This window comes from Ahaetulla prasina, chromosome 16 (genome assembly GCF_028640845.1).
Source record: "Ahaetulla prasina isolate Xishuangbanna chromosome 16, ASM2864084v1, whole genome shotgun sequence".
In the NCBI taxonomy this organism is placed as follows: Eukaryota; Metazoa; Chordata; class Lepidosauria; order Squamata; family Colubridae; genus Ahaetulla; species Ahaetulla prasina.
Window position 1 is genome coordinate 10,130,571 of NC_080554.1, and position 141,644 is coordinate 10,272,214.

At 44.6% G+C, this 141,644-nt stretch overlaps 5 protein-coding genes across 15 annotated transcripts in view; all 5 read left to right on the top strand.

The window, feature by feature from the left end:
- PIP5KL1 (phosphatidylinositol-4-phosphate 5-kinase like 1) overlaps positions 1–33,723 on the top strand; it is a 57,576-nt gene extending 23,853 nt beyond the window's left edge. Inside the window, exons 2-10 of the mRNA XM_058159359.1 lie at positions 11,421–16,005; positions 25,903–25,953; positions 26,531–26,685; positions 27,891–28,015; positions 28,136–28,170; positions 28,977–29,032; positions 29,433–29,545; positions 31,236–31,398; positions 32,521–33,723. Of these exons, the coding sequence (XP_058015342.1) occupies positions 15,805–16,005; positions 25,903–25,953; positions 26,531–26,685; positions 27,891–28,015; positions 28,136–28,170; positions 28,977–29,032; positions 29,433–29,545; positions 31,236–31,398; positions 32,521–33,037 (1,416 nt within the window). The 5' untranslated portion in view covers positions 11,421–15,804 and the 3' untranslated portion in view covers positions 33,038–33,723. The remainder of the gene's footprint in view (positions 1–11,420; positions 16,006–25,902; positions 25,954–26,530; positions 26,686–27,890; positions 28,016–28,135; positions 28,171–28,976; positions 29,033–29,432; positions 29,546–31,235; positions 31,399–32,520) is intronic.
- Positions 2,191–8,059, top strand: DPM2 (dolichyl-phosphate mannosyltransferase subunit 2, regulatory). The gene is made up of 4 exons (XM_058159363.1): positions 2,191–2,309; positions 2,687–2,776; positions 5,233–5,335; positions 7,356–8,059. The coding sequence occupies exons 1-4, from the start codon at positions 2,307–2,309 to the stop codon at positions 7,412–7,414; spliced, it is 255 nt and encodes an 84-aa protein (XP_058015346.1). The 5' UTR covers positions 2,191–2,306; the 3' UTR covers positions 7,415–8,059.
- Positions 33,724–39,253: 5,530 nt separating the features above from the next.
- ST6GALNAC4 (ST6 N-acetylgalactosaminide alpha-2,6-sialyltransferase 4) lies at positions 39,254–54,841 on the top strand. Of its 7 annotated transcripts, XM_058159337.1 has the most exons (7): positions 39,368–39,391; positions 41,866–41,992; positions 42,480–42,655; positions 43,477–43,662; positions 48,616–49,028; positions 50,777–50,884; positions 51,880–54,841. In XM_058159337.1, the coding sequence occupies exons 3-7, from the start codon at positions 42,644–42,646 to the stop codon at positions 52,067–52,069; spliced, it is 909 nt and encodes a 302-aa protein (XP_058015320.1). In that variant the 5' UTR covers positions 39,368–39,391; positions 41,866–41,992; positions 42,480–42,643; the 3' UTR covers positions 52,070–54,841. The 7 variants fall into 7 exon arrangements, with proteins under 7 accessions (XP_058015317.1, XP_058015319.1, XP_058015322.1 ...); XM_058159334.1 differs by lacking the exon at positions 41,866–41,992 and having other exon boundaries at positions 39,254–39,391; positions 42,590–42,655; XM_058159336.1 differs by lacking the exon at positions 41,866–41,992 and having other exon boundaries at positions 39,272–39,391.
- A 5,504-nt stretch (positions 54,842–60,345) lies between these two features.
- On the top strand, positions 60,346–79,500 carry ST6GALNAC6 (ST6 N-acetylgalactosaminide alpha-2,6-sialyltransferase 6). Of its 2 annotated transcripts, none has more exons than XM_058159347.1 (7): positions 60,346–60,803; positions 62,707–62,889; positions 67,518–67,582; positions 70,378–70,557; positions 71,770–72,167; positions 77,459–77,566; positions 77,670–79,500. In XM_058159347.1, exons 3-7 carry the CDS (start codon positions 67,568–67,570, stop codon positions 77,854–77,856), a joined length of 888 nt encoding a protein of 295 aa, XP_058015330.1. In that variant the 5' UTR covers positions 60,346–60,803; positions 62,707–62,889; positions 67,518–67,567; the 3' UTR covers positions 77,857–79,500. The 2 variants fall into 2 exon arrangements, with proteins under 2 accessions (XP_058015330.1, XP_058015329.1); XM_058159346.1 differs by having other exon boundaries at positions 60,347–60,803; positions 77,667–79,500.
- Positions 79,501–108,432: 28,932 nt separating this feature from the next.
- AK1 (adenylate kinase 1) overlaps positions 108,433–141,644 on the top strand; it is a 43,290-nt gene continuing 10,078 nt past the window's right edge. For 2 of the 4 annotated variants that reach the window (XR_009152306.1, XM_058159409.1), the window contains exons 1-11: positions 108,433–108,578; positions 112,936–113,095; positions 114,967–115,128; positions 116,920–117,092; positions 120,221–120,334; positions 121,035–121,226; positions 123,411–123,501; positions 125,591–125,658; positions 136,128–136,173; positions 139,396–139,431; positions 140,889–141,052. Coding sequence is in view for 3 of the 4 variants with exons in the window: in XM_058159409.1 (XP_058015392.1) it covers positions 108,516–108,578; positions 112,936–113,095; positions 114,967–115,128; positions 116,920–117,092; positions 120,221–120,334; positions 121,035–121,226; positions 123,411–123,501; positions 125,591–125,658; positions 136,128–136,173; positions 139,396–139,431; positions 140,889–141,052 (1,269 nt within the window). In the remaining variant the exon portion in view is untranslated. Of the gene's footprint in view, positions 108,579–112,935; positions 113,096–114,966; positions 115,129–116,919; positions 117,093–120,220; positions 120,335–121,034; positions 121,227–123,410; positions 123,502–125,590; positions 125,659–128,920; positions 128,994–131,282; positions 131,400–136,127; positions 136,174–139,395; positions 139,432–140,888; positions 141,053–141,644 lie in introns of those variants that run through there. The other 2 variants (XM_058159410.1, XM_058159411.1) reach the window with 2 other exon arrangements.

Consider the following 141,644-nt stretch of genomic DNA (forward strand, 5'->3'; position numbering starts at 1 on the left):
GGAGCATTTGCAACTTCTGGAGGCAAGTTGTTCCACTGATTCATTGTTCTCGCTGTCAAGAAATTTCTCCTGAGTTCTAAATTGCTTCTCTCCTTGATGAGTTTCCACCCATTGCTTCTTGTCCTGCCTTCAGGGGCTTTGGAGAATAGCTTGACTCCTTCTTTGGGGCAACCCCTGAGATATTGGAAGACTGCTGTCATGTCTCCCTTGGTCCTTCTTTTCATTAAACTAGACATACCTACTTCCTGCAACCATTCTTCATATGTTTTAGCCTCCGGTCCCTTAATCCTCTTTGTTGCTCTTCTCTGCACTCTTTCTAGAGTCTCCACATCTTTTTTACATCGTGGCGACCAAAACTGAATGCAGTATTCTAAGTCTGGCCTTACCAAGACCTTACAAAGTGGCATTAACCGTTCACGTGATCTTGATTCTATCCCTCTGTTGATGCAGCCTAGAACTGTGTTGGCTTTTTTTGGTGCAGTAAACGGTGTGGTAAAATGCAATCCAAGCCCCAGATAGAATAAAACTGATCGTGAAATTGCCTAGCGCTTTAATTTAAAAAAAACAAACCTAATACATTTTGGGAGGTTGGAAAGCAAACATGGACATCAGTGAACTTTTGAGGCTTGGATTTCCAAAAACGCCGTACTCAAAATAAGACGATGGTGCAAGATTATCTGAATGCACTCCCCAAATTTTAATGCAATCCCCACTGGAAGAAAAAAAGAGAGGGAGAGACGGGAAAATTTAGAATCCATATTAAAATAGCAGCTGATCCATTTTGAAGACTTTGATCACACTTCCTCTAAGGGCACCATGCAAAACTTAAATTTTCCTATTATAGATAGATAGATGATAGATAGATAGATAGATAGATAGATAGATAGATAGATAGATAGATAGCAACATTAGCCATTTCAAACCCCTCCAATCCATACATGCAGCAGACTGACACCCACTATGAAGATATAGCACGACCACGACCACGAAGCCAAACAACAGCCATGCAGCTCACCAGCTCAAATCCCCCTGCAACACAGACTAATCTGAGCACAACGAAGCCCCCATCCAAACAGGACACCCCCCCCAGCCAATCAGAGCACAAAAAAACCCCCATCCAATCAGAGCACAGCCAAGCTCCCACCCAATCAGTTCAAACCCCCACTAGCAGTTAAAAGGAAGAAACAGCTGCGATCACACGTTGCTCCCAGAAGCACGAAGCTGAAGCCTGAAGATGACGAATGAGAATTTGTCGAAACGTCGCCAAGACACTTCCAATTTTACGCGGGAGAAAACCCGAATAACCAAAGACCTAGATAGATAGATAGATAGATAGATAGATAGATAGATAGATAGATAGATAGATAGATAGATAGATAGATAGATATACACCTATATTTCCTTACAGGTAGTCCTTGACTTAAAACCGTTTGTTTAATGACCATTTTTCACACTTAATGACCATTCCAGCATCCCCCATGATCATGTGATCAAAACTCAAGACGTTTGGCAACTAATTCCTATTTACGACCGTTGCCATATCCTTGTGGGTCAGGTGATCCACTTTTGCGACCTGACAAGCCAAGGAGAAGCCAGGTTCACTTAACAACCAGGCTACTTAACAGCTGTCATGCTTCGCTTAAAAGCTGGGGCAAGAAAAAGTCCTACAATGGGGTGAAACTCACTTAACACACGTCTCACTTAATGGAAATTAGGGGCTTCGTTGTGGTCATAGGTTGAGGACTACCTGTAAAAGGTAGACCACACACACAAAAAATTGTGACCTTCAGCTCAAATGGCTAAGACACTGAGCTTGTCAATCAGAAAAGGTTCGAATCCCTAGTACAGGTCTGCGTGAACGGGGTTGGACTAGATGATCTCCAGGGTCCCTTCCAACTCTGTTACTGTTACATATCCAGACAGTTGGGAAAACTGCATTGCGTTTCCCCCATGGCTTCCTTTGAACAACTCTTCCCCCCACACACCTCCCGCAAAAAAAATTTAAAATTAAAATTTTTAAAAAAATAATTAAAGCGAGCCCGGAATCATTTCTGATCGTTTCAGTCTTCACTATTGAATAAGTCTTTGGTTGCCCGGGGATTTTTATTTTATTTTTTTTCTCAACCTTTCAGGAAGTCCCATGTTGCCCCTCTAGGACTTCCCTCTAGAGCTGAACTCTACTGTCCGTGGGAAAAATCTCGCACGCCCTCTCCGCTCCTGATTGGCCAGCGTGGCCGGAAGTAGGTCATCCTGGCTCAGCTCGCAGAGCCAAGTTGCAGGGAAAAAAAAGCCAGGCATAATTGGCAATGGTGAGCCTCGCTTTTTGCAAAAGTGGGAAGGGTCGTTTTCTTTGATCTTGCAAAGCGGGGGGTGGGGAGGTCGGTCCCCTTTTTTGTTGCTGTCTTTTGCACAACAATTGGGAGGGAGGAGAAAGCGAGAGTTTTTAACACAGTTTTTGTGTGTGTGTGTGTTAAAAAGTGCGCGGTTCGTTTTTTATGATGATGATTATTTTAAATAATGGAGTTGCCTGTTTCCATTTGGCTACACTGTCTCCAGTTGTGTTGCCTTCGGAGTGCAAGAAGGTTGCAAAAACCCTTGCAAGGGGATTGCATGTTTATTTTCATTTCCTGCGTTTTATTTATGTTGCTTTGCGAAAAGTAGCCGGGCTTTTTTGTTTTGCTTTCAGGCCACGGTGAGTGACCAATTCGTTGGGTATGGCTTGGTGACCTTCAGCTTGGTTCTCTTCGCCTACTACACGGTCTGGATAATCGTCCTGGTAGGTTCTGAGTTTTCTCCAGCATTTGGTTGAGTGTTTGCCGTCAAGTTGTATTTGTTTCCCGCCTAACAACAAATTGATTAATTGATTTATCTCTATGGTGATCTGTCCCTTGGATGGATGGATGGATGGATGGACAGAGAGAGAGAGATACAGACAGACACACAGTTGAGAGAGAGAGAGTGTTGATAAGAGATAGATAGATAGATAGATAGATAGATGATAGATAGATAGATAGATAGATAGATAGATAGATAGATAGATAGATAGATAGATAGATAGATAGATAGATAGATAGATAGATAGGACAGACAGACAGATAGACAGGCTGGCTGGCTGGCTGGCTTACTTACTTACTTACTTACTTACTTACTTACTTACTTACTTACTTACTAGCTCGGATTTTAGCTTTGGCAGTGGTTTGCTCTCCAAGCTTGTTTCAATTTAGTTTCTGAACGTTTCTTTACCAGACTGGGTAACGTTATCAGCAGAATTTTCTTGTCCTATTCTCCTTAGCTTATAACTGTCTCGTGTGCCAGTTGGTCGTGTGATATAGAGATAGAGATTCAGCTGGCTAGACAAGATTAAAAAGACAGGTTGAGTGGATGGATAATGAGAAAGAGAGAGAGAGAGAGAGAATATATGATGGGTAGATAGTTGATGCATGATTACATGATGGATGGATGGATGGATGGATAGATGAGAAAGAGATATGATGGAGAGAGAGAGAGAATATACAATGGATAGATAGATGATACATGATTACATGATAGATCTATGGATAGATGGATAACTGGATGGATGGACAGATGGATGGATAGATAGATAGATAATCTGTCCTCTTGGATGGATGGATGGATGGATGGATGGATGGATGGATGGATGGATGGATAGGTAGATAGATAGATAGATAGATAGATAGATAGATAGATAGATAGATAGATAGATAGATAGATAGATAGATAATCTGTCCTCTTAAACAGCAATGAACGATCCAATTCCCTTTCACATGTTGAGGCACAAGAATGCCCAATAATTTAATTTAACACTCATTTATTAAATTTCTACCCTGTCCATCTCACTTAAGTGACTCTGGATGCGTTACCACCACATAAATAAAACCATATAAATCTAGGAATAAAAACACAGCTTAAAAATGCAGCTTATGAGAGGGGTCCTTGGTGCTCTCTGAGCTTGGCTGTTTTCTTGCACCGCCCAACTAGGTGTCATAATCAGTACTTGAAAATCCACCCAAAGTTGGTTGTTTTTTTTTTCCAGTAGCCACCCCTCTGCCAACCTATTATCTACAGAAAGTGCCTTAAGACCACTTTTCCTTATCAATGTACAAATTTAATACATAATAAGACAAGTTGCTATATTTCAGGGATCCCTTGGGAAGGTTCTCCTCTAGAAGGATTGCTATAAAAGGGAAAAAATGAAATGGAAGAAAGACAACCCCGAACATATTTGAATATATTAGGATAAAAATTGAAACAGTTAAAAAAGAATAAAAGAGAATGAATATTAATAAAAATGGAGAAATTAGAACTTAAGGACAAAAGAAGATGTGACTTATGGAAATGAGTACGGAAATATTAGGATATGGATAAAAATTACGAAAAAAGAATATTCTGGCAAAACTTGTAACTAAGCAAAATGTATTTAAAAATGTTAAATTAAGTTCCTGCCGCAATTTTTTTCTGCTGGGAATGATCACGGACTGTACAGTAATTGAGACTAAACTGATTTTAAATCTAATAACAGCGGCAAGATTACTGATAGGACAGAATTGGAAGAAAAAAGAAGTACCTACAATAGGAGAATGGATATTGAAATTGCCAATTTGGCTGAGATGGCAAAAATCTCAGCCTTTTTGAAAGACAATACGCAAGAAAGATATTTAAATGAATGGGGAAAAAATGGACTGACTATATTCAAAACAGATATCAGACTAAGAGTTATCAGACTGCCTTTGAATGATTAGGATGTATTATTCTTGATTGTGTTGGGGGAGGTTAGGAATTGATGAGAGTTGTAGGAGTACAATTTAGTTAGGAGGGAAAATTTTTTAGCGTATGTTTGTTTTATTTTTAACTATACCTTGTGTTTGTTCCGGGAAGTCGGGGGGGGAGGGGGGTTTGTGAAGGAGGGGAGGGGAAAGGGGGAAGTTTTGTAAAACTTTTTCAATAAAAAAAAATGTTAAATTGTATAAGATACGATATGGCCAATACTCTATTCATAAACTATGTATGTGTCTAGGGGGGAAATTTAAAAAATCAATAAAAACTTGTTTAAAAAAAAGAAAGAAAGGTTCTCCTCTTACACATTTTCTGTTCGTTTGAGACTTTCAAGAAAAGATTGGACAGAAATTGTGTTAGGGTCTCCTGCTTGAGCGGGGGGTTGGACTAGATGACCTATAAGGTCCCTTCCAACTCTGTTAATCTATTCCTCCTCAGCCCTTCATCGAGAGCGACCACCTCATTCACAAGTACTTCCTACCCCGAGAATATTCAGTGATCATTCCTGTGGTGGCTGGATTGCTGTTGCTGCTATTTATTGGTGAGTTTAATTCCAGTTTGCTAAAAGATAAGAAACCCCTATCTATCATCTATCTATCTATTTAATTTATCATCTATCTTTATCTGTCTATCTAATCTATCAATCTATCTATCTATCTATCATCTATCTATCTTATCTATCTACCCTGTTTTCCCCAAAATAAGACCACCCCTGATAATAAGCCCAATCGGATTTTTGAGCGCATAAGGCCAAGTGCTAATTTCAGGGTTCAAAAAACTATGAGACAAGTTCTTATTTTCGGGGAAACATGGTAACTCTAGATATCTGTCTGTCTGTCTGTCTGTCTGTCTGTCTGTCTGTCTGTCTGTCTAAATCTACCGTGTTTCCCCGAAAATAAGACCCTGTCTTATATTTTTATAAATATATTCTTATATTTATATTTTTTTGAACCCTGAAATAAGTGCTTGGCCTTATTGCCATGCACTCAAAAACCCGATTGGGCTTATTATCAGGGAATGCCTTATTTTGGGGGAAACAGGGTGTCTGTCTATCTATCTATCTATCTATCTATCAGGGTGTCTACCTTATCTAACCTTATCTATCTAACTATCTACCATGTTTTCTCCAAAATATTTTTGGAGGGGAATCTTTGTAATCTTGTTTCCTTCTTTGCTTTATTTGTAAACAGATTTGTGGCATCCCTGACTTAAATCCTAAATCACATCAGTTTAAATCACAATAATAAAAATAATAAATAGACATAATTTATTAATTAGACATAATAATAAATAAGACATCCCCTGATAATAAGCCCAATCAAGCTTTTGAAATAAGCGCATGGCAATAAGGCCAAGCGCTTATTTCAGGGTTCAAAAAAATATAAGACAGGGTCTTATTTTGGGGGAAGCATGGTATAATTATATCCATCCGTCTATTCGATCCTTACTGTCCTGTTGCTTGGTTAGCTGTTTATCTGCTTTGAGTTTTAATTAAACACCCCTTTCCTTCCAGTAAATCATATATGAATCCTGGATGCATTTTTATTTACAGATCGTCTTCGACTTATGACAGTTTGAGCACAACATTTCTGTAGCTAAGTGGGACATTCAAGGAAAATATTTGTAGCTCAGAGTAGAAGTGAAGGGTCCTTGGTGCTCTCTGAGCTCCAAGCAAGCTCAGAGAGCATCAAGTGAGACGTTTGTTCAGTTAATTTTGCCCTGTTTTACGACCTTTCTCGCCACAAATGTGTCTGCGCCCCCCTGCCAGAAAGTGACTTGGAAAGTGAGGGGGAAGGGCCATCAGGATTTACCTCGGGAGCACCGGCTTCCCTGGCTCAGCTCCAGGAGCCAGAGGCAGGCCAGGTAAAGGAGATAACGAGGCCTCCGTCCCCTGACTCTTCCCCCCCCAGGCCACGCCTCCAGATCCAGTTGATGGCAATCAGGCCTGGCTGGACCCTAGGTTTCGTAGGCAGGAGAGGCGGGAACAACAGAAGCAGGGGTGGGGCAGGCCTAGGAAGTGCTGAGTCATGGAGCCACACCCCACAGAGTATAAAAGCAGGAAGGGCTGCTATACCACTTCGTGGCAAGCAAATCAACTGCTTAACTAGAGCTGAAGTACTGTTTGTTCCTGGTTGACTCATCAAGAGAGATAACAGAGACACTTGGCAGACACTCGCTAGTTTGCTGCCAGAGCTGATAGTGCCGGCTAATTAAGTCTTCGCTCGGACTGAGGCGAGGGGACAGAACACAAAACGAATCCCTGAAGGTGTTAAGTTAGTAACACGGTTCTTAGGTGAATCTGGCTTGACCTGCCAGAAGGTCACAAAAGTGGATCTGCAACCGTCATAAATATGAGTCCGTCGCCAAGCATCTGAATTTTGATTGCGGGGAGCCTGCAACAGTCGTAAGTGCGAAAAATTATCCTAAATCACTTTTTCCCATGTCGAACGGTCACTAAATGAACTCGCTGTAAGTTGAGGGCTTACCTGTATTTTAATTTTTCTGCTTTTTCTTGGCCAGGGAGTGGAAGATTTCTACTTTCTTTCTGTGTGTCTCCTTAGGAACTTTTATAACCATCGTGATGTGGAAGAATCAGAAATCGGGGAAAAAATCCGCTTGAAGAGAGAATGGGAGGAGAGGAAGATGGGAGATCCCCTCCAGGGTTCAGTTTTGGGGAACCGTGCAGCCATTAGCAAGATATTTGGGGAGCCAGCACTGATCCCATCATCCCCACCCCATCCAGGCGTGGACGGAGTTTCCAAACTGTGAACCAAAGAGATTCAACCTGCACAGATCCCCACGTATATGTTACCCAATCTGAAATCCCAGCGCGAGGGATCCACCCAATCTCTTTTTAAGGGTCCAAATTTAGCCTGGAAACTCAACTAGGACTGACGTTTACCAGTTCCAGTTGTTTGTGTGTGTGTGTTTTTTTAATCCTGCTTTTCTCCTGCATCATCTCGTGTGGGTTATTTTTTAATTTTTTTTATTTTATAGAGAAACAAACATTTAGTACATCAATCATTCCTCCCGTGTGACATCTTCATAGCTCCACCTTTCTTCGCTTCGATTTCATCCATTACCATTTTTTCACAAGCACAGTATTCTAATTATACCTTTTTTTTTTTACATAATTACCCGTCGCTTATCTATATCTTTTTCCTAACCAATGATAAAATTTGTCCCATATCTTAAAATATCCTGAATCCTCTCTTTCTTTGATCATTAAAGTTAATCCATTCATTTCTGCACAATCTAAATTTTTTTTAAAATAATTTCTCCTCCCAGGGGTATTTTCTCTGTTTTCCAATTTTGCGCAGAAACAATTCTTGCTGCTGTTATTTTTCGTGTATAATCAAATAAATATTTTCCTCACTGATTTTCTCTGGTAAGAAACCCAATAGGAACAGCTCCGGTTTTAAATCAATGTGTTGTTGGGTCATTTCTTCTAACCAACCCTTTATTATATTCCAATAGTTTTTAGCTTCTGAGCATGTCCACCACATATGATAATAAGATCCTGGTAACTGATGACATTTCCAGCATTTTATTTACCTTTAAACATTTTTGCCAGTTTCTCAGGAGGCATCTATAAAACGTTTTATATTGATTTTCTTTATATGCAGTGGACATCGTTAATTTATAGTTCCTCTCCCACAATTGTTGCCGTTTGTCTAGTTCTATTGAATATCTTGTGGTGGTGTTTTGTTTGGGTTTTTTTTGGTGTCTCTGTTTTGCATTGGTCTTCTTTGTGCGAGCGCCCGCTCAAACTTATAATTTGCCCCTGAAGTAGTAGATCTTTCCAGAATCGCCCTTCGGTTTTCCAGCATAGAGAGAAACCTATTCTTGTGTCAGATTTGTTTTTTTGTTTTTTTTAAAGTTATGTCTCAAGTCAAGGGACTGTCGAGATGGTGTTAATGAGTATTAATTGGAAAGTTCGAATAACCCAGTTAAATGGCAATTACAAATAAAGTCCACTCCTTTCTCCTAGAACAGGGGTGTCAAACTCAGTTTCATTAAGGGCCGCATCAGGGTTGTGTTTGACCTTGAGGGGGAGGGGCGGGGGGGGCATGGCCAGCTCCACATCATTCATGTTGGAGGCGCCTGTGGTGGCCCGAGCACTCTGCCCATGAAAACGGGCTCCCGAGCTCCGTTTTCAGCGGTGACAGGCAAAAACGGGCTCCCGAGCTCTGTTTTCAGCGGTGACAGCCAAAAACGGGCTCCCGAGCTCCCTTTTCAGTGGTGACAGCCAAAAACGGACTCCCGACCTCCATTTTCAGTGGTGACAGCCAAAAACGGGCTCCTGAGCTCCGTTTTCAGCGGTGACAGCCAAAAACGGGCTCCCGAGCTCCGTTTTCAGCGGTGACAGCCAAAAACGGGCTCCCGAGCTCCGTTTTCAGCGGTGACAGCCAAAAACAGGCTCCCGAGCTCCGTTTTCAGCGGTGACAGCCAAAAACGGGCTCCCGAGCTCCGTTTTCAGCGGTGACAGCAAAAACAGGCTCCTGAGCTCCGTTTTCAGCGGTGACAGCAAAAACAGGCTCCTGAGCTCCGTTTTCAGCGGTAACAGTAAAAACAGGCTCCCGAGCTCCGTTTTCAGCGGTGACAGCAAAAACAGGCTCCTGAGCTCCGTTTTCAGCGGTGACAGCAAAAACAGGCTCCTGAGCTCCGTTTTCAGCGGTGACAGCCAAAAACGGACTCCCGAGCTCCGTTTTCGGCGGTGACAGCCTCCTGCCACCCTCCGCCAATGAAAACGGCACTCGGTAGGGCCTCACGCGGCCTTCCCAAGCTCCATTTTCGCTGGCAGAGGAACCGCAGGCTGGTCTTTTGTTTTTTTCAGGGTGCACCCCATGGGCCAGATCCGGGCCCTGGGCCTTTGAGTTTGACACCCCTGTCCTAGAATGATGTAAAAAAAAAAAAACCAGTTCAAAAGACTTGTTCAAAATTTTCTTTTTCACTCACATAAGCATCCTCTGCTGATGTCCTCGTTAAATCTCAGCTCAGAAAATTTTGTTTACTGGAGGAAGGTAAGTGCGGTGCTTCGTTCTAGCACTGCTGTCTTTTTTTAAAAAAGTTTTTATTGATTTTATTACAATGACACAACACAAACATAACGTAACATAAACACATAACCTGTGTTTTCTTTTTACATGACAATTTCGTTCCTTTAAACTTTCTGCTTTATACATTCCCTTTATCCCCTTCTTTTTTACTCTCTTTGACTTTACCGTCCCTTTACATCTAGTTTCATTTATTTACAATATTTTACACATTTTTCTCTTCTCTTCTCCATCCTATATTTCTATTTAGTTTTCCTATTCTACCATTTGGTCCACATTTGATAATATTCTGTCTCTTCCTTTTCCTTTATTTCTTTCGTTAAGGGGCCTCTGTGGCTCAGACTGCTAATGCAGTCTGTTATTAACAGCAGCTACCTGCAATTACTGCAAGTTCTAGTCCCACCAGGCCCAAGGTTGACTCAGCCTTCCATCCTTTATAAGGTAGGTAAAATGAGGACCCAGATTGTTGGGGGCAATAAGCTGACTTTGTATATAATATACAAATAGAATGAAGACTGTTGCTAACATAGTGTAAGCTGCCCTGAGTCTTCGGAGAAGGGCAGGATATAAATGCAAATAAAAAAAAAAGTTATCCATCTCCACACAGTCCAGAATTTTCTTGATTGTTTCTTCTTCTGTTGGTATTTTTACGTTTTTCCAGAACTGTCTAGCAGTGCTGTCTTAATTTCTTTAGTTCGCCGCCCAAAAAGGAATGGATCATATTTGTAACTACCGTTTAACTGGGTCATTCAAAGTTTCCAATCTTCACTTTCATTGCACTTTAAAAAACAAAAAAGTGAGGAGGATTAATGTTTGTGCGTTTGCATTAATAATTCCGATAAAGATACTGAAATACAGACGTGCGCTCCCGGGCCACAAAATGGGTCCCCCCCCCATTCCAATGTTTCCCCCTCCAAAAAAATACGAATTTTCTGGATCTCGTTTTCTGCAATACAGATACATTCCTCAGTATTCAAAACTCAAGTTTCCTCCCTTCTGGGCCTGGTTACGCAAAAAGGTCTAACAATAAAATGTTTTTCTTGCAATGATTTGTTTTACCTGCCTGTTCTGTTTCCCTGTGATTCTCGGGGCTTTGTCGGAGAATGAAAGAATAGAACAATAGAGTTGGAAGGGACCTTGGAGGTCTTCTAGTCCAACCCCCTGCTTAGTTAGGAAACCCTACACCATTTCAGACAAATGATTGTTCAATCTCTTCTTTAAAACTTCCAGCGTTGTGTGGAGTTTGTGTGTGGCTTTGGGTGGGGCTATTCCAGGCCTCCTCCTATACAGGTAGTCCTTGACGTACGACCAAAGTTGAGCCCACAATTTCTGTTGTTAAGTGAGACATGAAGGAGAAATTTCCTGACAGAACAATCAGCGGAACAACTTGCCTCCAGAAGTTGTGAATGCTCCCAACACTGGGAGTTTTTTAAGAAGATATTGGATAACCATTTGTCTAAATAGAATAGAATAGAATTTTTTATTGGCCAAGTGTGATTGGACACACAAGGAATTTGTCTTGGTGCATATGCTCTCAGTGTACATAAAAGAAAAGATACCTTCATCAAGGTACAACATTTACAACACAAATGATGGTCAATATATCAATATAAATCATAAGGATTACCAGCAACAAAGTTATAGTCATACAGTCATAAGTGGAAAGAGATTGGTGATGGGAACTATGAAACGATTAATAGTAGTGCAGATTTGGTAAATAGTCTGACAGTGTTGAGGGAATTATTTGTTTAGCAGAGTGATGGCCTTCGGGGAAAAACTGTTCTTGTGTCTAGTTGTTCTGGTGTGCAGTGCTCTATAGTCATACAGTCATAAGTGGAAAGAGATTGGTGATTTAATAGTAGTGCAGATTTAGTAAATAGTTTGACCATGTTGAGGGAATTATTTGTTTAGCAGAGTGATGGCCTTCGGGAAAAAATTGTTCTTGTGTCTAGTTGTTTTCTATAGCGTCGTTTTGAGGGTAGGAGTTGAAACAATTTATGTCCAGGATGTGAGGGATCTGTAAATATTTTCACGGCCCTCTTCTTGATTTGTGCAGTATACAGGTCCTCAATGGAAGGCAGGTTGGTAGCAATTACGTGGTGTAGTGTGAAGTATGTGTGTGGTGTAGGGTGAAGCAATTATGTGGTGAAGTGGTGTAGAGTTTCCTGCCTATGCAGGGGGGTTGGATTAGAACAGGGATCACCAACCTTTCGGACCTCAAGGACCACTAAATTCATAATTTTAAATCCCGCGGACCACTAATATGAACTTCCTAATGAATGGCTGGGTGGGCGTGGCAAGGTGGTCATGTGACTGGATGGGCGTGGCCAACTCGCTGTCAGTCACATCGAGGGGTGCCTTGCCAGCCTCTACTCGCTACTCCTCGCCTGCCCGCCTGGGCTCCTTAGGGCTCCAACAGGAAGTAGTTGCTGGAGCTAAGCAGCCACCATGAGAAAAAGTTGGCAAAACAGTTCAGTTCAAATTGGATCTGACTGAGAAGGAGGCTCAGCAGAAGCACCTCACTGAGGACTAGGAGCATAGGCTTTCCAAGCAGAGGGAAGACTTGCAGGAGTGCAAGGCCAGGTACAGGCGCCTGGAGGCTCAGCAGGCTGAGATGGTCAGCCAGTTCCAAGCCATGATGCAGTCCCACTGGAACGAGGCCCTCTGGCTCTTTGCCATCAGCCTTCACCCAAAGCCCCACACCAGGAGGCTGAAGCAGACCCCAAGTTGGAATTTCTGTCCCCCCTCCGACCCACACAAAAAGACCCCGAGGGGGGAGACTCTCTGTAGCAACACAAGCGTTCATTGCACATTTCTGTCCCAGGGGGCCGTAGAGTTTCAGGATTCTTGATATAATGCAAGATAAAAAATGCAAATAATTTTTCTGCGGACCACCAAAATTTTCTCAGGGACTATCAGTGGTCCACAAACCACCAGTTGGTGACCGCTGGTATATAAGACTGAGTGCTACTCCTGTTGCCCTCCCTCCCTCCCTCCCTCCCTCCCTTCCTTCCTTCCTTCCTTCCTTCCTTCCATCCATCCATCATCCATCCATCCATGGTGCACAGTGGTTAGAATGCAGTATTGCAACTTAACTCACTGCCTACAGCCAGAAATTCAATCCTGACAGCCTCAAGGTCGACTCAGCTTTCCATCCTTCCGAGGTCAGTAAAATGAGGACCCAGATTGTTGTGGGCAAGAGGCTGAATGTCAGGCTGCCTCTGATTATAACTAGGAAAGAATACACCTTGACTTCATTTGCAAATAAAGAAAAGTACTTTTACTAATTACATCTGGATAGCAGCAGGGTTTAAGTTGAATCTGAGACAGAATATGGCTGACAATCTATATCCCCCTTATTACTCCCTCCTCTTTCCCAAGAGGTCATCAGGTCTGGTCCAATGCCAGCTCCTTCCCGGGGTCCTGTGGTAATCTTCTTCCGCAGGTCTCTGGTTGTCAATCATATCAGGAATGCAATGTGCGTTAGAGTTCGTGCTAAAACATTCCTGTTGAATTCAAAACATTAATCTCCCCTCCCACCTTAATTATGTCAGACCGACACTCTTAAAGGCCCCTCTCTTCTTAACTTGAATCCAATAGCTATTTACATTAGAAATACAATCCCATTCTATCTAACACTGAAATACAATCCCATTCTATCTAACACTGAAATACAATCCCATTCTATCTAACAACTGAATATAAGGAGTACAAAGAGATACGAAGTTTGGAGTGGAGGCGGACACTCCTCTGTAAGCCACTTAGAGAGGGCTGTAAAAGCACCGTGAAACAGTATATAGGTGCCCCTGCTAAAGAAAACAGAATCTGACTCTCCAGAGTAAAGCAGGAAGTAAACAACTGAAGCAAAAAAATCTGGAAGGTTTATTAAAAAAAAACAAGATTAGAGGTTTGCTGGCAAAGCATGGGCTATATTAGAATATTACACATGTTTAAATGGATTTAATAGACGACCACAAATGCCCATCAAGGCTAAGGGCCACTGTCCCCTCGTGAAGTACAAAGTTTTCACAGGTTAGCTCCATTTTTATTTTTAGCATTATTGGCCAGGTGTGATGAGAGACACAAGAAATTTGAAGCTCTCTGTGTACATTCAAGCAACAAGTGATAGATACATCATGATCATCATTTACGATAAATTATTTATTGCTACGATAAATCAGTGGAACAACTTGCCTCCAGAAGTTGTGAATGCTTCAACACTGGAAGTTTTTAAGAGGAGATTGGACAACCATTTGTCTGAAGTGGTGTAGGGTTTCCTGCCTGAGCAGGGGGTTGGACTAGAAGACCTCCACGGTCCCTTCCAACTCTGTTATTCTAAATTTATGATAAACTCTTTATTGGCCAAGTGCGATTGGACACACAAGGAATTTATCTCCAGTGCAGAACCTGTCAGTGTACAACTAAGCAACAAGTGATCAATCATGAACATAAAATACAATCAACATAAATCATAAGAGTCAACACTCACTGATAGTGACGGGAATGCTAAATAAGCAATCAACATAAATCATAATAGGATACTAAATAAAAACAGTCAACATAAATCATAATCGGATACTAAATAAAAGCAATCAACATAAATCATGAGGTACAAACAAGTATAATACAGCCTTCGTTGTCATTGTACATCATATATTGGTTAACAAAGTTGTAATCATAAGAAGCTAAGGAAATAGGTAATAGGAAAAATGAACAGATGAGAAGGATAGTACATAAAAGAAAAGATACGTTCATCAAGGTACAACATTTACAACACTTAATGATGGTCATAGGGTACAAATTTAACACTTAATGATACAACACTTAATGATAATCACAGGGCACAATAAGCAATCAGGAACAATCAATATCAATATAAATCACAAGGATTACCAGCAACAAAGTTACAGTCATGCAGTCATAAGTGGAAAGAGATTGGTGATGGGAACGATGAGAAGATTAATAGTGCAGATTTAGTGAATAGTTTGACTGTTGAGGGAATTATTTGTTTAGCAGAGTGATGGCCTTTGGGAAAAAACTGTCCTTGTGTCTAGTTGTTCTGATGTGCAGTACTCTGTAGTGTCATTTTGAGAGTAGGAGTTGAAACAGTTTATGTCCAGGATGTGAGGGGTCTGTAAATATTTTCCCATCCCTCTTTTTGACTCGTGCAGTATACAGGTCCTCAATGGAAGGCAGGTTGGTAGCCACTGTTTTTTCCATAGTTCTATTTATCCTCTGAAGTCTGTGTCTGTCTTGTTGGGTTGCAGAAACAAACCAGACAGTTATAGAGGAGCAGATGACAGACTCAATCATTCCTCTGTAGAACTGGATCAGCAGCTCCTTGGGCAGTTTGAGCTTCCTGAGTTGGCGCAGAAAGAACATTCTTCATTGAGCTTTTTCGATGACATTTTTGATGTTAGCTGTCCATTTTAGGCCTTGAGATATGATAGAACCCAGAAACGTGAAGGCCTCTACCGTTGATACTGTTGTGTTGTGTTGTCTAGTATCGTAAGAGGTGGTAGAATAGGAGGGCTTCTCCTAAAATCTACCCAGGTGGACACCAGTCTGTTGTGTTGGTACCCGTAAACTTCCCCTGGGTCTTTGTGGATGGAATCCTAGCAGGATCATTGACTGACGGTTAAACATCTGCTGAGCTTTCCCACTGGGTTCCATTGTTTCTAAGGAGACAAGAACCATCAAGCGATCTCATCTCTGGTTGATTTCGCCTTGGCTCTCCAGCATCATGGCTTCAACGCTGCAATTGAAGGTATCTCTAGGAATCTTGTTTTTCTCCACTCTTCTTCCCCTTGCACTGTTGCCTCTACTAAAAGGCAAACGTGGGGTTTTTTTCCCTCTCTCTGTCTCTCTCTGTCTCTCTCTCTCTCTGTCTCTCTCTCTCTCTCTCTCTTGAACCCCTTGCCTCTCTACGTAGCTTACCTGCTCACCTTCGGCCATGCAGTCCAATGTCTCGTACCAAAGGCCTCACCGGACCTGGTCGGCCATCCAAAGGATGCTCGGGCGAGTCCGCCAGCAATGGAAGATGCTGGGCTTTTTTGAAATCAACGAGAAGCATGAATATTTTAAATTCACCTGTATGCTCAAAGAAGGGCTGAAGGCCTCCATCCAGAAGACCATCGATGAACCGGTCAGCATGGTAAGTTCCAGAAAGACCTACTTCTTCTTCTTCTTCTTGTGCCGTATCCGTCATCGGACGTTGGCGATCATGTTGGCCAATCCTATTTTTGTCAACAGCTGCATGAAAAAAGGGCTGCTGAGTTTTGTCCCTTAGGTTTTGAAGCCACAATGTTTTTCTTCTGCTTGGATCTCTTTTGCCTTCAAACTTTCCCTTGGAGGATTAAGTGAAGGATGCTGTATTTTTCCGGGTGTCACATCCCACGTCTGAAATATTCTTACTTGTGCCTTTTAATGGCTTTGATGATTTCCCTTGGCTTTCCCAGGCAGCTGGCTTATTACTTCCTCATTTGTGATTTTGTTAACCCAGCTTATATGTAACAGCTGTCTGTAAACCCACATTTCAAATGCTTCTAGTTTCTATCAGAGACCAGCTCTCTACTCCGTAGAGCAGGATAGAAAAGATGTTAATATCTGACAATTCTGATTTTCAGTCTTAGGCTTATGTCGTGACTGCAGAAGACCTTTTTCAGACCCTAGTCCGGAAAGACTATGGGGTTTATTTATTTTTCCCCCATCCTTCTAGATTAGAAATCTTGTCATAGAGACTTAAGAATGGTTGCAGGATTTGGGTACGGCATGGCTAGTCTAGAGAAAAGAAGGACTACGGGGGACAGCAGGAGGCCGATGTGGAGGCAGAGAAGACAGATTAAATATGAGTGATGTAGATACAAGATCCCAAGGGAGGAGCAAGGGAGACTGATTAAAAAGTCAATAAGAGTTGAAATACTAAAACGGGCAAGAGATGATGGATAGACATAGAATACATCTTAGAATGGGATTTGCTTTAGCAAAAGCTAAAAAATACAGTTAGAAATTAAAAATTGGGAATGTTATTATGCATACTCCTATAGGATAGAAGCCATTATAGTTAATATGTATAAGCAAATGTTAGAAGTCAAGTTTACTATTATAGAGGCTTAAAAAGTAAAAAAAATAAGGGATGATGGATAGATGCATAATACCTCTTAATATGGGAATTATTATATCAGAGGCTAGTAATAAGATGCAAAAAGTAGAACTTGAAAAACCCCCCACTATTTTATGTTCTGCCACAAAATGGAATACATTATAATTATAATGTAAACTGAAAGAGTATTATTATGTATATTTACTTAATACCATCATTGTTATTAAGATTTTGTATAAGGTAAATTGACCCAGACAATGTACTGTTCACTAGGAATTTTGAAGAGATAGATAGAGATAGAGACATTTACGTATACATATACATATAAGCTGGACGCGTTGGCTCAGTGGCTAAGACGCTGATCTTGTCAATCGAAAGGTCGGCAGTTCAGTGGTTCGAATCCCTAGTGCCGCATAACGGGGTGAGCTCCCGTTACTTGTCCCAGCTTTTGCCAACCTAGCAGTTCGAAAGCACATAAAAATCCAAGTAGAAAAAATAGGGACCACCTTTGGTGGGAAGGTAACAGCATTCTGTGCGCCTTTGGCATTTAGTCATGCCAGCCACATGACCATGGAAACGTCTTCAGACAGCGCTGGCTCTTACCGCCTTTAAAACGGAGATGAGCACCGCCCTCTAGAGTCGGGAATGACTAGCACATATGTGCGAGCGGAACCTTTACCTTTACCTATACATATAAGCTATTCTCCAAAGCACCTGAGGGCAGGACAAGAAGCAATGGATGGAAACTAATCAAGGAAAGATCCAACCTAGAACTAAGGAGAAATTCCCTGAAAGGGAGAACAATTAACCAGTAGTACAGCTTGCCTTCAGAAATTGTGGGTGCTTCATCATTGGAAGTTTTATAAGAAGAGACTGGACAGTCACTTTTCTGGAACAGTCTCATCATCATCTTCAGGCTGGTGTCTTTGGCTTCGTGCTTCTCGAGCAAAGAGTGGTCGGAGCTGCCGTCTCTCTATAAATACTGGTGGGAGGTGGGGAGTGTTGCTGTGAGTGGGTTGGTCAACCCACTTTCAATCTTACACTTTCAATCTTACACGGGAAAAGACCCGAACATACCAAAACCTGCATACATATACCCGTGAAAACCTACGAAAACAAACAAATATATATATATGTGTGTGTGTGTGTGTTTGTGTGTGTGTGTGTTTTCATCGGTTTTCACGGGTATAGGTATGTAGGTCTTGGCGTGTTCGGGTCTTTTCCCATGTAAGGTTGAAAGTATCTAGGCGACGTTTCGACGAGGTCCCACTCATCATCTTCAGGCTGGTGCTTTCGGCTTCGTGCTTGTGCGAGCAAAGCGTGGTTGGAGCTGCCGTCTCTCTATAAATACTGGTGGGGAGTGCTGGCTTTGTTGCTGTAAGCAGATTAGTTGGCTGTGTTGTTACATCTTGATTGGTTGATGGAGTTGATGTTTGCAGATTGGTCAGCTGTTTTGTAGCAACCTGTGTGGGTGTTGTCCTGTATATATATACACTTTCCTGTGTATGTACATACATATATATATATATATTTGTTTTCTGAGGTTTTCACGGGTGTTTGTATGTAGGTCTTTGGTTATTCGGGTTTTCCAGCGTAAATTGGAAGTGTCTTGGCGACGTTTAAGTCTCCCAGAAGCACGGCTGAAGCCTGAAGATGACGAATGAGACTTCGAACGTCGCCAAGACACTTCCAATTTTACGCGGAATAAACTAATAACCAAATACATATATATATATATATATATATATATATATATATATATATATATATATATATATATATATATATATATATATATATATATACACTATATATATATATATATATATATATATATATATATATACCTTTGGTGGGAAGGTAACAGCGTTCCATGCGCCTTTGGTGTTGAGTCATGCCGGCCACATGACCACGGAGACGTCTTCGGACAGCGCTGGCTCTTTGGCTTTAAAACGGAGATGAGCACCGCCCTCTAGAGTCGGGAATGACTAGCACATATGTGCGAGCGGAACCTTTACCTTTACCTATACATATAAACTATTCTCCAAAGCACCTGAGGGCAGGACAAGAAGCAATGGATGGAAACTAATCAAGGAAAGATCCAACCTAGAACTAAGGAGAAATTCCCTGAAAGGGAGAACCAGTAGTACAGCTTGCCTTCAGAAATTGTGGGTGCTTCATCATTGGAAGTTTTATAAGAAGAGACTGGACAGTCACTTTTCTGGAACAGTCTCACTCATCATCTTCAGGCTGGTGTCTTTGGCTTCGTGCTTCTCGAGCAAAGAGTGGTCGGAGCTGCCGTCTCTCTATAAATACTGGTGGGGAGGTGGGGAGTGTTGCTGTGAGTGGGTTGGTCAACCCACTTTCAATCTTACACTTTCAATCTTACACGGGAAAAGACCCGAACATACCAAAACCTGCATACATATACCCGTGAAAACCTACGAAAACAAACAAATATATGTGTGTGTGTGTGTGTGGTTTCATAGGTTTTCACGCATATAGGTATGTAGGTCTTGGTGTGTTCGGGTCTTTTCCCATGTAAGGTTGAAAGTATCTAGGTGACGTTTCAATGAGGTCCCACTCATCATCTTCAGGCTGGTGCTTTTGGCTTCATGCTTATGTGAGCAAAGTGTGGTTGGAGTTGCCGTCTCTCTATAAATACTGGTGGGGAGGTGGGGAGTGCTGGCTTTGTTGCTGTAAGCAGATTGGTTGGCTGTGTTGTTACAACTTGATTGGTTGATGGAGTTGATGTTTGCAGATTGGTCAGCTGTTTTGTAGCAACCTGTGTGGGTGTGGTCCTGTATATATATACACTTTCCTGTGTATGTATATACATATATATATATATATATTTGTTTTCTGAGGTTTTCGCGGGTGTTTGTATGTAGGTCTTTGGTTATTCGGGTTTTTTCCCGCGTAAAATTGGAAGTGTCTTGGCGACGTTTCGACGAAGTCTCCCAGAAGCACGAAGCTGAAGCCTGAAGATGACGAATGAGACTTCGTCGAAACGTCGCCAAGACACTTCCAATTTTACGCGGAATAAATAATAAATATATATATATATATATATATATATATATATATATATATATATATATATATATATATATATATATATATATATATATATATACACTATATATATATATATATATATATATATATATATATATACCTTTGGTGGGAAGGTAACAGCGTTCCATGCGCCTTTGGTGTTGAGTCATGCCGGCCACATGACCACGGAGACGTCTTCGGACAGCGCTGGCTCTTTGGCTTTGAAACAGAATGAGCACCGCCCCTTAGCTTTGGCAACGACTAGCATGTATGTGCGAGGGGAACTGTTCTGTTTCCCTTCCCCCAATACTCCCAGCAAAGAGTCCGTCAGAGGCCTTCCTTTTTTTTTTCCTTTTATTTACATAGATACATGTCCTGGCCACGTCTACCCACGGGCCTGCCAAGTTTCTGGAGATAACGAGGAAATTATAGATAAGGCCAGAATTACTCACGAATATATTCTTCCCTCCATGAAATAGTTAGCTCGCGCCAAATTCATTGCTTTGTCCGAGACAAAAAACCAGGAAGTCCCGCCTCCTATTTATAGTCTCTGCAGATGTCACTGCATGACAATTATGACTTGGCTTTGTCCCAACTCTTCCGCTGCTGCGCACGTCGATCAAGCCTTCGTAATCTTGCGTCCCTCCAAAACTGTTCTTGGGCGTTGCCAAATCAGAAGAAGGCCGGGAGAATCAGGCCGTGCCGGCCCCTCCCTTTGAGTGGGTGCCAGGAGGAGAGGGCTCAAGAGAAACAGGGCTTGCCAGGTCTTCTCCTCATTTTCTGAATCATCCGAGTCCAGGAGTCTGGGTCCAGGAACCTGGGTCACAACACTATCCTCACCGCAGGGCCCTTCCCCGGGCTGACGATCGGGATGCGGTCGGGCTGGGTTCTGCTCATGGAAGGCCTGCACCAGGTCAGGGGCATGAGCGTCGGAGGCATCTACCCAGGAGAAATCAGTCCCGTATCCCTTCCACGCGATCAAATATTGGAAGCGACCCTTTAGCCAGCGAGAGTCTCGTCGCTGTGGACTTCAGATTCCTCCGACCCGTCCTCGGCGACAGTGACGGGTGCTGTTGGGCACCGAAGGGGACTCGGTGTGGCCTCAGGAACCAGAAGGGACCGGTGAAAACGGGTGGATCCGCATGGATCGTGGCAGGGTCAGTCGGTAGGCTACCGGGTTGATGACTGCCTCGACAGGGAACGGGCCGATGAATCGGTGGTCCAACTTCTTTACCGGCGGTCGGACGGGAGGTGTTTGGTGGAGAGCCACACCGGTCTCCAACTGCCAGCGGGGCGTTGCCCGTCGGGAGCGGTCAGCGGACCGTTGTAGTCCTCCTTTGCCCGATTCAGCTGCTGGCGTACCAACTGTTGGACCGCATGCAATTCCGTCAGGAAGGTCTGCGTTCGGGAACAGGAGAGTCCGGTGGTGCCAGAGGAAGAGCCGCGGATGGTACCCCACATTGGCAAAGAACGGGTCATCTGAGTAGAGGTGTGCTGAGAGTTGTTAAAAGCAAACTCCGCCAGAGACAGGTAGTCGGCCCAGTTGTCCTGTTGCTGGTTGATGAAGCAACGGAGATACTGTTCCAGTATACCGATGACCTTCTCTGTACCCCGTCGGTCTCCGGATGGTGCGATGACGACAGACATACCTGCACCTCCAACGCGCCATCAGGCTCTTCCAGAAGCGGGCTGTGAACTGAACTCCGGTCCGAAACCACCCTGTCCGGTAGACCATGGAGGCGGAAGATGTGCTGCAGAAAGAGACGGGCGTTTTGCGGCTGTGGGCAGTCAGCGGCATGGGATGAAGTGTGCCATCTTGGTGAGCATGTCCACCACCACCAGCACCGTGGTGAACCCAGAGGACGGCGGCAGGTCTGTCAGGAAATCCATAGAGATCGCCCCCCAGGGTCTGTCGGGTGTCGGCAAGGGCTGGAGGAGCCGGGAGGGGCCCCGTGGCGGTCTTGGCTTGCCGGCACGGTACGCAGGATGTCACGTAGGCATGTATATCATGCCGCACTGGGCCACCAAAGGTCCGTGTCACCAGGTGGAGGGTCTTGAAGAACCCAAAATGTCCTGCTGCAGGGTTGTCGTGGCACTGGGTCATGACGAGGGCTTAGAGTGGTCCTGTGGGCACATATAATCGCCCCGAAACTTGAGTAAGTCCTCCTCCAAGGTCCAAGGAGATGCGGGGCCCACCTCCGCTCTCCTTTGCTGCGACCAGGTGTCCTGGCGCTGTGCCTCTCGCACCTGGGCCCGCAAGTCCACTGGTTCCCGTGCTGCGGCCAAAGCTTCTGCCGGCAGCACTGTCCGTGGAGGAAGGGGGTCCTTGGCGCAGAGGTACTCTGGCTTGCGGGATAGGGCATCCGCCCTCCGGTTGTGACCGCTGGGAATGTAGGTCACGCGGAAGTTGAACCGGGCAAAAAACAACGACCACCGGATCTGCCGCTGGTTCAACTTCCGAGCTGTGGTGAGGTGCTCGAGATTCCGATGGTCCGTTCGGACCTCCACCTGATGTCGGGCCCCCTCCAGATGGTGTCGCCAAGCCTCGAATGCAGCCTTGATAGCCAGCAACTCTTTTCCCAGATAGTGTAGTTGCGCTCGGAAGGGTTGAGTTTCCGGGAGTAGTAAGCGCAGGAAAAAGTGTGCCACCATTCGCCGGAGCCTGTAGCAGCACCGCTCCCAGAGCCACATTGACGCGTCCGTTTCCACCACAAAAGGCCGGAGCGGGTCGGGATGCCTCAGGACGGGTTCCGTGACGAAGGCTTTCTTGAGGGCTGTGAATGCTTCTTGCTGCGGGGACCCCACCGAATGCAACCTTCTTCCTGAGGAGCTGGGTAAGTGGAGCTGTCAGTGTGGCGAAGCCGGGATGAAGGTCCGGTAGTAGTTGGCGAAGCCCAGTAGGCGCTGAACATCCTTCACCCGACGAGGGCTTCCCAGCTACACAAAGCTTCTACTTTACATGGGTCCATGGCTATGCCCTCGGGCGAGATGATATGCCGAGGAATTCTATGGAAGTCCGGAAGAAGACGCATTTCTCCAGCCGCATTGAGTTGTTGCTCCATAGCGTTGCAGAACCAGACTGGCGTGTCGAAGGTGGCTTTCCCTGGACCGGGAGTAAATCAGGATGTCGTCGAGGTAGATAACCACGAACCGATCCAACATGTCTCGGAACACGTCGTTCATGAAGTGCTGAAAAACGGCGGGAGCATTGGTCAACCCAAATGGCATGACAGTGTATTCGTAGTGTCCGTATCGGGTGCGAATGCCGTCTTCCATTCGTCTCCTTCTCGTATCCGCACCAGGTTGTAGGCCCCGGAGATCGAGCTTGGTGAAGATCGTGGCCTCCGCAACCTTTCCAGTAGCTCCGGGATGAGCGGCGGGGGTAGCGATTCCGCACCGTAATGGCGTTTAGCCGGCGGTAATCACAGCATAGCGCAAGTCCCTGTCTTCTTCTTCACAAAGAGGACCGGGGCCGAGAGGGACTTAGAAGGCCGGATGAACCCCCGGGCCAGGTTTTTGTCCAGGAAGTCCCTGAGGGCGGCCAACTCGGGCCCCGACATGGAATACAGGCGTCCCACAGGCAGTGGTGCGTTGGGCAGAAGGTCCACGGGCAATCGTGGGGCCGATGCGGGGTAGTCGGTCCGCCTCCTTCTCGCTGAACACGTCGGCGAAGTCCGTCAGCTCAGGAGGCAAGGTGATGGCAGCGGTGGGGCGTTCTGGCGGCACAGGTGTGGCGGATGTGATCGACGCACTGCAGACTCGGGAAAGAGATGGCGTTCGCGACCAGGCCACCTGAGGATCGTGGGTCCGCCAGGCCAACCCAAGGACCAAGGGAAAATGAAGGTCCGCCGTGACATAAAACTGGATCGCCTCCTCATGGTCCCCAATAGCCAGGCGCAAAGGCTGGGTGGCGAATTTAATGGGGCGGACACCAGTTCTCGTCCATCAATTGTCTCTACCCGCATCGGAGGGTCCACGGAACCACGGGACCGCAAACTGGGTCACAAAGGCCTGGTCCATAAAGTTTGTTGTGGCCCTGAGTCCACCAGCGCATGCGCCTGGAGCCCGTCCGACTGGTTCCCCAACCATATCCGTGTGTCCAGAATCAGATGCCGAGGGGCCCAGAGTCTACTTCCATAGCGTCCAGTGGGGGCTTAATGCGTGCCCGACCTAGGGTTTCCCAGTCGGGCCTGCTCCGCTTCCCGATTGGTCACGCTGTGATTCGGGGACCGGCGTGCGTGCCCCACCGCTTTCTGGGGCAAGAAGCGGCGAAGTGGCGGGCTCCCACAGTACAGGCACAATCCCCTTGGCGCCTCGGTTCCGCTCCTGGGCTGTTAGGCGAGGTCTGGCGCTCCCAACTCCATGGGCTCTTCCGCAGCGGTTACAAAGCGTGGGCGACCCTGGGTGCTGGTGGTGCAGGAAGTGGGGTGCAGATGTCGACGGAGGGTCCCGGGGTGCGATGGGACGGTCGCCGTTGCAGACGGGCATCGAGGCGGAGACAAAGGGCACCAAGTTGTCGAGGGTCCGCGGCGCCTCCACGCGGGCCAGCTCGTCTTGCAATTCCTCTGAGAGTCCCTCCTGAACGCGGCCCACCAGCGCTGCATCATTCCAGTCAGAGTCCTGGCACAAAAGACGAAATTCGGCGATGTACTCCTGCAGGGGGCGTTTCCCTTGACGGAGTTCCTTAAGGCGCCTGGTTGCCGTCAGCATTGAACGGGTCCTCATACATGGTGCGAGGTGCTGCCAAAACGCTGTTGGTCCGCCAGCAGGGGCTGTCCTGGAGCAAGAGGGCGTGGCCCATCGAGCAGCCGAGCCGGAAGAAGGTTAATCACGAAGGCCACCTTAGCCCGGTCGTCTGGGAAATCCTCTGGCCTCATAGCCATGTAGAGCTGGCACTGTCCCAAGAAGGTCGGGAACATCTCAGGCTGCCCAGAAAACTTATCCGCACGGTTATCGGGCACTGCGGCGAGGAGGAGGAGGTGGGAGGATGGGGGGGGGCTGCAGGCACATTCCTGGCAGCAAGTTGGCCTGCCAAGTGAGCCACTTGCTGCTGGAGCTGTTGATTAGCCGCGTGTAGCTGCTCTAACTGCTGCTGTACCTGCTGCTGATCCATCTTTGGTGGAAGATGTTTTAGTCAGGTCTCGGACAAAATGTTCTGTTTCCCTTCCCCCAATACTCCCAGCAAAGAGTCCGTCAGAGGCCTTCCTTTTTTCCCCCTTTTATTTACATAGATACATGTCCTGGCCACGTCTACCCACGGGCCTGCCAAGTTTCTGGAGATAACGAGGAAATTATAGATAAGGCCAGAATTACTCACGAATATATTCTTCCCTCCATGAAATAGTTAGCTCGCGCCAAATTCATTGCTTTGTCCGAGACAAAAAACCAGGAAGTCCCGCCTCCTATTTATAGTCTCTGCAGATGTCACTGCATGACAATTATGACTTGGCTTTGTCCCAACTCTTCCGCTGCTGCGCACGTCGATCAAGCCTTCGTAATCTTGCGTCCCTCCAAAACTGTTCTTGGGGCGTTGCCAAATCAGAAGAAGGCCCGGGAGAATCAGGCCGTGCCGGCCCCTCCCTTTGAGTGGGTGCCAGGGAGGGAGAGGGCTCAAGAGAAACAGGGCTTGCCAGGTCTTCTCCCTCATTTTCTGAATCATCCGAGTCCAGGAGTCTGGGTCCAGGAACCTGGGTCACAACAGGAACCTTTACCTTTACCGTTATATTTATACACACACACACACACACACACACACACACACACACACACACTTTCCTGGGAGCCCTAGCAAGGAATCTCTGAAGATGTTACGTTTCCATGATTGTTGAGAAGACCAGATAGGAATGAAGGTTCTACCAACTCCATCCTTTCCTCTCTCTCTCTCTTCTCTAGGAGTCGCAAAAGCCATCTGATTTTCACAGGGTGCTTAAGCAGATCCATCAGGTAAGAACAGCTGGATTTATATTCTTAGCCCATGAATCCTAGAAGCCGAACGAAGCATGCCCCAAGCCAAGCGATGGCCAAGCTACCTTTGACCCCAAGCATCTCGATCTGGACTCGGTGTCCAGCACTTGACACCTCACTGCCAGTCTGTCATGAACCCTGAGAGGGAGGCTGGAAGGGAGGTCGAGAGCTTTTTGGGACAGTGAAATTGGAAATCACCTGCGAGAACCGAGGACGACTTCAAGGCCATATCCCTGAGAGAGGAATGCCAAGAGGTAGAGTGATTTGTTCCCAAAACATCTCTTTTCCAAATTGATTGGACAATCAATGAGAGGAAGCAGCAGTGAGTGTGGGACTAAGGGAGGAAAGTTACCTGGGAAAATTTGGCACACCGATCCTTAGCTCTGTTGTTTTTTTTTCCGCTACTGTAATTCACTTGGCTTCCAGTAAACTCTATCTTTATCAATCAGTTCTTCAACCCAGGGGGGCAAACTGAAGACCAGGTCTCCTCCGTTGACCTTTTCCTACACTTCTTCGTCTGCCTCCTGAGGTGATCCCCAGCTCCGTTCTTCTGCAGGGTTACGAGATGCGGACCTACGCGGCGCCCGTCTTCGCCCGTTTCCGGCAGTACCTTGGCATGGTGGACACGGATTTCCAAAGGTCCTTGACGTGTGAGAGTTCCTACCTGCAATTCATCAGTAACTCTAAAAGCCAAGCTGACTTCTTCCTCACGTAAGGCATCAAAAGGGGGAAACCCAAGGAGAGAAACAACCATACCAAACTACGTTAATTTTGTTATATCTGTCAACTATCGTATCTCTCCATCCTTCCACCTACTCAACCTATAGTCAGTCTGTCTGTATGTCTCCATCCATCCTTCCAATTTGTCTATCTATGATCTACTTATCTATTATTATTATTATTATCATCATCTATCCATCCATCCATCTATCCATCCAGTTTATTTGTCTACCATCTATCTGTCTATCTATGAACTACCTATTTATTAGCTATGTATCACCTATCAATCAATCTACCTATTTCTACCCATCCATCCATCCATCCATCCAATTTGTCTATCATCTATGATCTATTTATCTATTATTATCATCATCTATCCATCCATCCATCCAGTTTATCTGTCTACCATCTATCTGTCTATCTATGAACTACCTATTTATTAGCTATCTATCACCTATCAATCAATCTACCTATTTCTATCCATCCATCCACCTACTCAACCTACCATCCATCCATCCGGCTTGTCTGTCTACTATCTATCATCTCTCTATCTATGATTTACCTATCTATTAGCTATCTATTATCTAACTATCAGTCTATATTCATCCAGCCACCCACAGTGTGTCTGTCTGTCTGTCCATCATCTATCTATCTATCTATCTATCTATCTATCTATCTATCTATCTATCTATCTATCTATCCATCCATCCATCCATCCATCCATCCATCCATCCATCCATCCATCCATCCATCCATCCATATATCTATCTATCATCTATCTATCTCTATCTCTATCTACCTTCTATCATCTATCATCTATCTATCACCCATCTATCTCTCTAGCATCTATCTGTCTGTCTCTATCAATCTATCATCAATTCTCCATTGTATTATTGTTTATAAATACTAAAATAAGATGAATAGAAAAGGGGGAGGAAAAAAAAACCCTGCTAAAAACAATACATACTTATTTAATTCCCGAATTTTCCCTCCTTCTTTGCCCTCCAGTCCACATGCGGTATTGACTAACATGCTCTAAATGAGAGTTGATGTTGTTCTTTTCAAAGAACACGTCAAAAACACATCAAGAAAAGTCTGGAAAAGTGGGTTGAACAGCCTTACACACACACACACAAACACACACACACACATACACCCATCTACCTTGCCATAGCCATTTCTTCTCCCTTTGCCAGGTTCGACAAACGTTATTTCCTAAAGACGCAACGGAAACGGGAGATCCGGTTCCTCCTCACTAACCTATCCAAATACCTGGATCACATGGAAAGATACCCGCACTCCATCCTTGTGAAGTTCCTGGGTAAGGCTGAGCCATCCGCTGGCCAACTCAACAGGTAGCGGAAAAGAAACAAAAAACTGTTTCAGAGGAAGAACGACATCTTCCTCTTCCAAGTGTTTCGTCTCTTGCTCTGCCCCACAGGTGTTTACAGCATCATTGCCCCTCAAGAGAAGAAGGTAGGCGGTCTTCACACTACGGCCAAAATTTGCAGCCTAGGATCAAATTCTTAATATGAGTCAGCCGTGACCAGCCCGCTTCCAAAATCTCATCACTCTCATTTCCATCTCGTTTCTTCCATGAGAAAGAGAGAGACAGAGAGAGAGAGAGAGAGACAGAGAGAGACAGAGAGAGAGAGACAGAGAGAGACAGAGAGAAAAAGAAAGAGAGAGAAAGAGAGACAGAGACAGACAGAGAGAAAGAGAGAGAAAGAGAGACAGAGACAGACAGAAAGACAGAAACAGAGAGAAAGAGAGACAGATAAAGAGAAAGAGAGACAGAGAGAGAGAGAGAAAGAGAGACAGAGACAGAGACAGACAGAAAGACAGAGAGAGAGAACGAGAGGGAAGAGAGAGACAGAAAGAGAAGCACGGAGAGAGAAAGAGAGAGACATACACACAGAGAGACAGATAGATAGGGAGGGAGGGAGGGAGGAACAGAAAAGGGGAGAAGGGGAGAGAGAGAGAAAGAGGGAGGAAGAGGGAGAGACAGAGAGAGAGAGAGACAGGAACAGAGAGAGGAAAACAAAGAGAGAGAGAAACAGATCTCAACGCCCTCATTTTCATCTCCTTGTTTCTTCTAAGAGAGAGAGAGAGAGAGAAACAGAAGGAGGGACGGAGGGAGGGAGAGATTTTCACTGAGGGGCTAGTCTTCCTCTGGGGGTCTCCCACCTCCCCGTCATTTTTGATGGCTCTCGAGAACCAACCTTGGCTTTTGACCCTTCAACTCTTCCATCAGGCTCACCCTTTTTGTTTCTTCCCCGTAGAGATACTTCATCATCATGCAAAGTGTCTTCTATCCACATGAGAAGATTACCGAACGGTGAGTTGTCCAACACTGGTCCTGAGAGATGGAAGATGGCTGAGCTTGGCTGAAGATGAGATCCATGGGTCTGTCCTTGGGACACTTGTCCACACTTCTCTCAGAAGACTCAAGCATTCAGTTCGTGCCGTAAAACCTATTCCTCTAGGACTGGATTCCTAGTTTTACTTTTAGATCTCTTTGGGATGAGATGTAGAACCTCCATACCATCAACCAATGGTAAAGCATCTTCCAGATGGGTGGACTTCAACTCCCAGAATTCCCCCCTTAGCCACCGCTATGAATTCTGGGACCTGAACCCATCTGGGTGTTGTTCCAGGCTGAGGAACATTCTAACCCTATCCTTACTACAAACTGAATCCACATGGATTGATGTTCCTGATTTAATGTGTTCCTCCAGGTACGACATCAAAGGATGCCAAGTCGGACGCTGGACGGAGCCCAATATAGACAGCAGTGAAGTCATTGTGGTTTTTAAGGACTGCGACTTTGGAGACAAGGTGATCTCCATTAGTAAGTTTCTGCATGCCACGGTACACGTGATCTAAAATCTTGGATCAGTTGGGATGTCATACTAAAATTCTACAACTGAACCTATGCAAGATATTTAATGTTGGCTATGAACGTCTGAGGCCGTGATTCCCAGTTTTGAATATTGGGCCAAGACAAACCCTAAATGTGATTATTATTCTTTTTTACTTGATGATGATGATGATGTTACCCATTAAGTTGGGTCTGATTCTTGGTGATTCTATGGGCCAAGATCCCCAGATCTTCTGAACTTGTCCTACTTCTTTGAGTTGTTCTATGTTCTGGATGCTGCCAGCTTTGATGGCATCCAGCTACCATGTCTTAATTCCTGATAAATAATTATATAGCATAGCACAAGGATTTTCCAGTTGTTGTTGCTTCTTCTTCTTCTTCTTCTTCTTCTTCTTCTTCTTCTTCTTCTTCTTCTTCTTCTTCTTCTTCTTCTTCTTCTTCTTCTTCTTCTTCTTCTTCTTCTCCTCCTCCTCCTCCTCCTCCTCCTCCTCCTCCTCCTCCTCCTCCTCCTCTTCCTATCATCATCATCGTCATCGTCATCATCATCGTTATTATTATTATTATTTACTTTATTCATTAAAAATGAAACTCAGTCAACTGAACATTCAAAAATACATCACAAATAGCATTGACTGGTGCTGATGGTTGATACGGGTTGCTGCCAGCGTCCTAGGTATCAACCAAGTACCTTCTTAAAATTATTATTATTATTATTATTATAGACTTTATTCATTAAATATGAAACTCAGTCAACTGAACGTTCAAAAAGGCATCACAAATACCATTGACTGGTGCTAATGGTTGATACAGGTTGCTGCCAGCGTCCTCGGTATCAACCAAGTATCTTCTAAAGATGTACGGAGTTCCAAGTAGTGCAGTTTTTTTGCAGTTCCACTGGTGTTATTGCAGGAAGCTGCAATTTGTTGATGTATCTTATAAAATTCTTGGACATGGTACCAAGTGCCCCGACGACAATGGGTATCCCTGTTATATGTTTCATCCGTAGCCGTGTAGTTTCGATGGCCAGGTCGTGATATTTCATGATTTTTTCCAGTTCTTTTTCTTCGACTCTGGCGTCTCCTGGTACCGTGATGTCAATAAATTGTACGTTTTGATTTTCCACAACTGTGATATCTGGTGTGTTGTGTTCCAAGTGACAATCCATTTGTATTCTGAAGTCCCACAAGATCTTCACCTTCTCATTTTTTTATAACTTTTTCTACTTTATGTTCCCATGACTTTTTGGATACAAAATGTATTATTATTATTATTATTATTATTATTATTATTATTATTATTATTATTATTATTATTATTATTATTATTATTAGGTGGCCTGTAGCACGCTCAGAATTGGAAACCTTTGTAGTTTGAAACTCCAGATGTTTGGCGCATGGAAGCTTGGCCCTCAAATTCACTAGAACTCACATTTCCAATAAAAACAGAACGATTTTAGGATATTCCTAGTAAGATTGGAGCAATCTGATTGGAACATTCCAGGCTGTATAGAGTACCCCTGTTTTAAAAGAGACTCAGGGTGCCAACGTTTGGAGTGGTACAAGGGCACCTGAGTTCTCAGGAGGTGGGAAAGCTGACCCTGCTTTCTGGGTCCTCTTACTCCAGAGGGCATCAAGCCTCTCCCGTTCTCTCCTCCACCCAGATCAAGACCAGACCTGGTTGCTGCAGCAAGTGAAGTTGGACACCCAGTTCCTCAAAGCTTTGCATGTGATTGATTACAGTTTGCTGGTGGGCCTACAACCTCTTCATGATGATGACCAGTTCCTGGACAACACGCTGGGAAATATATTAGCAAGGACAAGATTGTGAGAGTTTTGCCAGGGTGGGTGGGTGGGTAGAGGAGCCCCCATGTGTAACACTCTGAATCTTGGCTTATAAATCATAATCAAAACCAAGGTAATCCCATTAGCCTCAATTTCATCAGAGGTTTGCAAGATCAGATGGCATGAACATAACTTCTATGGGTGGTTGGTTGGTTAGTTAGATGGATGGATGGATGGATGGATGTTGGTTGGTTGGCTGGCTGATGGTTAGTTGAGTGGTTGGATGGATGGATGGATGTTGGTTGGTTGGTTGGCTGGCTGGCTGATGGTTGGTTGGTTGGTTGGTTGGTTGGTTGGTTGGATGGATGGATGGATGGATGGTTGGTTGGCTGGTTGGCTGGCTGGCTGATGGTTGGGTGGGTGGGTGGGTGGTTGGATGGATGGATGACTGATGGTTGGTTAGATGGATAAATGGTTGGTTGGATGGAGGGAGGGAGGGAGGGAGGGAGGGGTGGGTGGGTGAGTGGGTGGGTGGATGGATGATTGGTTGGTTGGTTAGATGGATGGATGATTGGTTTGATGGATGGATGGCTGATGGTTGGTTGGTTTGATGGATGGTTGATGGCTGGCTGGCTGGCTGGCTGGCTGGCTGGTTGGTTCGTTCGTTCATTCATTCATTCATTCATTCATTCTCTCTCTATCCTCCAACAACTCAGAATTACTTCATACCTTAACACAGTGTTTCTAAACCCTGATATCTATATGGACTTCAACTCCCAGAATTTCCCATCCCACATGCTTGAAGACGGGTAGCTATCAACTCCTAGAATTCCCCAGTGAATTACTGCAGTTGTTAAGTTATAACACGGTTGTTAAGTGAATCTTTGGCTTCCCCATTGACTTTGCTTGTCAGACGGTCCCAAAAGGGGATCACGTGACCCCCAGGACACTGCAACGGTCACCACTATGAATTCAGTTCCCAAGCATCCAAATTTTGATCTCGTGATCATGAGGATGCTATAAATGTCGTAACTGTGAAAAACAGTCGTAAGCCACTTTTTTCAGGGCTGGCGTAACTTCAAACAGTCCCTAGACAAACGTCCTTCAGCAAAGACACCTGGAAGACAGGTGCGTCTGACCTCCATTGTTTTTCCCTGCCACCAGGTCAATCAGTTGTGACTATCCTCGCCGCAACATTGTCAGAGCTTCCTCCAACACGTCTTCCAGCAGCTGCTCCAGTTGTGACCAGGTCATCCGGCTCTATCCAGATTACTTGTCTCCCTACTTCAGACCTGACCGGCTTCCTGAGCAGTTGATCCAAAGTGAGGGTTTCATGCGTAACGTCGTGACGCCGTTCCTGATGCAAAACAGCTACGAGGACATGAGCTGCGTCGTGGGCAACGCACTCTATTCCTCCAGCCTCTCCGATTTAACCGGCGAGTCCTTCGCCACGCAGCATCGCCGGATCCTGCCCGCCTCCAAAAACCCTCTACACACAATCGATGGGCCGGACTACCGCTATTACGTAGGCATCATTGACCTCTTCACGGTCTACACTTTCCGCAAAAAATTGGAAAGCTTATGGAAGAGCATCCGTTACAGGGGCCAGCAATTCTCCACGGTTGAACCTTCTTACTACGCCCAGAGATTGTGTCAGTGGGTGGAAAGCCACACTATATGAAACTGGAAAGGAGGCGGCGGGCCAGTTGTAACAGAGAGGAGGGCGGTATCCCTGTCTCTTCTCATAAGTTCTCCCGGTCTTTGCAGAATCAAGTTTCAACCCATGTCACCTCTTGTGATTTTACTGGTGACCTCTTGGCTACCCAGGAGATGGAGCTGAGTGAAATTTCCCTAGAAATAGGCCACTTGGCAAGAAAGGACGGGGGGCGGGGAGGCAGTTTTCCATGGAGCATGGAAGTTCTAGAGGATATCTAGGTGGTGACTTTGCGAAAACTAGGTGGACACTTCAACCCTACGGACATTGCAATCAGTGGCACTGAATCTCTCAAAAGTCAGAGAGCCCAGGGGGGGCACCATCCAGTCGTCTCCCAAATGAGAGTTTCCTCCTGCAGCCGTAACTTTCCAGAGCTGTAGACAAAGAACAGTTGGTGCAGTCCAATCTTGGTGCTCGGTAGGTCAACCCAATCCAGGCGGGTGCGGGGGTTAATCAAGAGCTCCTTCCTCAAATGATTTAAGGGGTCCCCAAACCCACGCGGGGCAAAGAAGGGAGGAGAATTTGAATTGAGAAGAATAAAGTACTTCCAGAGAAAGGACTGGACTGGTTCTTTTAAAAACCCACCTTGGAAGTTCTCCAATGATGGCTTCAGCCCTTCCAAGTCTTCTTCCCTAGTGACCTCACTGCCCGGGGGTGGGTTATCCATCTGTCTCAGAAGGGGTCTTGATGCTGAGGCCTCTTTACCAAGGTGACTTTGGGGGGAGTTCCTTGGCCATTCCCCCAATGTCATACCACGTCTTAAGTCTCTTCCAAATGTTACTCTTTTCTTTTGCTTCCCCCAACCTCCAAAAAAAGGTGAGGAGCAGTTGTCTCGCTTTTCCAACCCAAGTGGACAGACAGCATCATCCTTGGCTAGCTTCTGTACCTTGGCAGATGCCCGAGGAGACACTATCAGTCCCATCCTCCCCAGGCCATTGGCTGATGGCCCCCTTGAAGCTTTGAGCAAAGCCTGTCAGGACATGGAGGTTTTGTCAATGGCCTGTTGTGACCCAGGCCCAAGTAGGTAGTAGTAGATGCACTCAGTTCAAAAACAAACAGACTTTATTAAAATCATTCTTGGCGTCGTCCAAACTAAATCAAAGCAAATTCTTCATAACACAACACTTTCAGTCTTAACACCAACTTGGTCTAATTAGGCAAACTGCCAACGGCTTTTCTTGGCAAAAGTTCAAAAGCAGAAGACGCCGACAAGAAATAAATGCAGCAAGACAAGGAGCAAGGCTATCAACGTTGTTTTCCGACAAAGAGCCCAAACGCCGTTGCTGGTCTTTTAAGCCTTATGGGAGGGGCCAAGCATCTCTTGGTCCTACTCCCGAGTCGCCCTCTTTGCTTTAGCTGCTCTTGCCTTCTGGCAGCTCTTCTCATGCACGCATTAGGAACAGGCTCCTCCTGTTCTTCTGCCTCACTACTGTCAGCCTCTGGAGGCTCCGGAGTCCACACATCACTCCCAGATGGCCTTGGACTCACCTCAGCTTCTGACGCAGAGCCCTCATCCGGGCCTTCCCCAGCCTCCAGGACTGGCCCATGTTCTTCCTCAGCCTCATCGCTGTCCGACTCCATTGCCAGCTCCGCAGGCTGCTGGCGGACCACAACATGGCCTTCCTTGGATTCCGAAAGGTAAACCTGGTTCAAGGAGACCTGAACATCAAGAGATATTGGCTTGGAGAACCAAGCTAAGAAGAAGTGAGTCGAGTAGATCTTCCATTACAGCAGTGATCACCTGCATGTCATACCTGTACTGTGTCACTCTGCCTTTCTGCTTAGATGGTCTACAAAAAGGAAATGGGAAAGCGACGGAGGAGCTGTTCCTTCTGCAAACCACCTGTTTTCTCAGGTTATAAGAGAAGGACTCGGAGTGGTGCGGTGGCCTAGAGATGGAGCTCTCGCCTCACAATCAGTGAGTTCGATCCTAGGTGGAGGCAGATATTTATTTCTCTGGGCATGATGGGAACATATCTGCTGAATATGACTCCGCATTGGTAACAGGAAAGGCATCTGGCCAGTAAACACTCAGCTCAATTCAGTTGCCCAGACTCAACTCCGCAAGGGATTATGGGGTCATTAAAAGAAGATGATCAGAGAAGAACCCAGCTATGTCAAGAACTCTTGGGCTGATGGAAGTGGGGATGGATGCACTGCACCTCGACAGATATTTTGCATAGGATGAAGATGTCGATGTGCAAAGACCAGTCATGAAAGGAAGAGAACTCTGGAGAAACATCTCCAAAATAAAATCAGTCTGAGTATCAACAGGAGTTGATCTGTGGAATGACAGCCATGGGATTTGTTGAGGTTCCTCCCAACCAAGTTCTGTGTGTTGGGTCATCACAGCCAGCTCTAACCCCATGTACTTTACGCTAAATCGTGACCCTGTTTCCCCATCCCCCCCCCAGATGTGTCATCAATCACATTCGCTAACAGAGCAATTTTGCGGGTTATAGAGACCACTCCCCTCCAGCCGCTGTGGGTAACTCTGGGAGACAACCTTGGGAGAGATAAGTCTGGAGTGTGCACCTCTCTTTGGCTGCCATGCTGTTTCCTCGGTTTCCCATCCCCCCTTGCCTATGACAACTTGAGACCAAGGCCAGGGATGTTTTGCGAGTTAACACCATGGATCTCTTAAAAGGGGCCGGAATAGCTCAGGCTGTTAGAAGCCTGTTATTAGAACACAGCAGCCTGCAATTACTGCAGGTTCAAGCCCAGCCCAAGGTTGACTCAGCCTTCCATCCTTTATAAGGTAGGTAAAATGAAGACCCAGATTGTTGGGGGGGGGGCAATAAGTTGACTTTGTAAATATACAAATAGAATGAGACTATTGCCTTATACACTGTAAGCCGCCCTGAGTCTTCGGAGAAGGGCCGGATATAAATGTAAATTAAAAAAAACAAAAAAAAAAAACCAGGTAACCAATACAGTGCCCACCAAGTCCTCGGATTTTGACGGCCGTCACTGCCAAATGGCCCCCGTAGGACACAGGATTTGGGGATCCACAGTCCCAAGGCACCTGAAAAGCTAGGGCTTGAAGCCTGTAGGGTGCCAAACCCCAGAGGGCCACCGGAGGGCAGCAAAGCAACATGAGAAAGGGATTTCTTTGGTGCCCTCCTGTGGTTTTCTCCAGTTTTGCCACCTTGGGAAAGACAAATTAGCTCTCAGGCAAGCAGAAGAATGTATGTATGTATGTATGTATGTATGTATGTATGTATGTATGTATGTATTTATTTTGTTGTAACAATATACATAAGCATCACACTGTTGGAAGAAATATCCATCTGGGTTCAGTTCCAAGTGGGGACAAAGACACTGGAAACATGGAGGCTGCTTGGAAAGATGGTTTAATGGTGGTCAGGGTCACATGGCTTGAGTTCCTGAACAGAAAAGGGCTGAGATCCTGTGCATTCCCTGGCTTTATGCTTTCTCTGAGCTTTGAATTTCCTGGGGCACAAGAAGAGTATCCTGATTGGCTGTCAAACTTCCAGGGGGTCTAGGGGTCTTAGCTAGCCTTGCTGGCTGATGTAATCTTGTCAGGTGGTGAGTTTCTGTTGCTAGGTGGGTCCTATTGTGTTGCAGATGATGGTCCATTGACAAAGGAGGGGAGAATGAGTTTCTACCTCTGACCTATTGACAAAGGTGGGGGGAGTCAGGAAGCTGCTTTGTCTTTAAAACATGTTTCTCCATTTCTTGTCCAGGGAAATATATTCTGCCTTTTTAAATATTTTCTAAAATATTTCATTCTCCTGGGGGGAGGGTGCTAAATTCCTACAACACAAAAAAAGATTATATAGTATATATAGTATATAAACATATATATGAGGAAATATTAGGAGGTATAAGCATATATATATACATAAGAAGAAGAAAAAGAAAAACAATAGGACAGGAACGGTAGGCATGTTTGTGCTCTTATGCACTCCCCTCTTAGGAATGGGGTGAGGTCAGTGGTAGATTGTTCAACATCTATATGAAGGTCAATAGTTCAACATCTATATGAAGCCGCTGGGTGAAATCATCAGTGGTTTCGGTGTGAGGTACCAGCTGTACGCTGACGATACTCAGCTGTACTTTTCCACACCGGGCCACCCCAACGAAGCTATCGAAGTGCTGTCCCAGTGCCTGGAAGCCGTACGGGTCTGGATGGGGAGAAACAGGCTCAAGCTCAATCCCTCCAAGACGGAGTGGCTGTGGATGCCGGCATCCCGGTACGGTCAGCTGCAGCCACGGCTGACTGTTGGGGGCGAGTCATTGGCCCCAATGGAGAGGGTGCACAACTTGAGCATTCTCCTGGATGGACGGCTGTCTTTTGAAGACCATTTGACGGCCGTCTCCAGGAGAGCTTTTTACCAGGTTCGCCTGGTTCACCAGTTGCGCCCCTTTCTAGACCGGGATGCCCTATGCACGGTCACGCATGGTCTCGTGACATCTCGTCTGGATTACTGCAATGCTCTCTACATGGGGCTCCCCTTGAGGAGCACCCGGAGACTCCAGGTAGTTCAGAATGCGGCTGCACGGGTGATAGAGGGAGCCCCTCGTGGCTCCCATGTAACACCTCTCCTGCGCAGACTGCACTGGCTGCCTGTGGCCTTCCGGGTGCGCTTCAAGGTTTTGGTAATGATCTTCAAAGCGCTCCATGGCATAGGGCCGGGCTACTTACGGGACCGTCTGCTGCCACTGATTGCCTCTCACCGACCCGTGCGCTCTCACAGAGAGGGACTCCTCAGGGTGCCGTCGGTCAGGCAGTGCCGACTGGCGACACCCAGGGGAAGGGCCTTTTCTGTGGGGGCTCCCACCCTCTGGAACGAGCTTCCCCCAGGACTTTGCCAACTTCCGGACCTTCGAACCTTCCGCCGGGAGCTTAAGACACATCTATTTATTTGCGCAGGACTGGACTAGAATTTTTAAATTTTTAAATTTTAAATCTGGTTTTAATGGGGTTTTATTATTTATATTTCTATTTTTAAATATTCGGCCTATTTAATAAGTTTTTTAAATTAATGTTTTATTCTGTATATATTCATGTTTTATTTGGCTGTAAACCGCCCTGAGTCCCTAGGGAGATAGGGCGGTATAAAAGTACGAACAAATAAATAAATAAATAAATAGAAAGTTTTTGGTTAAAGCTTTTGGGATTATGGGAAGAGACCACAGAGTCAGGTAATGTGTTCCAAGCACTGATGATTCTGTTACAGAAGTCATATTTTCTGCAATCTAGATTAAAGCGGTTAACATTAAGTTTAAATCTATTGGTTGCTCTTGTATTATTGCAATTGTATTAAAACTGAAGTAGTCTTTAACAGGAAGGACATTACAATAGATGATTCTATGAGTTAAACTTAGGTCTTGTTGAAGGCGACAGAATTCCAAGTTTTCTAAGCCTAGGATTTCAAGTCTGGTGGAATAAGGTATTTTGTTGTTTTCAGAGGAGTGAAGAACTCTTCTTGTAAAATATTCTGGACACGTTCAATTGTACTGATGTCAGAAATGTGGTGAGGGTTCCAGACAGGCGAGCTGTATTCTAGAATTGGTCTAGCAAATGTTTTATATGCTCTGGTTAGTAGTGTAGTGTTTTTGGAGAAGAAGCTACGCAAGATTAGGTTTACAACTCTTAGAGCCTTTTTTTGCTATGTAGTTGCAGTGGGCTTTGGCACTTAGATCATTTGACATGAAAACTCCAAGGTCTTTAACGGGATGGGGGTCATCCGTAAGGCAATGTCCATCCATGTAATCTAGACTTGCACCCATTCTTGAACTACAAGCCTATCCACCCCACCCCACCTTAGTGTCTTGTGTGAACGTGGGCCCCCTGGCTTCAGCACCAGGAATGGTGGCTTGTTGTTGCCCACGGGGCGACCTTTGCTTTATCTGCTGCATGGCAGGCTTTTGGTGGTTGGCCAAACCCTGGTCTGTCTGTCTCCTGCTCACTCACTGGCCCTTAAATCTGGTTCCTCCCTCCCTCCCCCCCCATCCCACCCCCCACCCCAGGGCCATGAGATCCTAAAAACCAACCCTCTCCTTCGACGCTTCCACCATGGAGAGCGCAACTTCGCGGCTCTTGACAGCCGATTGCCCGGTGCGCCCTGGCGCAGCGGTGCTGGAAACCCGACTGGCAGAGGGTGGGGGGGGGGGAAGCGCTGGCGGGCGGTAGGTGGGGCGTGGGGGAGGGGTGGGGGGGTGTCCTAGGCGGAGCCTGCCTTGCTTTGCAGAGCTCTTAAAAGGGCAGCTGGAGATTAACGGGGCCGCCAGCGCCGGGCGCCCTTTGGAGAGGCGATCGCGCGTGCGATGCTGCGGGTTCCTTTGGCCAAGCTGGTAAGCGGCTGCTTTGGGCGAGCGAGGCCCCGGTTGTCTTGGAGCCAGGAGAAGTTCCCGGGAGTGGGGTCACCCTCCACAGGAAGGCGGAGAGAGACGCCTTCCGACTCCCCCCCATCTTTGCCATCCTCGCCCTTTTCCCAGGACGCGCCCTTGGCACTGGTGGGTCTCCCCTTGGGACTGGCCAAAGAGGCTGCCCGCCGCCTTCCTCTCTCTCCACCCCCGCGGGCTCCTTTGCGCGTCCCCCTGGCGCCCTCCTTTCTCCCTTGGCACCGGGCACCCCTGCTGCCCTGCCCTGCCCAGCCCTTTTTCCTCTCCCCTCCCCTGCGACCACTTGCTAGGAATGAATCCGCCGCAGATAGATGGCGAGGGTGGGGGTCTCTCTTTCCCCCCCACTGCGCTTTGTCCCTCAAAGGACGCGGGGCATGCCTCTCTGGGGCATGTGCAGAGAGCCCTTCTTTGCTTTTCTCCCCGCCTGGCCCTGAACTCTTCTCCCCTCCGTGTGGATTCTGGGTGGTTAAGCCGTTATATCCTTGTTAGGTTGATCGAAATGATTTATTTTTTTGTTAAGAGTAAATTTGTAACCTATGACTATCATTAAGTGTTGTAAGAGTTGTACCTTGATGAAGGTATCTTTTCTTTTATGGACACTGAGAGCATCTGCACCAAAAACAAATTCCTTGTGTGTCCAATCACACTTGGCCAATAAAGAATTCTATTCTATTCTATTCTATTCTATTCTATTCTATTCTATTCTATTCTATTCTATTCTATTCTAGACTAGACTAGACTAGACTAGACTAGACTAGACTATTACTAAGTGTTGTATCTTATGATTCTTGACAAATGTATCTTGTCTTTTTATGTACTCTGAGAGCAGATGCACCAAGACAAATTCCTTGTGTGTCCAATCACACTTGGCCAATAAAAGAATTCTATTCTATTCTATTCTATTCTATTCTATTCTATTCTATTCTATAGAAGGAGACAAAAGTATTCCTAATGGAAAAGGGGTGCTAATCCCTGGCTTTTTTTCTTTCTCTTAAGAATGTTCTGAACCAGCATTTGAAAAACAGCTGTGGCTTGCCAGATGTTAGCGGACTACAACTCCTAGCATCCTCTGCCAGGAAGAGGGGGGGGGGTTTGCTGGGAATCATAGTTTCACCAGCCCCAAAAAACCAGAGGCCTGTTTCCTAGCCCTGAATGGATCACACTTGGGGAAAGTTAGAATTCCCCCTGTCTTTCTTTGAGAAATTGGCCAGCTGACTTCATTAATCATCCGTTATGTTAATATTAAACCAGCGTAGTTGTCAGGGGAGGAAGGAAAACAAAATGGGTGGAATAGTTTTGTGTTTCTCTCGTTGTCAACTAGTTACAACAGAGCTGGTGTTGCGATGAAATCTACACGCTGCTAAGGAAGTAAGTTTTGCAACGAAGCTTGCAAAATCAAACACTCTGCCTTTCTTTCTCTTGATAATACATTTACCAATTTGGCTGCAGGTGATAGGACAGGACAGGACAGGACATGACAGGACAGGACAGGACAGGACAGAACAGAATAGAATAGAATAGAATTTTTTATTGGCCAAGTGTGATTGGACACACAAGGAATTTGTCTTGGTGCATATGCTCTCAGTGTACATCAAAGAAAAGATCATCAAGAATTCTAAGGTACAACACTTAATGATAGTCATAGGGTACAAATAAGCAATCAGGAACCAATCAATATCAATATAAATCGTAAGAATACAAGCAACAAAATACAGTCATAAGTGGAAGGAGATGGGTGATGGGAACAATGTGAAGATTAATAGTAGTGCAGATTTAGTCAATAGTTTAACAGTGTTGAAGGAATTATTTGTTCAGCAGAGCGATGGCGTTCAGGAAGAAACTATTCTTGTGTCTAGTTGTTCTGGTGTGCAGTGCTCTACAGCGTCGTTTTGAGGATAGGAGTTGAAACAGTTTATGTCCAGGATGCGAGGGGTCTGTAAATATTTTCACGGCCCTCTTTTTGACTCGTGCAGTATACAGGTCCTCAATGGAAGGCAGGTTGGTAGCCATTGTTTTTTCTGCAGTTCCAATGATCCTCTGAAGTCTTTGTCTTTCTTGTTGGGTTGCAGAACCAAACCAGACAGTTATAGAGGTGCAAATGGTAGACTCAGTCATTCCTCTGTAGAACTGGATCAGCAGCTCAGCAGCCTTGGCTAAAACCTTTCCATTGTTTTATTGCTTAAAAAAAAATTAAAACTGATTTTGGCGACTTGTGTGGCACACCAAAATCTTCAATAGCTGAAATTTCTTAATGTTGTAAATAGTTTCTTCATAGATGCCTCTTATGACTTGAGGATACTGATCTGTTAAGGCCTCAGCTGAACGCAGTGATCAGTAGTCCCAAAAGTCCTTTCATCCTTGGACTTCCTGGTTTGTTTGTTTTTCTTCCATTAAATAAATCCTTCGGTTTCCTCACCTGTCAGTTAGAACTGAAGAAGCTTCTTGGATGAGAAGCAAAATGTTTTCAAAGAAGAAAAAAAAAGCCCAGGAAAGGGCTTTTGGAAAACAGGACTTGTCACTTTGGGACAACAAGCAACATCTGGATCAGTGGTGAAATCCAATTTTTTTTTACTACCGGTTCTGTGGGCGTGGTTTGGTGGGCATGGCAGGGGAAGGATACTGCAAAATCTCCATTCCCTCCCCACTCCTGGGGGAAGGATTTTTTTTTTAATTTTATTTTGTCATATCAGTATATATAGGCATTAACATGAAATGAAATAGCTATATAATACATAAGCATATATATGAGCATAAGTATGTAATAACTATATTAATTGGATATAATGAAAAGAAACAATAGGACAGGGATGGTAGGAACTTCTGTGCTCTTATGCACGCCCCTTACAGTCCTCTTAGGAATGGAGTAAGGTCAATAGTAGATAGTTTTTGGTTAAAGATTTTGCAAAAACTACATCCCCTCCCCACTCCAGGGGAAGGAGACTGCAAAATCTCCATTCCTACCCCACTCTGGGGCCAGCCAGAGGTGGTATTTGCCAGTTCTCCGAACTGCTCAAAATTTCCTCTACCGTTTCTCCAGAACCTCTCAGAACCTGCTGGATTTCACCCCTGATCTGCATGACTGAGCATTTCTCTCAAGCAACGGAGAAGTCACCTCTGGAATCGCTCACCTGTCTTGTCTCTTTCCAGGGCAGGTTGTCCCAGAAATCCAAGCCAGATAGATGGCTGAAAACTCAATAAAGGATGCAAGTGCTTGTAAGTATCCAAAGGCTCTGAAATTTCCAGAGATCTGCATGGCTCTGTTATACTGTAATGCCTTGGTGAGGCCACACTTGGAATACTGGATCCAGTTTTGGTCATAAAAAAAGATGTTGAGACTCTAGAAAGAGTGCAGAGAAGAGCAACCAAGATGATTAGGGGACTGGAGGCTAAAACATATGAAGAACGGTTGCAGGAACTGGGTATGTCTAGTTAGAACAATTAATCAACGGAACAACTTTCCTCCAGAAGTTATACTGTAAATGCTCCAACATTGGAAGTTTTTAAGAAGATGTTGGATAACCATTTGTCTGAAGTGGTGTAGGGTTTTCTGCCTAAGCAGGGGGTTGGACTAGAAGACCTCCAAGGTCCCTTCCAACTCTGTTATTCTATTCTAGCCTATCGAAAAGAAGGACTAGGGGAGACAGGATAGCAGTGTTCCAATATTTCAGGGCTGCTACAAAGAAGAGGAGTCAAGTTATTCTCCAAAGCCCTGAGGGCAGGACAAGAAGCAATGGATGAAACTAATCAAGGACAGAAACAACCTAGAAAAAAAGGAGAAATTTCCTGACAGTTAGAACAATTAATCAGTGGAACAACTTGCCACCAGAAGTTGTGGCTCCTCCATCGCTAAAGTTTTCAAGGAGAGATTAGACAACCATGTATCTGACATGTTATAGGGTTTCCTGCCCGAGCAGGGGGATGGACTAGAAGGCCTCCGAGGTCCCTTCCAGCTTCTGTTCTGTCTATTTGGTTGAATCTTGCCTGCGTCTGGGTAGCCCATCGGTTTATCGACAGACACATCTTCTCTTTTGCAGTCTCGCCTGTTCTTCAGTCTCGTTGTGTTGTGCGCCTGCGGCATCCTCTACTTCCTGCTGTGTCCACACCTTTGTAGTTCCTTGTGTTGGCTCAGCTGCCAGCCTAGGGAAGGAGAGGAGGACAGGCTGGCACAGAGTGTGAAAACTGCCCAGTTTGATGGCTATATCAGCATCCCAGATGGAAAGGTGAGTCCAATCTCAAGTTTAGGCAGTTTAGTTTACTTTGCTTTATTTTCATTGCACAGAGTGCAACGCAGTTAAATGCCGTCTTCGGTGTAGATTAGAACGATAAAAAATAAAAACACCATCACGCATTCTCTATATTCTCTATAGTTGAAATTGAAAACCCAGTATGGCACTATACACTTTGGCGATTTTAAGATGTGTGGACTTCAACTCCCAGAATTCCCCAGCCAGGAGAATTGTGAGGTCTGAAGTCCTTCCTTCCTTCCTTCCTTCCTTCCTTCCTTCCTTCCTTCCTTCCTTCCTTCCTTCCTTCCTTCCTTCCTTCCTTTTCCCTTCCTTCCTCCCTCCCACCCATCCATCTATCCACATATATTTTGTTCCTTTCATTATTTTTTTCTTCTCTTTTTCAGTATTAAAAGTAATCCTTTGTGCCTCACCCCTCTCTCCCTCCCTCCCTTCCTACAAAATTTGAAGTCCATTGGTGTTCCGGACCCTCGGCAACTTTTAAGATGTATGGACTTCAACTCCCAGAATTCCCCAGCCAGGAGAATTGTGAGGTCTGAAGTCCACCCTTCCTTCCTGTCTTCTTGCTTTCCTTCCTTTCTACGAAATTTGAAGTCCATTGGTTACAGCAGCATTCTTGACCCTTGACAACATTTTAGACATTTGGACGTCAACTCCCAGAATTCTCCTGCCAGCATGAATTCTGGGAGCTGAAAACCACAGCTCTTGAAGCTGGCTTATAACGTTACATAAGCCATTCGGAATTGACTTATTTATATGTTGCAAAGCCAGTTATATATATTTATATTTTATATTTATATATATATATATATATATATATATATATATTGGAAGTGTCTTGGCGGCGTTTCGATGAAGTCTCATTCGTCATCTTCAGGCTTCAGCCGTGCTTCTGAAGCTGAAGCCTGAAGATGATGAATGAGACTTCGTCAAACGTCGCCAAGACACTTCCAATTTTACGCTGAAAACTCAATAAAGGATGCAAGTGCTTGTAAGTATCCAAAGGCTCTGAAATTTCCAGAGATCTGCAGGGCTCTGTTATACTGTAATGCCTTGGTGAGGCCACACTTGGAATACTGGATCCAGTTTTGGTCATAAAAAAAGATGTTGAGACTCTAGAAAGAGTGCAGAGAAGAGCAACCAAGATGATTAGGGGACTGGAGGCTAAAACATATGAAGAACGGTTGCAGGAACTGGGTATGTCTAGTTAGAACAATTAATCAACGGAACAACTTTCCTCCAGAAGTTATACTGTAAATGCTCCAACATTGGAAGTTTTTAAGAAGATGTTGGATAACCATTTGTCTGAAGTGGTGTAGGATTTTCTGCCTAAGCAGGGGGTTGGACTAGAAGACCTCCAAGGTCCCTTCCAACTCTGTTATTCTATTCTAGCCTATGGAAAAGAAGGACTAGGGGAGACAGGATAGCAGTGTTCCAATATTTCAGGGGCTGCCACAAAGAAGAGGGAGTCAAACTATTCTCCAAAGCCCCTGAGGGCAGGACAAGAAGCAATGGATGGAAACTAATCAAGGACAGAAACAACCTAGAAAAAAAGGAGAAATTTCCTGACAGTTAGAACAATTAATCAGTGGAACAACTTGCCACCAGAAGTTGTGGCTCCTCCATCGCTAAAGTTTTCAAGGAGAGATTAGACAACCATGTATCTGACATGTTATAGGGTTTCCTGCCCGAGCAGGGAGATGGACTAGAAGGCCTCCGAGGTCCCTTCCAGCTTCTGTTCTGTCTATTTGGTTGAATCTTGCCTGCGTCTGGGTAGCCCATCGGTTTATCGACAGACACATCTTCTCTTTTGCAGTCTCGCCTGTTCTTCAGTCTCGTTGTGTTGTGCGCCTGCGGCATCCTCTACTTCCTGCTGTGTCCACACCTTTGTAGTTCCTTGTGTTGGCTCAGCTGCCAGCCTAGGGAGGGAGAGGAGGACAGGCTGGCACAGAGTGTGAAAACTGCCCAGTTTGAGGGCTATATCAGCATCCCAGATGGAAAGGTGAGTCCAATCTCAAGTTTAGGCAGTTTAGTTTACTTTGCTTTATTGTCATTGCACAGAGTGCAACGCAGTTAAATGCCGTCTTCGGTGTACATTAGAACGATAAAAAATAAAAACACCATCACGCATCCTTTATATTCTCTATAGTTGAAATTGAAAACCCAGTATGGCACTATACACTTTGGCGATTTTAAGATGTGTGGACTTCAACTCCCAGAATTCCCCAACCAGGAGAATTGTGAGGTCTGAAGTCCTTCCTTCCTTTCTTCCTTCCTTCCTTCCTTCCTTCCTTCCTTCCTTCCTTCCTTCCTTCCTTCCTCCCTCCCTCCCTCCCTCCCACCCATCCATCTATCCACATATATTTTGTTCCTTTCATTATTTTTTTCTTCTCTTTTTCAGTATTAAAAGTAATCCTTTGTGCCTCACTCCTCTCTCCCTCCCTCCCTTCCTACAAAATTTGAAGTCCATTGGTGTTCCGGACCCTCGGCAACTTTTAAGCTGTGTGGACTTCAACTCCCAGAATTTCCTAGCCAGGAGAATTGTAGGAGTTGAAGTCCACCCTTCCTTCCTGTCTTCTTGCTTTCCTTCCTTTCTACGAAATTTGAAGTCCATTGGTTACAGCAGCATTCCTGACCCTCGACAACATTTTAGACATTTGGACGTCAACTCCCAGAATTCTCCTGCCAGCATGAATTCTGGGAGCTGAAAACCACAGCTCTTGAAGCTGGCTTATAACGTTACATAAGCCGTTCGGAATTGACTTATTTATATGTTGCAAAGCCAGTTATATATATTTATATTTTATATTTATATATATATATATATATATATTGGAAGTGTCTTGGCGACGTTTCGATGAAGTCTCATTCGTCATCTTCAGGCTTCAGCTTCGTGCTTCTGAAGCTGAAGCCTGAAGATGATGAATGAGACTTCGTCGAAACGTCGCCAAGACACTTCCAATTTTACGCGGGGAAAAACCCGAATAACCAAAGACCTACATACAAACACCCGCGAAAACCTCAGAAAACAAATATATATATTTTATACATACACACACACACACACATATATATTGTCAATCACATATAAGATAACAGGTAAAAGTAAAAACATAATTTGGGTATATGAAAAGAGTAAGTAAAAAAGGAATATTAGGACAGGGATGGTAGGCACGCTGGTGCGCTTATGCACGCCCCTTACAGACCTCTTAGGAATGGGGTGTGGTCAACAGGAGACAGTTTAAGCTTAAAGTTTTGGGGGTTTGGGGAAGAAACTACAGAATCAGGTAGTGCATTCCAGGCATTGACCACTCTGTTGCTGAAGTCGTATTTTCTGCAATCAAGTTTGGAGCGGTTTACCTTGAGTTTGTATCTAGTATTTGGTCATGTATTGTTGTGGTTGAAGTTGAAGTAGTCGTTGACAGGTAAGACATTGTGGGAGATAATTTTATGTACGATGCTTAGGTCAGACTGAAGTCAGCATAGTTCTAAGTTGTCCAAAAATTTGGAGTCTGGGGGCATAAGGTATTTTTTTGCAAGCAGAGGAGTGGAGGACTCTTTTTGTGAAATATCTCTGGACTCTCTCGATTGTATTTATGTCCGATTTATGCAGTGCGGGTTCTAGACAGATGAGCTGTATTCAAGAATTGGTCTAGCAAATGTTTTGTATGCTCTAGTTAGTAGTACACTATTACCAGAAAAGAAGCTATGCAAGATTAGGTTAGTGCCTTTTTGGCAATGTTGTTACAGTGGGCTTTGGCACTTAGATTTTTAGAAACGAGTACTCCAAGGTCTTTGACAGAGTGGGGGTCATCTATAAGGTTATGTCCATCTAATTTGTATTTTATGTTTTGACTTTTTTTTCTTGCCGGTGTGCAAGACGGAGCTTTTGTTGGTTGAGATGTGAAGTTGCCACTTGTTAGACCAGTACTGACACATAGTCAAGGTCTTTTTGAAGGGTAGTTGCATTGTCTGTAGTGTTGAATAGTTTAACATCGTCAGCCAAGAGAACACAATTGCTTTTAATATGATCGCAAAGGTCATTTATGTAAAGCATGAAGAGTGTTGGGCCCTAAAACACTTGTCTTGGGGAACACCACATGTACAGGATTTGGTGTCGTGTCCCCCTCCCCCTCCGACGACTGGGTCTAGGAAGTCTGTATCAAGCCTCTGCAGCTTTGCCAAATTCTTTCGAGGTCTCTCAGGGCAGGCAGGAGTCCAAGTTGTGACTTCAGCAAACTAGATGAGACTTTGCTTGACTCAAGGTTGGAATGCAGGTCCTTTATATAGGCTGTGGGGTGTGGCTCCATGACTCAGCATTTATCCAGGCCTGCCCCACCCTTCCTTCTGCTGGCGTCGCCTCTCAAATCTCCGGAAGCGAGGATCCTCCCACTTTGAATTGTCTTCAGCTGGATCTGCTGTCTGGGAAAGGGAGGGGTCAGAAGGAGTAGGCCCGAGTAATTCCAATCCGTGGCTGACTTCCTCTGATGGCTGAGCCAAAGGAACACACGCTGTATGAGTGAGGTTTGTTTGTTCACTCCTGGAATCCTCTCCGGGCATGGGGCCAGGGCTTGGGGCTGGAGGCATGACAGGCCGTTCATCTTCATTATCAGACTCGGAGTCTGATAGCAGGCCTGGGTGTAGATGGGAGGGGGGCGGCTGAGGAGAGGAGGGAGGACGAGATACAACATTTGGGGAAAAGTTCGGAGAAAAGGAAAGGGGGAAAATTGAATGGTGGAAGGATTTTGCTTCTGTGAGCTCCATTGGGACACACCTAAAATGAAACTTTCAGTGTTTTTTGGGGGGGGGAGAAATCTCTTGGCAGAGGAATCCCCCTCCCCAATTTTACCCTCAAGAGCAATCCTATGGCCCATTCTCCCCACTTCTTATATTTTATTTTATTTTATTTTTCTTTCTCCTTCTGGTTAGCCACTGGCTCAAGTGCCATGCCGCCAATGTGCCGTGGTGTCCAGTTCCGGACAGATGTTAGGCTCCCATTCGGGGCAGGAGATTGACGCCAAGGACTGCGTCCTGCGTATGAACCAGGCCCCCACCCAGGGTTACGAAGAAGATGTGGGCAGCCGCAGCACCTTTCGGGTGGTCTCCCACACCAGCATCCCTTTGCTGCTGCGCAACCAGAGCTACTTCTTCAAGCAATCCTGCGACACCACCTACATCATTTGGGGCCCTCCCAGGCTGATGAGCCGGGAGAAGATTGGCTTGGTCTACCGGACCCTTGTAAAGATCAAGGAGATGTATCCAGCTTTGCGCCTCTACACTCTCACGGAGAAAACCATGGCCCGCTGTGACGAGCTCTTCCAACTGGAGACAGGGAAAAACAGGTGAGAGCAGAAGGAAGGAACCCGGTGGAGCAGCAAAGCAAAGCCAAGCCGCCGGGATGAAATTCCCAGCTTCCATTCTTGGTGGGAAAGCTTGGAAGACGTTGAGCGGTTGGTAGAACTCAGGTAGCAAGTGATACAGAGCAGGGGTGAAATCCAACAGGTTCTGGCGAACCGGCGGCGGAAATTTTGAGCAGCTCGGAGAACCGGCAAATACCACCTCCAGTTGGCCCCAGAGTGGGGTGGGAATGGGGATTTTTTGCAGTATCCTTCCCCTGGAGTGGGGAGGGAATGGGGGTTTTGCAGTATTCTTCCTCTATTCTATTCTATTCTATTCTATTCTATTCTATTCTATTCTATTCTATTCTATTCTTGTATTTCACTGGAGAAAAGAACACCAGCTGCTTCTAAGGAAGCAGGTAGAGTTGAGGGCACCTGCCTGGGTAGGGGGGTTGGACTAGATGACCTACCAGGTCCCTTCCAACTCTGTTAATCTGTGAAAACCTATTCTAATCTATTCTATTCCATTCCACTCCACTCCACTCCACTCCACTCCACTCCACTCCTCTCCTCTCTCCTTCCCTTCCCTTCCCTTCCCTTCCCTTCCCTTCCCTTCCATTCCATTCCACTCCACTCCACTCCTCTCCTCTCTCCTTCCCTTCCCTTCCCTTCCCTTCCCTTCCCTTCCCTTCCCTTCCCTTCTCTTCTCTTCCCTTCCAATTCTATTCTGTTCTATTCTATTCCATTCCACTCCACTCCACTCCACTCTACTCCACTCCTCTTGTCTTCTCTTCTCTTCCAATTCTATTCTGTTCTATTCTATTCCATTCCACTCCACTCCACTCCACTCTACTCCACTCCTCTTGTCTTCTCTTCTCTTCCCTTCCCTTCCCTTCCATATTATTATTATTATTATTATTATTATTATTATTATTATTATTATTATTATTATTATTATTTCATATTTTTATACCGCCCTTCTCCAAAGACTCAGGGCGGTGTACAGCAAATAAAACAACAAAAATCCAGAACAAATTAAAATACTATAACAAGTTTAAAAATCTAATTCGACCGCTGTATTATACTTAAAATATTAGCTAAAATTTTCAAAAGCTAAAACCCTGTTAAAAACCCGCTAAAACCCCCCATATTAAAATCAATCAGGCCAGCCCCGCTTGGTGAAAAAAGAAAGTCTTGAGCTCGCGTTTAAAGATCCGGAGATCAGGGAGGAGACGGAGTCCCACCGGCAGCTCGTTCCATAGAGCCGGGGCCCCCACAGAGAACGCTCTTCCCCTGGGGGCTGCCAGCCGACGTAGGCTAGCCTACGGCACCCTAAGAAGGCCCTCCCTGTGAGCGCGTACTGGACGTTCCGGAGAATGGGAGGTAACTGGTGGCAGCAGGCGGTCCCGTAAATATCCCGGTCCAATGCCATGGAGCACTTTGAAGGTGATAACCAACACCTTGAAGCGCACCTGGAAGACCACCGGCAACCAGTGCAGCCTGCACAGGAGAGAATTCCATTCCATTCTATTCTATTCTATTCTATTCTATTCTATTCTATTCTATTCTATTCTATTCTATTCTATTCTATTCTATTCTATTCTATTCTATTCTATTCTTCGTTTGCCCAGATCATGACAGGCTTCTCCCACAAATCAAGGCTTAGCTCCGTGGGCAAAGCAAACAACCAGCCTAGCTTTCCTTGGCTCCTCCTGCATCGCATCTCAGCATCTTCTCTTTCCGACCCGCAGGATGAAATCCGGTACCTTTCTCAGTACCGGCTGGTTCACCATGGTTTTGGCGATGGAGTTGTGCGAGCAGATTTTTGTCTTCGGTATGGTCAGCGAGAACCACTGCAAGTGAGTAATTTGGAAGATGGTCTTCTGGGCTGGGAAGACCATCTATCTCTTTATCCCTTACAACTTGGGAGCTTTCAGCTCTGGTGGACAGGGTGGAGAGGTGAAGAACATCTTGGAGATGTTCTCTAAAAGATGATGCCCATTTCCCAGAAGACTCGGAGGACGTGTCGAAAGGATCAACTCTTCCCCAGCTAAATGTCTATGGAGGTTCTCAAGTCATCCAGGTCATTATTGTCCCAAAGGTGGTTTTTTTAAAAAGGCAACTGGACTTTGTTTTTCCTCGAAGACATTTCGCTTCCTATCCAAGAAGCTTCTTCGGTTCTTCAGAAGGCAACTGGACTTTGTTCTTCCTTGAAGACATTTCACTTCCCATCCAAGAAGCTTCTTCGGTTCTTCAGAAGGCAACGGGACTTTGTTTTTCCTTGAAGACGTTTCGCTTCCCATCCAAGAAGCTTCTTCGGTTCTTCAGAAGGCAACGGGACTTTGTTTTTCCTTGAAGACGTTTCGCTTCTCATCCAAGGAGCTTCTTCAGTTCTTCAGAAGGCAACTGGACCCTGTTTTCCCTTGAAGAGGTTCCGCTTCTCATCCAAGAAGCTTCTTTGGTTCTTCAGAAGGCAACTGGACTCTGTTTTCCCTTGAAGAGGTTTCGCTTCTCATCCAAGAAGCTTCTTCATTTCTGACTGGAGACGTTTCTCGGGTGAGAACGGAAGAAGCTTCTTGAGCGAGAAGCGAAAGGTCTTCGAGGAAAAACAAAGGAAGTCCAGTTGCATTTTGAAAAAAAGTATCTTTGGGCCCTCCCCAGGTAAGGATAACGCCCCCCAAAAAATCTTTTCTCTCTGTAGCCTCAATCAATATTTTTGTTTTATTAATGGCCAGTTATTTCAGGCTGCCTTCGATGGAATGTCAGTTGCATGTTCAGCTCTTAACAGACTGGGCTCTCTCTATATATATACACCTCACACATGTGGTTTAAATTTGTCTCCTTGAATTGGCAGAGACAAGAACCAGCCACCGGTGCCTTATCACTATTTTGAGAAGGGGCGACTGGACGAATGCCGGATGTACCAGGCCCACGAGCGGGCTGCCCGCGGCGGGCACCGTTTCATCACCGAGAAAGCCATTTTCTCTCGCTGGGCAAAGAAAAGAGACATTATCTTCACTCATCCGTCGTGGTCCGATGGGTAGAAGGGGCTATTTGCGTGGCCTGGCCGGCGAGAACTTCTGTCACTGGGCGAGGCTGGAGAAATTACAGTGTTGCACAAAGTTGGCACCGAGGGACGTCCCCATGGACAAAATATTTCTCCTTCTTCTTCTCTTAGCTGCCTACGAGAGAGAGAGAGAGAGAGAGAGAGAGAGAGAGAGCGAGCACAGATTCTTCCTGGTTGTTCTTTCTTTCTTTCTTTCTTTCTTTCTTTCTTTCTTTCTTTCTTTCTTTCTTTCTTTTTCTTTCTTTTATTATTATTTCCTCTGTGCCTGGTTTTGTGTGATGTCATTTTTTATTTTTATTATTTTGCACAGAAAAAAAAGGAAATGCTCTTAAACGAAAGCTGGAGGCTAGTGGAGGGGGAGGAGAGAGCATTCGACGCTTCCTGTTTGAGGGCGGATTCCGGAGGGTTGAATCGAGAAGAAACGTGTCGTTTTGGTGTCACAAACCCTCCCTGAAACTTTTAAAAAGGCACAATTGTGCAACCCGTGGAAAGCCCGGAGAGATCTATTTTTTATAAAATCTTATTTTTTGATCTTTCCTGCCCTTGTTCAATTTTGACCGGGTTTGCAATTCTGGGGCAGAACCCTAGAAGGAAATCTAGGTGTGTAACAAGTCGCAAAAATCTGACTCTTGACAGCACTTTAACTAAACCAGTTTACAGTGGTTTGTTTACAGCTTTAGGTAGACCTAAGGTGGCTTTTTCCGTAACGACCTCCACGCTCAAGTTGTCTCTTCGCCTCCCTCCTGAGCCCAGAGTTCAGGAGAGGTAGTCCTCGACTTAACGACCACATTTGGGAGTGGAATGTCCGTGGCTAAGCAAGGCAGGGGCTAAGGGACTTGCCTCCGATTTTGAAACATTTCTCTATTTCCCTGCCCCACCCCCTTGGTTCTAAAGCGAATCGCTGCAGGCTGGTAAGTGATTCACCTGGTCGTTAAGCGAAGCAGGCTTCTCCCATTGATTTTGCTTGTTGGAAGGAGATCACGTAACCCTCGTAAATCCCCGCTGATTGCTCAGCACCAATGGTGGGATTCGGCCGGTTCGGGCAAACCGGTTGTTAAATTGCTGGCTGGCCCCGCCCCCTCCTCTTCTAGGAGAGCCCATGCACCCGATTTTGGCTCCCAGGTAAGTGCAGGGAGGCCCAAAACGGGGCACAGTGGGGGGTGCGGCATGGCCCCTCCCCCCAGCCCATTTTTGCTCCCAGGAGGCCGAGTGCTGCCTGTCACAAACCCCTGGCCCCACCCACCATGGCCACGCCCATCCAACCCATCATTAGGGCAGGGAACCGGTTGTTAAATTATTTGAATGCCACCGCAGCTCAGCACCCCAGTTTTGATCATGGGGGAGGGGGCCGGATGCTGTGATGGGGCTTCTTTTAAAGGACAGGGACATAGCTCTACGTTGCCCCCTCCCATCCCTGTTTGGTCCTCTGGGGCGGGCAGTATTGAGGGCTTCAGAAGCAAAAACTAGGGTGGGGAACAACAGGAGAATTGTGGGGGGGGGGTTTTTAGGGCAGAATCCTGAAGTCCCTTCAGGAGAGACTCAGCTGTGGCTTAGAAATACATTTTCAATAAATTTGGTTTGTTCTTCTGCCTCTTGCTTGTTTTCCTCCCCTTCCCTTTTTCCTTCCTTGCTTCCCTCCCTTCCCTCTTCCATTTCCTCTTCCATTTCTCTGCCCTTCATTTCCTTCCTTCCTTCCTTCCTTCTCTACCTACCTACCTAAATTCATTCTGATTTTAGTTCCATGAAATTGGGGAAGAAGGAGGCCAGCTGGGAATCTACCTTATCTATCTATCTATCTATCTATCTATCTATCTATCTATCTATCTATCTATCTATCTATCTATCTATCTATCTATCTATCTATCATCTATCCATCCATCCATCCATCCATTTTCTATTATTCCATCCATCCACCCACCCACCCATCATCTATCTGTCTGTCTATCATCTTCTGTCTGTCTATCCATCCATCCATCCATCATCCATCCATCCACCTATCCTCCATCCATCCATCCATCCATCCATCTTCTATCACCCACCCACCCACCCACCTTTCATCTATCTATCTATCTATCTATCTATCTATCTATCTATCTATCTATCTATCTATCCATCCATCCATCCATCCATCCATCCATCCATCCATCTTCTATTATCCATCCATCCACCTATCTATCTATCTATCTATCTATCTATCTATCTATCTATCTATCTATCATCTGTCTGTCCATCCATCCATCCACACATCCATTCATTTTCTATTCCACTCACCCACCCACCCACCTATCATTTGTCTGTCTGTCTGTATCTATCATCTTCTGTCTATCCATCCATCTCCCCACCTATCCTCCATCCATCCATCTTCTATCTATCATCCATCTATCTACCTACCTATCTATCTATCTATCTATCTATCTATCTATCTATCTATCTATCTATCTATCTATCTTTCACTTTCTTTTGTTCTCTCTCTCTCTCTCTCTCTCTCTCTCTCTCTCTCTCTCTCTCTCTCTCTCTTTCACTCTTTTCCTCTTTCTCTTTCTTTCCCTCGCCTCGCCTTCCTGTAAACTGGACTTCTCGTTGCACATGCGAGAATCCTCCCACCACGCGGACGTACCTACGTTTACGCACCTCCGTACTCCTTGTCCGCCCAGGGCTTGTCTGTCTGCCTCCTTCCATGCTTGGCTGCCACCAAGTCACCAAACTCTGTGGATCAGTGCCAAACCAATAAACTCTTGCACCAAAGGTTTGCTGGGGCTTTTGTGCACATCTGTGGTTGGTATTCCAGTTGTTTCGCGGACCGTTCCGTGGGGCCAGAGATAAACCATGGCTTGCTGGCGTCTTTGTGCGGGTTGAACCATAGCCGGTTTGCATGCAACAATTTCACGTTCTGAGTGCTTTTTAAACCTGGGACTTGCCTTTTCTTGTTGCAGTTTTCTGGATTTGATCTAAAGGCACATTATATTAGCCAGTTGTTGTTCCTCCTCTTCGTCCTCCTCCTTGCAAAATCTGAATAGTTGCCAGTCGGAAAGATATTCCTTAAAACTGGCATCAACCACTTCTGCGCCATTAGCTTTTTGGAAATGAAAATTGAATTAAAAGAATTGCTCAGACTCAGCTCATACTACCTGAATAAATCAGGCAAGAGAATTAGGAGAAAAATTTCATGGGGAAAAGGAACTGCAACATCCATTATCCTTGATTAAGGCCTCGGTTTTTTTTTTGCAAACCTGCCAGGGGCGCCTCAAACTTCTGAAATTTTTTTGGGGTGGGGGGTGGCGGGGAATGCAATGAAGAGATTAAAGGCTGCTTTATTGTACTTCCAAGCAAGAATTAATGAAGCTGTTTCACTCCCTCGCTTCTGGGTTTTTTTAAAAAAAAGAGAGAGAGAGAGAGAGAAAGATTAAATCAAAATTGCGGGCTGAGATTTGCTGCGTCGGTGGGATGAAGAACAAATCATCTTTTGTTGGAGGTTATGACGAGGCAAAATAAAGGCATTCCTTTGGCATCTGAAACGTGGAAATTGCAAGCATTGTGTAGTTGGGTCAACCCCCTAAAAACAAATAATATATTCGGGAACCAGCCAGCTTCGGGTCTCTGAACCAAGATAATTTTCTGAACAATTGCGTTGGTGTGAAACTGCGTGTTTACAAGGGTGACCTTTAAAAATGCCTTTGCTATTTATTTATTTATTCATTCATTCAAAAATCCCAGTTTTATCCCTTGGTAAGCCTATTTTAACCAGTGCACAGATCTACAAGAAGGGATCCAGGATTACTATGGCAACTGAATTTGGAGAGCAGACGAATGGGTGTACTAAATCCTTTTTGAACTGGGGGGGGGGGGAGAGCTGCTTTCCAGATGTTTCCCCCAAAAAAATTTCCAACAGTTTTTCTGGAGGCAAGTCGTTCCACTGATTAATGACAGAATAACAGAGTTGGAAGGGACCTTGTAGGTCATCTAGTCCAACCCCACTGGCCAAGCAGGAGACCGGCCTACACCATTTCTGACAGATAGCAGTCCAATCTCCTATTGAAAGCCTCCAGGGATGAAGCTCCCACAACTTCCAAAGGCAACTTCTGTTCCACTGAATATCGAATAACAGAGTTGGAAAGGGGCCTTACAGGTCATCTAGTCCAACCCCCTCTGCCCAAGAAGGAGACAGATGGCAGTTCAGTCTCTTCTTGAAAGATTCCAGGGATGAAGCTCCCACAACTTCTGAAGGCAACTTCTGTTCCATGGGTTGATTGTTCTCCCATCAGAATTTTTATTTTTTAATTTTGTCACAACATTATATACAGGAACATATATTGAAAGGAAACAATAGGACAGGAACGGTAGGCACTTTTGTGCACTTATGCACGCCCCTTGTAGTCCTTTTAGGAATGGGGTGAGGTCAATGGTAGACAGTTTTTGGTTAAAGCTTTTAGGAGTTGGAGAGGAGACCACAGAGTCAGGTAGTGTATTCCAAGCATTAACAACTCTGTTACTGAAGTCATATTTTCTGCAATCAAGATTGAAGCGGTTGACATTAAGTTTGAATCTATTGTTTGCTCTTGTATTATTGCTATTGAAGCTGAAGTAGTCTTTAACAGGAAGGACATTGCAATAGATGATTCTGTGTTAAACACAGGTCTTGTCGGAGTCGGCGGAGTTCTAAGTTTTCTAATCCCAGGATTTCAAGTCTGGTGGAATAAGGTATTTTGTTGTTTACAGAGGAGCGGAGAACTCTTCTTTATTTTTATTTATTTATTTATTTATTTTGTCACAACAATATATGTAGGTATCATACAAAAGATTATATAGTATATAAACACATATATGAGTAAATATAAGGAGGTATAAGCATATATATAGGAAGAAGAAAAGAAAAACAATAGGACAGGAACGGTAGGCACGTTTGTGCGCTTATGCACGCCCCTTATGGTCCTCTTAGGAATGGGGTGGGGTCAACAGTAGAAAGTTTTTGGATAAAGCTTTTAGGATTATGGGAAGAGACCACAGAGTCAGGTGAAGTATTCCAAGCACTGATGATTCTGTTACAGAAGTCATATTCTCTGCAATCTAGATTAAAGCGGTTGACATTAAGTTTAAATCTATTGGTTGCTCTAGTATTATTGCAATTAAAGCTGAAGTAGTCTTTAACAGGAAGGACATTACAATAGATGATTCTGTGAGTTAAACTTAGGTCATGTCGAAGGCGACGGAGTTCCAAGTTATCTAAGCCTAGGATTTCAAGTCTGGTGGGATAGGGTATTTTATTGTTTTCAGAGGAATGGAGAACTCTTCTTGTAAAATATTTCTGGACACGTTCAATTGTATTGATGTCAGAGATGTGGTGAGGATTCCAAACAGGCGAGCTGTATTCTAGAATTGGTCTAGCAAATGTTTTATATGCTCTGGTTAGTAGTGTAGTGTTTTTGGAAAAGAAGCTACGCAAGATTAGGTTTACAACTCTTAGAGCCTTTTTTGCTATATAGTTGCAGTGGGCTTTGGCACTTAGATCATTTGATATTTCTCCTTATTTCTAGGTTCAATCAATCAGTCAATCAGAATAGCGTTGGAAGGGAGCTTCTGGGTCATCTAGTCCAACCCCCCGCTCAAGCAGGAGACCCTACACCGTTTCTGACAGATGGCAGTCCAGTCTCTTCTTGAAAGCTTCCAGGGATGAAGCTCCCACAACTTCTGGGGGCAACTTCTGTCCCATGATTGCTCCTCACTGTCAGGAAATTTCTTCTAGGTTGAAACTCTCCTTGTTCAGTTTCCATCCATTGTTCCTTGCCTGGCCTTCAGTTGCTTTGGAAAATAGCTTGACCCCCTTCCTCCTCTCTGTGGCAGCCCTAGCTGTCACGAAATTTCTCCTTAATTGAAGGAGAGAAGCAACCTCTAGAACGAAGGATAAAATTTCCTGGCAGTGAGAACAATTAATCAGTGGAATTGACTTGCCTCCAGAACTTGTAAATGCTCCAACACTGGAAGTTTTTAAGAGATTGAAAAACTATTTATCTGAAATAGTATGGAGTTTCCTGCATGAGCAGGGGGTTGGACTAGAAGACCTCCAAGGTCCCTTCCAAGTCTGTTATTCTGCCTTGCAAGAAAATTTGGGGCCTCTGGTGGCTAAGGCTGCTAAAACAGTCTGTTATTAACAGCAGCTGCTTGCAATTACTGCAGGTTCAAGCCCCACCAGGCCCAGGGTTGACTCAGCCTTCCATCCTTTATAAGGTAGGTAAAATGAGGACCCAGATTGTTGGGGGCAATAAGTTGACTTTGTATATAAATATACAAATAGGATGAAGACTATTGCTAGCATAGTGTAAGCCGCCCTGAGTCTTCGGAGAAGGGCGGGATATAAATGCAAATAATAATAAAAAAAAATTAAGAAGACCCAGCAAATGCAGCATTTCAACTTTAGGATCGTCTAGTTAGCTTTAATAACACAGGCAGCAGTAGTCCTCGACTTACAACGAGTTGCTTAACCACCATCTGAAGTTACGATGGACCTCCCCAGTGTTATTTATAACCCCGTTTTCTGCCAAAGGATTTCAATCTTTCAGCCAAAAGACAAAATCTGCCATGTATGCAAACAGGCTGTTAGTTTCAGCTTGAATTAGCACTTTATTATGAACCACAAGGATTAGAATATTGATGAGTTTAGGGTGAAAGATAATAGTTTGGTTATTGCGTGCCCCTTTTTCCCCCCCAATCCTTGGGTGGGTGGCTATCTCTGCAGTGAGATTTGACCATTCGAGGCAAATGAGCCAAGAATGTTGAGTCAATCCAAGGTATAGTGTCCTGTTTAGAATAGAAATAGAATAGAATAGAATAGAATAGAATAGAATAGAGTAGAGTAGAGTAGAGTAGAGTAGAGTAGAGTAGAGTAGAGTAGAGTAGAGTAGAGTAGAGTAGAATAGAATAATCAAGTTCTTTATTGGCCAAGTGTAATTGGACACACAAGGAATTTGTCTTTGGTGCAAATGCTCTCAGTGTACATAAAGAAAAAGTAAAATAGATTCATCAAGAATCATAAGATACAACACTTAGTGTTGTAGGTTACTAATAAGCAATCAAATCGTACTAGGAAACAAATAAAACAACATAAATTGTAAAGATGCAAGCAACATGGTTATAGCCATAAATGGGAAGAGATCGGTACTAGGAAGGATAAGAAGAATAATAGTAATACAGCTTTAGTAAATAGTTCTTTTAGAATAGAATAGAATAGAATTTTTTAATTGGCCAAGTGTGATTGGACACACAAGGAATTTGTCTTGGTGCATATGCTCTTAGTGTACATAAAAGAAAAGATACGTTCATCAAGGTACAACATTTACAACACAAATGATGGTCAATATATCAATATAAATCATAAGGATTGCCAGCAACAAAGTTACAGTCATACAGTCATAAGTGGAAAGAGATTGGTGATGGGAACGATGAGAAGATTAATAGTAGTGCAGATTTAGTAAATAGTTTGACAGTGTTGAGGGAATTATTTGTTTAGCAGAGTGATGGCCTTCGGGGAAAAACTGTACTTGTGTCTAGTTGTTCTGGTGTGCAGTGCTCTATAGCGTCGTTTTGAGGGTAGGAGTTGAAACAGTTTATGTCCAGGATGCGAAAGGGGTCTGTAAATATTTTCCCAGCCCTCTTTTTGACTCGTGCAGGAGACAGGTCCTCAATGGAAGGCAGGTTGGTAGCCATTGTTTTTTTTTCCTGCAGTTCTAATTATCCTCTGAAGTCTGTGTCTTTCTTGTTGGGTTGCAGAACCGAACCAGACAGTTACAGAGGTGCAGATGACAGACTCAGTAATTCCTCTGTAGAACTGAATCAACAGCTCCTTGGGCAGGTTGAATTTCCCGAGTTGCTTCCCACATGACATATTAGTCAGAAAAGTTCAAGATCGCCCAGAGATAGGTAGCAAATGAATTTTATAAATAAGCTACATCTGCAGACTTGCAAGTCCCACAATACTAGGTTTGCTTCGCATTAGCAAAGAGGAAATGGAGTGTGGGTGTGTTTTATCTTGATTTAGCATGTGGAGTAACCCCATCCAGTTTGCTCGAAATAAAAAAAAAAAGAGAGAGAGAGTGGATTTGAATTACTGGGTGGAAAAAAAACCCCAACATGTGGCTTCTTGTGACTTTAATCTGCCCACTTGGCACCATTTGGTATCCATCCATCCCCATCTGCGTCAGCCCCGAAATCCTTTCCTCCAAGCAGAGAGGGGCGGGGGGGGGGAGAGTGGGGAAAGAACCGAAAAGCTGGGGAACAAGCTGGCCCATCTTCTCTGCACGTCCCTGGCACAGCTGCCATCCCTCGGAAGGGCAGTCTTTGGCATTTCCTTTCTGGAAGCTGCTGAAATTGGATCAGGGCACAGCAGGAGGAGGAGGAGGAAGAAGAAGAAGAAGGAAGAAGAGTGGGGGAAGAAAAAAAAGACATACACTAGGACCCAGAGAAAAAATTCAGCCTTCCAGATTTTCTCGCTGGGTGCTCAGTCTTACACAGTCTTCTCCGAGAGAGAGACGTACTGCCGTTAAAAAAAGAAACGAGGGGTCCAGATTTTGGGGTGGGGCACAGAGGAGAGAGACCCAACCCCATCTCCGCTTCCTGGAATTTGGGGGGCCAGCTTGGAGACGCGAACCCCAAACCCTCCCAAAAATGCCAGCTTGCTCTTTGCCCTTTTAACTCCTGGAACCGGGTGGCTGGACCAGCGGGTGAGTTAACCAAGCTAGGGCCTTGCCCAAAAGACTGGGTTTTGTTTGGGGTGGGGAGGGTCAGGACGGGGGGGGGGGATCCCACCCCCCCACCCCCTGCTGAAGGAAGCCAGACAGATCCTGGCCATCCAACTGCCTGGTCTCATTTTTATTTTTATTTTTTTCCCCTCTTTGGATTGGAAGCGTCAGGATAGAGTCGATTCGTTTTTTGGGAGTGGTGTGTGCAAGGATGGGTGGAGAAAAGGCAGCTGAAAAAGCCTTAAAAATGCAAAATAAAAATAAAAAACAAATCCCACCCCAACCCATCCTTTTTGCAATGCTCAGAATTCAGGGGGGGGGGGAAAGCGGGGGGGTTGGTTTGTTGTGCCCGGGTTTGCCAAGGGAAGGGAGGGAGTCTGGCTGGATTGGATGCCTGAAACAGTTTTTGGGATGAGGACGGGGAAACGATTCGCAATTATTGGGGTGCAGCGTGCCCTGTCTCCCCAGTTTCCTCCAGATCTTGGGGCAGGGGTTTGGCGGGTTTGGGTGTTTTTTTTTTTGGATGGCCTCCAGTGAGAGCTGGCTGGGCATTTCCTGGCAGGCATTAAGGGCCGGGCGCCCTCCCTCCGCTTCAAAGAGCCAATGGCTTTGCTTAAGATGGATGCAGCGAGAAATAGGGGTGGGGTGGGGGGGGTATTGGAAAGCTTAGCCTGCGTGATTTGTTTGGCTCTTGAACTAAGTGAAGTAGTTTCTGCTTCAAGTGGTTGATTGATCACACACACACACACACACACACACAATGTGGTTCTTGTTCACTTAAAGTGACCAGGAAGAAGAGATTGTAATATTTCTATTTCTATATTTCTATTGTTTTTATTTCCTTCCACCCACCTTCTCTTGGTGTAATGGGTGTATATTATTGGAACCCTGACACGCACACACACACCTTCCTTCCTTCCCTTCTTTCTTTCTTTTTCTTTCTCTCTCTCTCTCTTCCTCTTTCTTTCTCTCCCTCTTTCTTTCTTTTTCTTTCTGTTCTTTCTCTCTTTCTTCCTCTTTCTTTTATTCACTTTGTTTCTCTTCCTTCCTTTCTCTCTTGCCCTGAATAGTATAGGGTCTCCTGTTTGAGAAGGTTGGACTAAAAGACCTCCAAGGTCCCTTTCAATTTTCTCTCTCTCTCTCTTTCCTTCTTTCCTTCCTTCCCCTTTCTTTCTTTCTTTCTTTCTTTCTCTTTCTCTCTCTTTCTCTCTGTCTTTTTTCCTTTTCCTTTCTTTTTTGTCCTGAATAGTATAGGGTCTCCTGTTTGAGCAGAAGGTTGGACTAGAAGACCTCCAAGGTCCCTTTCAATTTTCTCTCTCTCTCTTTCCTTCCTTCCTTCTTTCCTTCCTTCCCCTCTTTCTTTCTTTCTTTCTCTTTCTCTCTCTGTCTCTTTCTTTCTTTTTTCTTTTTCTTTCTCTCTCTCTTTCTCTCCCCCTCTCTCTTTCTTTCTTTCCTCTCTTTCTCTCTTTCTTCCTCTTTCTTTTATTCACTTTGTTTCTCTTTCTTCCTTTCTCTCTTGCCCTGAATAGTATAGGGTCTCCTGTTTGAGTATGAGGTTGGACTAGAAGACCTCTGAGGTCCCTTTCAATTCTCTTTCTTTCCCTTTCCTTCCTTCCTTCCTTCCTTCCTTTCCTTCCTTCTTTTTCTTTCTCTTCCTCCCTCCCTCCTTCTTTCTTTCCCTCCCTCCATCTTTCTTTTTCCCCTCCCTCCCTCCCTTTTTCTTTCTTTCTTTCTTTCTTTCTTTCTTTCTTTCTTTCTTTCTCTCTCTCTCTCTTTCTTTCTTTCTTTCTTTCTTTTTCTTTTATTTTCTTTCCTTTTGCTTAACCATCAACCTCGCTCTCTTTTTACGGTCCTCCTGACATGCATCATCCTGGTTATTCCACAGCTCCGCTTGCAAATTCTCTCTTTGGATTCCCAACCGAGATGTGAGGCTAAGAGAGAGAGAGGGGGAAAAAAATCCAGACGCATGGAAGACCGATCCAGAAGTCAGAAATGGCGCCGTCGACACGAAGGAAAAGGCCCTGCCAGCTGTGCCCCTGCTTTCGTTCAATGGAGACATCCTGCCATGGTAAATGGGGGTAGGTGGCTGGGGTGTCCCCACCTTCCTCCAGATTATTTTTTTCCCCTTTTAAATATATAAAATATATTCCAAAAGCACCTGCAATTAATACCCAGCTTGGCCTTTGCAGAAAATTGGGGAAATAGCCTCATTTCTCCCATTTGTGACTTAAATCCATAGAGAAAGATAGCTTCCTTTATTTATTTATCAAGAAGTTCACTTTTATTTTTTGTTTGACTGAGAATGATTAGTTTAGTTTAGTTTAGTTTAGTTTAGTTTAGTTTAGTTTAGTTTAGTTTAGTGTCATTGCACCTGGTACAACGAAATTAAATGCTGTCTTCGGTGTACATTAGAACTATGAAATTAAAAACACAAACATGCATCCTTTACATTCTATATAACTGAAATTGAAAACACGATATTGTACTATACCGTAGAATAGAATAGAGTAGAGTAGAATAGAATAGAATAGAATAGAATAGAATAGAATAGAATAGAATAGAATAGAATAGAATAGAATAGAATAGAATAGAATTTTTATTGGCCAAGTGTGATTGGACACAAGGAATTTGTCTTGGTGCATATGCTCTCAGTGTACATAAAAGAAAAGATACCTTCATCAAGGTACAACATTTACAACACAAATGATAGTCAATATATCAATATAAATCATAAGGATTGCCAGCAACAAGTTACAGTCATACAGTCATAAATGGAAAGAGATTGGTGATGGGAACGATGAGAAGATTAATAGTAGTGCAGATTTAGTAAATAGTTTGACAGTGTTGAGGGAATTATTTGTTTAACAGTGATGGCGTTTGGGAAAAAACTGTTCTTGTGTCTAGTTGTTCTGGTGTGCAGTGCTCTATAGCGTCGTTTTGAGGGTAGGAGTTGAAACAGGTATATTGAGTAGAATTCAATATAGTTATTGCCCTGGAATAGAAGCTGTTTTTCAGCCTATTTGTCCTTGTTTTTATTATCCTGTACCGGCTGCCAGACGGTAATAGTTCAAAAAAAAAAAAGTGGTGCCCAGGATGAGATGGATCTTTAAAAATGTTTTGAACTTTCTTAAGGCAGCGGGAGCTATCAAGCTCTTCCAAAAAGGGGAGAGGGCAACCAAGGATCCTCTGGGCAATGACGTTGACCCTCTGGAACTCTGTCCTATCTTGCCACTGTGCAGTTGGCAAACCATACGCAGATGTACAGAAGAGACTGAGATTACACAGAGAAACAAGAGAGACAAGAATGTTAATCTAAGCAGATAAGATTATTCTGTGCCTTGGACTTTCTCCTCCCTGCCTCCCTCCCTCCCTCCTTTCCTCCTTTTATGGAAAATTAGTTGATTTTTCCAGTGGCTGTCCGGGAGTGGTTCTCAAACAGAAAAAAGATCTGCCTCCATTTGAGGCAGAAAACAAGAAAGGGGGGGGGAAAAAAATAAGCCAGTTTCTGGATGGAGATGCCAAACTTTTAGGTACTTTTGGATTAAAAAGTATGTGGGGGTTTTTTCCTGAGTTTTAGATCGTAACTTGGTGCGTTGTGCTGCGAGACGGTGCCTCCGTACGCTTAGTTAGCCCTGACTCATCCAGAACTCCCATGGCCTTAGAAATAATATTCGCTGGGAAAGGTTGATTTAGATGGTGTAATTTATTTAAAGCTGAAAGACAATGAGAAGCTTGTGGGAGCTGCCAGATTGGGAGCTTCCAAGAGATGCTTATAAGACCGAACAGTTACAGAAATGGTTTACCTGGAATGTTGTTTTGTGGAGTGCTTAAGCTCATCATAAATGCAAAATACCTTAAATAACTACTACTACTTCTTCTCCTCCTCCTCCTCTTATTCTTCTTCTTGTCGTCGTCGTCCTCCTCCTCCTTCTTCCTCCTCCTCTTTTTCTTCTCCTCCTCCTCCTCTTTTTCTTTCTCCTCCTCCTCTTCTTCTTCCTTCTCCTCTTTTTATTTCTCTTCCTCTTCCTCTCCCCCTCCTCTTCTTCTCATCCTCCTCATCCTCGTCCTCCTTCTTCCTCTTCCTCCTCGTCTCCTTCTCCTTCTCTTCCTCCTCTTCTTTTTCCTCCTCCTTCTCCTCTTCTTCTCCTTCTCCTTCTCCTTCTTCCTCCTCTTTCTTCTTCCTCCTCCTCCTCCTCTTCTTCTCCTTCTCCTCCTCCTCTTTCTCCTCGTTCCCCTCCATCTTCTCCTTCTTCTTCTTCTTCTTGTGCAGTCAGCTGCATCTCCGGGGCGCAAGCCTGCAGCTTGCATGTCTTTGTTGACGGTGTCTTGCCATCTTTGTTTTGAATGCCCGCAAAGTCGCCAGCCATTGACTTCTAGTTGGTAGGCAGTCTTGGTGGGGAGGTGCAGCTCTCTCGGCGTGTCCATACCAGCGGAGTCGGCCTTCTCTCATTGCCTCTGTAATTGGTGCCACACCGAAATGTTGTCGAACGGTGTCATTTTGTGACGTGGTCAAGAAGGGAGGTGCCCGATGTCCAACGGAGCCTTCGTATTTCCATGGCATGGAGATAGCTTTCGGTCCCGGTTGTTGCTGCCCAGCATTCACCGCCATACACGACGGGGCGGATGGTTGTCTCATAAATCTTGGATTTAAGACGGGTTGGCCTTTGTCTGTCCCATAACACACTGGCGAGTGCATCCAGGCTGCCTTCACCCTTGCTCGCACCTTGTTGTGACTCATCCTCCCTCCTCTCCTCAGCTGGGCCCCTCCGGAGGGCCCCTCCGGTCTCCAACTGGGCCTGTTATCAGACTCCGAATCTGATAATGAAGATGAATGGCTTGTCATGCCTCCAGCCCCTGGCCCTGGCGCCATGCCCGAGATGATTCCAGGAGTGAAAAGAGTAGCCCAATAAATTTCACTCATACAGCGTGTGTTCCTTTGGCTCAGCCGTCAGAGCAGGAAGCCAGCCAGGTGTTGGAATTGCTCGGGCCTACACCTTCTGACCCCTCCCTTTCCCAGACAGCAGATCCAGCTGAAGACAATTCAAAGTGGGAGGATCCTCGCTTCCAGAGATCTGAGAGGCGACGCCAGCAGAAGGAAGGGAGGGGCAGGCCTGGATAAATGCTAAGTCATGGAACCACACCCCACAGCCTATATAAAGGACCTGCTTTTGGCATTCCAACCTTGAGTCAAGCAAAGTCTTATCGAGTTTGCTGATACCGGACCCTATCACTGAAGTCACAACTTGGACTCCTGCCTGCCCTGATAGACCTCGAAGGAACTTGGCAAGCTGCAGAGGCTTTGTTGCCAAGTTTGTTACAGACTTCCTTGACTCGTTCGTCGGAGGGGGTGGGTGGGACACGACACACCTTGCCATTGCCTTGGAGGTGGGATCCCAGATACCGAAAAATGTCCGCTTGCTTTAGCTTTTCTCCATTGATTCGAAGGGTTCCAGGCAGTTCGGGAGAACCGGCTGTTAACTTTCTGAGCAGTTTGGTGAGCTGGTTGTTGGAAGAAATCATTAGGGCAGAGAGTTGTTAAATTATTTGAATCCCACCGCTGGTTCCAGGGGTGGTGACAGTCTCTAAGTACTCAGTTTTCTTGATGTTGACGCGGAGTCCGAAATGGTTGAGGCAATGATTCCATGATTGAACTCGCTGCTGTCCTTCACCTCTGGTGGTGGAAGCGAGCAGAACATCATCCGCATAGAGCATAGTCCAAGGTGTGTTCTGCTGCAGGTCATGGATGGCGGTATCCATGACACATATAAACAGGAGTGGTGACAGTGCACAGGTTTGGTGCACCCCAACCGAGGCCAACTGGGCATCGCACTTGGATTGCTGGTGTTCTTATATAACATTTTGACATTTTGATGGATGGGTAGGTAGGTAGGTAGATAATAGATAGACAGACAGACAGGTAGATGATAGAGATACATAGATTTTATTTATTTATTTATTTTATTTTTATTTATAATTTAATTTCTATACCGCCCTTCTCCTGAAGGACTCAGGGCGGTTTACAGCCATATTTAAAAACACAAAATACAAACAGCAAGTTTAAAACAGAATTAAAAACAAATATTTTAATAGGTCGAATCAAACTAAAACGAATCATAGACCACCATAAAACCCATTTAAAATTACAATTTAAAATTACGCGTAGGCCAGTCCCGCACGATGAAATAATAAAGTCTTCAGCTCACGTTTGAAGGTCCGGAGGTCGGGGAGTTGGCGCAACCCCGGAGGCAGCTCATTCCAAAGGGCCGGTGCCGCCACAGAGAAGGCTCTCCCCCTCGGGGCCGCCAACCGACATTGCTTGGTCGACGGCACCCTGAGAAGACCCACCCTATGGGAGCGCACAGGTCGTTGGGAGGCTATCGGGGGCAGAAGGCAGTCTCGTAAACAGCCCGGTCCTAAGCCATGGAGTGCTTTAAAGGTGAAAACCAGCACCTTGAATTACACCCAGAAGGCTACCGGCAGCCAGTGCAGGCCGTGCAGGAAGGGTGTTATATGGGAGCAACGAGGTGCTCCCTCTATCACCCGCGCGGCCGCATTCTGGACTAGCTGGAGCCTCCTGATGATAGAAATAGAGTGGTTAGAGTGATAGAACGAATGAATGAATGATAGAGGGGATCCAAGGTTTGAATACAACCCTGGTGCTCTTGAACTGACTTTCTGCCTTTAACTTCAATGCAGGTGCTCAAGTTACAGTGACTGAATTCCCCACCTAAACGTCGGATACCACGATGAAGAACCACCAGGTAGGAATTTTTGAGAAGAACGTATTCCGATCCATTCCTCCCACCCATCCACCCCGTTCCTGGATGCGCCGTTTCAACGGGAACAATGGTGCAAACCTGGGGGACGATTCTTTTCTTTTTTTCCCTTCCCCTCTTTCCCATTGCCATCGTTTGCAAAACGCATCTGGCTGAAGGCTACAAGTCGTCCTCGACTTACGGCCAACAACTGAGACCGGAATCGACTGCAAATCCAGGTTCCTCCATTGAGTTTGCTCCTTGGAAAGAGAAGAAAAGGATAACTCCTTCCCCCACCCACCCAAATTCAGGCCTAGAAGATTCCTAATAGCCAATTCCTCCTCCCCCCACCACTTTCCAGGGCTGTGGCTGATGGGACTTGGAGTCCAGCTCCTTTGGAGAGAGAGAGAGAGAAAGGGGAGGGACAGAGAAGGATGGGGGAGGCGGGAGGATGAGGAGAGAGAGAGAGAAATGCAAAAACAAGAATAGAGAACCATGAAGTGCATTGGCAAGGCCAAAATGGGGCAAAGGACCCTAGCCCCCATCAGCTTTTCTTGGAAGGTGAGACTTTTAGCAAGGGCCTCCCCAGAATTTAAACAATGGGGGTGGATTTCCATCTGCCTAGGGCAAAACGGGTCCATTTTCCTGCAAAAAAATTTAACTCCTCTGTTGCAATACGTTCTCTTCCAGATTTTAACCGTTGCAAGGTTTTTTTTCCAGCCCTGATCTCAGCCTGCAGGGCAGCGAAGGGGGAGGGTTGTTCTGCCCGTTGTTTATGGGTCTTGTAGTCCAGGGAAATGGACAGGCTACGGGGCTTAGAAAACCCCTCCCTGTATAGTTTTGTTCCTAAGCCTTGGGATGAAAGGCCTGGTTCATTTCGTGTGAATTTCAGTCTCCTTTCTCTCTCTCTCTCTCTCTCTCTGTTTGTTTTTACCCCTTCTGGAAAGAAATAAACTTTGGTCCTGTTGTTATTGTTATTATTGTGGTTGGTTGCTGTTTTTAAAAACGCAAACCTTCCATCGATTGGTCATCTAAGTCTGGCCGTATCAACACGTAGGGGCCTCTGTGGCTCAGACTGGTAAGACAGTCTGTTATTAGCAGCTGCCTGCAATTACTGCAGGTTCAAGTCCCACCAGGCCCAAGGTTGACTCAGCCTTCCATCCTTTATAAGGTAGGTAAAATGAGGACCCAGATTGTTGGGGGCAATAAGTTGACTTTGTATATAAATATACAAATGGATGAAGACTATTGCTTAACACATCGTAAGCCGCCCTGAGTCTTCGGAGAAGAGCGGGATATAAATGCAAATTAAAAAAAAAACACAGGGAGAATGTTTTATTTATAAGCCAAGCAGTCTTTGCAAAAAAAAAAAGGCTAAGAAGAAGCCCAAAAGGGCTAGGCCAGGGGTCGGCAACCTTAAACACCCAAAGAGCCATTTGGACCCGTTTCCCACAGAAAAAAACAAAACACCAGGAGCCACAAAACTCCTCCCATGCCCAACTATTTCTTGAGCGGCCACAAAACGAGCATATGTAGTTGAATTAAACGTTCTGTTTTCTCCTGGAACTTTTCTTTTCTTGGATTTATCCATGGTTGGCCTACCAGGGGTTGAAAAGCTCAATAAATCGCGTGCCGCACATTGGCGGTTGTGACGCATATTTTGAGTGACAGGGAGCCACAACAGAGGGGTGAAAGAGCCACAGGGCGGCTCCAGAGCCACAGATTGCTGACCCCTGGGCTAGGCAGACCAGGACACCTTGCATCGTTCAAGCAGAATATGCAAAATCTTTGCAAACGTCAAATAAAAGAAATTGCAAAGAGGAAGGAAAAAAATTTGCAAACTTCAAATAAAAATTTGCAAAGAGGAAGGGGGGGGGAGGAAAAAATAGTGCAAACTTCAAATAAAAAATGGCAAACTGGAAGGGGGAAGGAAAAAATTTGCAGAATTCAAATAAAAAATGGCAAAGAGGATGGGGGAAGGGAAAAATAGTGCAAACTTCAAATAAAAAATGGCAAACTGGAAAGGGGGAAGGAAAAAATTTGCAGAATTCAAATAAAAAATTGCAAAGAAGATCTGGAAGAAATGGGTTGATTATATGTTTTATATCTATCATAAAAAACTAGGTATTTGGATTTATATTGGATTTATACTGGATTTTGACGAGGAAGGACTAAATTTGAATAGCTACTGTAATTTTTGGTATTGAAATCTTATAAGGTGTTGTATTGTATTTTAAATAGAATATTTTTGAAAGAGTTTATGTAAGAAAGACCTGGGGGAAAAATTATATGGTTACAGAAGCTATAAAGGAAATATTCTTTGAATTGGATTGGATTTTTATGCTTTAGTTGGTTTTAAATACTTTAGGATTAATTTGTTCTGTTGATTTATATATTTTGTTACTGTTAATTGTTAATTTTATTTTATTTTTTTCTCCTGAAGGATTTTGGTTATGTTAGGAGGAAGTCAGAGCTAGAGAGGGAAAATTGGTATAATAGTTTTGGGGGAAAATTTTCTTAGCATATGTTTGTTTTATTTTTAATTATACCTTGTGCTTCTTCGGGGAAGTCAGGGGGGAGGGGGGAGGAGATTAGTGAAGGGAGGGGGGTGGGGGAAAAAAGGGGGGGGGAATTTTGTTGTAAAACTTTTTGAATAAAAAAAAAATTGCAAAGAGGGAGGGGGTGGTGAGAGGGGAGGGGAGAAATTGCGACAGGTTTTCTCAGGTGCTCGGCTATCCTGGCTGACCTTCGTGATCACCCGGTGGTCCCCTTTTCCCGCTTCTGTGCCCTCCCACCTGCAGAGCCCACACGCCGTCGTCCTGGTGATCCTCTTCGCCTTGTTTATGCTGCTGATCATTTACAATTCCAACAGCCGGAACGAAGGGCTCCGTTACACCGCTTTGCAGGCCAAGACCCCGCTGCCCTCCAGCCTCAAGAACTGGGGGGTGAAAGGCGAATACCTGCCTGTCCCCGGAGGGAAGGTAAGGGGGAGGGATGCTGGGTGGGTGGGTGGGTGGGGAGGGAAGGGAAGGGGGGAGGGAGGGAGTCTCCTTTTGGGGGGCTGGCATCGTGGGCAAGGGGCCCTCTCTGGCTGGTCGGCTTTAGGAGGGGCTGCCAGGTTCTAGCCAAGACCGAGGGCTTTCTTGCACAAGGTGCATCAAGGTGCGCAGCTCGGTGAGTTTGTCCAGGTTCTGGGTTTCTACGGGCAAGGATGGCGGTTTTTCTATTACAGGGTAGTTTTTCAGAAAGGGGCTTCCAAAATCTGGATTTTGAAGGGGTCAAAGGGCTAAATTACTTCTCATCCTCCTCTTTCTCCTCGTTTTCTTCCATCTTCTCCTTCTCTTTCTCCTTCTCCTTCTCTTTCTCATCCTTGTTTCCCTCCTTCTCTTTCTCTTCTTTCTGCTTCTCCTCCTGTTCCTCTTTCTCCTCCTTCTCTTTCTCCTTCTCCTCTTTTTCCTTCTCCTTGTTTCCCTCCATCTTCTCCTTCTCCTCTTTCTCCTTCTCCTCTTTCTCCTCCTCCTCATTTCCCTCCATCTTCTCCTCCTCCTCCTCTTTCTCCTCCTCCGCTTTCTCCTTCTTCTTTCTCCTTGTTTTCCTCCATCTTCTCTTCCTTTTTCTCCTTCTCCTCCTTCTCCTCTTTCTCCTTCTCCTTGTTTCCCTCCATCTTCTCCTTCTCTTCTTTCTGCTTCTCCTCCTGCTCATCTTTCTCCTGTTAATTTATTTATTTATTTATAATTTAATTTCTATACCGCCCTTCTCCCGAAGGACTCAGGGTGGTTTACAGCCATATTAAAACAATAAAAAATACAAATATAAATAACAGATTTAAAATTTAAAATGAAATATTTAATAGGCCAATTCACTAAAACGGTCCTAGACCGATAAAACCCTTTAAAATTATAATAAATTAATTAATTAAAATGCACTTAGGCCTGTTCCTCTTTCTCCTCGTTTTCTTCCATCTCCTCCTCCTCCTTCTCCGCTTTCTCCTCCTCCTCATCTCCTCCAACACTGAATGCTCCAACACTGGAAATTTTTAAGAAAAGGTTGGATAACCATTTGTCTGAAATGCTGTAGGGTTTCCTGCCTGGGCAGGGGGTTGGACTAGAAGACCTCCAAGGTCCCTTCCAACTCTGTTATTATTATTAAACCGGCTTCTCCCGTTGCTCCAATTGACTTGCTTTCTACCCCAGCCCTTGGTTCAGCACTGCAACCAGTGTGCCCTCATCACCAGTTCCAGTCACCTCCTGGGCAGCAAACTGGGCAAAACCATCGACCAGTCCGAATGCACCATTCGCATGAACGACGCGCCCACCACGGGCTTCTCGGAAGACGTGGGGAACAAGACCACCTTCCGCGTCGTGGCTCACTCCAGCGCCTTCCGTGTCCTGAAGAGGCCCCAGGAATTCGTCAACAAGACCCCCGAGAACATCTTGATTTTCTGGGGGCCCCCGCTCAAGATGCAGAAGAGCATCATCAAACTCATCGAACGGGTCAGCCTCAGTTTCCCCAACATGACGGCCTTCGTGGTTTCCCCAAAGCGCATGCAACAGTTTGACGAATTGTTCCGAAAAGAGACGGGCAAGGACAGGTGAGTCTGTCAGGATGGGAGGAAGGCAGGGGGTGTTGTTTTTTTTTGCATCCTGAACTGAGTGTTGTGGCCCGCCAGCAGCCAGTGGAGCTGGTAGCAGATTCGGCCAGTGAGGAGGTTGGGCCAGTCCTGGAGTCTGGGGAAGCCTCTGCGTTGGAGGCAGAGAGGGGGCCAGGGCCGTCTGACAGTTATCAGCTGCCTTTGGAGGCAGACATCAGTGAGGCAGACAAACAGCTGGAGCCTGTTCCCAGTGTGCGCATTCTCAGAGTTGCCAGACAAAGGGAACAGCTAAAGAACAAGGGTCGACTTGGGAGTAAAGCCAGAGGTGGATGATGAATGGCCCCTCCCAGAGGGAATAAAAGAGGAGCGAAAGGGGAGTGGAGTTTGCAGGAGACAATTCGTTCATTCCTGCATTCTTGCCAAGCATTGCAGCGGCTGAAAGATATCGGCCTGGCCACTCTCCAAGCCTGATAAAGGTCGGTAATTGAAAACTATCTTGAAAGGCTGTGGGAGAGGAAAGACTTTGCTGGAAAGGAATTCAACTGTGAATTAAATAAAAGGGGTTTTTGTCGGGACAAGGAATCTGCATCGTGGTTTGGGGAAGCCCAGGTCAGAACACCGAGAACCTGTGGAACTCCTCACCACAAGAGAGAGAGAGAGAGAACCTTTTTAGGGGTTCAAAAACATATCAGCCGCAATCAAGGCAGAATTTAACTCAAGAACAATGTTTGTTCTTTTGCAATCTTCCTGCAATCTTTGGTCGAAAGAGTTCCCAGAAAAATTAGCGAGCTAAACCTTAGCGAGAGTCCTCTAGAATCAATTAAGCCAAATTGGAACCAATTGTTTTTTATTATTCAAAAAGTTTTACAACATTTTTTTCCCCCCTTTCCCCCCCCTCCCCCTCCCTTCACAACCCCCCCTCCCCCCCCCGACTTTCCGGAATGAGCACAAGGTATAGTTAAAAATAAAACAAACATATGCTAAAAAATTTTCGTCCCAACTTAGTTATACCCCTACAATCATCAATTCCTAACTTCCCCCGAAAACAATCAAAAATAATACATCATAATCATTCAAAGGCAGTCTGAGAGCTCTTAGTCTGATATCTACTTTGAATATAGTCAATCCATTTTTCCCATTCCTTTAAGTATCTTTCTTGCGTATTGTCTTTCAAAAAGGCTGAGATTTCTGCCATCTCAGCCAAATTGGCAACTTTCAATATCCATTCTTCTATTCTAGGTACTTCTTTTTTCTTCCAGTACTGTCCTATTAGTAATCTTGCTGCTGTTATTAGATTTAAAATCAATTTAGTCTCAATTACTGTACAGTCCGTAATAATTCCCAACAGAAAAAATTGCGGCAGGAACTTTATCTTCTTTTTCAAAACATTTTGTAAAATCCACCAAATTTTTATCCAAAAGGCCTTTATATCCTTACAAGTCCAATTGGAACCAATTTTTAATTCATATATTTCTGAATGTTTATAAATTGGGTTCGGTGGCCAATTTGTGATATCATTTTGTTTTAAGTTTCTCAGGATATAAAGAGTTAACATGCCCTAATATTATCCTTTTTGAGGGAATTGTGTGCTACTCTGGAGAAGGTTTGAGGACAGATGGATTAGGAAACTTTGAAACACAGGCAGTCCTCGACTTATGACCACAATTGAGCCCAAAAGTTTTGTTGCTCAGTGAAACATTTTTTAAGTGAGTTTCGCCGCATTTTATAGCCTTGCTTTCCACAATTATTAAGTGGATCACTGCAGGAAACTTCCCTATTTAAGTCGGAAAGTTGCAAAAAGGAGGCTCACACAACCGCGGAACTACTGCCTCCGTCATAAATATGAGTCAGTTGCCAAACCTCTGAATTTCGATCATGTGACCATGGAGATATTGCGTTGTAAGTGTGAAAAACAGTCATAAGTCCCTTTTTTTCAGTGCCGTTGTAACTGCAAATGGTCACTGAACACGCTGTTGTAAGTCAAGGACGACCATTAAGTGGCCCAAATGGATGGTCTCTAAGTCAGCCCAGGGGAATTCTGGGAGGTGTAGTCCACACATCCTTAAACTGCCGACAAGCCATATTGCGCATTGGCGATAACCAACAAAAGCCTCTTTGTTTCATCCTTCCCTAAAAGGAAATTTCAGAAATATTTTTTCTTTTTCGGTTGTAAACTTCAAAAATATTTTCTTTCTTTTTCGGTTGGAAATCGAATGTGTCAGATTGGTCTAACAAGTGGCAATTCAAATCTCAACCAACAAATGCTTTGTCTTGCACATTGGCAAAAAAAATCAAAACATACAATACAAATTAGATGGACATGATCTTATAGACGACCTTGGACCTTTGATCAAGGACCTTGGAGTACTCATTTCTAAAGATCAAAGTGCCAAAGCCCACTGTAACAACATTGCCAAAAAGGCACTAAGAGTTGTTAACCTAATGTTGCGTAGCTTCTTCTCTGGTAATATTGTACTACTAACTAGAGCATACAAAACATTTGCTAGACCAATCCTTGAATACAGCTCATCTGTCTGGAACCCGCACTGCATATCGGACATTAATACAATCAAGAGAGTCCAGAGATATTTCACAAGAAGAGTCCTCCACTCTTCTGCTCGCAACAAAATACCTTATGCCACCAGACTCCAGATTTTGGGCTTAGACAACTTAGAACTACGCCGACTTCAGTCTGACCTAAGCATAGTACATAAAATTATCTACCACAATGTCCTACCTGTCAATGACTACTTCCGCTTCAACCACACCAATACACGAGCAAATAAAAGATACAAACTTAAGGTAAACTGAAAATACGACTTCAGCAACAGAGTGGTCAACACCTGGAATGCACTACCTGACTCTGTGGTTTCTTCCCCAAACCCCCAAAACTTTAAGCTTGAACTGTCTACTGTTGGGTTCCAAGGAACACCCCCAACGAAATAAAGCTCTGAGGGGAGACGACTTCCGGTATCCGGCGGCAACGGACATCTGGAGGTGCCTCTCCTGCCTCCAGTGTCCGAATCCGGCCGCCTCCGAGGCCCTTAGGGGCCAGGTGTTCCGAAAAGGACACCTGCCGCACGGACGGCTCGCCAGGGGTCTCCCAGCCGACATACAGGACTGGGGGACATGCTGGCGCCCCAGGCTCGGAGGGGTTCGGAGGCCTCAGGCCGCGCCATTATTTTGGTCGTCGCCTGGGCGCTGTGCCCGTGACACCGGGCTTTGGATTTATAATTGCAGCAGCCTGGTGGCGAACAGGAACGGAGAAGAATTGAGGAAGGGAGAAGGAAGGAGATATCGGCAATGTGAGTGGAGTGCTCCGAGTGCGGGGGTTTCTCCCCTGCGACTGGAAGGAGCACGAATCACTTTGGAGAGAGGAGAACTTAAAATAACAAGATTACCGGTTTTGTGGAGCTCTGGAGAGAAGAGGTGATGGAGAATTTAGGAGGGAGGGTTTGAGGCCCCCTCCTCTGGGGAACAATGGTGGCATCCAGCTTCCGCCTTCACTATGAGAATCTTGATGACATCACTTCCTTCGGCTTCCTGGTTGACTAACTGTACTCTGGACTCGTTGCTCCTGTGAGTGCCCCTGGTGGATCCGGAGGAAATTACAAGGATACTGTGCTTGCCTGAGGATTTTAAAAATTTTTAAATGGCAAAGGTCAGAGACCAACTGCTGGAGAAATGGAGAGAATTTTGGAAAAGTTATCTAATATGGACAAGAAACTGATGAAATAAGAGCAGAAATTGTGACTATCCAAAAGGATTTTAAAGGACACTCAACAAGTCTCAGCAGAAAACAAGCAGAAAGTGGAAGGTCTGAGGAGAGATGCGGCAGTGCAGAAAGAGAGGAGACGACAGGCAATGCTGTGCTTGGACTACAGATGGATAAAATGTCTTATTTCCTTAGGTTTCAAAATCTGGAAGAAGTGGACCAAGAAGACTTGAGAGATGTTGTGACTAAACTGTTGGGAGAATTTCTTGGGAGAGGTGTTGACTTTATGAATTGGGATGTGGATCGAGCTTATAGAGTTAATTCAAAATATGCACGCACGCATGCAGTTCCTAGAGAGGTTCATGTCAAATTTGTGAGAAGAGAGACGAGATGAAATTCTTAGAAAACATAGGAGTGGGGCACTGACTTATAGGGGCAGGGAGATAGCCATTCTGAGGCAGATTCCCAGACAGGTACGTGAAATGAGAAAGAAATATTACTTTTTGTCAAGCAAATTGTACCAGAAGGGAGTAGGCTTCAGATGGCTGATGCCAGAGGGATTGATGATTTTCCGGGAGGGCATTACGAAAAAAATTAGTACAATTGCGGAGGCTGCGGCCTCGTGGAGGAACACAAAGCCCTCCTGGAATTAGATGACCCAGGAGTTGAAGAAGGGAGGTTATAGACCATGGGAGGAGGCGGCTGCCGCTGTTGCGCCCTGGAGTTGGGTCAGGCTGAACCCAGAGTTCTGAGATCCAAAACTAGGAAGTGACAATGATATTTGGTATTGTGTTGGTTTTCCTTATTCTCCTTTGTATGATATTCTGATTATTCTTGACCCTTCTTTATTGCGTATGTAAGATTGATAAACTTAGCTACTTCGTATCACCTGCTTGCCATATGGCTGTTGTATGTGTTTAAAATTTTGAGTAAAATTCTTATCTTGTATAAGAAAAATGAAAATTTACCATACCTGATATGTATTTGTATAAACCTTTTTTGACCAATAAAAACTTTTTGGATAAAAAAAAAAAAAGAAATAAAGCTCTGAGGCTTAAGGTTCCTCAAAGTTCCAATTTATTAGAGATGTCATGTTGGCACAGCTGGGAAAACCCGAAACTGAAAGCTTCCAGGTTTTCCACACCCAGTTGAGAGTTCACAGCCCTGCCCCATACCCACTAGTTCATCACATTGTCCAATCAACTCTTCACACTCAACTGGATACAATCTTCAGGCAGTCTACATCAGACGCAGGCAAAAGTCCTTGAATATGGAATGTTGTTATGACTAACTTTCTATCGCTCCAACAACAACCCCCTCCCAACTTCCCCAGCTAAGATAGGTGGCAGTTAAGAAGCAAAAAGAAAATTGCCTTCCAAAACTGACACTGTGTGCCTACCGTCCCTGTTCTATTCCTTTTTTATCCCTGTTCTGTTCCTTTTTACTTACTCTTTTCACGTATCCAAATTATGTTTATACTTTTACCTGTTATCTTATATATGATTGACAAATAAATAAATAAATAAAACTTCAGAAACACTTTATTTCTGTTTCTGTTGTTCTCCGCCCTCCCTAGGCAGACTTCCCGGTCCTGGCTGAGCACCGGATGGTTTACCATGGTGATCGCGGTGGAATTGTGCGACAAACTCCATGTTTACGGTATGGTGCCTCCCAGCTACTGCAAGTAAGTAGTAGCCGCTCGCCTGGCTTTCAAGGCTGGTGGCGGGCGGGGAGCGGGGTGGGAGGTCCCCTTTCTCGACCTCACCTGTCTTTTCTCCTCCTAGCAGTAAGACCCCTCCCCACCGGCTTCCCTACCACTATTACGAACCCAAAGGGCCCGACGAATGCACCACCTACATCCACAACGAACGCAGCCACAAAGGGAACCACCATCGGTTCATCACTGAGAAACGGGTGTTCGGCCGATGGGCTAATCTCTACAACATCACCTTCTCGCACCCCGAGTGGGAATAGTGGCAACGAGGAGACCCCCACACACAAGTGCCGAAACCGGGATCCTGCAGACCCTCCACACCCTAACTGGGCCTGGCCAGCAGAACCTGGACTGCTGAGTTTTAAATTTCCCATCATGCCATACAGGAGTGCCTTGGGGCATTGTGGGAAATTAGAAGTCCGGTGAGCTCACCGTTGGATGGAGGTTGCTTTTAGTTGGATGGTTGATGGTTGATAAGTTCTCCAAGATAGTTTATTTCACATCTCACTGGTTCCTGGACTGCTATGTTAAATTTCCCATCATGCCATAGAGAAGCACCTGGGGCATTGTGGGAAATTAGAAGTCCAGTGAGCTCACAGCTGGATGGAAGTCCATTGAGGTTGCTTCAAGTTGGATGGTTGGTAGTTGGTAAGTTCTCCAATAAAGATCCCCTCCTTGGTTCCTGGACTGCTATATTAAATTTCCCATCATGCCATAGAGGAGTGCCTTGGGGCATTATGGGAAATTAAAAGTCCGATGAGCTCACAGTTGGATGAAAGTCCATCAAAGTTGCTTCCAGTGGGATGGTTGATGGCTGATAAGTTCTCCAAGAAAGTTTATTTCACGTCTCTCTGGTTCCTGGACTGCTGTGTTAAATTTCCCATCATGCCATAGAGAAGCTCCTTGGGACATTGTGGGAAATTAGAAGTCAGATGAGCCCACAGCTGGATGGAAGTCCACCTCAACCCCTTGCAGGGTTGCTTCTACGTGGAGCTCATTGGTAAGCTCTCCAAGAGATATTTTCTTCTCTCTTTCTCTGGTTCCTGTTATTTCCCATCATGCCATAGAGAAGCACTTGGGGCATTGTGGGAAATTAGAAGTCCGGTGATGATGTTGGATGGAAGCCCATCAAGGTGGCTTCTAGATGGGTTGCTTAATGGTTGGTAAGTTCTCCAAGAGAGATTTTTTTCCCCTTTCTCTCTGGTTCTTCTTCGCTGCCCTGTTCAACTTTAGAGACTTGATCTTGGAGGGGGAGCCCTCCTGAGCTCCGGACTCCAACTCCCATTATCCTTAGCCAGCTCGCTCATGATCAGAGAAGATGATAGTTGGGGGGAGCCCTCACCATCTATTTATCTTCCCCCCTCTTGCTCGATCTCTTTAGTCCTTCCAAAGGTGGGGGTTTTTTAGAGAGAGAGGTCAACCGAGCCAAACCTCCCTCGGTGCTCGCTACCCCCCAACTGGGGAGGATGGGAGTTGTAATTTTGGAACATCAAGGAGAGCAAAGATTGGGGTGCTATTTTTTTCTGTCCTCATTACGAAAAGATTTTTAAAAATTTAAAATAATAATAATAAAAAAAAGAGCAAGGAAGTGAAGCGATAGCTCTCCGGTGGTCATCCAATCCATCTGGGATCAGGAAAAGGAAACACACACACCCCAAAAAAAGTTACTGAAGGCATTTCATACCTGCTTCTGGGCGAGCGAAGAACCCCTTTACCTGTCCTATCCAGCAAAGGGGTTCTCCAAATCTATGGATCTTATTTTATTTCATTTTTCTGCTCTGAGGTGGGTGCCCAGTGGCCCAAGCACCAAGGCAGCGGAATCAGCCTGGCACAACAGCCCTGGCCTCCGATTTGCCACCTCCCCAAATCACATCACAGTTCCTACAATCTCAAAATTGGCAAAGGTGAAACCATCGGTTCATCACTGAGAAACGGGTGTTCGGCCGATGGGCTAATCTCTACAACATCACCTTCTCGCACCCCGAGTGGGAATAGTGGCAACGAGGAGACCCCCACACACAAGTGCCGAAACCGGGATCCTGCAGACCCTCCACACCCTAACTGGGCCTGGCCAGCAGAACCTGGACTGCTGAGTTTTAAATTTCCCATCATGCCATACAGGAGTGCCTTGGGGCATTGTGGGAAATTAGAAGTCCGGTGAGCTCACCGTTGGATGGAGGTTGCTTTTAGTTGGATGGTTGATGGTTGATAAGTTCTCCAAGATAGTTTATTTCACATCTCACTGGTTCCTGGACTGTTATATTAAATTTCCCATCATGCCATAGAGAAGCACCTGGGGCATTGTGGGAAATTAGAAGTCCAGTGAGCTCACAGCTGGATGAAAGTCCATTGAGGTTGCTTCAAATTGGATGGTTGGTAGTTGGTAAGTTCTCCAATAAAGATCCTCCTTGGTTCCTGGACTGTTATATTAAATTTCCCATCATGCCATAGAGGGGTGCCTTGGGGCATTATGGGAAATTAAAAGTCCGATGAGCTCACAGTTGGATGAAAGTCCATCAAAGTTGCTTCCAGTGGGATGGTTGATGGCTGATAAGTTCTCCAAGAAAGTTTATTTCACGTCTCTCTGGTTCCTGGACTGCTGTGTTAAATTTCCCATCATGCCATAGAGAAGCTCCTTGGGACATTGTGGGAAATTAGAAGTCAGATGAGCCCACAGCTGGATGGAAGTCCACCTCAACCCCTTGCAGGGTTGCTTCTACGTGGAGCTCATTGGTAAGCTCTCCAAGAGATATTTTCTTCTCTCTTTCTCTGGTTCCTGTTATTTCCCATCATGCCATAGAGAAGCACTTGGGGCATTGTGGGAAATTAGAAGTCCGGTGATGATGTTGGATGGAAGCCCATCAAGGTGGCTTCTAGATGGGTTGCTTAATGGTTGGTAAGTTCTCCAAGAGAGATTTTTTTCCCCTTTCTCTCTGGTTCTTCTTCGCTGCCCTGTTCAACTTTAGAGACTTGATCTTGGAGGGGGAGCCCTCCTGAGCTCCGGACTCCAACTCCCATTATCCTTAGCCAGCTCGCTCATGATCAGAGAAGATGATAGTTGGGGGGAGCCCTCACCATCTATTTATCTTCCCCCCTCTTGCTCGATCTCTTTAGTCCTTCCAAAGGTGGGGGTTTTTTAGAGAGAGAGGTCAACCGAGCCAAACCTCCCTCGGTGCTCGCTACCCCCCCAACTGGGGAGGATGGGAGTTGTAATTTTGGAACATCAAGGAGAGCAAAGATTGGGGTGCTATTTTTTTCTGTCCTCATTACGAAAAGATTTTTAAAAATTTAAAATAATAATAATAAAAAAAAGAGCAAGGAAGTGAAGCGATAGCTCTCCGGTGGTCATCCAATCCATCTGGGATCAGGAAAGGGAAACACCCCCCCCCAAAAAAAAGTTACTGAAGGCATTTCATACCTGCTTCTGGGCGAGCGAAGAACCCCTTTACCTATCCTATCCAGCAAAGGGGTTCTCCAAATCTATGGATCTTATTTTATTTCATTTTTCTGCTCTGAGGTGGGTGCCCAGTGGCCCAAGCACCAAGGCAGCGGAGTCAGCCTGGCACAACAGCCCTGGCCTCCGATTTGCCACCTCCCCAAATCACATCACAGTTCCTACAATCTCAAAATTGGCAAAGGTGAAACCATCGGTTCATCACTGAGAAACGGGTGTTCAGCCATCTTCTCTACAACATCACCTTGCATCCCCAGCTGGAACAGCCAGGTTAAAAACGATGACTCCACACACACCCTCCTCCTCCTCCTCCTTTCTGGAGCCCTCCTCAAAAATTTGGTACCAAAGCGATGGCGGTAAGGATATTGTCGTCTTTTTGGATTTTTGCACTGTTGCTTTTCATTGGTTCTGAGGCGGTGTTGAAGGTTTACATTGTGGGAAATTAGAAGTCCGTTGAGCTTGCCATCGGACATCTTCGATGAATCTTAAAAGACAAAACTTTTATTAAACGTTTGACTTGACTAAAAAGGCCTTCCTGTTTTTTTTCTTCTTCTTAAATATGGATTCATTTATTTTTTTACTTCAGACGTTCGATGACTGTCGTACAAACTAATCCATCATGCCATAGAGAAGCACTTGGGGCATTGTGGGAAATTAGAAGTCAGTGAGCTCACAGCTGGATGAAAGTCCATTGAGGTTGCTTCAAATTGGATGGTTGGTAGTTGGTAAGTTCTCCAATAAAGATCCCCTCCTTGGTTCCTGGACTGCTATATTAAATTTCCCATCATGCCATAGAGGAGTGCCTTGGGGCATTATGGGAAATTAAAAGTCCGATGAGCTCACAGTTGGATGAAAGTCCATCAAAGTTGCTTCCAGTGGGATGGTTGATGGTTGATAAGTTCTCCAAGAAAGTTTATTTCACGCCTCTGGTTCCTATTCTATTCTATTCCAGTCCAGTCCAGTCCTTATTCTATTACAGTACAGTACAGCCCTTAGTCTAATCTAGTCTAGTCCAGTCCTTATTCGATTCCAGTCCAGTCCAGTCCAGTCCAGTGTAGTCTAGTCTAGTCCAGTCCAATCCAATCCACTCCACTCCATTCTCTATTCTGTTCTGTTCTGTTCTGTTCTGTTCTGTTCTATTCTATTCTATTCTATTCTATTCCAGTCCAGTCCTTATTCGATTCCATTCCAATCCAGTCCAGTCCATTCCAGTCCAGTCCAGTCCAGTCCAATCCAGTCCATTCTAATCTAGTCCAGTCCAGTCCATTTTCTACTCTGTTCTATTCTATGCCAGTCTAGTCCTTATTCGATTCCAATCCAGTCCAGTACAGTCCAATCCAGTACAGTCCAGTACAGTCCTATTCTATTCTATCCCAGACCAGTCCTTATTCCATTCCAGTCCAGTTCTATTCTATTCCAGTCCAGTCCAGTCAGTCAGTCCAGTACAGTACAGTAAAGTCCAATCCAGTCCAGTGTAGTCCATATTTGATTCCAGTCCAGTCAGTCCAGTCAGTACAGTACAGTCCAATCCAATCCAGTCCATTCTCTATTCTGTTCTGTTCTGTTCTGTTCTGTTCTGTTCTATTCTATTCTATTCTATCCCAGTCCAGTCTAGTCTAGTCCAGTCCTTATTCCATTCCAATCCAGTACAGTACAGTAAAGTCCAATCCAGTCAGTCCAGTACAGTACAGTAAAGTCCAATCCAATCCAGTCCAGTCCTTATTCCAGTCCAGTGTAGTCCATATTTGATTCCAGTCCAGTTCTATTCTATCCCAGACCAGTCCTTATTCCAGTCCAGTCTCTATTCTATTCTATTCCAGTCCAGTGTAGTCTAGTCCAGTCCTTATTCTATTACAGTACAGTACAGCCCTTAGTCTAATCTAGTCTAGTCAGTCCAGTCCAGTCTAGTCCAGTCCAGTCCAGTCCAGTCCAGTGTAGTCTAGTCTAGTCCAGTCCAATCCAATCCACTCCACTCCATTCTCTATTCTGTTCTGTTCTGTTCTGTTCTGTTCTGTTCTATTCTATTCTATTCTATTCCAGTCCAGTCCAGTTCTATTCTATTATAGACTAGTCTAGTCCAGTCCTTATTGATTCCAGTCCAATCCAGTCCATTCTAATCTAGTCTAGTCCGGTCCATTCTCTATTCTATTCCAGTCCAGTCCAGTCCAGTCTCTATTTATTCTATTCTATTCCAGTCCAGTTCAGTACTTATTCGATTCCATTCCATTCCAGTCCAATCCAGTCCATTCTAATCTAGTCCAGTCCAGTCCATTCTAATCTAGTCTAGTCTAGTCCAGTCCATTCTATTCTATTCTATTCTATTCTATTCTATCCTATCCCTTTATAGTCCTTATTCCAGTCCAATCAGTCCAGTACAGTACAGTCCAATCCAATCCAATCCAGTCCAGTACAGTACAGTCCATTCTCTATTCTATCCAGTCCAGTACAGTCCAGTCCTTATTCCATTCCAGTCCACTCCAGCCCAGTCCAATCCATTTTCTATTTTTTCTGTCCTCATTACGAAAAGATTTTTAAAATTTAAAATAATAATAATAAAAGAGCAAGGAAGTCCAGTCCAGTCCAGTCCATTTTCATTCTATTCTATCCTATCCAGTATAGTCTTTATTTACTGAAGGCATTTCATACCTGCTTCTGAGCGAAGAACCCTTTACCTATCCTATCCAGCAAAGGGTTCTCCAAATCTATGGATCTTATTTTATTTCATTCCAGTCCAGTCTAGTCTAGTCCAGTCCAGTCCAGTCCAGTACAGATCTATTCAGCCTGGCACAACAGCCCTGGCCTCCGATTTGCCACCTCCCAAATCACATCACAGTTCCTACAATCTCAAAATTGGCAAAGGTGAAATAAGAGAATTGCTCTTTGCCATTTCTCGGTTCAGTTTCATTTCCATCTGTTGATTCCAATCCAGTCCCATACAGTCCAATCAGTCCAGTACAGTCCACACACATCCTCCTCCTCCTTTCTGGAGCCCTCCTCAAAAATTTGGTACCAGTCCAGTCCAGTCCAGTCCATTCTCTATTGTCTATTCTATTCTATTCTATCCCAGTATAGTCCTTATTTCATTGGTTCTGAGGCGGTGTTACAGTCCATTCTCTATTGTCTATTCTATCCCAGTTCAGTCCTTATTCGATTCCATTCCATTCCAGTCCAGTACAGTACAGTACAGTACAGTCCAGTCCTTATTGATTCCAGTCCATTTTCTATTTTTTCTGTCCTCATTACGAAAAGATTTTTAAAAATTTAAAATAATAATAATAAAAAAAAGAGCAAGGAAGTGAAGCGATAGCTCTCCGGTGGTCATCCAATCCATCTGGGATCAGGAAAGGGAAACACCCCCCCCCAAAAAAAAGTTACTGAAGGCATTTCATACCTGCTTCTGGGCGAGCGAAGAACCCCTTTACCTATCCTATCCAGCAAAGGGGTTCTCCAAATCTATGGATCTTATTTTATTTCATTTTTCTGCTCTGAGGTGGGTGCCCAGTGGCCCAAGCACCAAGGCAGCGGAATCAGCCTGGCACAACAGCCCTGGCCTCCGATTTGCCACCTCCCCAAATCACATCACAGTTCCTACAATCTCAAAATTGGCAAAGGTGAAATAAGAGAATTGCTCTTTGCCATTTCTCGGTTCAGTTTCATTTCCATCTGTTGGGTTGCAATGCCCGCTGTCCCCAGCTGGAACAGCCAGGTTAAAAAAAACGATGACTCCACACACATCCCTCCTCCTCCTCCTCCTTTCTGTAGCCCCCTCCTCAAAAATTTGGTACCAAAGCGATGGCGGTAAGGATATTGTCGTCTTTTGGATTTTTGCACTGTTGCTTTTTCATTGGTTCTGAGGCGGTGTTGAAGGTTTACTGGCCAGTGAAATTCTTTACTGTTAAGGTTGCCATCGGACATCTTCGATGAATCTTAAAAGACAAAACTTTTATTAAACGTTTGACTTGACTAAAAAGGCCTTCCTGTTTTTTTTCTTCTTCTTAAATATGGATTCATTTATTTTTTTACTTCAGACGTTCGATGACTGTCGTACAAACTAATCCAACCTAAACTTAGAAGAGAAGATGGGGGGGGGGGGAGAATAAAAAGAGCAAGAAAAAAGAAAAGAAGGCACGAAGAAAACATAAAGAAGGGGAGGGGAGGGAACGGAGGGGTGAGGAGGGGAAGAAGGAAGACAATCTTGAAACAGAGAAGAGAATATAGTCCTTATTTGATTCCAATCCAGTCCAGTACAGTCAGTCCAGTACAGTAGTACAGTACAGTCCATTCCCTATTCTATTCCAGTCCAGTCCAATCCAGTCCAGTGTAGTCCTTATTTGATTCCAGTCCATTTTCTATTCTATCCAGTCCAGTCAGTCCAGTCCAGTCCAATCAGTCCAGTCAGTCAGTCCAATCAGTCCAGTCAGTCCAGTACAGTCCAGTCCAGTCCTTATTTGATTCCAATCCAGTCCCATACAGTCCAATCAGTCCAGTCAGTCAGTCCAGTACAGTCAGTCCAATCCAGTAGTCCAATCCAGTACAGTCCAATCAGTCCAGTCAATCCAGTCCATTTCTATTCTATCCCAGTTCAGTCCTTATTCGATTCCAGTCCAGTCTCTATTTATTCTATTCCAGTCCAGTCAGTACAGTCCAATCAGTCCAGTACAGTCCAGTACAGTCCATTCCAGTCCAGTCCAGTCCTTAATCTAATCTAGTCTAGTCCAGTCCTTAATCTAATCTAGTCCAGTCCAGTCCAGTCCAGTCCAGTCCAATCCATTTTCTATTCTATCCTATCCCAGTATAGTCCTTATTTGATTCCAATCCAGTACAGTACAGTCCATTCTCTATTCTATTCTATCCCAGTTCAGTCCTTATTCGATTCGGTTCCAGTACAGTACAGTCCAATCCAGTACAGTACAGTACAGTACAGTCCATTTTCTATTCTATTCTATCCTATCCCAGTATAGTCCTTATTTGATTCCAATCCAGTACAGTACAGTACAGTCCAATCCAGTACAGTCCAGTAAAGTCCAATCCAGTACAGTACAGTACAGTCCAGTAAAGTCCAATCCAGTCCAATCAAGTACAGTACAGTAGTACAGTACAGTAAAGTCCAATCAAGTACAGTACAGTCAGTACAGTCCAATCAGTACAGTACAGTACAGTACAGTCCAGTCCTTATTGATTCCAGTACAGTAGTACAGTACAGTACAGTCCAGTCCTTATTTGATTCCAATCCAGTCCAGTACAGTCCAATCCAATCCAGTCCAGTCCAGTCCAAGTCCGGTCCATTCTCTATTCTATTCTATTCCAGTCCAGTCCAGTCTAGTCTAGTCCAGTCCATTCTCTATTGTCTATTCTATTCTATTATAGACTAGTCTAGTCCAGTCCAGTCCTTATTCTATTACAGTACAGTACAGCCCTTAGTCTAATCTAGTCTAGTCCAGTCCAGTCCAATCAATCCAGTCCAGTCCAGTAAAGTCCAATCCAGTCAGTCCAGTACAGTCCAGTCCAGTCCAATCCAATCCACTCCACTCCATTCTCTATTCTGTTCTATTCTATTCCAGTCCAGTGTAGTCTAGTCCAGTACAGTCCAATTCTATTCTATTCCAGTCCAGTCTATTCTATTCCAGTCCAGTCCTTATTCGATTCCATTCCAATCCAGTCCAGTCCATTCCAGTCCAGTCTCTATTCTATTCTATCCCAGTCCAGTCCTTATTCCAGTCCAGTCCAGTCCAGTCTCTATTTATTCTATTCTATTCCAGTCCAGTTCAGTACTTATTCGATTCCATTCCATTCCAATACAGTCCAATCAGTCCAGTCCAGTCCAGTCCAATCCAGTCCATTCTAATCTAGTCCAGTCCAGTCCATTTTCTATTCTGTTCTATTCTATGCCAGTCTAGTCCTTATTCGATTCCAATCCAGTCCAGTACAGTCCAATCCAGTACAGTCCAGTACAGTCCAATTCTATTCTATTCTATCCCAGACCAGTCCTTATTCCATTCCAGTCCACTCCAGCCCAGTCCAATCCATTTTCTATTCTATTCTATTCTATCCCAGTGTAGTCCATATTTGATTCCAATCCAGTCTAGTACAGTACAGTACAGTACAGTAAAGTCCAATCCAGTCCAGTCCAGTCCAGTCCATTTTCTATTCTATTCTATCCTATCCCAGTATAGTCTTTATTTGATTCCAGTCCAATCCAGTCCAGTACAGTCCAGTACAGTACAGTACAGTACAGTACAGTACAGTCCATTCCCTATTCTATTCTATCCCAGTCCAGTCCTTATTCGATTCCATTCCATTCCAGTCCAGTCCAATCCAGTCCAGTCCAGTCCAGTACAGATCTATTCTATCCCAGACGTCTATCCTTAAGACGTCCAGTCCTTAATCGATTCGATTCCAGTCCAGTCCAGTCCAATCCAGTCCATTTTCTATTCTATTCTATCCCAGTGTAGTCCATATTTGATTCCAATCCAGTCCCATACAGTCCAATCCAGTACAGTCCAGTACAGTCCAATTCTATTCTATTCTATCCCAGACCAGTCCTTATACGATTCCAGTCCAGTCCAGTCCAGTCCAATCCAATCCAATCCAGTACAGTACAGTACAGTCCATTTTCTATTCTATCCTATCCCTTTATAGTCCTTATTTGATTCAAATCCAGTCCAGTACAGTCCAGTACAGTCCAGTGCAGTCCAGTCCAGTCCAATCCAGTACAGTACAGTCCAATCAAGTACAGTACAGTACAGTCCAGTTCTATTCTATTCTATCCTATCCCAGTATAGTCCTTATTTGATTCCAATCCAGTACAGTACAGTACAGTCCAATCCAGTACAGTCCAGTAAAGTCCAATCCAGTACAGTCCAGTCTATTTTCTATTCTATTCTATTCTATCCCAGTGTAGTCCTTATTTGATTCCAATCCAATCCAATCCAATCCAGTCTAGTCCAGTCCAGTCCAGTCTAGTCCAGTCCAGTCCAGTCCAGCCAAGCCAGTCCATTTTCTATTCTATCCTATCCCAGTATAGTCCTTATTTGATTCCAATCCAGTCTAGTTCAGTACAGTACAGTACCATACAGTCCAATCCAATCCAGTCCAGTCCAGTCCAGTCCAGTCCATTTTCTATTCTTTCCCTTTATAGTCCTTATTAGATTCCAATCCAGTCCAGTCCAGTCCAGTACAGTACAGTACAGTAAAGTCCAATCAAGTACAGTACAGTTCTATTCTATTCTATCCTATCCCAGTATAGTCCTTATTTGATTCCAATCCAGTCCAGTACAGTACAGTCCAATCCAGTACAGTACAGTACAGTACAGTACAGTCCAGTCCATTTTCTATTCTATCGTATCCCTTTATAGTCCTTATTTGATTCCAATCCAGTCCAGTCCAGTCCATTTTCTATTCTATTCTATCCCAGTGTAGTCCTTATTTGATTCCAATCCAATCCAGTCTAGTTCAGTACAGTACAGTACCATACAGTCCAATCCAATCCAGTCCAGTCCAGTCCAGTACAGTCCAGTACAGTCAAATCAAGTACAGTACAGTCCAGTTTTATTCTATTCTATCCTATCCCAGTATAGTCCTTATTTGATTCCAGTACAGTACAGTACAGTCCAATCCAGTCCAGTCCAGTCCAGTCCAGTACAGTCCAATCCAGTACCGTCCAGTAAAGTCCAATCCAATCCAGTACAGTACAGTAACGTCCAATCCAATCCAGTACAGTACAGTACAGTCCATTTTCTATTCTATCGTATCCCTTTATAGTCCTTATTTGATTCCAATCCAGTACAGTCCAGTCCAGTACAGTACAGTACAGTACAGTAAAGTCCAATCCAATCCAGTCCAGTACAGTAAAGTCCAATCCAATCCAGTACAGTACAGTACAGTACAGTCCAATCCAGTACAGTCCAGTAAAGTCCAATCCAATCCAATCCAGTACAGTACAGTACAGTAACGTCCAATCCAATCCAATCCAGTACAGTACAGTCCAATCAAGTACAGTACAGTCCAGTTCTATTCTATTCTATCCTTTCCCAGTATAGTCCTTATTTGATTCCAATCCAGTCCAGTCCAGTCCAATCCAGTACAGTACAGTAAAGTCCAATCCAATCCAGTACAGTACAGTCCAGTAAAGTCCAATCCAATCCAGTCCAGTCCAGTCCAGTCCAGTCCATTTTCTATTCTATCGTATCCCTTTATAGTCCTTATTTGATTCCAATCCAGTCCAGTCCAATCCAGTCCAGTCCAGTCCAGTACCGACAAGTAAAGTCCAATCCAATCCAGTACAGTACAGTCCATTTTCTATTCTATCCTATCCCTTTATAGTCCTTATTTGATTCCAATCCAGTCCAGTACAGTACAGTACAGTACAGTACCGTCCAATCCAGTCCAGTCCAGTAACGTCCAATCCAATCCAATCCAGTACAGTACAGTCCAATCAAGTACAGTAAAGTAAAGTCCAATCCAATCCAGTCTAGTTCAGTTCAGTACAGTACCATACAGTCCAATCCAATCCAGTCCAATCCAGTCCAGTCCAGTCCAGTCCATTTTCTATTCTATCCTATCCCTTTATAGTCCTTATTTGATTCCAAACCAGTCCAGTACAGTCCAGTACCATCCAGTACAGTCCAGCACAGTCCATTCAAGTACAGTACAGTCCAGTTCTATTCTATTCTATCCTATCCCAGTATAGTCCTTATTTGATTCCAGTACAGTCCAGTACAGTCCAGTACAGTCCAGTACAGTCCAGTACAGTCCAATCAAGTACAGTACAGTCCAGTTCTATTCTATCCCAGACCAGTCCTTATTCGATTCCAATCCAGTCCAGTACAGTCCAGTACAGTCCAGTACCGTCCAGTACAGTCCAGCACAGTCCATTCAAGTACAGTACAGTCCAGTTCTATTCTATTCTATCCTATCCCAGTATAGTCCTTATTTGATTCCAGTACAGTACAGTACAGTCCAATCCAGTCCAGTCCAGTCCAGTCCAGTCAATTTTCTATTCTATCCGATCCCATTATAGTCCTTATTTGATTCCAATCCAGTCCAGTACAGTCCAGTACAGTCCAGTACAGTCCAGTACAGTCCAGTACAGTCCAATCAAGTACAGTACAGTACAGTCCAGTTCTATTCTATTCTATCCTATCCCAGTATAGTCCTTATTTGATTCCAGTCCAGTCCAGTCCAGTCCAGTACAGTACAGTCCAATCCAGTACAGTACAGTCCAATCCAGTACAGTCCAATCCAGTACAGTACAGTCCAATCAAGTACAGTACAGTCCAGTTCTATTCTATCCCAGACCAGTCCTTATTCGATTCCAATCCAGTCCAGTACAGTCCAGTACAGTCCAGTACAGTCCAGTACAGTCCAGTACAGTCCAATCAAGTACAGTACAGTCCAGTTCTATTCTATTCTATCCTATCCCAGTATAGTCCTTATTTGATTCCAGTACAGTACAGTACAGTCCAATCCAGTCCAGTACAGTACAGTACAGTCCAATCCAATCCAATCCAGTACAGTACAGTACAGTACAGTCCAATCCAGTACAGTCCAGTAAAGTCCAATCCAATCCAATCCAGTACAGTACAGTACAGTAACGTCCAATCCAATCCAATCCAGTACAGTACAGTCCAATCAAGTACAGTACAGTCCAGTTTTATTCTATTCTATCCTATCCCAGTATAGTCCTTATTAGATTCCAATCCAGTCCAGTCCAGTACAGTACAGTCCAATCAAGTACAGTACAGTCCAGTAAAGTCCAATCCAATCCAGTACAGTCCAGTCCATTTTCTATTCTATCCATCCTTTATAGTCCTTATTTGATTCCAATCCAGTCCAGTACAGTAGTCCAGTCAGTCCAGTCCAGTCCAAGTACAGTACAGTCCAGTTCTATTCTATCCTATCCCAGTATAGTCCTTATTTGATTCCAGTACAGTCCAGTACAGTCCAATCCAGTCCACAGTCCAGTCCAGTAGTCCAATCCAATCCAGTCCAATCAAGTACAGTAAAGTCCAATCCAGTCCAGTCCAGTCCAGTACCGTCCAGTACAGTCCAGTACAGTCAAATCAAGTACAGTACAGTCCAGTTTTATTCTATTCTATCCTATCCTAGTATAGTCCTTATTTGATTCCAGTACAGTACAGTACAGTCCAATCCAGTCCAGTCCAGTCCAGTTCTATTCTATCCCAGACCAGTCCTTATTCGATTCCATTCCAGTCCAGTCCAGTACAGTCCAATCAAGTACAGTACAGTACAGTCCAGTTCTATTCTTTTCTATCCTATCCCAGTATAGTCCTTATTTGATTCCAATCCAGTACAGTCCAGTCCAGTACAGTACAGTCCAGTCCAATCCAGTACAGTACAGTCAGTCAGTACAGTCCAGTCTAGTCCAGTCCAGTACAGTACAGCAGTCCAGTCCAGTGCAGTCCAGTCCAGTACAGTCCAATCAAGTACAGTCCAGTACAGTCCATTATTCTATTCTATCCTATCCCAGTATAGTCCTTATTTGATTCCAATCCAGTCCAGTACAGTCCAGTACTGTCCAGTCAGTCCAGTCCAGTCCAGTCAGTCCAGTTCCAGTCCAGTTCCAATCCAGTACAGTCCAGTCCAGTACAGTACAGTCCAATCAAGTATAGTACAGACCAGTTCTATTCTATTCTATCCAGTAGTCCAGTATCCAGTACAGTCCAGTCCAATCCAGTCCAGTCCAGTCCAGTCCAGTCCAGTCCATTTTCTATTCTATCCTATCCCTTTATAGTCCTTATTTGATTCCAATCCAGTCCAGTCGTCAGTCCAATCCAGTCCAGTACAGTCCAGTACAGTCCAGTCCAACAGTCCAGTACAGTCCAGTACAGTCCAGTTCTATTCTATCCTATCCTATAGTCCTTATTTGATTCCAGTCCAGTACAGTACAGTCCAATCCAATACAGTACAGTCCAGTCCAGTACCAGTCCAGTCCAGATTCCAATCCAGTAGTACAGTCCAAGTCCAATCCAGTACAGTACAGTCCAGTTCATTCTATTCTATCCTATCCTATAGTCCTTATTTGATTCCAGTAGTCCAGTCCAGTCCAGTCCAGTGTCCAGTCCAGTCCATTTTCTATTCCAGTCCAGTAGTCCATTTGATTCCAGTCCAGTCCAGTCCAGTCCAGTCCAGTACAGTACAGTCCAGTCCAATCCAGTCCAATCAGTACAGTCCAGTCCATTTTCTATTCTATCCCTTTATAGTCCTTATTTGATTCCAGTACAGTCCAGTCCAGTCCAATCCAGTAGTCCAGTCCAGTCCAGTCCAGTACAGTCCAATCCAGTACAGTCCAGTCCAATCCAGTACAGTCCAATCCAGTACAGTCCAGTCTAGTTCAGTCCAGTCCAGTCCAGTCCAGTACAGTCCAGTTCTATTCTATCCTATCCTTTATAGTCCTTATTTGATCCAGTACAGTACAGTACAGTACAGTACAGTCCAATCCAGTACCGTCCAGTAAAGTCCAATCCAATCCAGTACAGTACAGTAACGTCCAATCCAATCCAGTCCAGTCCAGTCCAGTCCATTTTCTATTCTATCCTATCCCTTTATAGTCCTTATTTGATTCCAATCCAGTCCAGTACAGTCCAGTACCGTCCAGTACAGTCCAGCACAGTCCAGTACAGTCCAGTACAGTCCATTCAAGTACAGTACAGTCCAGTTCTATTCTATTCTATCCTATCCCAGTATAGTCCTTATTTGATTCCAGTACAGTACAGTCCAATCCAGTCCAGTCCAGTCCAGTCCAGTCCATTTTCTATTCTATCCTATCCCATTATAGTCCTTATTTGATTCCAATCCAGTCCAGTACAGTCCAGTACAGTACAGTACAGTACAGTACAGTACAGTCCAATCAAGTACAGTACAGTCCAGTTCTATTCTATTCTATCCTATCCCAGTATAGTCCTTATTTGATTCCAGTACAGTACAGTACAGTCCAATCCAGTACAGTCCAGTACAGTCCAATCCAGTACAGTCCAGTAAAGTCCAATCCAATCCAGTACAGTACAGTAACGTCCAATCCAATCCAGTACAGTACAGTCCAGTCCATTTTCTATTCTATCGTATCCCTTTATAGTCCTTATTTGATTCCAATCCAGTCCAGTACAGTCCAGGACAGTCCAGTACAGTCCAGTACAGTCCAATCAAGTACAGTACAGTCCAGTTCTATTCTATTCTATCCTATCCCAGTATAGTCCTTATTTGATTCCAATCCAGTACAGTAAAGTCCAATCAAGTACAGTACAGTCCAGTTCTATTCTATCCCAGACCAGTCCTTATTCGATTCCAATCCAGTCCAGTACAGTCCAATCAAGTACAGTACAGTCCAGTTCTATTCTATTCTATCCTATCCCAGTATAGTCCTTATTTGATTCCAGTCCAGTCCAGTCCAGTCCAATCCAGTCTTGTACAGTACAGTACAGTACAGTAAAGTCCAATCCAGTCCAGTCCAGTCCAGTACCGTCCAGTACAGTCCAGTCCAGTTTTATTCTATTCTATCCTATCCTAGTATAGTCCTTATTTGATTCCAGTACAGTACAGTACAGTCCAATCCAGTCCAGTCCAGTCCAGTCCAGTCCAATCCAGTACAGTACAGTCCAATCAAGTACAGTACAGTCCAGTTCTATTCTATCCTATCCCAGTATAGTCCTTATTTGATTCCAATCCAGTACAGTACAGTAAAGTACAGTCCAATCCACTCCAGTCCAGTCCAGTCCAGTACAGTACAGTACAGTCCAATCCAGTACAGTCCAGTAAAGTCCAATCCAATCCAGTCCAGTCCAGTCCAGTACAGTACAGTCCATTTTCTATTCTATCCCTTTATAGTCCTTATTTGATTCCAGTCCAGTCCAGTACAGTCCAGTACAGTCCAGTACAGTACAGTCCAATCCAGTACAGTACAGTCCAATCCAGTACAGTACAGTCCAGTTCTATTCTATCCCAGACCAGTCCTTATTCGATTCCAATCCAGTCCAGTCCAGTCCAGTCCAGTCCAGTCCATTTTCTATTCTATTCTATCCCAGTGTAGTCCTTATTTGATTCCAATCCAATCCAATCCAGTCTAGTTCAGTACAGTACAGTACCATACAGTCCAATCCAATCCAGTCCAGTCCAGTCCAGTCCATTTTCTATTCTATCCTATCCCTTTATAGTCCTTATTTGATTCCAATCCAGTCCAGTACAGTCCAGTCCAGTACAATGCAATCCAGTCCAGTCCAGTCCAGTACAGTCCATTCAAGTACAGTCCAGTTCTATTCTATTCTATTCCATCCTATCCAGTATAGTCCTTATTTGATTCCAATCCAGTACAGTCCAGTCCAGTCCAGTCCAGTCAGTCCAGTCCAGTCCAGTCCATTCCAGTCCAGTAGTCCAGTACAGTAAAGTCCAATCCAGTCCAGTCCAGTACAGTACAGTACAGTACAGTACCGTCCAATCCAGTCCAGTCCAGTAACGTCCAATCCAATCCAATCCAGTACAGTACAGTCCAATCAAGTACAGTACAGTCCAGTTCTATTCTATCCCAGACCAGTCCTTATTCGATTCCATTCCAGTCCAGTCCAGTACAGTCCAATCAAGTACAGTACAGTACAGTCCAGTTCTATTCTTTTCTATCCTATCCCAGTATAGTCCTTATTTGATTCCAATCCAGTACAGTCCAGTCCAGTCCAGTACAGTACAGTCCAATCCAGTACCGTCCAGTAAAGTCCAATCCAATCCAGTACAGTACAGTACAGTCCAGTCCAGTAAAGTCCAATCCAATCCAATCCAGTACAGTACAGTACAGTCCATTTTCTATTCTATCCTATCCCTTTATAGTCCTTATTTGATTCCAATCCAGTCCAGTACAGTCCAGTACAGTCCAGTACAGTCCAATCCAGTACAGTACAGTCCAGTTCTATTCTATTCTATCCTATCCCAGTATAGTCCTTATTTGATTCCAATCCAGTACAGTACAGTAAAGTACAGTCCAATCCACTCCAGTCCAGTCCAGTCCAGTCCAGTCCAGTACAGTACAGTCCATTTTCTATTCTATCCCTTTATAGTCCTTATTTGATTCCAGTACAGTCCAGGACAGTCCAGGACAGTCCAGTACAGTACAGTACAGTCCAATCCAGTACAGTACAGTCCAATCCAGTACAGTACAGTCCAATCAAGTACAGTACAGTCCAGTTCTATTCTATCCCAGACCAGTCCTTATTCGATTCCAATCCAGTCCAGTCCAGTCCAGTCCAGTCCATTTTCTATTCTATTCTATCCCAGTGTAGTCCTTATTTGATTCCAATCCAATCCAATCCAGTCTAGTTCAGTACAGTACAGTACCATACAGTCCAATCCAATCCAGTCCAGTCCAGTCCAGTCCAGTCCATTTTCTATTCTATCCTATCCCTTTATAGTCCTTATTTGATTCCAATCCAGTCCAGTACAGTCCAGTACCGTCCAGTACAGTCCAGCACAGTCCAGTCCAGTCCAGTCCAGTCCATTCAAGTACAGTACAGTCCAGTTCTATTCTATTCTATCCTATCCCAGTATAGTTCTTATTTGATTCCAGTACAGTCCAGTCCAATCCAGTCCAGTCCAGTCCAGTCCATTTTCTATTCTATCCTATCCCATTATAGTCCTTATTTGATTCCAATCCAGTCCAGTCCAGTCCAGTACAGTACAGTACAGTACAGTCCAATCAAGTACAGTCCAGTTCTATTCTATCTATCCTATCCAGTCCAGTAGTCCTTATTTGATTCCAGTACAGTCCAGTACAGTCCAATCCAGTCAGTCCAGTACAGTCCAGTACAGTACAGTCAGTCCAATCCAGTACAGTCCAGTCCATCCAGTCCAGTCAGTCCAGTCCAGTACAGTCCAGTACAGTCCAGTCCAATCAGTACAGTCCAGTCCAGTCCAGTCCATTTTCTATTCTATTCTATCCTATCCAGTATAGTCCTATTTATTCCAGTCCAGTAGTCCAATCCAGTCCAGTCCAGTCCAGTCCAGCAGTCCAGTCCAGTCCAGTCCAGTACAGTCCAATCAAGTACAGTACAGTCCAGTTCTATTCTATTCTATCCTATAGTCCTTATTTGATTCCAATCCAGTCCAGTCCAGTCCAGTACCGTCCAGTACAGTCCAGTCCAGTCCAGTCCAGTACAGTACAGTCCATTTTCTATTCTATCCTATCCCTTTATAGTCCTTATTTGATTCCAATCCAGTCCAGTACAGTCCAGTACAATCCAGTACAGTCCAGTACAGTCCAGTCCAGTACAGTCCAATCCAGTACCATCCAGTAAAGTCCAATCCAATCCAGTACAGTACAGTACAGTCCATTTTCTATTCTATCCCTTTATAGTCCTTATTTGATTCCAATCCAGTCCAGTCCAGTACAGTACAGTACAGTCCAGTACAGTACAGTCCAATCCAGTACAGTACAGTCCAATCCAGTACAGTCCAATCCAGTACAGTACAGTCCAATCAAGTACAGTACAGTCCAGTTCTATTCTATTCTATCCTATCCCAGTATAGTCCTTATTTGATTCCAGTACAGTACAGTCCAATCCAGTCCAGTCCAGTCCAGTCCAGTCCATTTTCTATTCTATCCTATCCCTTTATAGTCCTTATTTGATTCCAATCCAGTCTAGTACAATCCAGTACCGTCCAGTACAGTCCAGTACAGTCCAGTACAGTCCAGTACAGTCCAATCAAGTACAGTACAGTCCAGTTCTATTCTATCCTATCCCAGTATAGTCCTTATTTGATTCCAATCCAGTACAGTACAGTCCAATCCAGTACAGTACAGTACAGTACAGTACAGTCCAATCCAGTACCGTCCAGTAAAGTCCAATCCAATCCAGTACAGTACAGTCCATTTTCTATTCTATCCTATCCCTTTATAGTCCTTATTTGATTCCAATCCAGTCCAGTACAGTCCAGTACAGTCCAGTGCAGTCCAGTACAGTCCAATCCAGTACAGTACAGTCCAATCAAGTACAGTCCATTTCTATTCTATTCTATCCTATCCCAGTATAGTCCTTATTTGATTCCAATCCAGTCCAGTCCAGTAAAGTACAGTCCAATCCACTGCAGTCCAGTCCAGTCCAGTCCATTTTCTATTCTATTCTATCCCAGTGTAGTCCTTATTTGATTGCAATCCAATCCAGTCTAGTTCAGTACAGTACAATACCATACAATCCAATCCAATCCAGTCCAGTCCAGTCCAGTCCAGTCCATTTTCTATTCTATCCTATCCCTTTATAGTCCTTATTTGATTCCAATCCAGTCCAGTACAGTCCAGTGCAGTCCAGTACAGTCCAATCCAGTACAGTACAGTCCAATCAAGTAAAGTCCAATCCAATCCAGTACAGTACAGTACAGTACAGTACAGTCCAATCCAGTCCAGTCCAGTAAAGTCCAGTCCATTTTCTATTCTATCCCTTTATAGTCCTTATTTGATTCCAATCCAGTCTAGTTCAGTACAGTACAATACCATACAATCCAATCCAATCCAATCCAGTCCAGTCCAGTCCAGTCCAGTCCAGTCCATTTTCTATTCTATCCCTTTATAGTCCTTATTTGATTCCAATCCAGTCCAGTACAGTGCAGTACAGTACAGTACAGTCTAATCCAGTCCAGTACAGTCCAATCAAGTACAGTACAGTCCAGTTCTATTCTATTCTATCCTATCCCAGTATAGTCCTTATTTGATTCCAATCCAGTACAGTACAGTCCAATCCAGTCCTGTACAGTACAGTACAGTCCAGTACAGTACAGTCCAATCCAGTCCAGTCCAGTAAAGTCCAATCCAATCCAGTCCAGTACAGTAAAGTCCAATCCAATCCAGTACAGTACAGTACAGTCCATTTTCTATTCTATCCTATCCCTTTATAGTCCTTATTTGATTCCAATCCAGTAAAGTCCAGTCCAGTACAGTCCAGTGCAGTCCAGTACAGTCCAATCAAGTAAAGTCCAATCCAATCCAGTCCAGTCCAGTACAGTACAGTACAGTCCAATCCAGTCCAGTCCAGTCCAGTAAAGTCCAGTCCATTTTCTATTCTATCCCTTTATAGTCCTTATTTGATTCCAATCCAATCCAGTCTAGTTCAGTACAGTACCATACAGTCCAATCCAATCCAGTCCAGTCCAGTCCATTTTCTATTCTATCCTATCCCTTTATAGTCCTTATTTGATTCCAATCCAGTCCAGTCCAGTCCAGTACAGTCCAGTACAATGCAATCCAGTCCAGTACAGTCCAATCAAGTACAGTACAGTCCAGTTCTATTCTATTCTATCCTATACCAGTATAGTCATTTGATTCCAATCCAGTACAGTAAAGTCCAATCCAGTCCAGTCCAGTCCAGTTCTATTCTATCCCAGACCAGTCCTTATTCGATTCCATTCCAGTCCAGTCCAATCCAGTCCAGTCCAGTCCAGTCCAGTCCAGTCCATTTTCTATTCTATTCTATCCCAGTGTAGTCCTTATTTGATTCCAATCCAATCCAGTCTAGTACAGTCCAGTCCATTTTCTATTCTATCCCTTTATAGTCCTTATTTGATTCCAATCCAGTCCAGTCCAGTCCAGTCCAGTACAATGCAATCCAGTCCAGTCCAGTACAATCAAGTACAGTCCAGTCCAGTTCTATTCTATCCCAGTATAGTCATTTGATTCCAATCCAGTACAGTACAGTTCAATCCAGTACAGTACAGTAAACTCCAATCCAATCCAGTACGGTACAGTACAGTCCAATCCAGTCCAGTCCAGTAAAGTCCAATCCAATCCAGTACAGTACAGTCCAGTAACGTCCAATCCAATCCAGTACAGTACAGTCCAATCAAGTACAGTACAGTCCAGTTCTATTCTATCCCAGACCAGTCCTTATTCGATTCGATTCCATTCCAGTCCAATCCAGTCCAGTCCAGTCCAGTCCAGTCCATTTTCTATTCTATTCTATCCCAGTATAGTCCTTATTTGATTCTAATCCAATCCAGTCTAGTTCAGTACAGTACAATACCATACAGTCCAATCCAATCCAGTCCAGTCCATTTTCTATTCTATCCCTTTATAGTCCTTATTTGATTCCAATCCAGTCCAGTCCAGTCCAGTCCAGTCCAGTCCAGTACAATGCAATCCAGTCCAGTCCAGTACAATCAAGTACAGTACAGTCCAGTTCTATTCTATCCTATCCCAGTATAGTCATTTGATTCCAATCCAGTACAGTACAGTCCAATCCAGTCCAGTCCAGTCCAGTCCAGTACAGTACAGTACAGTACAGTACAGTACAGTCCAATCCAGTACAGTACAGTAAAGTCCAATCCAATCCAGTACAGTACAGTCCAATCCAGTACAGTCCAGTAAATCCAATCCAATCCAATCCAGTACAGTACAGTACATTACAGTCCATTCTCTATTCTATCCTATCCCTTTATAGTCCTTGTTTGATTCCAATCCAGTCCAGTACAGTAAAGTACAGTCCAATCCACTCCAGTCAAGTCCAGTCCAGTCCAGTCCAGTCCAATCCAGTACAGTCCAGTAAAGTCCAATCCAATCCAGTCCAGTCCAGTCCAGTCCAATCCAGTCCTGTACAGTCCAGTCCAGTCCAATCCAGTCCAGTCCAGTAAAGTCCAATCCAATCCAGTACAGTACAGTACAGTACAGTCCAATCCAGTCCAGTCCAGTAAAGTCCAATCCAATCCCGTACAGTACAGTACAGTCCATTTTCTATTCTATCCTATCCCTTTATAGTCCTTATTTGATTCCAATCCAGTCCAGTACAGTCCAGTGCAGTCCAGTACAGTCCAATCCAGTACAGTACAGTCCAATCAAGTAAAGTCCAATCCAATCCAGTACAGTACAGTACAGTACAGTACAGTCCAATCCAGTCCAGTCCAGTAAAGTCCAGTCCATTTTCTATTCTATCCCTTTATAGTCCTTATTTGATTCCAATCCAATCCAGTCTAGTTCAGTACAGTACCATACAGTCCAATCCAATCCAGTCCAGTCCAGTCCAGTCCATTTTCTATTCTATCCTATCCCTTTATAGTCCTTATTTGATTCCAATCCAGTCCAGTACAGTCCAGTACAGTCCAGTACAGTCCAGTACAATGCAATCCAGTCCAGTACAGTCCAATCCAGTACAGTACAGTCCAATCCAGTCCAGTACAGTAAAGTCCAGTCCATTTTCTATTCTATCCCTTTATAGTCCTTATTTGATTCCAATCCAATCCAGTCTAGTTCAGTACAGTACCATACAGTCCAATCCAATCCAGTCCAGTCCAGTCCATTTTCTATTCTATCCTATCCCTTTATAGTCCTTATTTGATTCCAATACAGTCCAATACAGTACAGTACAGTACAGTACAGTACAGTACAATGCAATCCAGTCCAGTACAGTCCAATCAAGTACAGTACAGTCCAGTTCTATTCTATCCTATCCCAGTATAGTCATTTGATTCCAATCCAGTACAGTACAGTCCAGTCCAATCCAGTCCAGTCCAGTCCAGTCCAGTCCAGTACAGTACAGTACAGTAAAGTCCAATCCAATCCAGTACAGTACAGTCCAATCCAGTACAGTCCAGTACAGTCCAGTACAGTCCAGTACAATGCAATCCAGTCCAGTACAGTCCAATCAAGTACAGTACAGTACAGTTCTATTCTATCCTATCCCAGTATAGTCCTTATTTGATTCCAATCCAGTACAGTACAGTACAGTCCAATCAAGTACAGTCCAGTACAGTCCAGTACAGTACAGTCCAATCCAGTACCGTGCAGTAAAGTCCAATCCAATACAGTACAGTACAGTACAGTCCAATCCAGTCCTGTACAGTCCAGTACAGTCCAGTACAGTCCAGTCCAATCCAGTCCAGTCCAGTAAAGTCCAATCCAATCCAGTACAGTACAGTAAAGTACAGTCCAATCCAGTCCAGTCCAGTAAAGTCCAATCCAATCCCGTACAGTACAGTACAGTCCATTTTCTATTCTATCCTATCCCTTTATAGTCCTTATTTGATTCCAATCCAGTCCAGTACAGTCCAGTGCAGTCCAGTACAGTCCAATCCAGTACAGTACAGTCCAATCAAGTAAAGTCCAATCCAATCCAGTACAGTACAGTACAGTACAGTACAGTCCAGTAAAGTCCAGTCCATTTTCTATTCTATCCCTTTATAGTCCTTATTTGATTCCAATCCAATCCAGTCTAGTTCAGTACAGTACAGTCCAATCCAGTCCAGTCCAGTCCAGTCCAGTCCAGTCCATTTTCTATTCTATCCTATCCCTTTATAGTCCTTATTTGATTCCAATCCAGTCCAGTACAGTCCAGTACAGTCCAGTACAGTCCAGTACAATGCAATCCAGTCCAGTACAGTCCAATCCAGTACAGTACAGTCCAATCCAGTCCAGTCCAGTAAAGTCCAGTCCATTTTCTATTCTATCCCTTTATAGTCCTTATTTGATTCCAATCCAATCCAGTCTAGTTCAGTACAGTACCATACAGTCCAATCCAATCCAGTCCAGTCCAGTCCAGTCCAGTCCATTTTCTATTCTATCCTATCCCTTTATAGTCCTTATTTGATTCCAATCCAGTCCAATACAGTACAGTACAGTCCAGTACAGTCCAGTACAGTCCAATCAAGTACAGTACAGTCCAGTTCTATTCTATCCTATCCCAGTATAGTCATTTGATTCCAATCCAGTACAGTACAGTACAGTCCAATCCAGTCCAGTCCAGTCCAGTCCAGTACAGTACAGTACAGTACAGTAAAGTCCAATCCAATCCAGTACAGTACAGTCCAATCCAGTACAGTCCAGTACAGTCCAGTACAGTCCAGTACAATGCAATCCAGTCCAGTACAGTCCAATCAAGTACAGTACAGTACAGTTCTATTCTATCCTATCCCAGTATAGTCCTTATTTGATTCCAATCCAGTACAGTACAGTACAGTCCAATCCAGTCCAGTCCAGTCCAGTACAGTACAGTACAGTACAGTCCAATCCAGTACAGTACAGTAAAGTCCAATCCAATCCAGTACAGTCCAGTACAGTCCAATCCAGTCCTGTACAGTCCAGTACAGTCCAGTCCAATCCAGTCCAGTCCAGTAAAGTCCAATCCAATCCAGTCCAGTACAGTACAGTACAGTCCAATCCAGTCCAGTCCAGTAAAGTCCAATCCAATCCCGTACAGTACAGTACAGTCCATTTTCTATTCTATCCTATCCCTTTATAGTCCTTATTTGATTCCAATCCAGTCCAGTACAGTCCAGTACAGTCCAGTGCAGTCCAGTACAGTCCAATCCAGTACAGTACAGTCCAATCAAGTAAAGTCCAATCCAATCCAGTCCAGTACAGTACAGTACAGTCCAATCCAGTCCAGTCCAGTAAAGTCCAGTCCATTTTCTATTCTATCCCTTTATAGTCCTTATTTGATTCCAATCCAATCCAGTCTAGTTCAGTACAGTACCATACAGTCCAATCCAATCCAGTCCAGTCCAGTCCATTTTCTATTCTATCCTATCCCTTTATAGTCCTTATTTGATTCCAATCCAGTCCAGTACAGTCCAGTACAGTCCAGTACAGTCCAGTACAATGCAATCCAGTCCAGTACAGTCCAATCAAGTACAGTCCAGTCCAGTTCTATTCTATTCTATCCCAGTATAGTCATTTGATTCCAATCCAGTACAGTACAGTACAGTCCAATCCAGTCCAGTCCAGTCCAGTCCAGTCCAGTCCAGTACAGTACAGTACAGTAAAGTCCAATCCAATCCAGTACAGTACAGTACAGTCCAATCCAGTACAGTCCAGTAAAGTCCAATCCAATCCAATCCAGTACAGTACAGTACATTACAGTCCATTTTCTATTCTATCCTATCCCTTTATAGTCCTTATTTGATTCCAATCCAGTACAGTACAGTAAAGTACAGTCCAATCCACTCCAGTACAGTACAGTACCGTCCAATCCAGTCCGGTCCAGTAAAGTCCAATCCAATCCAGTACAGTACAGTACAGTAACGTCCAATCCAATCCAATCCAGTACAGTACAGTACAGTACAGTCCAATCCAGTACAGTCCAGTAAAGTCCAATCCAATCCAATCCAGTACAGTACAGTACAGTAACGTCCAATCCAATCCAGTACAGTACAGTACAGTACAGTACAGTCCAATCCAGTACAGTCCAATCCAGTACAGTACAGTACAGTACAGTCCAAAATCCTAGATTTTAAATTTATGGGTTTTAAACTGGGTTTTACTTTATATTTTAATTTTTGGGGCTTTAGAATAAGTTTTTTAATTGTTTTTATATTGTATTTATGTGTTCATGTGTTTTTTAAGTGCCTGTAAACCGCCCTGAGTCCTTCGGGAGATAGGGCGGTATATAAATACGATTAAATAAATAAATAAATAAATCAAGTACAGTACAGTCCAGTTCTATTCTATCCCAGACCAGTCCTTATTCGATTCCATTCCAGTCCAGTCCAATCCAGTCCAGTCCAGTCCAGTCCATTTTCTATTCTATTCTATCCCAGTGTAGTCCTTATTTGATTCCAATCCAATCCAGTCTAGTTCAGTACAGTACAGTACCATACAGTCCAGTCCAGTCCAGTCCAGTCCATTTTCTATTCTATCCCTTTATAGTCCTTATTTGATTCCAATCCAGTCCAGTACAGTCCAGTACAGTACAGTCCAATCCAGTACAGTACAGTAAAGTCCAATCCAATCCAGTACAGTACAGTACAGTCCAATCCAGTCCAGTACAGTAAAGTCCAATCCAATCCAGTACAGTACAGTACAGTACATTTTCTATTCTGTCCTATCCCTTTATAGTCCTTATTTGATTCCAATCCAGTCCAGTACAGTCCAGTACAGTCCAGTGCAGTCCAGTACAGTCCAATCCAGTACAGTACAGTCCAATCAAGTAAAGTCCAATCCAATCCAGTCCAGTACAGTAAAGTCCAATCCAATCCAATCCAATCCAGTACAGTACAGTACAGTACAGTCCATTTTCTATTCTATCCTATCCCTTTATAGTCCTTATTTGATTCCAATCCAGTCCAGTCCAGTCCAGTACAGTCCAGTGCAGTCCAGTACAGTCCAATCAAGTACAGTACAGTCCAGTTCTATTCTTTTCTATCCTATCCCAGTATAGTCCTTATTTGATTCCAATCCAGTACAGTACAGTAAAGTACAGTCCAATCCACTCCAGTACAGTATAGTACAGTACCATCCAATCCAGTCCAGTCCAGTAAAGTCCAATCCAATCCAGTACAGTACAGTACAGTAACGTCCAATCCAATCCAATCCAGTCCAGTCCAGTCCGGTCCAGTCCAGTCCATTTTCTATTCTATTCTATCCCAGTGTAGTCCTTATTTGATTCCAATCCAATCCAGTCCAGTCCAGTCCATTCTCTATTCTATTCTATTCTATTCTATCCCAGTCCAGTCCTTATTTGATTCGATTCGATTCCAGTACAGTCCAATCCAGTACAGCACAGTACAATCCAGTACAGTACAGTAGAGTTCTATTCTATTCTATCCCAGACCAGTCCTTATTCGATTCCATTCCATTCCAGTCCAGTCCAGCCTAGTCCAGTCTAGTCCAGTCTAGTCCACTCTTGTCCAGTGCAGTCTAGTCCAGTTCAGTCCAGTCCAGTCCAGTCCAGACCAGTCCATTTTCTATTCTATTCTATTCTATCCCAGTGTAGTCCTTATTTGATTCCAATCCAGTCTGGTCCAGTCCAGTCCAGTCCAGTCCAGCCCAGCTCCTTACAGTCCAGTTCTATTCTATCTATTCTAGACTAGACTAGATTTATTCGATTCCAGTACAGTTCAATCCAGAACAGTACAGTACAGTTCAATCCAGAACAGTACAGTACAGTACAGTCCATTCTCTATTCTATTCTATTATTCCAGTCTAATCCAGTCCATTCCAGTACAGTGCAGTTCAGTACTGTCTAGTCTAGTCCAGTCCAGTCCAGTCCACTCAGTCCATTCTCTATTTATTCTATTCTATCACAGTCCAGTCCTTATTCGATTCGATTCCATTCCAGTACAGTCCAATCCAGTACAGTACAGTGCAGTACAGTTCTATTCTATCCCAGACCAGTCCTTATTCGATTCGATTCCAGTCCAGTCCAGTCCAGTCCAATCCAGTTCAGTCCAATCCAGTCCAGTCCAGTCTAGTCCAGTCCAGTCCAGTCCAGTCCAGTCCAATCTAGTCCAGTCCAGTCCATTCTCTATTTATTCTATTCTATTCTATCCCAGTTCAGTGCTTATTCGATTCGATTCCATTCCATTCCAGTCCAGTCCAGTCCAATCTAGTACAGTCCAGTACAGTGCAGTTCAGTACAGTCTAGTCTAGTCTAGTTCAGTCCAGTCCACTCCACTCCATTCTCTATTCTACTCTAGTCTATCCCAGTCCAGTCCTTATTCGATTAAGTCCAGTCCAGTCCAGTACAGTCTAATCTAGTCCAGTCCAGGCCAGTCCAATCGTTATTCTATTCCATTATAGTACAGTACAGTACAGTCCTTAGTCTCATCCAGTCCAGTCCTCTATTCTATTCTATTCTATTCTATTCTATTCTATTCTATTCTATTCTATTCTATTCTATTCTATTCTATTCCAGTCCAGTCCTTATTCGATTCCAGCCCAGTAGTCCCATCCAATCCAGTCCAGTCTAGTCCAGTCTAGTCCAGTCTAGTCCAGTCCAGTCCAGTCCAGTCCAGTCCAGTCCTTAATCTAGTCTAGTCTAGTCCAGTCCAGTCCAGTCCAGTCTAGTCCAGTACCGTACACTACCATACAGTCCAATCCAGTCCAGTCCTTAGTCTAGTCTAGTCTAGTCTAGTCCAGACCATTCTCTATTGTCTTTTCTATCCTATTATAGACTAGTCTAGTCCAGTCCAGTCTAGTCCAGTCCAGTCAAGTCCTTATTCCATTCCATTCCAGTACAGTACAGTCCTCAGTCTAGTTTAGTCTAGTCCAGTCCAGTCCAGTCCAGTCCTTATTCAATTCCATTCCAGTTCATTCCAGTACAGTAAACTACATTCCAGTACAGTTCAGTCCAGTCCTTAGTATAGTCTAGTCTACTCTAGTGTAGTCCAGTCCAGTCCATTCTCTATTGTCTATTCTATTCTATTATAGACTAGTCTAGCCCACTTATGACCGTGGCAGCATCCCCATGGTCACGTGACTCCGACGCTTGGCAATTGGCTCCTATTTATGATAGTTTGCAGTGTCTCGGAGTCACATGACCCGCTTTGGCGACCTGACATGGGAAGACCGGATTCACTTAACAACCGGGTTACGAATTGAACCACTGCAGTGGCTCACTTAACAACTGTGGCAAGAAAGTTCGTTAAATGGGACAGAACTCCCTTAAACACATTTCTCATTTAGCAACATCAATTTGGGGGCTCCGTTGCAGTCCTAAGTTCCAGACTGCCTCTATTCCAGTTTAGTTTCCCGATACGGCGAGAATACTGGTGCAGAGACCCAAGGGTGGGCTTCAAAAATTTTAGCAAGGGGTTCTCTGCCCAGTTGCTGGGTGGGTGTGGCCATGGTAGGTGTGGCCTAGTCGGCCTCCTGCACCTTGGTAGTACTAGAGGGGCATTTTTGCCCTCCCCGGGCTCAGGAGGCTTTTCTCGAGCCTTCGGGAAGGCAAAAACGGCCTCCCCAGGCTCTGGAGAACCTCCAGGAGGCTGGAAACTGGCCTATTTCTGGCCTCCTGAACTTCTGGTAGGCCCGTTTTTCGCCCTCCCCAAGCCTCTGCACGTGCCCTGCACTTACCTGCATCCAAAACGGGCCGTATGGGGACTCCTGGGAGGGGAGGGGTGAGTGAGGCCAGCCAGGAGTGGGATTTGGGGGTTCTCCAAACTGCACAGAATCTTAGCCAGAGGTTCTCCTGAACCCCTGCGAACCCCCAGCAGCCAACCCCTGGTTTGACCCCTTTTCTGAAGTCTTTCGAGGGTTTGTTATTTCCTCTGTGAATCACCTGATTTTTCCGAACTGTTTTTGGACCGAGGCCAACTATGCACCCACATCCTGAGGCTGTGCGTTTCCCATAAGTGCCGTTGGAAGCAACAGGCCGGCTGCCCTGGCTTTGCACAACACAAGGCCGTTTCCAGCAACATGGCCTGGAAAAAATTCAAAACAGGGAAAATAGGAAGGGAGGAGAGAAGCCGGGCGGGAGTTGTGTGGGCATAGCCCATTTTTTTCAGCAGCGCAAGGACCCTCTGCAGGCGAAGCTAAGCCACGTGGGAGGAAGCAGGGCCGAAGGCTGGCCCATTGGAGGTGGGTGGTGGGTGGGGTGGAGGGTCTCTCTGGGCTTGGAGGGTCTTTCTAAAAGAAAAAGACAGAACATTGGTGTGATTGTTTCTGTTGCTTTCAAACGAAAAAGCGGATCCCGCTAGCTAGTTGGGGGACTTCGTGCAGAGTTTCGGGAGGGTGTAGTTGGAAGAAAGAGCCTCGGGCTGGGGATGATGGGAGGTGTCATCAGAGGAGCCTGAGGTGGAGAGTTGGGGCAGGCTGTAGCTCATACACATGAGCGGGGGGGGGAGAGGGAAAGAAGGAAGAGAGGGAGAGAGAGACAGGAGGGAGGGAGGGAGAGAGAAAAAACAGAGTGAGGGAGGGAGGGAGAGAAGGGAGGGAGGGAGAGAGAGAGAGAAAGAGTTAGGGAGGGAGAGAAAGGAGGAGGGAGGAGGAGGAGAGAAAGGAGGGAAGGAAGGAGAGAAAGAAGGAGGGAGGAGAGAGAGAAAGAAAGAACAGAGTTAGGAGGAGAGAGAAAGGAGGAGGAGGGAGAGAAAGGAGGAGGGAGGGAGAGAAAGGAGGAGGAGGAGAGAGAGAGAAAGGAGGAGGGAGGGAGAGAAAGGAGGAAGGAGAGAGAGAAAGAAGGGAGGAGGAGAGAGAGAAAGGAGGGAGGAGAGAGAAAGATAGAAAGAAGGGAGGAGAGAGAAAGGAGGGAGGAGGAGGGACAGAAAGATAGAAGGAGGGAGAGAGAAAGAGGGACAGAGAGAGGAGAAAGAAAGATGAGAGGAAGTAAAAGAGAAAGAGAAAAAAGACAGATAGAGAGAGAGGGAGGGGGGAGGGAGGGAAGGAACGAACGAACGAAAGGGAAAGAGAAAGAAAGAAAGGGAAAGAGAAAGAAAGAAGAGAGAGAGAGAGAGGCGGAAGGAAGGAAGGAGGCAAGAAAAAGGGAGGAAAGAGAAAGAGAGAGAAAGAAAAAGGGAAAGGGAAAGGCAAAGCGAGCGAGCGAGAGAGTTGGAGGCAGTTTTTAAAGAGCCTTAAAAACAACTCTCCGCCAGCTTTGGACAGCCCTCTGCACAGGTTCAGAGACGCTCTTTCCACCCAGCCACACATGGGCAGTCCCCGGCTCGACCTTCCGCCCCCGTTCCCCGCCCCGAGCCGAGAACGGCGGCCAGAACCGGGCTGGACAAGTAAAATAAAGGAAGGGAAGGGAAGGGAAGGGCGAGCGTCCCAGCAGGGCGATGAGCGACTCAGCCGAGGCTGGCGACTACGTCTCCCGTTGGGAGATCCCGCGGCTCTTCGAGGTAGGTCCTGGGGTGGGGGGGCTCCTCCGCCGGGGCAAGCAAGCCCCCCAACCCTCTTCCCGGGTGCCTGGGGTCGCCTCTGAGCATGCACAAAGCGCCCCCGGGGCGCAGCCTGCATCGGTCCAGAGCGCAAAGATGCCACTTTGGGAATATCCAAACTTTGCGCAGGACGCTAAGAGGTCGCGGGGGGAGCTAAATGTCGCCAGGATCCCCAGGAAAGGAGGCAGAGGGTTTCTGAGCATAAGCAGAGCGCGCTCTGGGGCCGGGGGGTGGGGGTGGCTGGCATGTCGGGCAAACGGACCCTGCTTAAGGATGGGCAAGGCTGCCAGTGAATTCGTCTGGAGCGTGGGTGCCAGTCCCTAAGAAATGAACTGGCGACGGAAACGCTGCTACAACGGGAGGGGAGATGGGGCACAACAAATCACACACACACACAATCACACACCCACAAATGCACACTTGTGGAGACTATCTGGAAAGTTGCCCAGACGGCTCCGGAGACGTTTGGCTGCCAATCCAAACAGAGCCAGGGTGTTTTTCCGTCCGCGCGTTGGCTGGAGGGAAGGGAATCCGCGGGGCTTTCTCTGGCGCGACCCCAAACCTGGGGGCGAAAGATGGGAGTTCCCCCTCCCTCCTCCCATTGCCTCTGGGGTCCCCTTTGGGGCTAGGGCTCCCCCCCCCCACAGTTCTGCAAACCAGGCTGGATGGCTGATACCATGGATGAAAAGAATGCCCGGGATGAGTCAAAGCATCAGCTGGCACGGAAAAATTGGCATAACTTTGCAACCAGACTCCCGCTGTTCCTCATGCATTCCACTTTGCTCTTCCCTTTTTTTCATCCCCTGGAAAACCTCCAGCTGCTGTGAGGTGCTATCTTAGCTTTCCTCGAACCTTATCCTTTTTTTTAAAAAAAAACAAACACCTTGCTGAATAGCATCCAGGAAGTGAGGCAGGTACCGGTGACTTTCCTTGTCCGGTAGAATGCATAGCTAGCTTTCCATCCCCGAATTCCAAAATTTGAGAGAGACTGGCTCTTGCGGCAGCCTATGGACAGATAGACTGCCTCTTCCTAAGGAGGCTCCATTTCTAAACCGGAGAGGGGGGGTGGAGCTCTCCGCGCCAGGCAGATTGTATCAGGCCAAAGTGGATGTTTTTACTAAACATTCTGATTTTGTTTATAGCTTTTGTTGTCCAATCTTCCAAGATGGGCTGGTTTATAAACAATCCAAAGAACCAGAAAAACAAAACAAAAATGAGAAATGCAGTAAAATGGGCCCACTGTAGTTTATACTCCTGGCTGGAAGGCAACAGCCTTCTGTTAAAAATATCTTCCATCTACAGCTAATATTTACTGATATAACTTATATAACTCTCTTATTCAACTTAGTATCCCAACAGCTTTTAATGGTTTTTTTATGTTTGTCCTGCTTTTATTATTTTTACAAATAACTCAAGGCAGCAAATTTATTGAAGACGTTTCGCATCCCTGCTCTACCTTACAGGATTGTTGTTGAGTTAAAACAAGGAGGAATTTTCCAGATAGATTGCATTAAAAAACCCAATAGAATTAAATGCAAGAAAGTACAGTAGCAACCAGCGAAGGGGTGTATTAAGGTCGGAGACCCTTCCCCATCGGATTTTCCCATAATGCATCAGAGTGATGTTAAACTCCCGAGGCATTCTGGGATATTAAAAAAAAAGAGCCGGCTAAATTCAGTTGCGGATTGCCTTCTTTGGACTGACAAGCCTCTTTGTCCTCGGACAATTCTACAGAGAAATCTAAATATTGTAATAAGGGAGTGTTTGTACATAGCAGCATCACAACCCAGCAAACGTCTCCATGGCTAATTCTGAAAGTTGGTTTTGCAATGTGTTCCTTCCGAGAACTTTAACAAAAGGGTGTGAGAGTAGCATTTTTTTTCCAGTCTCGGTGACTTTAACACCAGTGGTCTTCAAACTCCCAGAATTCCGCAGCCGGGGCGGGGCGGGGTTTTGGGGGAATTCTGGGAATTGAAGTCCACTGGTCTTAAAATCACCGAGACTAAGCTAAAATTTGCAATTTTTTTTTTTGAATTTATATCCCGCCCTTCTCCGAAGACTCAGGGCGGCTTACATTGTGTAAGGCAATATTCTCATCCATTTATATATTATATACAAAGTCAACTTATTGCCCCCCCAACAATCTGGGTCCTCATTTTACCTACCTTATAAAGGATGGAAGGCTGAGTCTTTATTCATCCTTTTTTTTTTTTAATTTTAAAAGCACATTTCCATTTTTACAGCTTTCAACTATCGGTAACAATTCAAATTTCATAATTCCAATTTATGGCCTATTATTTTACACATTATGTACGTCTTTAAATATATACTATCTTTTGCTATATTTTATTTTTGTTCTTCATTAACATAGATTTAATCTATTCTTCATATATGTAGAGTGTGTGTGTGTGTGTGTTTTCGTAGGTTTTCATGGGTATAAATATGTAGGTCTTGGCATATTCTGGTCTTTTCCCGTGTAAGGTTGAGACCTTACTCTCAACCTTACACGGGAAAAGACCCGAATATGCCAAGACCTACATATAGGGAATATATATATATATTCTCTAAAAATACGAATTCCAGGTATATTTATAAAAGAAAAAACAAAAATTTTAATTATTTCCGTTCCGGAACTCATAGAATGTCTGTTTTTTGTTTTACATATATATATATATTTGTTTTCTGAGGCTTTCGCGGGTGTTTGTATGTAGGTCTTTGGTTATTCGGGTTTTCTCCCGCGTAAAATTGGAAGTGTCTTGGCGACGTTTCGACGAAGTCTCATTCGTCATCTTCAGGCTTCAGCTTCGTGCTTCTGGGAGCAATGTGTGATTGCAGCTGTTTCTTCCTTTTTAACTGCTAATGGGGGTTTGAACTGATTGGGTGGGAGCTTGGCTGTGCTCTGATTGGATGGGGGTTTTCCTCGGCTGAATCGGTTGTAAAAAAAAATGCTTTTAAAAAGTTTTTTTTAAAAAAGGCTCTGGCAATCCCAGCTGAGCTGCCTGATCGTAGGAGCCTTTTTTTTTTTTACTTTTAAAAGCATTTTTTACAACCTATTCCGCCGAATAGGTTGTAAAAAAAATGCTTTTAAAAGTACAAAAAATGATCGCGTGACACAGCTGATCATTCCCCCCTCCCCGCACTGTTCTACTTACCCCATGCCTCCTTTTGGTGTGTACTGCGCGCGTGCCCGCACACCTTGCATTTGGTGCATGGTGCGCACGGCGCATGCTCAGCTAGCAGACCGGTGTTAAACCGGTTTAGATATCACCAGTGGCCTAAATGTAAAACTTTGCAAGCTCAAGCCCCAAAATAAATCCTTCTGGGCTGCAACGTGAGGAAGCTTTCGTCCCCCGGAGAAAGGAAATTATTAGGAAATTTACCGCTGCTTGATTGAGTTGCCGCGTTCAAGTGTTACTCTTGGAAAAAATCCAGGAGTCTTGACTGTGAACGCTTCTCCTCCTAAAGCACAGGTTGTCCTCGACTTGCAAACGGTTCATTTAGTGACCGAAGTTGCAACCGCGCTGGGGAAGAAAGCGACTGAAGAACCACGATTCACGCTTAACGACCGTTTGCCGCGTCCGAATTCAGACGCTTGGCCGCTGGTTTGTGGTTTATATTTATATTTATTTATGGTTCACGTGATTCCCTTTTGTGACCTTCCAACCAGCCAAGTCCATGAGGAAAGCCGGATTCGCTTAACGACCGTGTCACTAACTTTGAACTGCGGCGATTCAGTTAATAAGCTGGGGCCACAAAACACACTTCATGTTTTTGCTTAGCAGCCGAAATTTTGGGCTCAATGGAGGTCATAAGTCGAGGACTAGCTGTAAGTTAGGAACAAGGTCCTTTAAAGAAAGATCAGCTCTCTTTTTCTGCTTCTCCTCCTCCTCCTTTCTTTCTTCTTCCATTCTTCCTCCTCATCCTTTCTTCCTCCTTTCTTCCTTCTTCCTTCTCCCATTTTTCCTCCTCATTCTTTCTTCCTCCATTCTTCCTTTCTTCTTCCATTCTTCCTCCCCCTTTCTTTCTTCTTCCATTTTTCCTCCTCATCCTTTCTTCCTCCATTCTTCCTTCTTTTTTCCTCCATTCTCCTCCTCCTCGTCTTCTTTTTCTTCCTCTTCCTCTTCCTCCTCCTCCTCTTCTTCTTCCTTCTCTTCTTCTCCCTTCTCCTCCTCTTCCCTCCCCTCCTCCTACTTCTTCCTCCCTCTCCTCCTCCTCCCTCTCTTCCTTCTTCTTCCCTCTGCTCCTCCTCCTCTCTCCACCTCCGCCTCTTCCCCTACCCCTCCTCCTCTTCCTCTTCCTCTTCCTCCTCCTCCTCCAGAGCATGTTGACAGGTCTGATGTACTACCGGCCTGAAGATCCCATCGGTTACCTTGAAGGATGCTTGAAGAAGGTCCGGGCGATGGGTGGCCTAGAGAAGCTGCAATGGGACACGTTCCTCAGCCAAGAAGAAGTTCAACCTACTGCTATCTTCCAGTCAGGTGGATGTCCATTCTACAGGTGGTGGGTTTCGAGATTGACCTGATAAGGCCTCTGTGTTAAGTCCAGGAGTATGTCCACCAGGCCTTGTTCCCTCCGGGATCCTTGGGTCTCCAGCTCCTGGATGGGAGAAGACGTCCTTTGGGGTCCTGGGAGCAGAACTAGGTCTCCCCCAGGTGTCCTTCCCTCTGAGATCCATGGGTCTCCAGCTCCTGAATGGGGAAAGAGGCTCCATTTTCATCAGAGAGTCTTGCTCACACATCCCTTAATATAGTTAGTCCTTGACTTACAACCATTTATTTAGTGGCTACTCAAAACTGAAAAAAAGTGACAACCGATCCTTGCACTAATAACCGTCATGGCAGCCCTATTCTACAGGTAGTTCTCGCCTTACAGCCATTAGTTTAGCGACCAAAGTTACGACGTCACTGGGAAAAAGGGACTTATGACCGTGTTTCACACTTGCGACCATTGCCGCGTCCCCAGGGTCACGTGATTTGCATTTAGAGGTTGCCCACCGATTCATCTTTATGACGGTTGCTGTGTCCTGGGGGGGGTGTCACGTTTTACGACCTCCTGACAATCCAAGTCATGGGAGAATCCGGATTCACTTAACAACCCCGCATTACTAATTGAGCCATGGCAGCCTTTCGCTAATAATAATAATAATAATAATAATAATAATAATATTTTAATTTTTATACCGCCCTTCTCCTGAAGGACTCAGAGCAGTTAACAGCCAGATAAAAATACAATACAATATACAATAAAACCCATTTAAAAAACTTATTCAATATTGGCCAATTTAAAATTATAAAAGACATGATATAAAACCCCGTTTAAAATCCAATTTAAAACCCATATTATGCCAGTCCGCTGAACAAACGTGGCAAGAAAAGCCGTAAAATGGAACAAAGCTCGCTTAACAGATTTCTCAGCACACAAATTCTGGGCCGAATTGCGGTCGTAAATCGAGGACTACCTGTCATCATCATCATCATCATAATCTTTTAACGATCCCATAATTCCTTGCGGGGTGGAGTCCGGGCAACCGAATGGAGCTAGCAGAGTGTTTTAATGGCCGGATGCTTTTCCTGTTGCCAGTACAGAGTTTTTTTTGGTTTTTTTTTTGTTTACATTTATACCCCGCCCTTCTCCGAAGACTCAGGGCGGCTTACAGTGTATAAGGCAATAGTCTCATTCTATTTGTATATTTTTACAAAGTCAACTTATTGCCCCCCCAACAATCTGGGTCCTCATTTTACCTACCTTATAAAGGATGGAAGGCTGAGTCAACCTTGGGCCGGGCTTGAACCTGCAGTAATTGCAGGCTTCTGTGTTCTTAATAACAGGCCTTACCAGGCTGAGCTATCCGGCCCCTTCTAATTATCTGTTCAGCAGATAATATTCTCAGTGTGCCCAGAGAGAGAAATATCTGCCTCTACCTAGGATCGAACTCACAGCCTCCTGATTGTGAGGCGAGAGCTCCACCTCTAGGCCACCGCTCCACTCCAAGTCAAGGACTACCTGTCCTCAATCAAAATTTGAGCACTTGGCAATTGGATGGGTGTTGATGATGATTGCAGCGTCCCAGAGCCATTTCCAACCTTCCCAGCTGAACAAAATCAATGGGGAAAGCCAGACCTCAATGGTTTGCTTAACAACTGTGGAGGAAAAAAGGTTGCAAAACTGGGTACGGGCTCACTGAACAGCTTCGTTGCTTAGCAGCGGAAATTCTGATTCGCCAGGGTGGTCATAAGTCAAGGACTATACCTCGTTCCATTGCCTCGCCCTGTCCCTCTCGCATTGTTCTCCCTCTCTGACGAGTTTCCGCTCCCCAGCTAGGCTGTGACTTCTTCCCTCCCTCTTGCAGGTTCCAACTCGGCTCCGTTCAGTTCCCACCAGGACGGATCCTCCGTGCAGAGCCAGTTCTCCATTGAGAGCGATTCCGATATGACCGAATCCACGGGGTTGATCCAAGAATATGACGCCTTTGACCCCGAACGCCCCCGTCCTAAGATCGTTTTTGTGATAGGTGAGAAGTTTCAGTCGGAAAAGATCGGGGTGGGTGAGAGGAGCGGATCCTCGCAGGGTTGGACTAGAAGATCTCCCAAGGTCCCTTCCAGTCCCTTGGATTCCGTGAGGCTGACAAGAGGCCCAATTCCACAGGACAAGGTCTGTGTTTGTTTGTGGGCAGAAGGAAATGTCACTCCAGAGGAGGACAATAGAAGGTCATAGAATCATAGGGCTGGAAGGGACCTTGGAGGTCTTTTAGTCCAGGGGTCTCCAACTTTGGCAACTTTAAGACTTGTGGACTTGTGGACTTCAACTCTCAGAGTTCCTCAGCCAGAAAAGCTGGCTGAGGAATTCTGGGAGTTGAAGTCCACAAGTCTTAAAGTTGCTACGGTTGAAGACCCCTGTTCTAGTCCAACCTCCTGTTCAAGGCAGGAGGAGGAGAAGGAAGAGAAGATGGAGAAGGAGGAAGCATAAAAGAAGGAAAAGATGGAGAGGAAGGAGAGGGGGGAAGAGAAGAAGAAGGAGAGGGAGGAAGAGAAGATGGAGAAGGGGGAGGGGAAGGAGAAGGAGAAGGAGAGGGAGGAGAGGAGGAAGAGAAGATGGAGAGGGAGGAGGTGGAGGGAAGAGAAGAAGAAGGAGAAGATGGAGAGGGAGGAGATGGAGGGAGAGGGGAAGGAGGAGGAGAAGGAAGAGAAGGAGAAGATGGAGGAGGAGGAAGTGGAAGTGGAAGAGAAGGAGAAGATGGAGAGGAAGGAGATGGAGGAGGAGGAGAAGATGGAGGAGGATAAGGAAAAGGAGGAGAAGATGGAGGAGGAGGAGAGAAGGAGAAGATGGAGAGGAAGGAGATGGAAGGAGGAGAAGATGAAGGAGTATAAGGAAAAGAAGGAGAAGATGGAGGAGGAGGAAGAGGAAGAGAAGGTGGAGAAGAAGAAGATGGAGAGGAAGGAGATGAAGAGGAAGGAGATGGAGGAGGAGGAGGAAGAGGAAGAGGAAGGAGGAGACGATGGGGAGGAGGAAGAGAAGGTGAGAAGAAGAAGATGGAGAGGAAGGAGATGGAGAGGAAGGAGATGGAGGAGGAGAAGGTGGAGGAGGAAGAGGAAGAGAAGGTGGAGAAGAAGAAGAAGAAGATGGAGAGGAAGGAGATGGAGGGGGAGGGGGAGATGGAGGAGGAGAAGGAAGAGAAGATGGAAGAGTAGAGTAGGAGGATGAGAAGAAGATGGAGAAGAAAGAGTTGGAGGAGATGGAGGAGGAATAGGTCAGACCGTAGGTGGCGTAGTTCTAGGTTGTCCAAGCCTGAAATTTCAAGCCTGGTGGCATAAGGTATTTTGTTGAGAGCAGAGGAGTGGAGGACTCTTCTTGTGAAATACCTCTGGACTCGCTCAATTGTATTAATTGTATCCGATATGCAGTGCGGGTTCCAGGCAGACGAGCTGTATTCGAGAATTGGTCTAGCAAAGGTTTTGTTATAGAATCATAGAGCTGGAAGGGACCTTAGAGATCTTCTAAGACAACTCCCTGCCCAAAAGTGTTGTAGCTATTTTTGTCGTCTTTTTTTTTTTTGGCAATTTAATTGATCATTTTGGAGGAAAGACGGTTCGACAAGAAATAAAAATTCCTGTGGATCTTTTAGCCCAGTCTTTTTCGCAGAGAAGAGTAAGAAGTTGCAGGATTATTAAGAGGGAAGGTTTTGATCCCTGGTCTTCGGAGTACCTTAATGTAGACTGACCCCTTTGACTAATTCTCATCCCAACGCTCGGATGATCCTGCCTCCTCTCGAAATGACCCCTCCCCCACTCTTCTTCCCTCGCAGGGGGTCCCGGGAGTGGGAAGGGGACCCAAAGCCAGAGAATGGCCTCCCACTTCGGCTTCGTCTGCGTCTCCGTCGGAGAAATTCTGCGCGCTCAAATGCTCCGCCGCGCCACCAGCGACAAGAAATGGGAGTTAATTGCCAAGATCATTGCCGACGGAGAGCTGGCCCCGTCGGTAAGCGAAGCGCGCCTTAAAACTGCCATTTCTGACTCACACAGGGTCAAGTCCTCACCTTATGACCACAATGGAGCCCAAACCTTTTAACTAACTTTTTTCTAACCCTTTTTTTTCCCCTAACCCTTTGCTAAGTTTTGCCCATCATACATTTATACTTTCTTGCCACCGTTGTTAAGTGAATCACTGCAGCTGCAAGGTTAGTTGCACAGGCGTTCAGTGGGCCTGGCTTCCCCCTTGACTTTGCGTGTCAGAAGGTCGCAAAAGGGGTGCGGGTCATGTGACCCTGGGACGTAAAGAAGAGTCGGTTGGCAAGCATCCAGATTTCGAGCCTGTGACAGCGAAGATGCTGCAACGGTGGGAAAAACAAGTCATAATTCCCATTTTTTCCGGTGCCTTTGTAACTTTGAACGGTCACTAAACGAATGGTCGTAAGTCCGGGACGACCTGTGTGGTGTGGGATCGTCCTTAGATGTGAATGCAGTTCGACACAAAGGGAAAGAATATTCTGAAGATGGATAAACCACCACTCGTTTTGCTGGCAATTGAGAGATAATTTTACTAGAATGTAGTGGTTTTACACAGGGGTGGGCTTCAAAAATTTTAGCCAGGGGACGCAGGCACAGAATCTGAGGGAAAATTTTTATAAAATGTTTTATAGGTGGCACTTAGATCCTAAGAAACTATCGTGTATGTACCCAGATATGCAAGCAAAATGTTGGAGATGTAATTGTGATGACGCTACATATTTTCATATTTGGTGGACTTGCAAGAAGATTAAGGCTTTTTGGATAAGAATTTGGTGGATTATACAAAACGTTTTGGTAAAGAAGATAAAGTTCCTGCCGCAATTTTTTTTGTTGGGAATTATCACGGACTGTACAGTAATTGAGACTAAATTGATTTTAAATTTAATAACAGCGGCAAGATTACTGATAGGACAATACTGGAAGAAAAAAGAAGTACCTACAATAGAAGAATGGATATTGATTCGGCTGAGATGGCGAAGATATCAGCCTTTTTGAAAGACAATACGCAAGAAAAATACTTAAAGGAATGGGAAAAATGGATTGACTATATTCAACGTAGATATCAGACTAAGAGTTATCAGACTGTTTTTGAATGATTATGATGTATTATTTTTGATTGTTTTCGGGGGAAGTTAGGAATTGATGATTGTAGGGGTATAATTAAGTTGGGACGAAATTTTTTTAGCATATGTTTGTTTTATTTTTAACTATACCTTGTGCTCGTTCCGGGAAGTCGGGGAGGGGTTGTGAAGGAGGGGAGGAGGTGGGGGGAAAGGGGGAGGGAAATTTTCTGTAAAACTTTTTGAATTTAAAAAAAAAAAATTTAGCCAGGGGTTCTTTGGATAGTTGCTGGGTGGGCGTGGCCTAGTCGGCCTCCTGCACTACGACAGGGGGGGGACGGACGTTTTTGTCGTTCAAGGGCTCCGGAGGCTTTTTTTGAGCCTCTGGGAGGGCGAAAACAGCCTCCCCAGGCTCTGGAGCCCCTCTGGACGTAGGCCTGTTTTTCGCCCTCCCCGAGCCTCTGTGCACGCCCTGCACTTACCTGCATCCAAAATGGGCCACATGGGGAATCCTGGGAGGGGAGGGGAGGGATGGGCGGGGCCAGCCAGGAGTGGGATTTGGGGGTTCTCTGAACTGCACAGAATCTTAGCTAGAGGTTCTCCCGAACCCCTGCCAACCCCCAGCAGCCCAGCCCTGGTTTTATATCCACATCTGGGCTTGTTCCTAGCGTACCTCGAAATTTTTGTCTTTCTTCTTAAATCCTAAACGTATATTAAAAAAAAAAAAATACAGATCGTCTTGCAACAGTTCATTTAGTGACCATTCAAAGTTACAATGGGACTAAAAAAAAAAGTGACTTACGACCGTTTTTTTTAATTTATTTGCATTTATATCCCACCCTTCTCCGAAGACTCAGGGCGGCTTACAGTGTGTAAGGCAATAGTCTCATTCTATTTGTATATTTACAAAGTCAACTTATTGCCCCCCCAACAATCTGGGTCCTCATTTTACCTACCTTATAAAGGATGGAAGGCAGAGTCAACCTTGGGCCAGGCTTGAACCTGTAGTAATTGCAGGCTGCTGTGTTCTAATAACAGGCTTCTTACAGCCTGAGCTATCCACGGCCCAGGACCGTTGATCCCGTACGAACTTTGCAGCATTCCCATAATAGGTGATCAAAATGCAGATGCTTGGCAACTGCTTTGTACTTATGACCGCTTCATACTTATGACCGCTTAGTACTTATGACTGCTTCATACTTATGACCTGGGGTCACGTGATCCCCTTTAAGACGTTCTGACAAGCCAACATAACACATAACAACCAGGTTATTAACTTACCAACTGCAGTGATTCACTTAACAGCTGTGGCAGGAAAGGTCGTAAAATGGGGGGGGGGAAATTCACTTAACAAACGTTTCATAGAAATTTGGGGCTCAATTGTGATCATAAGCTGAGAACTATATTTATATAACTTCCCCTCCACAGCTAAGTCTTACGCATTTAAAAATAGGTCTATGCAATTAATGATTTTCTGGTGTGCCACAGAACTACTGCTAAATTCATTCTTGGGTTTTGAATCCAAGATGGTTGTGATCCATTGTACTATTGGAGCAGAGGTGGGTTTCAGCAGGTTCTGACCAGTTCTGAAGAACCGGTAGCGGAAATTTTGAGTAGTTCGGAGAACCGGTAGTAAAAATACTGCCTGCCCCTGCCCCCGTCTATTCTCTGCTTCAGCTGATTGGGAGGAAATGGGGATTTTGCAGTATCCTTCCCCTGGATTGGGGAGGGAATGGAGATGGAGGAGGCCATGTCAGCTCCTCCTCCTCCACCTGGCCTGCCTCTGGGACCTGGAGTGGAGCCAGAGAGGAAGGTCCCGCAGAGGGAAGCCCTGTCGGCTCTTCCCCCTCACTCTCTGAGTCACTCTCAGCCAGGAGACCCGGCTCGGGGGCTGCAGCAGACACAACACCAGGCCTTTGACCCTCTTAGTTGCTCTTCTCTGAACGTTTTCCAAAGATTAATTGGGGGAGAACTTACCTTGCTATGTCTACAAAACACCTCACTGCCATTCCTCCCGAGATCTCTCTTTGCTTTTCAGGAGACGACCATCGAAGAGTTGAAGCAGCAGTTCATCAAGCACCCAGATGCCAAAGGTTTCGTGGTGGATGGATTCCCGCGAGACATTGGCCAGGCCTTCCTGTTTGAGGAGCAGGTGAGACGAAGCTGCCAACACTCAGCACGGAGAGATGGCAGGTTGGTGCCTTCCTTGGAGATCTGAGTGTCAACTCACAAAGCATTCCTACCCTGCTCTTGAGTTGCCATAGGCAAGGGGGATGGAAAACTGACGAAGCAGCCGGCAGCCAAAGACAGGAGTGCATTCCAGACATCTCTTTCTCAAGGCTGTCTCCCAGGGTTACCCACAGCGGCCAGAGGGGAATGGTCTCTATAACCCTCAGAATTGCTCTGTTGGCCAAATGTGATTGATGACACACCCGGGGCGGGGGAGGGGGAAAACAGGGTCATGATTAGGGCTGTAAATTACATGGGGTAAGAGCTAGTTTCATTTGGAAATGTGCCAACATGGAGCGCCTAATAAATAACTGGATTTCTTTTAAAGCTTGGCTCGAGGCTCATGATTTAATTAGGGCATCCGTCGGAACCCTGACACTCAGCTCTTCTCTCCACCTTCTGTCCTTCCAGAACCTTTTCCCTACACCTTTCACCTGATGGTAGTAGGGAGACCAACAGGTGAGGTTGGATTTTTCAGAAAAGAAGAAGTGGACCGAAGAGGGAAAGATGTAGAGGGGGGGGAAAAATAAGGAAGTCCTTGGATTGAAAGCAGACAAGGTAGAATGAGACCAACCCACGGTTGGCTTCTCGCGATCCTATCGCCCATCCTTTGCCTTTGTTAGGTTGGTTCTCCAGACGTTGTGGTGTTCCTGGCTTGCTCAAATCAACAGCTACGGCAACGACTAAAAGAACGGGCTCAGGAACAAGGCCGCTTGGACGACAACCCCCATGGAATTGAGCGCAGGCTGGAGACCTTCAAGCGGAATGCTCAACTGATTGGAAAGTACTACCAGGAGAAGGGAACCTTGGTCCGGGTGAGGACAATGAGGGTGGGAATTCCAGAAGAGGTCTAGGTTTGCTTTTCAATGCCTCGCTTAGTGACACGTCTCCTGAGAACCTCAATTGCTTAGGGAATGGACCAGAAGGCCTGCATGAAGCTGGTTTCTGGGGGACCTAAGCAAGAAAAGTCACCCTTGCTATGTTGCTAGAGAAGAATGGTCCTTCAGCTGAGCAAACAAGACACTTAGAGGCATCCATCACCCTGAAGGTGATAGCCAATATCTTGCCAATTTTCCGTTGTCTCACATTGTCCCAAAGGTGCTTCTTCAAAAGGCGATTGGACTTTGTTTTTTCCCCCTGAAGATGTTTCGCTTCTCATCCAAAGAGCTTCTTCAGTTTTGACAAGTTCTGACAAGTCAAAACATCTTCAAGGAAAAACCAAGAAAGTCCAGCTGCCTTTTGAAAAAACACCTTTGGGATTAACCAGGACCTTGGATGACTGAGGATCTCCTAGGAAATTGTCACACAAGTCTCTTTGGCAGTCAACCATATAACTAAAAGCACTCTTGGTATCTCCAGGGCCTTGTTTGATGCGTTATAGAACCAATTTGGGTCAAATTCAAGTGTCTATGGAGATTCTCAGTCATCCAGGTCATAGCTGTCCCAAAGGCGCTTTTTAGAATAGAATAGAATAGAATAGAATAGAATAGAATAGAATAGAATAGAATAGAATAGAATAGAATAGAATGTGGAATGGAAGAATAGAATAGAATAGAATAGAATAGAATAGAATAGAATAGAATAGAATAGAATAGAATAGAATAGAATAGAATGTGGAATGGAAGAATAGAATAGAATAGAATAGAATAGAATAGAATAGAATAGAATAGAATAGAATAGAATAGAATAGAATGTGGAATGGAAGAATAGAATAGAATAGAATAGAATAGAATAGAATAGAATAGAATAGAATAGAAATTGGAATAGAATAGAATAGAATAGAATAGAATAGAATAGAATAGAATAGAATAGAATAGAATAGGATAGGATAGGATAGGATAAGATAGAATAGAATTCTTTATTGCCCAAGTAATTACTTGTGGACACATAAGGAATTTGTCTTTGGTGCATACGCTCTCAGTGTACATAAAAGAAAAAATACGTTCATCAAGAATCATAAGGCACAACACTTAATGATAGTCAAATAAGCAATCAGGAAACAATCAATATCAATATAAATCGTAAAGATACCAGCAACAAAGTTACAGTCATACAGTCATAAGTGGAAGGAGATGGGTGATGGGAACAATGAGAAGATTAATAGTAGTGCAGATTTAGTAAATAGTTTGACAGTGTTGAGGGAATTATTTGTTTAGCAGAGTGATGGCCTTCGGGAAAAAACTGTTCTTGTGTCTAGTTGTTCTGGTGTGCAGTGCACTATAGTGTCGTTTTGAGGGTAGGAGTTGAAACAGTTTATGTCCCGGATGTGAGGGGTCTATAAGTATTTTCCCAGCCCTCTTTTTGACTCGTGTAGTATACAGGTCCTCAATGGAAGGCAGGTTGGTAGCCACTGTTTTTTTCTGCAGTACTAACTATCCTCTGAAGTCTGTGTCTGTCTTGTTGGGTTGCAGAACCAAATCAGACAGTTATAGAGATGCAATTGACAGGCTCAATCATTCCTCTGTAGAACTGGATCAGCAGCTCCTTGGGCAGTTTGAGCTTCCTGAGTTGGCGCAGAAAGAACAATCTTTGTGGTGCTTTTTTGATGATATTTTTGATGGGACTTTTTGTGTTTTTTTGTGTTTCGCTTCTCATCCAAGAAGCTTCTTCAGCTCTGACTGGATGATGGTGGGGGAATGGAAGGATTTATGCTCCTTGCAAGTCATCTGGTCATTTGCATCCTTTTAGCGAGTTGTTAAATCTTTCCATTATCCCCACCATCATCCAGTCAGAACCGAAGAAGCTCCTTGGATGAGAAGCAAAAACATCTTCAAAGAAAAACCAGAAGGTCCAGTTGCCTCTTGGAAAAAAAGCACCATTGACCCAATGCAAGGTGATGTCTGCTTTGATGGTGATGATGTTGGAATTTCTCCGAAGGGCTTTTAGACCCTGGAAATCCAAAAATAAAGATATTTGCACATGGAGTAGGGAGAGAAGAACAGAAAAGAAGGGTTAGCCCAAGCTGAAAAGATTGATCCCGTATTTTTTGTCCTTTCCAGTTCGAGGCGGACAGAGAAGAAAATGAAATATTTGCTGCCATCAGATCCTGCATTCATCAACGGCTGAAGCCAGAGAGAAAAAGAATTCCAGGTGAGAAGACTATCTGTTTATATCGAGGGACACCCACCGTACCGTACCCAGGAAACAAGGGTGGGTTTCAAAGATTTAAGCAAGGGGATCTCTGCCCGGTTGCTGGGTGGGCGTGGCCATGATGGGCGTGGCCTCATCAGCCTCCTGCACTAGGCTGGGAAATTTATTTTATTTTTATTTATTTATTTATTTGTCACAACAGTATACGTAAGCATAAGCATGAAATAACTAAACGATATATAAGCATATAGGGGACACACGGTGGCTCAGGGGCTAGGACGTTGAGCTTGTCGATCGAAAAGTCGGCAGCTCAGCGGTTCGAATCCCTAGTGCTGCCGCGTAACAGGGTGAGCTGGCGTTACTTGTCCCAGCTTCTGCCAACCTAGCAGTTTCGAAAGCATGTAAAAATGTAAGTAGAAAAAATAGGGACCACCTTTGGTGGGAAGGTAACAGAGTTCCGTGCGCTTTTGGCGTTGAGTCATGCCGGCCACATGACCATGAAGACGTCTTCGGACAGCGCTGGCTCTTCGGCTTTGAAACGGAGATGAGCACCGCCCCCTAGAGTCAGGAACGACTAGCACGTATGTGCGAGGGGAATTTTTACCTTTTTATATAAGCATATATATAAGCATAAGTATAAAAAAAACCTATACAAATTGGATACAATCAAAGGGGACATTGGGACAGGGACGGTAGGCATGCTTGTGCTCTTATGCACACCCCTTACAGACCTCTTAGAAACGGGGTGAGGTCAATAGTAGATAGTCTTTGATTAAAGTTTTGGGGATTTTGGGAAGAGACCACAGAGTTTGGTGGTGCATTCCAGGCATTAACAACTCTGTTACTGAAGTCATATTTTCTGCAGTCAAGATTGGAGCGGTTCACATTAAGCTTAAATCTATTGTGTGGTCGGGTAATGTTGCGATTGAAGCTGAAGTAGTCTTCAACAGGAAGGACATATTAAAATATTTATTTATTTAATTAATTAGATTTTTATACCGCCCTTCTCCTGAAGGACTCGGAGCGGTTTACAGCCAGATAAAACAGAACAACAGAATAAATACAAGATAAGATAATATTTAAAAAACTTATTCAATTTGGCCCAGATTAAAATATATTTAAAACCATAAAACCCACTAAAAATTAAAAACCATATAAAATCTAAAATTCTATGCCAGTCCTGCGCGAATAAATAAATATGTCTTCAGCTCGTGGAAAAGGTTCGAAGGTCAGGAAGTTGGCGGAGTCCTGTGGGAAGTTCATTCCAGAGGATGGGAGCCCCCACAGAGAAGGCCCTTCCCCTGGGGGTCACCAGCCGACATTGCTTGGCGGACGGCACCCTGTGAGAGCGCATGGGTCGGTGGGAGGCAATCGGTAGCAGTAGGCGGTCCCGTAAATAACCCGGCCCTAAGCCATGGAGCGCTAGGATATTTGCACAGACGTTTTGAACCTCAGTTTCTGGGGTTCTTTTTTTCATAATTTCATAGTAACAGAGTTGGAAGGGACCTTGGAGGTCTTCTAGTCCAACCCCCTGCCCAGGCAGGAAACCCTACCCCACTTCAGACAAATGGTTATCCAACATTTTCTTTAAAATTTCCAGTGTTGAAAAATTCACAACTTCTGCAGGCAAGTTGTTCCACTTATTGATTGTTCTAATTGTCAGGAAATTTCTCCTTAGTTCTAAGTTGCTTCTCTCCTTGATGAGTTTCCACCCATTGCTTCTTGTCCTGCCTTCAGGAGCTTTGGAGAATAGCTTGACTCCCTCTTCTTTGGGGCAGCCCCTGAGATACTGGAAGACTCTAGTCCTTCTTTTCACTAAACTAGGCATACCCAGTTCCTGCAACCGTTCATCATACGTTTTAGCCTCCAGTCCCCTAATCATCTCGGTTGCTCTTCTCTGCACTCTTTCTAGAGTCTCAACATTTTCTCTCTAGAAACCCCAGAGAATTGAACCCGTGGCTTTGGACTGCTGGTGGTGACTCTTTCTACTAGAGTTGTGTTGTTTTTCTCATAACTCTTCCAGGCATCTAATTGTCCTGTTTTCTGGCTTTTTTTTTTTTTTTTTGGGTGTGTGTGTTGGTGTGTCTAGATTTGACACTGCACAGTTTCTTCACTCCGTGCCAAGATTCTCCAAAGGAAGACGAGAGACAAGAGCAGGTGAGGTCACCAACCACTGACACAGTCCAGACCTGGTTCTTGGCGTGGCCTCCAAGTTGTCGTTTTCCTGAACTCGGGTCGAATCGGAAGCCCGCTTCCCGGTTTCATCAGACCAGAAGCTGAGACCGACTGGGTGGGAGTTCCTGGTAGGAGAAGGTTGGAGGGGGTCAATGGCTGACATTGACGGACTGCAGGCAATTAACCTGCCTGTTAAGCAAACAGGAATGGAAAGGAAATTACGGGAGAGAGCCAAAAGGCAGAAGCAATGAGCTGCCGGTGGAGAAGGTCAGAGCTACTGGTGGGTTCAGCCAGGGCCCAAAGTGGAGAGGGCATCTCCTTGGTCAGTCTGTCCATTCCCTCTTTTTCTCCCTCCTTCTCTCTTTCTCCCTCCTCTCTCATTTTCTCTTTCTCCCTCCTTCTCCCACGCTTTCTCCCTCCTCTCTCTCTCTCTCCTTCTTACTCCATCCTCTTTTTCTCTTTCTCCCTCCTTCCCTCCTTTCTCCCTCCTCTCTCTCTTTCTCCCTCCCTTTCTCCCTCCTTCCTCATTTTCTCTTTCTCCTTCTCCCACTCTTTCTCCCTCTCTCTCTCTCCCTCCTCCTTCTCCCTCTTTTCTCTCTCTTTTCTCTCCTCCTCTTTCTCCCTCTCTCTTTCTCCTCCTTTCTCCCTCTCTCTCTCTCCCTTTTTCCTCCTTCTTTCTCCCTCCTCCATCTCTACCTCCTCTTTCTCCCTGCTTCTCTTTCTCCCTCTTTTCTCTTTTCTCTCCTCCTTCTCCTCTCTTTCTCCCTGCTTCTTTCTCCTTCTTTCTCCCTCTCTCTCTCCTTCTCTCTTTCTCCTTCTTTCTCCCTCCTTCTCCCTCTTTCTCCTCCTCTCTCTCTTTCTCCTCCTTCTCTTCTCCCTCCTTTCTCCCTCCTTCTCTCTTTCTCCATCCTCTCTCATTTTCTCTTTCTCCCTCCTTCTGCCTCCCTTTCTCCCTCCTCTCTTTCTCCCTGCTTCTCTTTCTCCCTCCTTCTCTCTCTCCTTCCTTCTTTCTCCCTCCTTCTCCCTCTTTCTACCTCCTCTCTTTTTCTCCCTTCTTCTTTCTCCTTCTTTCTCTGTCTCTCTCTCCCTCTTTTTTCCCTCCTTCTTTCTCCCTCCTCCATCTCTGCCTCCTCTTTCTCCCTGCTTCTCTTTCTCCCTCCTTCTCCCTTTCTCCCTCCTTCTCCCTTTCTCCCTCCTCTCTTTCTCCTTGCTTCTTTCTCCTTCTTTCTCCCTCTCTCTCCCTCCCTCTTCTTTTTCCCTCCTTCTTTCTCCCTCCTTCTCCATCTCCACCTCCTCTCTCTTTCTCCCTGCTTCTTTCTCCCTGCTTCTTTCTCCCTCCTTCTTTCCCTCTCTTCTTTCCCCCTTCTCTTTCTCCCTCCTCTCATTTTATCTTCTCTTTCTCCCTCCTTCCCTCCTCTTTCTCCCTCCTTCTCTCTCCTTTCTCTTTCTTCCTCCTTCTCTCTCTCTCTCTCTGTCTTCCTTCTTTTCCACTTTGCTATTCTCCTTCCCTTCTTTTCATCACCAGCAAATCAGCCTTACCAGATACTGGCCTTTCCTCCCCCCGTCAAAAATATTTTTGCAGCGGTGCTGAACAATTCAGTATATTTGGATGTGGATTAATCCAAATATCGCTTGACCTGTTGCTTTGCTCTTCTTCTTTTTTCCGCAATGGCTCTGTGGTTGCCATGTTTTGCCAGGGCTGGCTGAAATTTTGGGATCTGCCCAGGGGTGAGGGGCAGTTGCTTCTTTCCAACCCAAGCTCTCCAACAGATTAGGAGTCCTGTCTTGGCAAGGGAGTTGATGACCTCTAAGGCCCCTTCCGACTCTATGAGTCTGTGAGGTCAACATGAAAGTTTTCCCATGAGTCTCAATATTTTTTGACCCTTGCAAAATTGATTTTTTTTTCCTCTGGATTCCCCAGCGATGGGTGGATTCCTCCTCTCTTGGCTCCACTCCTGTACAGCCAGCTCAAATTCTGACAATCCAGGGCATCGTTTACAGAATTAACCCGAATAACAGAATTGGAAGGGACATTGGAGGTCTTCTAGTCCAACCCCCCAAGAAGGAGACCTTAAACCATTTCAGACATACGGTTGTCCAAACTCTTCTTAAAAACGTCCAGTGCGCATTCACAACTTCTGCAGGCAAGTTGTCCCACTTGTTCTCACTGTCAGGAAATTTCTCTTTAGTTCTTAGGTTGCTTCTCTCCTTGATGAGTTTCCACCCATTGCTTCTTGCTCTGCCTTCAGGTGCTTTGGAGAATAGCTTGACTCCCTCTTCTTTGGGGCAACCCCTGAGATATTGGAAGACTGCTATTCTGTCTCCCCTAGTCCTTCTTTTCATTATTTATTTATTTATTATTTATTTACATTTATATCCCGCCCTTCTCCGAAGACTCAGGGCGGCTTACATTGTGTAAGGCAATAGTCTCATCCTATTTGTATATTTATATACAAAGTCAACTTACTGCCCCCCACCAACAATCTGGGTCCTCATTTTACCTACCTTATAAAGGATGGAAGGCTGAGTCAACCTTGGGCCTGGTGGGACTCGAGCCTGCAGTAATTGCAAGCAGCTGTGTTTAATAACAGGCTTCTTACAGCCTGAGCCACACCTAAACTAGGCATACCCAGTTCCAGCAACCGTTCTTCATATGTTTTAGCCTCCAGTCCCCTAATCATCTTTGTTGTTCTTCTCTGCACTCTTTCTAGAGCCTCAACATCTTTTTTTACATCGTGGCAACCAAAACTGAATGCAGTATTCCAACTGTGGCCTTACCAAGGCCTTATAAAGTGGTATTAACACTTCCGTGATCTTGATTCTATCCGTCTGTTGATGCAGCCTAGAACTGTGTTGGCTTTTTTGGCAGCTTGCCGCACACGGCTGGCTCCTATCTAAATGGTTGTCCACTAGGACTCCAAGATCCCTTTCACAGTTACTGCTATTGAGCAAGGTACCACCTATACTGTACCTGTGCATTTGAATTTCCTTGCCTAAATGTAGAACCTCCCTTCTTTCACAATCCACGGAGCGAATGGTTTCAGCCTCTCTCGGTGCCTTAGCTCTAGTTTTTTTTCCACCAGCCTCCTCCTTCCTTCTTTTCTTAGACCTGTCTCTCCTCTCCCCTCCTCCTCCTCCTCCTCTCTATCATTGCTATTCAGCTCACATCTGCGGGCACCCGTGGCTGCCAATGCTCCCTCCTCCTCCCGTCATGCCTTCTCCAAGTGGCTCTCTATATAGGGAGGTAAAAATAACCATGCACGGTGGCCGGTGGCAAAGAACACAGCCTTTGTCTGCTCCACTTCCAGCGCTGAGAGGTAAGTGCTGAGCCGTTTTCCAGAATTTTTTTACCAAAAAAAAAAATAAAAAAATCCATTTTGCTAAATGCAGGGGCTTCCTTCGGGAGAAAGGACAAAGGGAGAGGAGAACTTGGTGTTTTTTCTCCCTCATTTCCTTCAGCAAAGATCATCGGAGAAGATTAAAAATATTTCCTCTGACCTTTAAGAGTAGCAGGAAGCCGCCGCTCTGGGCAAGGATTTGCAACAGTGCTTTTCGTTTAATTCAATCTGTTTTATTTTATATAAAAGGGATGTGCAGCCAAACGGACCCGGGGTCAAAAGGTTGAGGATAGTTGCAGCAAAAATCCGACATGTTATGCTTTTTTTTATTATTATTATTATTATTTATTGGATTTCTAGACCGCCCTTCTCCCGAAGGACTCAGGGCGGTGTACAGCCAGGATAAAACATAAACAATGTACAATTGAAAACTAAATTAAGAAACTGATTATACAATTGGCCGAAAAATTAAAATTTTGATCCATAAATGACATATGAGTTTGTGGATGATCCTGCACCAACTCTGGGAAGGCGTCTGGTTGCAATAACCTTGACTGACCTCTTAGATTTGCGTCTCTCTTGATCCGAAGTTGCTGGAGAGGAGGTGGGGGGGCGGGCTTTAAAATCATTTTTTGTTCCAAGGAATGGGGGGGTCTCTGTGTTCCTTTTGCCCCCCGCCCTATCGTGCAACGTTGCCCCGGTTAAACAGCTGGAATTTTGCGTGAGTTTTATACTCTTGGCTTCACTCTGGGGCTAGGAACCGAGAGAGAGAGGGGGGGAGGATGATAAACTTCCGGCCCCCAATTTTAAAATTGTGCTAATATCCTAAATTAGCCACTTGGAGGGAGGTGGGGGTGTAAATTGAAAAAAAATAAAAATCCCCAGCCAGATTTGGAGGTCATAAGTTTGGATCACTGGTTTGCAAAGGGTCGAGAACTATAGGATCTGGAGGAAAACCAGAGGCTGGCTTAAGCAAGGTGGAGAAGTACCTGTTCTGTTCTTCTTCGCCTTCTTTTCGTTCTTTCTTGCAAATATATTCTGCCTTGAACCGTCCTGGTGGGCTGCCCCATTTAAAGGGCAAAAGGGAAGGGGAAAAAGAAAATTTGATTAGCGGCTTCCTTGCAGCCTCCCCGGATGTTGATTTAACCCGGCTTTTCCCAAAGGATCTAAACAGCAATTTTAACATGTGCACGGCAGTCTCTCTTCCCCTTCCCCTCCACTCCACAACTCCCCTATAAGGTAGGCTGGGAGGGCAGAGAATAAATTAGCTGCCTAGGAAGCATTTGTGGCTAAATTTGAACCTGGGATACATCCCAGATCCCTCACATCCTCACATCCTGGATATATACTGTTTCAACTCCTACCCTCAAAACGACGCTATAGAGCACTGCACACCAGAACAACTAGACACAAGAACAGTTTCTTCCCCCCGAAGGCCATCACTCTGCTAAACAAATAATTCCCTCAACACTGTCAAACTATTCACTAAATCTACACTACTATTAACCTTCTCATAGTTCCCATCACCCATCTCTTTCCACTTACGACTGCATGACTGTAACTTTTTGTTGCTATCATTAAGTGTTAAATTGCAACCCATGACCATCATTTGTGTTGTAAATGTTGTACCTTTGATGTATTTTTTTTTCTTTTTCTTTTATGGACACTGAGAGCATCTGCACCAAAAAAAATTCCTTGTGTGTCCAATCACACTTGGCCAATAAATTCTATTCTATTCTATTCTATTCTAAATTCTATTCTATCCGAGGATGTAAAAGATGCTAAAATTCGGAGCATCCACACTGGTTATCCTGGGGGTTTTAATTGCACTGCCTGGAGAGACAACACCACACACACACACACACACACACATATAAAACCCTTGTTCTTTGCAGTTAGAAAACCAACAGAGAGGAGCTAGATTTCTCCAAAGGAGGAAGTTCTGGGATTTTCTGTTGTTTTTAAAGAGCCCACACACCTGTCATTAAAGTCTGCATCATCTCATTGTGATGATGGCGTTACCTCATCATAATAAGCACGTCGCTTGGATGTGAGGGAGGAAGGTGTAATTCCAGGACCAGACTCATCATTAACCATCATCCTCCACTCACATTTCCTGTCATCCGCTGGTGGAGGATGTCTAGCATGGTTTTCAACTGACTGGAAGGTAACCTGGTTTTTTGTTTTTTTTCCCTATGCCCAGTTTGTAACTTTCTCGGGGACATTTGAACCGTCCTTGGAGGAGTGGGCCCTTTGAAAAGGCAGGGGAAGAAGGAAAAGATTGAGTTGGCTGTTTTTTTACTGTGCCAGTTCCTTGCTTGCAGAAAGCTAGCATCTCAGGAAAGCCACGCCGATTTAAACCTGGGAGGTAGACAGCAATTTTAGGTAGGTTTCCTGATTGCTTATTTTGTAGCCTATGATTATCATGAAGTGTTGTACCGTAGAATTCTCGGTGATTTTTTCTTTTATCTACACTGAGAGCGTATGCACCAAAGACAAATTCCTTGTGTGTCCGATCACACTTGGCCAATAAAAAAAAACAAAACATCTATTCCATTTTTTTCCTATTTCTTTTCAAGAGGGTGTGTTTTTTGGTGAACGTGTTTGCCTTTCGATGCGGTGTTTTTTGCAGGAACGGGAAATTTAAACTCCTGACATGTTTCACTCCCCCACCCATTCACAAAATCCGCTTTAAAACTTCAGGAAGGAATTTAAAACTCCCAACTCCCAACTCACCTTCTCCAGCAAAGGTGAGGACTGTCCCCAGCCAGATTTACAGCCACTGAGTTGTACTTTGCAAAACTTCAAACACCTTATTAGGTGTAAAAAAAAAAAGAGAGAGAGATGTGTAACCAGACCTGGTTGCTTTTCCTCTTAAACCATGCCAGCATCTATTCTCGGAGTCTCTCCTCTGTCTCGTCTTCCTGAAATTACATTAGCAGATTTTTGGGGTTGGGGGGGGGGCGGAATAACCCCATGTAAAAAGTTGAGCTGCTGCTCAGCCATGAAATTCAACGCCACCCAAGAAACACTCCCGAAATCTAACCGCGATTCGTTTCACGAGAATCGGAGGAGGTGGGTTTCAGCTACTGACCTTTTGCAGCGGGGAAACCGAGGCCCGAAGGATCAGGTCGCAAGCCAGGATTGCAAGCCGCGATGCCAGGATTTTAATCGAGGGGGCAACGATGTGGTTTGAATCAAGGGAAGCCATCCGTTTGGGTCGGCAGCGCAACTGATCCTTCATTTTTAAGCGTTTGGAGCACAATAGAATAGAATAGAATAGAATTTTTTATTGTCCAAGTGTGATTGGACACACAAGGAATTTGTCTTGGTGCATATGCTCTCAGTGTACATAAAAGAAAAGATACATTCATCAAGGTACAACATTTACAACACAATTGATGGTCAATATATCAATATAAATCATAAGGATTGCCAGCAACAAGTTATAGTCATATAGTCATAAGTGGAAAGAGATTGGTGATGGGAACTAGGAAACGATTAATAGTAGTGCAGATTCAGTAAATAGTTTGACAGTGTTGAGGGAATTATTTGTTTAGCAGAGTGATGGCCTTCGGGAAAAAACTGTTCTTGTGTCTAGTTGTTCTGGTGTGCAGTGCTCTATAGCGTCGTTTTGAGGGTAGGAGTTGAAACAGTTTATGTCCAGGATGCGAGTGATCTGCAAATATTTTCACAGCCCTCTTCTTGATTCGTGCAGTATACAGGTCCTCAATGGAAGGCAGGTTGGTAGCAATTATTTTTTCTGCAGTTCTAATTATCCTCTGAAGTCTGTGTTTTTCTTGTTGGGTTGCAGAACCGAACCAGACAGTTATAGAGGTGCAAGTGGAATAAGATATCCATTTGGTGGCGAGTTTTGTTTTGGGTTTTTTCCCCCTGCAAAATGGATAGGAATAAAAGGGAACATTAAGACAGGGATGGGAGGCACGCTGGTGCTCTTATGCACGCCCCTTAAAAACCTCTTAGGAATGGGGTGAGGTCAACAGTAGACAGTCTAAGGTTAAAGTTTTGGGGGTTTGGGGAAGAAACCACAGAGTCAGGTAGTGCATTCCAGGCGTTGATCACTCTGTTGCTGAAGTCGTTATTTTCTGCAATCGAGTTTGGAGCGGTTTACCTTGAGTTTGTATCTATTGTTTGCCCGTATGTTATTGTGGTTGAGGCTGAAGTAGTCATTGACAGGTAGGAGGTTGTAGCAGATAATTTTATGCACTATGCTTAGGTCAGACCAAAGGCGGCATAGTTCTAAGTTGTCTAAGCCCAAAATTTCAAGTCCGGTGGCATAAGTTATTCTGTTGTGAGCAGAGGAGTGGAGGACTCTTCTCGTGAAATACCTCTGGACTCGCTCAATTGTATTAATGTCCGATATGCAGTGCGGGTTCCAGACAGATGAGCTGTATTCGAGAATTGGTCTGGCAAAGGTTTTATATGCCCTAGTTATAGAACAATATTACCGGAGAAGAAGCTACACAAGATTAGGTTAACAACTCTTAATACTGTTTTGGCGATGCCCTTCAGCATTGGTCCTTCAGCAGTTCCAGGGGTCTGTCCCAGGAATGAAATCCAGCAAGTTCTGACAGATTCTGGAGAATCAGTAGCGGAAATTTTGAGTAGTTTGGAGAACCGGTACCAGAAATTTTGAGTAGAACCAGCAAATATCACCTCTGGCTGGCCCCAGAGTGGGGTGGAAATGGAGATTTTGCAGTGTCCTTCCCCTGGAGTGGGAAGGGAATGGGGATTTTGCAGTATCCTTCCCTGGAGTGGGGTGGGAATGGAGATTGTGCAATATCCTTCCCCTGCCACGCCCACCAAGCCACACCACACCCACAAAACCGGTAGTAAAAAAAATTGGATTTCACCCACTGGTCTATCCATACACTTTGCCATGGTCATCTTCACACTTTATAACTTCCCAAAAGCAGAAAAATAAAATAAGTAAGATCCCCTAGTTCAGGGGTCTGCAAACTTGGCTCTTTTAAGACTTGTGGACTTCAGCTCCCAGAGTCCCTCAGCCAGCAAAGCTGAGTTTTGGGATTTTAAAAGTATTTTTAGATTGGGCTAATTTAAATAAGTTTTTTAATTAATATTTTATTCTACTGTATGTATTTGATTGTTGTTTTTATTTTGCCTGTTCACCGCCCTGAGTCCTTCGGGAGAAGTATAAAATTAAATTATTATTATTATTATTATTATTATTATTATTATTATTATTATTATTATTATTATTATTATTATTATTATTATTAGAGCCAAGTTTGCAGACCCCTGCCCTAGTTAAATAGTTCAGGAGAAGGCATAGGCTATGTTTTTCCTTTTGAGTTGTTGTTTTTTTTCAAGAGAGAAGGAGGGGGGAAAATGCAAGGAATGGTCCAACCTTCCTTAGATACTGACTAGCTGGATGGTCCGTCTCGCCACACTGCCAGGGGATGATGGGCATTTTAGTCCACCTAGACGCCAGGCCGAAGTAGCAGCTGACTGCTTGAACCTAGACTGTTTGGAACCCATACCACATTTCTGACATCAATACAATTGAACGTGTCCAGAAATATTTTACAAGAAGAGTTCTCCACTCCTCTGAATACAACAAAATACCTTATGATACCAGACTTGAAATCCCGGGTTTAGAAAACTTAGAACTCCTCCGCCTTCGACATGACCTGAGTTTAACTCATAGAATCATCTGCTACAATGTCCTTCCTGTCGAAGACTACTTCAGCTTCAATTGGAACAATACACGAGCACACAATAGATTTAAGCTTAATGTGAACCGCTCCAATCTTGATTGTAGAAAATATGACTTCGGTAACAGAGTTGTTAATGCTTGGAATGCACTACCTGACTCTGTGGTCTCTTCCCAAAATCCCCAAAGCTTCAACCAAAAACTGTCTACCATTGACCTCACCCCATTCCTAAGAGATCTGTAAGGGGCGTGCATAAGAGCACAAACCTGCCTACCGTTCCTGTCCTATTGTTTCCTTTCGTTATATCCAATTAATATAGTCATTACATACTTATAGTCATATATTTGCTTATATATTGTACAATCATTTCATGCTTATGCTTATATATACTGTGTGACAAATAAAATAGATAGGAAATCCCACAATATTTTTATGGCGATCTGGAGAACTGAAGCGTTCTCTACCACCCAAACAGTCTTGAGCAGTGGTGGGATTCAGCCACTTCGCACCACTTCGGGAGAACCGGTTGTTAACTTCCTGAGCAGTTTGGCAAACTGGTTGTTGGAAGAAATCATCAGGCCAGAGAACCGGTTGTTAAATGACTTGAATCCCACCACTGGTCTTGAGACCCCAACAGGTATCTAGAAGTGCCTCCTGGGGAATTTCATTGCTTCAGTTTCCCCCCCATGGTGGTCCTTCTTGCCTCTGTCCTATGGCGGTTGAGGTTCTCTTCCTAAGGGCTGCCGGTACATCCTGAGCCAGGAAGCAGTTGCCATAGAAACCGCTTCCCAGGTGATGCATCCGAGGTGTGTGTGTTTTTTTTCCTTCCTCCATTCACGTAGCTGTGAGTCAGAGGCTGCCTCCAGGGTTACACATTGACAGCGATCCTTGGACTCTGGTTTCCTCCGTTGATATAGTCTACCGGGGAGGGTTGGCGAAAAGACTCGGTAAGATCTCCTCTGCATTCATGGTGGAACCTTCTCAGGATCTGCCGGCTTGAAAAAAAAGGAAGGGAAAAAAAATAATAATCAGTTGCTGCCTCTAACCCAAACTTGATGTTGGTGTTCCAGAATAGATGGAGGTAAAGCGGTTTTGTTTTGTTTTATTGCTTTATTTTTTATGTCCTTTTGTATCCCCACCAATCTGTAGGGATGGTTGAAGGTTTTATTTGAGGTGGCTGTTAGGACATCTTTTCTTTTTTTAAAAAAAAAAAAGGGGGAGATGGGAAGAATTTAAAGACATTGGGAGAAGTCGTAATTATTTTATGACAAGTTATTTTTGCCCTGAATGATTATCCTGTCTGGTTTTGGAAGAGGAGATAGGAGCCATCAAGGAATTTCCTGAGCTGCTGGGATGGCGCCCTTCAAGAGCTGCGATCATCAGTCTAATCAGATCTTCTGGTTTGTTTGTTTTTCAGACAGACGAGTTTGTCATCACCCCAGAACCCTTCAGAATGGCAGCAGGTCAGTGAATTTTCTTTCTTTCTCAATTTTGGTGGATCTTGATTCACCTTTCAGGTCAATCAAGCCAACGTCAGTCGTTATCCTCAAGAGAAATTTAACTTGATCCTCATCTACCAACACCTCTTTATGATGTCCTGACTTCTGGGCATCCCAAGATGCTCCATTCTTCCTCCCAATTTCCCCCACCCCCAAAAAAATTTAATGTTCAGTTTATCGTCTCATCTATTCTTCCAGAAAATAGCATCAAACCCTCTCAGAATATCGTACCGTATAACAGAGCTGGAAGGGACCGTTGAGGTCTTTTAGTCCAGCCCCCTGCTCAAGCAGAAGAGCCTGTACCATTTCAGACAGGAAGGAAGGAAGGAAGGAAGGAAGGAAGGAAGGAAGGAAGGAAGGAAGGAAGGAAGGAAGGAAGGAAGGAAGGAAGGAGGCAGGGAAGGAAGGAAGGAAGGAGGGAGGTAGGCAGGGAGGAAAGGAGAGAGGGAGGGAGGGAGGGAGGGAAGGAAGGAAGGAAGGAAGGAAGGAAGTTGGAAGGGACCTTGGAGGTCTTCTAGTCCAGCCCCCTGCTCAAGCAGGAGATCCTATACCATTTCAGACAGGTGGCTGTTCAGTCTCTTCTTAAAAGCCTCCTGTGATGAAGCACCCACAATATCTGAAGGCACTTGAGTTTCACCTCCTGATGAGGAAGTTCTGGAGATCTTTTTCTGTGCCAGTCATAGATTCCACAGTCTGAAAAATAATTTGGAAATGCTGGTCAAGGCTTTCTAGATCCCAGGTTAAGGTTAAGATTATCCCAGGTTAGATCACCTAGTTAAGTTTGTCAGCCAGATGGATGCATTTAGTACCGTATTTCCTCCAAAATAAGACCCAGCCGGAAAATAAGTCCTAGCATGATTTTTCAGGATGCTCGTAATATAAGCCCTTCCCCCAAAATAAGCCCCAGTTAAGATTGTCAGCCAGATGGGTGCATTTAGTACCGTATTTCCCCCAAAATAAGACCCAACCGGAAAATAAGTCCTAGCATGATTTTTCAGGATGCTCGTAATATAAGCCAAACCCCCAAAATAAGCCCCAGTTAAGATTGTCAGCCAGGTGGATGCATTTAGTACCTTAGTTTCCCCAAAATAAGACCTAACCAGAAAATTAAGCCCTAATGCATCTTTTGCAGCAAAAATTAATATAAGACCCGGTATTATTATTATTATTATTATTATTATTATTATTATTATTATTACTATTACTATTACTATTACTATTACTATTACTATTACTATTACTATTATTATTTATTCACATTTTTATACCGCCCTTCTCTGAAGACTCAGGGCAAGTAAAACAACAGTAATCCAAAAACCATTTAAAATACCATAACAAAATTAAAAATCTAATTAAACTGCTGTATACTTAAAACTATTAGGTAAAAACACAAAAGATAAAAACCCCTGTTAAGAAACCCGCTAAAATCTCCAAATATTAAAATCAATCAATCAGGCCAGCCCCGCTTGGTGAAAAAAGAAAAAAGAATATATTGTCAGGGAAACAGGGTAGTAAGTGTTAGTCTGTCCATTTCTGCTCATTTTAATATTTTCTTAATTGCATCCTCCTCAGACAGAATCTCATCATTTCCCCATTGTTGCGCAAAATATAATACTAGTTGAGTTACAGCTTCTGTAGGCTGCGCTTCCTTTGGAATCGGGGGCTAAAAGCAAGGAGAAAAAAGATATACAAAAACTCTCAATTCAGACATTCTGACTAGACTCCACAGACTTCATAATTTCCTTACTGGTCCTTTCCTCGACTCTTCCAGGGTGTAATTCTAGAAACCAGTAATCAAAGGAGAATTCTCATTACAGGTTGTCCGTGAAACCTGAAACGGGCGGTTTTTATTTTTAGCTCTCTCGCTTGGTGGTCTTTACATTTGCAACCAGGTCTGGAAAAAGTTTCCGGGCTCCTGAGAAGCATCATTCAAAGACACTGTAGCAAAACGAATGCAGGTCCTCTAGTTTTGGGCTTCCATATTTGCAGCCGGCAGAAATCGGGGAAATGAAACTTGGGGTTTTTGCTGATTGCTGTAGCACCTGAGACATTTGTTGTGAAATAACCTTGTAATGAAATCTTATATCCATTTATAAAGGATTCACATCTTTTGAGAGAGAGAGAGAGAGATTAGAAGATAGAAGACAGATGATACATGATATAGATGATTGATTAGATTATATATGAAGAATAGATAATAGACGATAGACAGATAGATGTTAGAAGATAGAAGAAAGATGATATATAATATAAATGATTGATTAGATATATAAATAGAAGATAGATGATTAGATGATAGATAGATAGATAGATAGATAGATAGATAGATAGATAGATAGATGATAGATAGATAGATAGATAGATAGATAGATAGATAGATAGATAGATGACAGATGATACATGATATGATTGATTAGATTAGATATATATAGAGAATAGATAATAGACAACAGATAGACAGATAGATATAGACAGACAGATGTTAGAAGAAAGATATATAATATAAATGATTGATTAGATATATAAATAGAAGATAGATGATTAGATGATAGATAGATAGATAGATAGATAGATAGATAGATAGATAGATGACAGACGATACATGATATGATTGATTAGATTAGATATATATAGAGAATAGATAGACAACAGATAGACAGATAGATATAGACAGACAGACGTTAGAAAATAGAAAACAGATGATATATGATATAGAAGATGGATTAGATATATAAATAAAAGATAGATAGATAGATAGATAGATAGATAGATAGATAGATAGATAGATATAGATGTTAGAAGATAGAAGACAGCTGATAAAACCTGATATAGATGATTGATTAGATTAGATATATAGAGAGAATAGATAATAGACAATAGATAGATATAGACAGATGTTAGAAGATAGATGATATATGATATAGATGATTGATTAGATATATAGATATAGATAAATAGTAGATGATTAGACAGACAGACAGACAGACAGACAGATAAGGAGAGGGAGAGGGAGAGAGAGGGAAAGCGAGCGAGCGAGAGAATGAGTGAGAGAGATGGTGGGATGGGTGAGGGGGAATCCTTTTTAAAAACGAGTTCACAAACCGAGATGGCTATCTTGTGTGAGCAGCCAAGAATGGACTCCTCCGCCAGATCCTAACAGGTTTTTCTCCCATTTTTTTCTTGCAGAAAAATTGAAAAATCACAAGATCATCTTCGTGGTGGGTAAGTCTTAAGCCATCGCAAAGTAGGATTTCTTTTGGCTCCAAAAAAAAAAAAAAAAAAAGACTTTTAAGGACTTTTCAAACAGGGTTCTAACTAAGGTGGGATTGGATTTCTCTTGACAAGTTTGGCTTAGAGCCCAACTCAACAATTTTCAAAATGTCTCAACTGCCCTCCTGTTGGCCAAAAGCAGTAGGGACAATGGCCATCTCTTTACACCATCCAAGGTGGGTTGTGGGGAGGGGTCTCCCCAAAATTGGATGCTGCTGCTGCTGCGATAAAGGTGGATCTAAACGAAGGTTTAGATCTCAAGCTGTTGCTTGAAGAAAGCTGCCACGCAAGCAATATTATTTTTAGTGGCGCTATCTTGAGCTTGCTTGCTTTCTTGCCGACGTTTCATGACCCAGCTAGGTAACATCATCAGTGCCAGAATGGAAGGGATGGGAGGAGGAGGACTGGGGGGTCCTTGATCCTCTCTGAGCTTGCTTGTTTGTTTGTTTGTTTTTTATTTATTTATTTTATTTAATCAAATTTTTATACCGCCCGATCTCCCGAAGGACTCAGGGCGGTTTACAGCCCGATAAAATACAAATATCATACAAGGTAAAAACATTAATTAAAAAACTTATTTAAATAGGCCAAAATTTAAAATTACAATTAAAATGTTAAAACCCCATTTCCTAAAAATTAATAACTAACCCCAGTTAAAATTAAGTAAAACTTTTAATCCAGTCCCGCTTGGATAAATAAATGCGTTTTCAGCTCATGGCGAAAAGTCCGAAGATTAGGCCCTTGGCGTAGTCCAGGAGGAAGTTCGTTCCAGAGCGTAGGAGCTCCAACAGAGAAGGCCCTACATCAGACATTTCATTACTAACTAGGTAACATCATCAGTGCTAGAAGGGAGTTGGGAGGGAGGAGGAGGAGGAGGATGACAACGGGGGGGTCCTTGGTGCCCACTGAGCTTGCTTCTTTTCCTGCAGGCATTTCATGACCCAACTGGATACATCATCAGTGCTAGTCGATTACAGTACTACCGGTAGCACTGATGATGTTACCTAGTTGGGTCATGAAACGCCTGCAAGAAAACAAGCAAGCTCAGAGAGCACCAAGGACCCCACAAGCCTCCTTCACCACCACCTCCTCCTCCTTCTCCTCCCTTTCCTTCTCCTCCTCCACCCAAACCCCATTTCCTTGTAGCACTGATGATGTTCCCTAGCTGGGTCATGAAACGTCTGCGAGAAAACAACTAAACTCACATTCCAAGGACCCACATTCCTCCTCCTCCTCCCTTCTAGCACTGATCATGTTCCCTAGTTGGGTCATGAAACGCCTGCAAGAAAACAAGCAAGCTCAGAGAGCGCCGAGGACCCCTCGTTTCAATCCTGAGCTACAAATATTCTCCTTTATTGATTATTTTTAATCCCTAATTTTGCGCCTGAATTGCTCCATGTCTTCTACAGGAGGGCCAGGTTCTGGGAAAGGAACGCAGTGCGAGAGGATCGTCCAAAAATATGGCTATACCCACTTGTCCACCGGTGACCTGCTACGAGCGGAAGTTAGCTCCGGCTCGGAGAGGGGGAAGAAGCTTTCGGCCATCATGGAGAAAGGAGAGTTGGTCCCTCTGGTGAGTTAGAAGACTTTCTGATCAGGGTTGGGTTCTACTTTATCTTGACTACCGGTTCGCAATGGAAGCGCTTCTGCGCATGCGCAGATCGTCCATTATGACATCCGGGCAGGTGGGTAGAACCTCCTGCTACTTTTAGTACCGGTTCTGTTGTGTCTGTGCCCCCCCGAGCCGGGCCTCCTGCCAGAAAGTGACTCAGAAAGTGAGAGGGAAGGGCCGTCAGGACTTACCTCGGGAGTACCGGCTTCCCTGGCTCAGCTCCAGGAGCCAGAGACAGGCCAGGTGGAGGAGATAACGAGGCTTCCGTCCTCTGGCTCTTTCCCCCCCAGGCCACGCCTCCAGACCCAGCTGATGGCAATCAGGCCTGGCTGGACCCTAGGTTTCATAGGCAGGAGAGGAGGGAACAACAGAAGCAGGGGTGGGGCAGGCCTAGGAAGTGCTGAGTAATGGAGCCACACCCCACAGGATATAAAGGCAGCAAGAGCTGCTGTGCCTCTTTGTAGTAGGCAAATTAACTATTTAACTAAGAGCTGAAGTTTGTTCCTGAGTGACTCATCGGCGTGGAGGGAGGTAACAGAGACACTTGGCAGGC

Coding starts and splice junctions, on each gene's coding strand:
- DPM2 (XM_058159363.1), top strand. Junction 2,777..5,232: donor CGGTCTGGATAATCGTCCTG/GTAGGTTCTGAG, acceptor ATTCCTCCTCAG/CCCTTCATCGAGAGCGACCA. Junction 5,336..7,355: donor GCTGTTGCTGCTATTTATTG/GTGAGTTTAATT, acceptor GTGTCTCCTTAG/GAACTTTTATAACCATCGTG.
- ST6GALNAC4 (XM_058159334.1), top strand. Junction 49,029..50,776: donor CTGGAGACAGGGAAAAACAG/GTGAGAGCAGAA, acceptor TCCGACCCGCAG/GATGAAATCCGGTACCTTTC. Junction 50,885..51,879: donor GTCAGCGAGAACCACTGCAA/GTGAGTAATTTG, acceptor TTGAATTGGCAG/AGACAAGAACCAGCCACCGG.
- ST6GALNAC6 (XM_058159346.1), top strand. Junction 72,168..77,458: donor AAAGAGACGGGCAAGGACAG/GTGAGTCTGTCA, acceptor CGCCCTCCCTAG/GCAGACTTCCCGGTCCTGGC. Junction 77,567..77,666: donor GTGCCTCCCAGCTACTGCAA/GTAAGTAGTAGC, acceptor TTCTCCTCCTAG/CAGTAAGACCCCTCCCCACC.